Here is a 144179-nt window from a genome sequence, read left to right on the forward strand (position 1 = left end):
TTGAAATGCATTACATTTATGAATAATAAACTCTTGAAAAAAAAAAAATCTATAGTAGGAGTTCCCTGAACTTTATATATAATAACTGAATAACACATAATGCTTTTATTAAAGTTATTTATTAACACTGAGTCAACATGATCGAAAAAATTTAGATTAAATTTTACACTTTTCATTGAACTTATGTCATAAAATTTGTCATCGTTTTAGGCAAATGATGCTATGATTGTAGATTCTGTTGTAAGTAGTATCCTTAAAGTCACACTCATACTGTTAAATGTTACTTTGGTAAAAATAAAGTCACCAATACGAATACTACTTGAGTAAAAGTCTCAAAGTAACTGATATTAAATGTATTTAAGTATCAAAAGTAATTCTCTGGCAAAAAATGTACTTAAGTATCAAAAGTACAAGTAAAAGTGAGTCATACCTATATTTACATGTACGTATACACTGTATGCTATTGATTGACTGATTATTGGATACAGTATTCTCTATTTTTCTGATTTTCAAAATCAGTGTTTTTGTTTTTTTTATCCGATTGCCAATAAAATAATTTTAAAATGTGCTACTGTGGCTCTGATGTAACATGCACTCTGCAAAGTAACTAGTAACTAAAGTAATCAAATAAATGTAGAAGAGTAAAAAGTCCAACATTTGCCTCAGAAATGTAGTGGAGTGGAAGTATAAATGAGTAAAAGTAAATTATGAATATATTTACATGTTTACATTTATATTTGCCTGATGATCATAATCTGTGATTTTTAATGCAATTGCTAATTAATAGTCATATAGTCATATACATACAGTGTGTAATCTGCAAAGTAACTAGTAACTAAGTAAGTTATCAAATTAGTATAGTGGCGTAAAGACTACAATATTTGCCTCCGATATGTAGTGAAGTAGAAGTATGAATTAGCAGAAAATGGAAATACTCCAGTAAAATTACTATCTCAAAATTGCACTTAAGTACAGTATTTGAGTAGATGTACTTAGTTACATTCCATCACTGCCATTTACTAACATTACAGACAGAGATGGAACAAAAATGACAACTGCTGTTTGTTCAGACGTGAAGCTGAAGTGTCATGACCTGATGTTTCTTTAAACATGTGCTGGAGCTGGCGTCTCCTCTGGACTGTGGTTCCTCCGACTCACGGTGTCACTGTGGAGCTGCTGGTCGTCGTCCCCTGCTGTCTAACAAGAGGACGGACTCCAGAGAAACAGAGAGACGTGACCTTTGGTTGCTGATCTCACAGCCAACCTGTTAAATATTTATCTTGGATGGTGGAGCTGAGAGCCGCTTCTGGACACAGACTGCAGGAATCCAGCGGGCGTCTGCAGACTAATGTGTCATGATGAGGAAGCATGGGAGTGGGAACTGACAGATAAACCTCTTGGGAAGCTTAACAGAAGCTGAACAGAGTCTGTAGTTACAGGAGTACAGCTGATCCGATGTGGAACTCTGTTGGCTTTGCTGCAAGGGTTTCCTCATACTGGGTGAGTAAAGCGAGGCCTGGTACTGGAACACAACATGGAAATACTGACACTTGCCTGAGACACTCAACTGTTACTGTGTGCATGCTTTAGAAATTCATTTAAAGGAACTCTTCTGAATGAAAGACCGAGTGAGGATGAACTAACAGGTGAGCAAAATAGCACAGAAATCATAGGAAGGGCTCCAGACTGTGTCACACAGTGAACAGACCATGCTATTATAATATGTGTGTCACTCCTATTTATTGGGATGGAGATGAAAATCGCCTCCTCCTCCCTTCCACGTAAAACACTGGAGGGCGGTGCCACTGAGCCTCTGCCTGTATGAGAATCTCTATTATTTCCAGCTGTGGATGGAAACTATTACTGAGTGCCTTCTCCCTGGTGAGCTGTAGAGCGCGTGCTCACACACACACACATGCATTCACACGCCTACGGACGCTCGGTCAAACATCCAGACCCTCGCTGAATCATTCACCAAAGATAAAAGACACCCTGTTGGCCTGAGAAAGAGAAAGAGAAAGAGGGAGGGAGAGGGAGAGAAGAGCAGCCGTGGTTCCCTCCTTCTTTTTCATTCACTTCCTCTCTGTCCGTCTGCACTGAGGAGACCTCACTGCTCAGCCTGAACTCACACTGCCTGTAAGTACTGTACACTGCTGCCACTTTACACCATAACTAGAGAAGGTATAGAAGTAGATACTGACAGTTCAGTTTCAGAGTTTTCTGTCGCTTTAATGAGCTTGACTTAGTGATTCCTGCTTTTATTTGAAAGGAAACACAAGTTTGAGCATCACATTGTTTTCCTTCATCAACCGGTTTATCACTGGAAACCACACAGACAAACCAGATCTGTCACTGTTGTCATTTTTCCTCATTTTTCTCTCAGAGTCACTGAGCAACAGTTATATGGAAAAGGACGGATATGAGGAGGACTTTACTACAGTAGATGCCAATCTTTTACTGTTTGTGCTTCAGAAGATGGTTATCATCAGACCTTTGTCCCAAAAGCTGCCTCCTGTTGTGTCTCTAGTTGTTGTTTTGGTGTAAAACATTTAATCGTGTGAATGTTTTGCTGTCAGAAAAGCACTCAATCATTTGTTTGTTTGTTTTTTTTTAAATAAGCATCCTCAGAGCGGAATGTCCCACGAGGATTTATTTCTCATCCTCTCATCCTGGGACACTCACAGCTGAGAAAAATGTTGTTTACCGCTAAAATAAACCCAGATGCTTTTGTGTTTGTTCCCAGAGAAATTCCACATGTGCTCCGTCAGAGTACAACCTGTGGTCTGAATGACACACACTGCACTGAGCTCCTTGTTATGCTTTACCTGCCTGTATCTCTTCAGTTATATCCTCTTTACTTTGTGATTTTTGCAGACTTGCTGTCTCTTGTTTCCTTCTAGAGAAAATCACCAGCTTAGTTATAAAAAAAAAACGTCATCATGTAATGTAGTTGCTGATTATATAACAGATTTATGTCATAGTTTATGCGCTCGCTGGAATCTTTGGCTGTCAGGCTTTTTTAATGAGCCTCTGTAGTGACGAACTGGCACATACCACTCAGTGTGAAAGGACAGTTAACAGCGTGGTAAAGGTCTGAGGGACTGAGGTAAAACATCATGTGTCTCTCCTCCTCCTCTGACAATGTTTCACTGTAATAAAAAAAAAAGGGAGCTGGAGTTGGTGAAGCCTAGTGTTTGTTTAGCGGGGACAAAGTGAACAAGGATCCAGTGTGAGGGAGAGGTGTCAGGTCCCGGGCCAAAGCTGCAATCGCCTCTTGCGTGATTACCTCATTTTGTTGCAGAGTGACGGGGTGTCAGATGTGGTCACAGCGGGGTGAAAGTCTGCTCCAGCGGGACACAGATTATTATGAGAGGAGCCTCCGCCTGAAGCCTGAAGCCTGAAGCTGCACTGCCCAGCATGCCCCTCAGGTTCAGCGGCTCAACTGTTTGGCAAAAACAAGCCTGTAAGGAGTACAGGCTCAGTAAATGGATATCTACCCCGAGTTACGCTCTACCAAGCCAGACCACTAAATTATTAAAAAAAGAGCTGAGTCCTTCAATTTCATGTTGGAAGTGGCCAACACACACACGCTAACGCACACACGTTTAAACCATTGACTAGCCTCTGTTACATGTTATTCTAGTCCTGTCTTCTGTTTACTGCTATAACCAACAGTACACATGCATGACTACATTTGTGAGCAGGTGACTGGATCTCCCACCTTGTAACTGGCCTACCTACTGCACACTTCAGTGCCAAAACAAGCATGTCAGCACGTTAGATTTCAGGTTGTGCGTTGTTTGTCATCGCTGGCAAGAACCGCAGGCAAACAGGAAATCCTGGTTTTATTTGGGCGCGTTTTGTATGCAAGAGCAGCGGTGGGATTTAAGAATTGTGCCTCATTCCTCTTTGAATGTTTTCAGCTCTGTGGTTTGAAGAGTCATCCGACCAGAATTTGAATGTTGACCGACTTATCTGTGCTCATACCACATCTCCTAGTTTGAATAATTTGACCATCATCCAGTCACAGCCTTGTCATCCAGCAGTAATGGTGTGTGTGTGTGTGTGTGTGTGTGTCTTGTTTTTCTATATTAGTGGGGACTGGCAACTCACATTGTGGGGTCTGACAACTGTGTGGGGACCAAAATGCTGACCCTGTAAATTTTAGGGTAAGGACTTGGGTTAAGGTTGAATTTCAGATTTGGTAATTGGCCAGGTCTCTAACTGACCCATAGTGTACATTTAAATATTGTATTTGTGTGTTTTACTCTGACTTTGATACTTAAGTACATTTAATAGTAGATACTCTAACTTAAGTATTCTTCATATGGGTTACTTTGACTTTAACAAAGTAATATTTTAACATGATATTGTTACTTTTACTTAAGAATGATGTTTAAGTACTCCTTTACAATCCTGTGTGTGTGATCATGTGAGAAACATCAGCAGGGCTTGTCCTGTAGGGTGTCGAGTAATGACTCTGAAACACTTCCAGAGCTACTGGAACAGAAAGGTCCTTTGCAGGCCTTTGCACTCGAACATAAACACACACACACACACACACACACACAAAAGCAGAGGGAGGCATGGGAGATATAAAGTTAGGAGGGGGTGTCATGGAGTCATGGGCACTGTCTGAGGAGGTGGAGGTGATGAACTATTTGCATTCCCCTTTGGTTAACCCTGCGCTGTGAAATATCACCTTATCACAACAATAGGGCTGCTCCACTGAAGGAGGTGCCCTGAACTGACAAGCCAAGAGCAGGGGGCCGAAGTGGGGTTGCTATGGCGATGCCTGTCAACCGGGAAGTTGTCCGTGGAGGCAGGCAGAGCGAGGACTGGGAAAGAGAGAGAGAGAGGGAGGGAGGGAGACAGAGAGATTGTGTGTCCTGGTTAGTTTGAGAGAAAGAGCAGGGTCGAGTGCAGCGTGGTTACGTGCAGGCAGACGGGAGGAGGTGTGAGTTCCCTTGTTGCTGCCTCTGTTAAGGTGAGTACACTCTTTCCCATGGGATTAAAAGCACAGGGAGTGATCTTAACATTGTAACTGTAGAAACTTGTGCCTGCTCGACTTCTCTTTAAGGTGGAGCAACCTGTCCGCCTGCTCCACAGGATTAGTGCTGCAGACTTGCATTGTGTTAAAGGTGGGATGTTTTTAAACAGGTTCACCCATTTGATAGGTGCAGTTTGGATGTTGTAACAGACCTGTTGCGCTTTTGGGCAAGTGTAGGCAGGAGCAGCTGTGAGCTACAGCTGGAGAGAGAGAGAGAGAGAGAGAGACAGAGAAGGGGTACAGTAGGCAGTGTTTCCTAACATGTCATCCTTCATTGCTCTGCCCAGCTGCCATGTGTGCACTAACAGTGCTGCAGAGAGTCAGAGGAAATCAGGTGTTCTGTCAGAGAACTTTCCCATCCTTTGCTGCAGATTCCAGGCGGTAATGACCTGAAATCAGGATGGTGCAGTCATCACCGGTGGCTCCCCTTTACTGTCAGGGTGATTTCTACAGCCGGCTCTGATTCCCTTTGTGATATTACTGAGGGTCTGAGCTGCCAGTCCTCATATCCACAAGCTACACTCAGCTTTGGAGATGCAAAATGACAGGCGTGAGGATTTGTGTGACGTGTCTGTAGTTCCTGTGATCTCAGTGTGCATTTTCTCATGCTTTGCCTGACACATCGTATTACAGTTCAACGTCTACAAATCTTAAATGATGTAAAGTGTGTTTGTTATAAGAACAAATCTGATAACTGCACAGCAATCCAGCTCTTCTTGAAAAGAGAGGCTCTGATTTATGACCCTGCTGCTCCTCCTGGGAACACATCTCCATTGACAAGAAACACGCATGCCGACTCCTCCTGTTGCTTAGACTGGAGGAGCACCATACAAGGAGGTGAAATACTTCCCTCCTGATAAATGTGTGTATCCCCCAATAACTGCATATCATAAACTTCCCACTGCAGGACCTTGTATGGGCTGCATGTGCACATCTGCTAAGTTGCAGAAGGGCAGCGTGGTTGTGTGATCAACCTCACAGGACCTCTAACGTCTCTCACATAGCTGCAGAGTGACTCATTCAATGTGTTTAGAAATAAATGCCCCTTTTATTTATTCACCAAATGTGCTTGTAATTACCCTCTCACTACTTTGTTAAGGCAGGATTCCTCCGGTTTTACGACCACGTTATGTAACTTGTTGAGTGGCAGTAACATCATGTACGTGCAAACTGGTGATAAGACTTTACCCTTCTGTCTGTCGTGTCAGCTAATATCCAGGAAATGCGCACTTCATCAGACGGTCTGAATCTGTTTGTTTCCATGTGTTGAATCTCTTATCTACATGTGATGAAGAGCCAATCACATATGAAGTCACACGTGAAAATGTAAAGTTATTATGTTGACATTTTCATTCACATGTGAAAAAAGCTAATCACTCCTGAAAATGTCCAGGTCATAATTTTATGTCAAAATTCTAGTTGACGTGTCAAAATACACATTTTAGTCAACATGTGAAAATATTCAGTTTACATATGAACAGTTCCTATAACAGTTGTACAATGTAACTAAGAGTATTTAAGGTCAAATGTAATGCAGGTCAGTGTTTACCCAAACAAAATGACCACCTTAAGCAAATACTGAGCTCATATTCTGTCCAGTTTCCTTCATGTATGTTGCAAGGACTTAGATCCCTTCACTGGACTGTGAGCAGTAGTTTCCACCTTATGGAGTCAATGATTAACTCACCACCCTGCACACAGAAGCAGAGAACAACACTTGTGCTAATGAATGGCGATCTGTTCACGAGTGACAGTTTTATTTGTTTTATTTAAGTCTCAGGACCTTCAGTCGCTGCTCATTACCGACACATTCTCCGCCGTCACTCTCTTGTATAGATGATTTATTGATGAAGATTCTCCCTCCGACCACAAATCTTTACTTTCCTGACGGTGCGCTAACAGATCGCAGAAGTTCATGGGTCAACACTTTGACGGTTATTCATTAGGGTTATGTGTGGTCACCTTGACAGCCTTGTTCTCAGCGAGAACAATGCAAGAAGCTCTGCATGCTGTGAAGAAGGAGGTCAGCGTGGGTCAGGGTCTGTTCAGAGAAACCTGGTTGCATCCTTCTATGGAAGAGGGAAATGTGATGACTAATGAGTGTTGAGGAATATCGACTCATAGCCAGTTTTGTCATCAGTTGACGTTCTGTGTATGAATGAGAACTGGAGGATGAATGGTTTTATCTCTTCAGACATTTTTAAGGTTTGACAATAATGGGTTACTTTTTGCATGACTATGTTGCTATTCCTGGTTGTTGAAACCTCCCATTGTGATTCACAGGAATCACAGGGGTGTGGTGAAGTTCACTGACCTTGTAGCTGCTGAGTAGGTCTGCTTGGGCTCAGCAACTTCAGATAAAAGTCTGGTTCCTCATCCGCTCCTAATGGGTAAAAAAGGAGAAGAGAAATCCCTTATTTTTTACCAATGTAACAAATATTTAAAGGGACAGTTCATCCCCGGATACTTTTAAAATATACACTTTTTTCCTCTTACCTGTCTTGCTATTTATCCATCTAGATTGTCAAGTACTCTGCACTTTGTCCTCTGAGGAAGCTAAGCCAACTGTCTCTCTCTTTACTGCAAACTAACTCTTATAAAACAATAATAAAACAGACGAAATGGTTTAAATTAACATTAACTTGGCGTGACGGCTGATAAGTTTACACATTAAAGTATAAACTATGTAGCTTTACTGTTTCTAAAGTTTAAGAGAACATTAGCAATGATCCTAACAGCATCATTAGAGTAGTAGCTAAAGATAGCGTTTAGCTATGTTAGCTGCCAAAAAGGAGAGTTTAAAGGTTCTATAGATACACTCTTCCTTCTGCGCAGTGATGCGGTTAGCGGGTGTAGTTCGGTAGAAAGAAAATAGTTCCCATGAAACAAGTTCTGTGGATTATTATGGTTATTCGTCATGATTTGGGGAAAGAGGCATTGCTGTGATATTTTCTTAAATGTATTTTTGGCGCTTTGAGCAGCACACGCCATCTAGATCCATTATAATTGGAAAAAAAGGCAGACCTCTTATGGTCAATATCTCCAAAACTTGGCAACTCACACCAAGACAATCTTGATGGATAAATACCACTGCAAGTAAGAGAAAAAGCAAATATTTTTAATTTTGGGGTGACCTGTCCCTTTAATTTGATAGTGATGATGGAGTTGTTAGACTTCTGTTCCATGGATCAGTTTCCAGAGTTTAACATCTGGCTCAGTGGTCGAGAGGCCGGATGAGTTTCCTGGGGACAGAGGCAGAGATTTCCATACTAAAATCCCCTGATTCTCATTTTCGATGTCCTCAGTTACCCTGCGATGGACTAAGTGTAAAACATGGGTAGAATGCAACATAGGACACACTTCCAGCTTTGAGTAAGGAATTAAAAGATGCTGCGTGTTTTGAAGGTCTAAAGCGGATCATCTCATCCTCAGCTATGATAAGAATGGGCCTTTTACGGCAATGTTTTTCCTTCCATCCTGAAACTGATCTAGTGGTGATAATGAAACCCTCACCTAGCAGGGGTTTAAATTGTAAATACGTAGGCTATAAAGTTTATTTACTGTATTTCAAAAAGATAGCATCAAGGCCTTCACACACCACCAGCTCTAAAATCCCCGTCTCCATGTTAAACTTAACGCTTCCTCCGCTGTTGAGTCTCAGTAATTATATAAGAATGCTCTGGGCGTTCAGAGCAAACCCAGAGAGAGCCAGACTTCTGGACAGGGATTTTCTTGCTAGATATCGACCCTGATTTTTCCTTATTAGGTAGGATTGTGTTTGGTGCTCTCAAAGGGGGAATGCTTGCGATGCTGGAGGATTTCTCCGTTGGATTATCCTCCCCAAAGAAATGAGACACAGAGACAGTGTTATGACATGAGCTTACTCATCAGGATGCTGCATTGATGAAGCAGAGCTTTTCAGTTTATGAGCCTCTCTGAGTGGAAGCAGTTTTAATGTCAACTCAATATTAATGTAGTGAAAACAATAATAATATAAATCATATTAGATTTGTATTAGTTTATGTTTACATGAGAACAACATTTCTGTCCCACAAGGAATAATAAGGGTCAGGTTCTTGTTAGGGTTAGGGTTACACTGCATGTGTCCCTATTTAATGAGCAGCATTAAATCACTGTCTAACAGCTAAAGGGTGTTAAGGAAAACCTTTGCACATGTTTTTCTGTTAGAGGTGGAAACACAAAATGTGTTGTGGCTACACATCACAAAATCTAAGATTATTATCTTTTATATACTTATCATGTCTTACTTGATAAACAAATGTAATTGTGCTTAAAAATGCTATGATAAACTTGCACTGTTGCGTCATGCTAATTGCGTTGTTGATGTTAGGTACTGTGTTGCAGAGATATTTACTGAAGTTAGCATGCTAACCAGCCATCCCTGGCCCGTCCTCTCTTGTAATAACACTTTGTACCTTAAGAGGAGATAGTCTGATTGTACAGCCAGATAGTTTCTCTCTTTTACCGAGAGTGAAAATTATGTTGAGCTAAGATGAGCTTAAATGTCCTCTTAACTCGACGTAAAACACACTTTATTCAAACTCGACATAAAGGAAATAAAACTCACCAAAACCATCTTGGATTGTCTTTCCACGGTCACCTCTGGTTTGGTCAAAATAAATCCTCAATTCACCCTGAAGATGTGAACAGAGCCGCTGTAAATCGCCTCCATACTGTGTCCTCTGTCATCAAACTGACCTTTTTTGGTCAGGCTGTATTCATCCTCAGTCTGCTGTCCAGCCGTGTTCACTGGGCTGAGCTCGGCTTAGCTGAGCCCTGTTGGCCCCGGAGAATTCCCGTGTGATCCTAGGTCTTGGTCCAGGCAAACTCGAGGGATACTAGCTCCATGGCTAAGGGCAAACAGAGCTTATTATCTGACAGTAGCTAACCACAGCCTTGTCTCGCATAGCCAGACCTTAATCCACAGTACTGTGTCAGCACCAATTCTCATTCTGGTATACAGTAGGACGGAAAAACCCTCTGGCTGCTGGCTTTTAGTGTTAGAGTAAGTAGCCAGTTGGAGGTGGTTGATGCTGTTTCATGTAGCGATGGAGGTTTTTGAAAACAGTACATGCAGATAGCAGAAGGAAGGGGTGAATAAGGCACCCAGTGACATACTTTATACCAACAGCCTACATTTGGCAAGTCAGAGTAGCTACAGCCAAGTTGTTGGTTACTCTATATTTCTGGAGCTGCCTTTGAATACTGGCCATTAAATAATATTACACTTTTAAAGGGCCCCCCCGCTGATTAAATATCTATTAAATATGCTACAAACTGTAGGAGTTTGAAAGAAGTGAATATTTAGGAGGGAGGTAAAAGAATTGCCATCATATTGCACTATGGGAAATGTAGGATCCCAGTGTTTTCTTGTTTCATACTCGAGACTAAAAGTGAGGATATCACCTGCTGCTTTGATTCTAACCTTTCTGGGAGTTTTTTAACCTGTGCCTTGTGAGTCCGTCAACATTATGGAAGTGTGCTTAATCAGTGGAGTGCCCTTTAAATTTGTTCATATATCTTACGTAACCACACCCATGATTAGATGCATGGGTATGGAAACACAAAGCAGCGATGTTGAACTGCAGCAGCGGCTGTTGATGCTTGAATGGCAGCAGTGTGGATGTGAAAAAGAAGCTCCATTGTTTCCTCTTCAGAATTTCTGTATCATACAAGCTTTTGTGGAAATGGTTCTTGTTGAAAATGCCAATAAATTACTCATCTAGTTATTTGTTCATCACTGTGATGTGCCCTTTAAACTGAATGGCAGTCTGCTGAGGAAAGGTCTGGTGAAAATGAGTACCAGCATGTCGAACACATTGTAAATTGGATTACGTTAAGCCATTATTTGTACATGTGGCTTGTTTGCAGTGTTTCCTGTTGTTAGACGGATAATCAGCTGGCTGTGATTGCTTTGGGCGATGATAGGTCATCTGTTATGCCTGAGCAGTAATGGTATTGTTGCAGACACAATCCTCCGGTTCCCATATTTTTCCCGTTATGTAACGCGGTTTATTGGGAGATGATGACTCAGATAGAGTGACATCGTCTGGAGACTGGAGCATTGATTCTATCTCTGCTGCAGCCTCCTAACCTTGTGCACAGAGACACAGAGTGCGTTTAGTTTTCTTGGTCTTGACCACAATGATTATAGACTCTAATGCTCAGCTGCAAATGCCACATGGAAAACTCATCAGTGCAAATTGAATTGGGCAGCTCTCAGCCTGTAGTAGCCTGGCCCACACTTGGTCACTTTCTTGCCAAGCTACAAAGCCATAGTTTGCACCACAACAGATGAAATAGCCCAATCCTTATATTAACCCTATTGTTTACTTCTACAACTGCTATCGGATGGTTTTCTCCCCACGATGACTTGCACATGGACTGGTGTGGTGGCTCTGTTTTCTATACCAACACTGTTATTATGGGCCATTTAGCCCCTGTAGATGAGAGGTGCCTGCCTCATGCAGGATCGGAAACGGCCTCCCCCTCATTTCCCCCCCGTCTTTGATGTCCAAACAGCAGCGGGCCTAATCTGTTTTTCTGAGGTGCAATTGATTAGGAGCCGGTCTCTGCTTTCAGTAGCCGACCATTCCATCATCCAGCCCCCCAAGCCCAGCTTGTTACGGCATTATATGACTGGGAAAAATGAGGCGGGCATGTGAGTCACTTTCATTGTTTTGGGTGGGATTTTCCTTAGTAACATGGAAAAGCAGTGACGGCAACTTTCCCTCTTTGGGATACTAGTGGGATGGTATAATGGAACAGATGTCAAAGCTGCCTGGGTGTAAAATGTGATTTATGACAGAGAGGTTTTGACAACAAATGACTCAAAGGGTTAAAAAGGGCACACTGCAAGATTGATAGTAAAAGAGATACAAACTGCAGATAATGTTCACAAACATTGATTAGATATGTCAAATTTAAAACAATTGAAATATTTTATTAACTTTTACGCCCTGAATGAATGTTCTTACACAGTTTGAACTTTGAGCAACAAAGTCCTGATAAACTCACAATTTTCTCTTTAAGTTAGAACAATTTAGCTTATTTGACATGAAATATTTCAGTAGTCTGTGCTCTGCTTACAGTTTGAAACTCTGTTAGAAAAAGGTGTTGTCATATTTTGGCGCAACAATCAGGGTTTAGCAGCATTTGAGTCAAAATGTGATGACTGGGGAATATGTGTTTAAAACTTAAAACATTAAAAATGTGTTTATCATGAATATTCAATTTTAGATAGAAAAAACTTAATCAAATCGTCCACAGGCTTGTATGGGCAACCAAAAGAGACGGGGATGGTCTCACTTTTTTACGTCATGTTAAAATCAGCTTGCATATGTTCAATAAAAAAGTGATTAATACACGTTAATAGCTTTAAATATTTACATAAAGCCCCTTTAAGATATACAACAAACTTTCATGCCTTTGATTTCACCCTGCTGCTGTTTGGCAAGAGATACAGAAGCATCTACGGCCAGAGCAGCAGACTACAGAGCAGTTTATTCCCTCGTGCTGTGAGACTCGTCAGGAAAATAGGTTTATTTTAATGATTTATTTATTCACTCATTTATATAACTTTACATTTTTGTGAGTATAGCAAAGAAGGACTACAACTATAATTTTGTCATATAATCGTGTGTTGTATAATCTAATATCCTCGAGGTAGAGCAATATGACATGTATATCTGACTCTACTGTACATTTGATTAAATAAACAATAGAAATGAGGCGAGACACAAATATTTGCCTGAAACACAAATAAAACATCAACATCTAGGTCTGTCTTGCCCTATCATGAAGGTGCTGCACAGCTTAATTTATATTCATGATCCTGCGACTCTGGATAATATCATAATGGAAGTGAAAAAGGTGTGATTTCATCTAAAAATGCATGTTTGTGTCTTTGCAGATATTTTTTGATGCTGGGCGCAATTTGATATCTGTCACACAAGGACCAAAACAGATCACATGCAGTCTCAGGTAAAGTCATTTTCTAATTATGCTGAATAAGAACATTTAATCCAGAAAAAAAGTCCAGGAGACACTCATGAGTGTCTCACAAGTCAGTCCAGTCCAGTGTCACAACAACATGCCTTTGGTGCAGATAAAAGTTCTATCGCTACCACGAGGCACAGGGGCTTTCCCATGACCCCCAGCAGCCACACAGAGAGGACCAAAGCACCTGACTCACATACATAGTGCTCCAATAGAAGAGCTAAACTGGTCGTCATGGGAGGGGGGGGGGAGTAAAGAGATCACTATGGAGACCACAAGACCGGTGCTGGCCCTGCTGGACTTTGAGGTTGACATCGACGGCCCCTTCCCAACCTCTCTGGCCCCGGCTCCTCCCCCCTGGCTGGAGAATAGAAAGGCTGGGTGAATAGGGAGTTAATGGGCTCATAATGGTCCTCTCCTGTTTCAGTGCCCCCACTCTGCACCTTGAATGAGGCCTTTCTGCAGTCGTGGCAAGAGAGATGATGAGGTGGGTGGAACACCACTTCCCACTGGTCCTGCTTTAAATAAATTAGGGGCCTTTTCATCACAGGCTCCCCCACAGAGGCCAGTTATTCTCTGGAGAATAGCTCTGCCACTAACAAGTTCACATGACCTCCCATAGAGAGTGGTGTTTACCCAGAGCCAACAGGAGGACATGACAGGAGCAAAGTTCACACATTGTTATATTCATCCATATTTTTCATTTCCTCTGTGTAAAGCAACGTGCGGACGTGGTCGGGGATCAGAATGGCTCCCGGATCGTCTTCTCCGGGGAGCCTGATGGTTCCTCAGGTCAGCAGATCCTAACATCTCCAGAGCTGACCCATGAGGTTGTCATCTCCCCTGGCCTTCCCACACCTCCTCTGAGCCCGTTTCGCTCCACAAGGCAGCCATATGGAGAGTTCAAGGTATGCACAGTGATGTCCTGGAGGCTGTGTTAATAACAATGAGGAATTCAGTAAACAAGTGCTCCTCCCTGTGGAAAAATGATGCATCACAGGCTTTACATTCAGCCAGGGTCATGTTTTGAAACCATCACTGTTGCAGATGTCAGTTACTGACCATAGTTTTGCCTCTCTCAAGGTGTCAGAAGTGAATGGAAGTGGCCCAACATCCCTCAGCTTTGGATCTTATTATGGCCCGTCACAAACACATGGTAAGGTCATTATTTTTTAGTCTGTGTGTCACAGGTGTGCCTGACTGTACAAGTCAAAATAAGTTTTCAAGAAGTGAATATTGATTTAGGGGAAGTTGAAATAAGTGAAGACATTTAGGAGCAGAGCTGTGTAAAGTTCTTTTTTATGTGAATTTGAAAAAACTAATAATTGCTGTAATATTTGAAAGTTTTAGGTGAAGTGGCAGTCAAAATATAAATCAATAGAACAAAAGTGCTGAAAAAGTCTAAGTTTAAGTGCAAGCTGAATGAAACTGAAGTGTTATTTTAAGTTTAAGGGCTGAGAAACTGCAGCATCAGTCGCATTGAAAGTGCTGAGAGGAGTAAAAATATCCCTCGAGCTCTAAGTGATGAATTGAGTTGGAAGTATCAGTTGAAGTGGATGTCCAGAAAAGAAATCAAGAAGGAATGCACAATAGTGGATTTTTGCAGATATCCAATATTTGGCTACTTATTTTGGCCAATTGCAGATGATGATACTGATACCAAAATATTCTGTCCTGTTGTGAAATCAAGATATTTTTATGTCTGTATTCTTATGATAGCCCATTGTCAGAAGCAGACATGCAGTGCTTTTCGAAATGTACAAATTAACTGGGCAAAAGTAGTAAACCGTCATCTTATTTGCTGTTCATATCGGCATAAATGTTCATAAATATTTCATTTTATAGCCCTTACTGGACAATACTGCTCACTGGTAATATCGTACACCTGAAGAAGATGGTGTCAGTTGATGTGTTGGCACTGAAACCAGTTTCAGTAAGTTGTGTATGAACAATAAGAAGAGCTAAACAAGTTTCCTGAAAGGATTGGAAGTGTGAGTTGAAGTGTTAGCATTGACAGGAGTTTAAAAGAGATGAATGGGGCCAAAATATCAGATTACATGTAACCAATCAAACAAGTTTCAACTGTGGTTTGTAGAATAAGAGATGAGTTGTTGAAGCAGTTGAAGCGTAACTGGTAAATGCAGTTGAAAAGTCAGTTGAAGCGTCAGTGCACACAGTAGTTTGGACTTCTCTGCAGTAAGTTTCATGTGATGAGTTCAAAGGCTGTGTGCTTCACCTGAAATCAACAATTGATCGAAACAAAATAATCGCTGAAATATTATTGTGGCGGCTGTAACTCAGGCGGACTGTCCAATGGCGTCCAGAGCTGCTCCACCTTACCACGCAGCTGGACTCCCACCAGGGAGGAGAGGCTCATCAAGTTCTCAGGAATCGGTCCAGTGGATGAAACGGGCATGCCCATCGCCTCCAGATCAGTAAGACAGAAACACTGAATGTATTTTTCAAAATTGGACTGATTTATCTTTTTTTTTTGCGCACACCTGACAAAAATATCACAAGGAAATGTATGTTTTCACATGTGGATTTATTTCATGTGTAGATAAGAATTTCCACACCTGCAAACTCAACTGTAGCTGACATTTTTATGTACTTTCTATGTGCCGTACTTCTCATAGTCTAATCCCCTAGAGTTGTTTATCTTTTGCACCCTCCCTTCTTCTCTTATACCAGAGTGTGAACAAGCCCAGAGACTGGTACAAGAGCATGTTCAGACAGATCCACAAGAAGCCAGAGGGTAAGTACTGTACACTCCTCCTCCTCTTCTTCTCACACACACACACACCAGAGAGAATTCCTCTCTGTCAGTGTCAGGTACTCCACAGCCGATCCAGCAAACAGATTACTGCTGAGGCAAAATAAGACATGATGAAAGAGCCCTAAAGTCTTATGTCATTTCTGCTTGTTAGCTCTGACAACAATCCAGCTTCTTATCTCAGCCCCTCCTAAACCTAGCTGTTCATTTGTCTCTATTACATGTTGCGTAATAGAATCACATTCCCTGTTATTTGTGTGGGTAATGGCACCGTCGCAGTACTGTGGTGGTTTCACTGGATTGCTTCGGATCAGTTTCGTTTTAGAGGACTATTTTCAACTCTCTGCAGGGGATTGTTCTTTAGGAGCACTGTCAGAATGCAGCTCTCTGAGGTGCTACTGATGATCTCTGTTGGTGCAAACACGGGAAATCTACATTTCTGAGACACATTTTTGTCATGACATTCATTTGACAGCTGAAGTCACTTTGCTGATTAAGTTTAAATGTACACATGATTGGCCTATAAAGTATGACGACTTTATGTATTTTAAACGTTCCAACTCTATCTAAAGTAGTTAAAATTGGCTCCACCTTGTCCAACTGCAACACTACTCATACATTACTAGTGCCTGACAAATACTGGATTTTAGGGGCCAATGTTGATACCGATATTAGGGAGTAAATAAAAAAAAATCTGATATCGATATGCCGGCTGATATTCGTGTAAACATAAAATATATACAGAAACATACACTTTTTGCAATGATCCTGCAAATATGGTTATCATACAGTTCAACAATAAACTTAATTGTCCAATATTCCACTGAAACAATAAACTGCGCTGGAAATGTAATGATTGTAAATTACCCCAAGCATCATTTTCTGCTTTGTAATATCTAAAAAAAGTGTTCATATCTGCACATATCCAACACATATCAGCAACATAATATCAGCTAATATCAGCCGACAATATTGGCCAACCGACGTATCGGTCAGGCTCTAATTAACACATCAGTAAAAAGAATCAAATTATATAAGATAATACAACACTCAATCAATCAACCAACCTTTATTTATACTCAAGAGATAATTTATACTGTGACAAAAAACAATGTAAAGTAAAAACAACAACAACGAGAAATACTCACAAAGGGTAGCAGACGCCAAAAGACTGAACAGACTGATCCACAAGGCCAGTGACGCTGTGGGAGTGGAGCTGGACTCTCTGACGGGGGTGTCAGAGAGGAGGATGCTGTCCAAGTTACATGTCATCTTGGACAATGGCTCTCATCCACTCCATGATGTGGTGGTCAGCCACAGGAGTACATTCAGTACTAGACTGATCCCACCAAGATACACCACAGAGAGCCACAGGAAATCATTCCTGCCTGTGGCCATCAAACTGTTCAACTGCTCGCCCTGAGTGTCAGACACTCTGAGTCAATAGGAGGACTCTGGACACTTTGTTTCTCTCTAATGTGCAATAACCCACATTTCAACTGTAGCATTATTTATTACACTGTATATATGTATATATTGTAGTAGAATGTACATTTTATTTTTATTGCTTGCTTATATATAGTTTTTATTTTTCTGCATGTTTCTGGGACTTTGAATGGGAGCAGCTGTAACGCAAGCAATTTCCCCTCGGGGATCAATACAGTATTTCTGATTCTGATTCTGATTCTGAAAGTAAAGACAGTACAGGCTAATAAAAAGCCAAAGTCACGAAAAATTTGTCAAAAAGTTTGATGAAATAGTGTGAAATAACATTCAGTTACATAAAACCACTAAAACCTTTCAGCCATGCAGCCATGACAGTCTGTGCAATGAGTATTTTCTGTTATACTTTAGGTAAATCTTTCCCCAAAATAATACAGACCTAAAATACTCTTTCTGGGTAGTGGGGCGCCTGAGGTTGAGAAGGTAAAGCAGTCGTCCACTAATCAGAAGGTCTACATGTTGAAGTGTCCTCGTGCAAGATACTGAACCTCAAATTGCTCCTGATGGCTGTTTGTTATTGTCGGCACCTTGCATGGTAACCTCTGCCACCAGTGCAAGAGTGTGTGTGTGAAGAGGTAAAGTGCTTTTGAGTGGTGCAATAAAAATGTCCAATTAGGTCGCACTGTAAGAAAAATCCCCCCAAAATGTAAAAGTGTTACATTTTGCTTGATATATCTATATAAAGTACTCCAGTATTTGAAGTGTAAATAAATCCTTTCTTTCGCTCTTGTTTGTCAGAACCTGAGCTGGAGGATTCAGAGCGGTGGTCAGCCGAACGTAAGTGAATCCACCAAAGTCCACGTTGCTGTCCTGTGCAGTTACATAATCAGTTTTACCTTAGACTGATCTGCTCTGATCCACTGATCTGCAGGGCTCCAGTTATCTGCCAACACCGAAGAAAGTAATGAAGCAGACAAGAATCTCTTCAGACTAACACCTTATGGAGCTCTGCCAGACTGGTGAGTTTATACTGGTTCGATGTAACTGAGCATAGCACGCAACACACACTGGAAAAACAGACAATCTCAAGTAGGCAAACTTCCAGTCAATCACGTCACATATAAACAGACAGACTATCAATCACTCACTTTCGCACCACTGGGCAATTTAATAAAATCTTGAGTCAACCTCAGCTGCATCTTTTCCACTGAGGCAACATAATTAACCTCGGGGTCTTCACATGCACACAGCAAGGCCCAGAGGCAGGTATCACACTTGATCTTATGGAAAATATGCTTACTGACTTTCTTGCCAAAAGATAGCAGATTGATATCACTCCCGCCTCTGTAAAAATATGTAACTGTAGTCATCAGCCTGTTAGCTTAGCTTAACAAAAAGACTTGAAACAGTGGAATCAACTAGCCTGGCTTCTTCTCGACTAGGCAGGGAAATAAGTTAAAATAAGTTCTGTGGCAAACACAAGTTCATGATACTTGTGTGTTCTGTTAATCTTGATCACCACTTTAATGAAGAAGAGTTTGCATCCAAAGTCTGCCTGTAGAGTAGTGAGTAGATGATGTAACCATGTTTGGCATAACGACCTCTGTAGTCTCATTTAGCCACTTTGTTAACGACTGCCTTTTTTAAGGCGCATAAACACTTTAAAATTCACAAGTCGGGTAATTACTGATGGGTTTTTTATGTCGTAGAACAAAACCTGAAAATCTCTAAAGCTCGTGTTAACCACCGAACTTATTCAAGACAACCTGACTTGGAGACGTGGGAACAGGAAGTGCAAAAAAAAACGTATTTCCATTTTAGAGGTCATTTCTGCTGCACTTTATTTGGTTTAGGGAATAAAAGTTCCTTTTCCATGCATCACAATGTTTAAATGTGTTTGTCATAGGAGATTTAATAGTATACTGATGTTTAGATATGTACTGGGTTTCTCAACTACACCGATATGAATTTATCCCTGACATCAGATAAACACACAGCTGACGTCTTATGTGAATTCCAACCAAATCTCAGGCCAAGAGCAGTGGAGGGAAACGTGTGGGACAGACAAGTTTGGATTTGTTGCTACAGGCACTCACAATGAAGCCATGATTAAGTTGCTGTCCATGGTGTGTGTGTGTGTGTGTCTACGTCTGTGTGTTTTGCGGTGTTATGTTTCAGGAGTGAGGATGTAGATAAGCTGTCAGACCCGGGAAAGCAGCACCCTCAGCCGAAGAGCATATTCGACTTTGAGCCTGGAAAGAGCGCCGCCTCAGAGAGCCGCAGCCAGGTACGACCTCACATGCAGTCATAGAGCAGAAATAGGATGTGATATCACTCTGATTGCATCACAGAAATGTTTCTGTATAGATCTTTAACCTGTAGATTTTAACCAGCATTGTTGTTGGCTGTAATCACGGCAGTGCTTTGTGTAGACGAGCACTGTTTTCCCTGTGTGGGGCTCAGGAACAGGTTTGAGGAAGGGCGCCTTTTCTTTAAGGATTATAGCCTTAATCCTCGTATTTCATCTTCTCACGCGAGGTGACTTGTTAGTGTGGTCATTCCAGAGTGTACCTGCTGCTAACCGCCAGATGTGCTCACTTCTTCTTTTATTCAGAGGATCCAACAGGCCTCCAGCTTTCATTCATTTAGCTTTTCAGACAAGAAAGGACATGATCTTAGCATTTATTTTGATGTTTCTCTCAGCTATTGTGCTGAAAGTCACTGACACTTTGACTCATATTTATTAACCTCTGGGGGTGTCATTTATTGTGTAGTGTAATCTGCACTGTCCAGCAGCCTTTGTAATTGAACATGCAGGCGTTTGTATGTGTCTTTGAGCTTAAACCCCAGAGCTCTTGCAACAATGTCCCAGATCTGGTGCATATTGTGCCCTTGTGTCTGCACTAGTAAAGAAAAGGAATCTTTGTTTCCACTCCCCCACGAGAGCCGAGGTGTCTTGTGATCCGTATTAAATGGTGTTAACCTCTTGTGGTGTATAATGGCTCACAGCATGGAGACTTATTTAATTTCCTCTTTATGACAGCGGCCTATGTTCTATCCCCTGGACAGCGGTTAGAAAAACCAGCGCACAGACCATATCAGGTGTTGTGCTGCTTCACAGTGACATTACAGTCTGTGATTGTAGTGAGGATGACTCCCGACTGAGGGGAAGGCCTTGGCGTTCAGAGAGACACATTCAGCCAAGGTTTCAGGAAAAAAACCTGAAAATGGAGCAGAGGGTCTGTAGTTCTCGCCAGCAGAGCCTTTTAAAGTAATGCTTGATATAATCTGCTGCTCACTTTGTGTTAAGTCTTTGTAAAGAAAAGGTGAAAGTTGTACTGGGCTGCTCGTTAAATCAGTATGAACAACAGAAATATGTGGGTGTTTCATTATACGTCTGCTGGCATCTTGACATCCAGCTTGTATCCAAATGTGGTTTGACAACCTGTTATTAGTGTATTGGCTTCTCTCCATTTTGAATACTTTTCAGTTACTTTTTTTTTTTTTTTTTTACCTTGTAATAGTAGGATAATTAATGTTTTTAAGACCTGCAGCTTTTAATTGCTTCAATATCTGTACTTGAAAGTACCTGTCCATCCACTGCATTGGATCTGACCAGATTAACATCCAGTTCTTTTAAAATACATATTGTCTTATATTTCTGTATGTATTTATATTTGTTTCCACAAAAAGATACATGTCCAACAAACTAGTGCACATCTTTTTGCAGAAGACTGTTTGTCCACAATCCCTCTTAATTCCTAAACACACTGTCAAAAAACTGTTAAAGTATGTAATATTTCTGAAAGAAGTGTTGAAAACTTTCCAAAATTAAATAAAGTATCAACAGAATGTCAAGAAATAACAACATTGACATTATGTCAAAGACGTCTATGTAGTGGGTTGCAGAGATTTCTGCTGAAGTTAGCATGCTAACCAGCTCTATTAGCTTTTTTAGTCTGATAGGAAAACAAAATAAACTCACTTAATGTCAAAAAAGGAAATATTTTTACACCTAAGAGAAAAATACAAGCGTACACCTACCAAATTCAACTTTCTCTCTTTTACCAAACTAAGACAGACTTAAATGCTAATTGCTAACTTATTTCTGGACTCTGCTTTTCCTCACCGGTGCCGACGACCTCTCTCTCGCGTCTCTAACACTTCCTGACGCTCCTGTCCTGGTTGGAGCCGCCATAAGTCACCTTGGCACCTTATTCCCTCTCGTCGAACTAGCTTCCGTCCATCTTAGCTAAAGCTGTCGTTTTAGCCCCAATCCAGAGCTGGTCTGTGGAAATACGAGCCAACTTAGGGCCAATAGCTGCACAGCTAACTGAAGTAACTAGCTAACAGCAGCTGCTTCCTATTTGTTTGTGGAGACCTTTGACAGGTGGCCATTTCTTATATATTGCACCTTTAAATTGTTTTTATTTGTATTATTTGATTGGGACAAAGCATGTTAATGAACAGGACACAATTATACGTCCCTATAACCCTGACTGTATATGACACCAAAACCCAACCAAAATTCCTGAATAATGTTTTTTCTGGCCTCAGGATTTCTGTGTGTCAAGTACTTTGAGACAGTTCAATAACAACAACTCTAGTTAGGAAGATACACAACGTGAGCACAACTAAACCAAAAATAATTATGGTCATAAAACACATTTTTCCACAAGTTACATTCAACCACTTGTTATGGAGTGAACTTAGGTTTTTTTTTTGTAGCCCCTGGGTGTCTAGAGACTTCTGTTCAATGATGTTTCTTTCTCTACTTTTTCTTTAGGCTCATTTAGCTCCGAAGAAACAGCTGGAGAAACCAAAGTCTCCTTCTATTGAGGTGAGCTGCTTTGACAGGATTTAGATTTCTGCCTTTTCTGCAATCCACTCTGTCCAGGTTTCATCTTATTAATCACTGAAAAGGGTCACCGTTAGCCCCAAAAGTCACATTGTTTCAGCAGACTGTATTAGTGTTTTAATTTTGCCCTTCCAACTCCGTCATTGCTCGGCTCGATCAGGCCAGCCTGGTCTCTGAGCTGAGTCGTTTTGAGGCTGAGCTGGATTCGGAGATCCAGGGCCTGGAGAGGAGACTTTCCCAGAAGAAGCAGCATCGAGGCCGGGGTGAGGTACTGAGCCCCCCTCCTGACTCTCTCTGTTGAAGCATCCCTCCTCCCCCACAATCTAGCAGAATCCTCACCCTCACCCCCACCCTTACTCCCCCTCCCCTCAATGAAGGCAGCCAGACCCTCCCTGCTTGCTAGCTTTGACCACGTCTGTTGTTTTTCCTCTGTGACCTGGATTAGAGCTCCTGAATCGCCTGCCTGGCTTGCACTTGGATTGATCTGCTCTGTCAATCACCTGCCTGCAAGTCCTCATAATTTGGCTGCCGTAAAACGAAGAACTTTTGCAATCAAGTTTCCTTTAAATCACATTTTTTTTTACCTTCCCTCTGCAATCCCACAGTGCTTGTTTTAGAGAGAAACTTGGATGTAAGCCTGCCAAAAAATATCATTGATTGTCATGCTGTCCCTGATTCCTGTGTGATTTAATCTGCTTCTGATTTGGCTGAAATCACAGACAGCTCAGACACATCATGAGCAGTGTTGTTTTCTTAGACTGAGGAGGATAGGACCCAGGGGATTTCTTGCTCCTCTGGGAGTGGTCAGCACCTCTACTTTGTCTGAGTTGTTGTGAGATTTCCTCGGAGCTGTGAGGCTGCAGGGAGCAAACTGTGTTTAATGTTCACTCTGCTTTCAGGAGGCCAGAGGCCGGGATCCAGTGACTGCTCCACAGACCGGGACCACAAACTACAGGTCAGTGACAACATTACTGATATACACGAGCAGGTTATATTTACATCTTTACAGGCCTTTTAACCACATTTGAATCATTTATCGGCATTTCTCCACAATAGACTAACTTCAAGTGTTTTTTCAGCCTTATAGTGTGATTTAAACCTATGTTGCATTACATGACAAAGTAGATTCAAGGCTTCCAGTACTGACCAGTGTTGTACCCAAAAGTCATTCTTGAGTAAAAGTAACATTATTGTGTTAAATATGACTTTGGTAAAAGTGAAACTCACCCATATGAATGATACTCGAGTAAAGGTCTTTAAGTATCCGACCTTAAGCGTCAAAAGTACCTGTAAAAGTAAACTATACATATATTTACATGTTATTTACATTTGCAGATATATTGATTTAAAAATGTGCTACTTTGGCTCTTCTGCAGCATGCAAACTGCAAAGTAACTAGTCACTAAAGTTATGAAATAAATCTTGTGGATTGGCTCCAAATTTTAGTGGAGTGGAAGCTTAAAGTAGCAGAAATGGAAATACTCACTTTGAAGTACAGGTACCTCAAAATTACATTGGCAAAAGTTAAACAATATTACTTGAGGAAAAGTCTTAAAAATATCAAATATTAAATGTACTTAAGTATCAAAAGTAGTACTACTAAAAGTAAATAGTACATATATTGAGCATATCATGTTCAGCATGTTTCTGATTAGTGGAATCAGTGTTTTGTTAATCTGATTGCTGGTAAATAAATATATTTTTATATTTGGATCTGATGCATAGTCTGCAAAGTAACTTGTAGGGGAGTAAAGAGTACAATATTGACCTCCAAAATGCATTGGAGTGGAAGCTGAAGTAGCACAAAATGGAAATACTCAAGTACAATACTTGAGTAAATGTACTTAGTTACATTCCTTCACTGTTTTCCTGGCACTTCTTTAAATCGTTTTACAAAGCTGTAACACTGTGTGTCATGCCACTTTGAGAGTCGATAACTAAATGTAAATAAAGTTGTTGATAGTGATGTTATTTCTGTTGTGTGGACTGTATTCATGCAGGGCAGGCTTATGGAGATGTCTGGGTCAATCCACACGCAACAGACCTCCTTAATCCACTTTGATATTGCTTCATCAAGTGGGAGTAACTGCCTGCTGCTTCCTGCTGTTTTAAGCAACCCAGCACTGTGATTGGACGGCACAATCATTAATTCTTCATGGGGTACCTGCTCTGTTAGTCGATCAGGTGACTCTCTGTGCTGGATTCTGTTAGGAAGCTGTTGAACTTTAACAAGCTGCACAAGTACAGTATTTGTTACTTCAAACAGCAGGCAACATTCCACATTTCTCACCATGTGTGTCATGCTTTCTGGGAGGATTCTCGCTGTTGTTTGCTAAGTTGAGTTCATGGGGTTTGACCTTTTCTGGCTTAGTGGGATAAGGGGGCCTTTATTTTTAAAGAGCCTGCTGCCAAGGACGTGTGAAACCAAACCATACAGCATCAAGAAATTGCATGTTTTAAACTGTTTTCAAGTCGTTTCGCTGTGTTCATCCAGCTGCAAATACTGGAACACAAAACAACAGTGTCTGGAAATATGCAAATGAGTTCACAGGAAACCAGGCTGGAAGCGTTGGGTTTTTGGATCAATTCTGAGCCCAGAAACGACCAGACTCATGGATTTGATCGTGAGTTTCAGGGCTGTAAAGTTCATCCCAAAATCTAAAATACATAGTTTTCCTCTTATCTATAGTGCTATTTACCCATGGAAATAATCATAGACAAGGGTCTTGCTCATGAGATCAGCGGATGTAGTCATTAAAGGAGACATATTATGCTCATTTTCATCTTGTAATGTCAAGAAGTCATGGAATTAAAGGCGGGACTACTGACGAGGCGTTTCAGGAGCAGTGTTTTCTGTGGGAGAGAGGAGCTTCTGTTGGTGCAGACTTTGGGCTTTTTAACCTTAAAGACCTTTTTCATGCACAAGAACCTATATAACTACAAATGAAGAAGGATAATAGATGACATGACGTCCTTCTGAGGTGAGCTGTAACTTTAGCTAGTTTCGATCATGATGCACACTTCCTTTTGCGCTGTGGTGCGGTTGTCAGGTGCAGTTCAGCAGAATGAAAGTGCCCACAGCAAGGTGCCATCTCGTTCTATTATATTCAAGAGAAGGCAGGCATTTCTGTGTCTGATATCTCCAAAACTTGGCAACTCACACCAAAACAACCCAGATGGATAAATAGCGTGACAGGTAAGAGGAAAATTGTGTATTTTAAATTTGAGGGTGGACTGTCCCTTTAAGCTTCAAACTTCATGACTCACACAGTATCATCTACACGCCCTTCTAGCTAGTCTGATCATTTGTGTCATCTCCGTCCAGTGTATGAAAAACCAGCAGCTGCAACCAGATGTGTTGTACACTTATATGCAGGAAATCCTCCCACACACTGTTTCGTGGACTGTGTGTGTGTGTGTGTGTGCTTCACTGGCCTTCAGTGTCATCAGAAATCCTCCCCCCTGATCGGGAGACACAGTGACAGAATTATAAACACAATTTTTTTTATATTTTCTTCACTTTTTCAGCAATTCATCAGCAACAAAGCAGCCTGTCCATCGCCCGGTTGGAACATCATCGACCTCTGCTCCCACATATGGTAAACTTGGAGTTTTTTCTTCCCTTTCTGGCTCTGCAGCACATATGCACATTGGGATTTTCCCATGAACTTTTGATAAGAACCGCAGCAGTTTATATTTCTAGCAGCGCCGTCCACAAACTAATCGTTTTCTGCTCTTCTTCTTCTACTTGAAACCGACCAAAAGTCATGCCCTCTAAGCTAGAGGGTGGCTCATCCAATCAGGCTGCATGTATTTGATGAAAGCGTTTCGTAATCTAATATATTTCGAAGGTCTCATGACTCTCCTTCATTGCCATGGCTGATTCTGCTCTGGCGTTAGGCATTTCAGACGAGGCTGGTGTGAGCATGAAACGCTTTTGCAGTTTTTTCCTACAGAATCAGAAGGACCTGTAGATGGGTGGGGAGGAAGCCCACAAAAATAGGAAGTGGAATTCGGAAGTCCTGATTAAAGATTAGCTTTATTCAATTGTTCTTCCTGGATATGAGAGCAGAGTCCTTCTTGAGCTTATGGTTGTGGAAGCTGTGATTGCTTTTTCGTAGCAACACCTTCCAAAACAACATTTTAATGAAGGACAGAGTGCACGTTTCAGACTCCACTCACACTGTTGTGACTTGACTTTGTTCCACAGTAGAACGTCTTTCCCCTGCCAATGAGACCATGGAGCGCCCACCTAAGAAAGAGGAGAAAAAGGTACATTCCTGTTACTTTTTTGCCAACTAAAATGCAAGAAAATGTCTCATAAATCCATTTTGTTATGTGGATTTAAGTTGTGTTGTTTTGTGTTTGTTATCTGAGCTCATTCTGAATTGTTCACATAGTAACTGCATTCGTACAAATTGTCCCAGAACACTGAAGGATTTGTTTGTTTTTCCAGATGAAAGCAGCGCGTGCCAAGTTCAATTTCCAGGCTCAGTCACCCAAGTGAGTTACAGTGTGAGCTGATATGATAAAAATGCCATTTCCTCCTGTGCAGGGTCATTTATATTTCTAAAAGAAAACATGACATTATAGCATTATCAGATGTAAAGCTCTGGATCAAATCTAAAATTCTCTTAATTTCAAACACTCTTAGATGTCTGAACTTGTGTCTTGATTCTATAATTCAGTGGATTTTTCTTTAGTGTGTCTCATGATCTTTATGCCTTCCTTCCTTCAGGGAGCTCACGCTGCAGAAAGGTGACATCGTTTACATCCACAGGCAGGTAGACGCCAACTGGTTTGAAGGAGAACATCACGGGAGAGCTGGCATTTTCCCCACAACTTATGTGGAGGTGAATTTCTTCATGTCATTTCTCGGCACTGTTTCTTTGTGCTGGTTGTCTAATCTCCTCTGACACAAATCTGTTTTTGCTGTCCTTCATAGATTCTGCCTCCTTCGGAGAAGCCGACTCCTATAAAGCCTCCCACTCTGCAGGTGTTGGACTACGGGGAAGCTGTGGCTCTGTTCAGCTTCAACGCTGACCTACCTGTTGAACTTTCTTTCCGTAAGGTGAGTGTTGAGGTGGAGCTGCTCTCGCTCCACATTGAGCCACTGTAGCTGTTTGTACTGGAGCACACAAGTCAGTTTCTGGCTGAAAATATTATAAGCACCTTAATACAGTTTGTTATTCTTTCTGAGTGAGATGAAAAGTTTGATATCACTGGCATGTTGGTATACTAAATGGGAAGCTAAAAACAGCTGCTTAGATTATCTTAGCATCAAGACTGGCAACTGGGGAAACAGCTAGCCTGCCTCTGTAACAAAACCCTCTGAGCAGATAATGTAAAGAACGCTATTTGAAATGTCTTATATTGTTGCTTGATCTGCACAAAAACTGAAGTGGAAAAATGACGTGTTGAGCCTGAGTGTTTCTAGTCTGTATGCTAAGTTAAGCTAACCATCTGCTGGTAATAGTAATTGCTAACTTTTTTCAGGATTGCAAAGGCATGACCCGCCTTCTCTGCCTCTCATTGGCTGGTACACATTGCCTTCATTGGCTGGCTTGGTTAGGTTTAGGCATGAGGAGCGAGACTGGTCAGGGTTAGGGTAAGAATATCAGGGTAAATCAGTCAGAGACAGAGTAAGGTGGGTAATGCCTTTTCCATCCTGGGAAATAAAACGCTTCACTGTAAATACATTAGACTGGTTTTGATTTAACGCTCGTATATTGTGTGAAACCTGAGAAATGAAGTTCTTCAACCTGTTAGAAAGTAAAAGTTTTCTTCTGGCAGCCAAAGTGAAAAGATTCTTAGTGCAGATAAGACAAGATAATGATGCTGCTGTTAATTATTTAATTTAATTCATTATTTTGAAAAGGTACAGTGTAGACTAATCAACAAACAAATGTAGATGCACTCAAGCTAGCTGAAAGGCTAGTTTTCATTAGTAGTCCCTTTCCCTGATGTTAATGGGTATCCTAGAATAAAAAAAAATAAAAAAAATAAAAATAAAAAAAAAGATTTTAAAAAATGATAATAAAACTGTAAAAATAAAATGAATAAATAAAAAAACAACAACTAAATAATAAAATAAAATGATAGAAGAATAATACATTTAAAAAATATTATTTAATAACCTGCCGGTTCATTTTTTAATTCAGTAAGTCAATTCATTGTTTTGCCTTTAAAATTGTAAAAAAAGCTCTTCACAATTTCCCCGTGACTTCTTCATTGCTTCTTTTGTCATACTAATAGTCCAAAACCCAAAGACTCTACATTCACTGTTATAAATGGATTTTAAAAAAGCAGCAAATCATCACATTTGAGCAGCTGGAACCAGTAAATGTTTGACATCTTTGCTTGAAAAATGACTGAAATTATTAATCGCTTATCAAAATAGTTGTCAGTCTTTCAGTCAACTAATAATTGCAGCCCTACCTTGAAACAAATGTTAGTATTTAAATGTCATTGGATGTTACATTTATCTCTGTGTAACATCAAACTTTCCAATGTGTTTTTTTCCTCAGGGTGAGGTGATCGATATAACCCGGCGTGTTGACGATAAGTGGTTAGAGGGGAGGATCTCAGGGACCAGCCGGAGTGGCATCTTCCCGGCCAATTATGTCCAGGTCAACAAGATGCCCCGCACCAAATACTCCACGGATGACTACTCACCTGGCCCCATGTCTCCTGTCTCTCCTGGACCTCAGAGTCCAGGACGTCCACTTCACTCCCCCTGCCCGCGATCACCGCTATCCCCTTTCACCCCCACTTCCCTCAGCCCCAAACCTGAGCACTCCCCCCTGAAGCCGTCCTCACCTGTACCTTACGGCAGCCCAGCTTCACAGTCACGCTCCCCCACACAGACACCCAAAGAAACGACCAATCGGTGGCCCCAGAGCACCTCCAAAACCCTTTCACCCACCAACCAGAACAGCCACTGGGCTGGGACAAACTCAGCTAACCAGAGCTCCGTTGTTAGAGCTGTTTCACCGTCCACTCAGTCGTCAGCGTCTGCACACAGAGCAGGAGCCACCACAGCGAACACTCCCAGATACACTGACCCCTCACAGGTCTGCTCTCACTGCCTCCCTGAGATAGTCACTGCATGTCCTCCACCCCTGGTGTTGCTTTTAGTGTTGTTTATCAGTCCTCAGTTCATAATGTCTGACGCAAGATTTTTTATTTCTTCCAGGGTGCAATACCAAACCAGGCTGCTCCACCTAATCCACATGTTAACTCCCTGCCACACAGGCAAGTGCAAAACAACCCCGGTTCTACTGTGGCGCAACACCAACCGTAAGTATCCAGATTTGTTATTGACATTGTTGCAGCACAGACCAAGTGTTGCAGCTATGGTAAATATGTGGCTCAGACCATTTGTTTTTTCTATTTAAGATACAAAGCTGTTTACAACTACAAACCACAGAATTCAGATGAGTTGGAGCTCAGAGAAGGAGACATCGTACAAGTGATGGAGAAATGTGACGACGGCTGGTTTGTAGGTAAGAAAGGAAGAATAAAATCTTCAATGTATGGTATCACTGAAAAGAAAATGCTATTTCAAAAATTAGTTTAAAAAGATATTTGCTCATTAAGATATCTTGAGATAAGATGTGACGTCTAAAGCTCCGAGTACTGTACTTTTACTTAACTGCATCTGTTTGACAACTTTAGTTACTAGTTACTTTGCAGTTTTAGTTTAATAATACGAAATATAATAAAGAAATATATTATAAAATACGTAATATTACGGAAGCCCTAAAGGGCCATGCATTCATACATTTTATTTCCTCTGTTTTCCCGTGATAACGAGTTAATTTCATTTGTTTTCTCGAGATCTCGAGTTATTATCTCGAAATAACAACTGCCGTTTTCCCGAGATAACGGGATAATTATCTCGAGATCTCGAGATAACAAAACTTTGTTTTCCCAAGATAACGATCTTGAGAAAACAAAACGATAGTGTAGTATATTAAATCATTGCAGGAAACATCATTCAAATCTCGGCGCAAATCTCCTCACTCCACCACACAGGACCAAGCACCGAACCTGGGGCGACAGAGCTTTCTCAGTAGCTGCCCCCTCCCTCTGGAACTCCCTCCCCACACACATCAGAGACTGTACAGACTTCACTACTTTCAAAACACTCACCAAAACTCACCTTTTTAAAACTGTTTATCTCGGGAAAACGGCAGTTGTTATTTCGAGATAATAACTCGAGATCTCGAGAAAACAAATGAAATTATCCCGTTATCTCGGGAAACAAAGTTTTGTTATCTCGAGATCTCGAGAAAATTATCCCGTTATCTTGGGAAAACGGCAGTTGTTATTTCGAGATAATAACTCGAGATCTCGAGAAAACAAATGAAATTAACTCGTTATCACAGGAAACAAAGTTTCATTATCTCGAGATCTTGAGAAAAGTATCCCGTTATCTCGGGAAACAAAGTTTCGTTATCTCGAGATCTCGAGATAATTATCCCGTTATCTCGGGAAAACGGCAGTTGTTATTTCGAGATAATAACTCGAGATCTCGAGAAAACAAATGAAATGAGCTTGTTATCACGGGAAAACAGAGGAAATAAAATGTATGAATGCATGGCCCTTTAGGGCTTCCGTATAATATTACAGATTAGAATACATCTGTATTGAGCACCCAAGGGAAACATTTACAAGCTGCCCATATAAAGACTATATAAAGTAGGTAACCTTCAGCAGCGACAACATTAAAGTGATGAACACATTAATGTAAGTACATGTTCCAAGTGCTTCTTCCACCTCTGATCAGTGTATTTGCTGTGTAAGAAGCCTACTGAAGCATGACATTATGTAGAGATAGGTGACAAATTAAAGGAAAAAAAACCCCCCACAAGTGTTCAATGCCTCTACTGGAAGGACGGAACATCAATCTTCCATAAGATGTTCCCTCATTTGCTGTTTTATTGATAGCGGTGAATGGTACTGAGTAACACGTCGCTCTAAAACCTTAAATAAGTTTTTGTTTTTCAGATTAGGTGACTTCGAGGGCCACTATTCACATATTTTTCTTACTTATGGAACGATCTAGTGACTTCTTGTGTCCTGCATGTATCTGCAATTGTTTTGTTTGTGATTTCATTCAGGTTGTTCCTTTAATTTGTCACCCTCTTCTAGATTTCACACCAATGGGGTATCATTAGGGGCAGTAAAGAAGTTTCTTTTTATTAAACTTTTTACTGATAGGCTGATCTGGGAATCACCAAAGATAAAACTCTCTTCATGAAGTAAAGGAATGGGATTTTACAGTTGGTCCAAAACAGGTATTCTGAATTCTGAAGGCCAATCAATAAACAAACATTAAAAATATTTAAGAGAACATTTTTACATTTTGACATAAATTGACTGACTTATTAACTGATCAACAGATTTAATTGTCAGATATAGCCAGAACCTCTTCCATCATGCAATCACTCAGATGTTGGAATGATTCATAAACATGAACCATAAACATAAAGTTTTCTTTCCATGGACAGAATAAATAGCATATTTAAGCTCTGTTAGTGTGACATATACATTTATGGGGTCAGAATGATCAGCCAAGGGACATTATTGAACATTTACTAATCAATTTAAACAACAACAACAAAATTAACAAACAAACAAATAATGTCGTTGTGAATAAGAAAGTGGCCGGCACCATACTGCAGACCAGATTTGGCCAGTGGGCTGCTAATTGAGTATCACTGGTTTACAGTATTAATAAAAAACACAAACTATTAAACAAAGTGTCATTAAGATTGTAAAACACATCAGGGTGACCAATATCAGAACATTCTGCAGTGTCAGCACCCCCTCTAGTGGACATCATGAAACATTGCATATGTTTTTGCTCAATGAATTGTTTTAGTTTTAGACTCATCCATGTTTTAGTTTCTGTTGTGTGACCATGGCGTGTGCTCTGTTCTCTGTAGGTACGTCAGAACGGACTCGTGCTTTTGGGACTTTTCCTGGGAATTACGTGGCACCAGTTTGACCTCCCCACTTCCTGCTTGCCCACGTCCACCTGGACTCCACCAATCACTCCTTCCAACAGATCCCGCTCTGACACCCCAGAGTTTATTTTCCCATTTACCCTCCACACTCCTACATCTGGTCGAGTCAGACCTGCATGTTTCCCAGAACAGAGGTGAAGGCAGGGACACTGAGTGGTTTCTCACCTCACCTCCCTGCATGAGTGCATGTGTGTGTTCCACTGAGACGTGCGGAGTGTTTTCACACACGCCACTTGAGAGGAAAGAATGAATGCTGATGATACTGTTTCAGATGCGGAGAATGGGCTGTTTTGTTCCACAGCTATTTGCAGCTGCAGGAAATTTGCATTCCTTCCCTCTGAGCAGCTGAACAGTTCCTTCTGAGGCGCTGATACAGTATGATGCTGCATTCAGCTTTTCGTGACCACGGTGTCATCACAAACCACTGCAGAGAGTTTTTTAATGAGGGTGGCACATTTTTCTGGCATTAATGTTTCCTTCGCATGTCTTCCTCAGATTATCTTACAGATCTCTGAAAACACCCTGGGCAAGTTTGAGGAAACAACATGAACAGCTGTAGATATGTGCTTAAAGTAAACATGTCAGGTTTACAGCACTTTTACTACGCTATGCAGAAGAGCAATTATGATTATTGCATGTAAGTTGATCTTTAGAGAATATTTGGCTTTTTTTAAATAACATTTGTCCCTCTTAAGCCATGGAGTTGGATGCCAAAGTTGATGGTGAAGTGATCATGTTCTGTTCTGTGCTGTAAAAGTTTAATTTTTGGGAATTCCTTCACAGCAAATCGTGGAATGATCCTTTAATGTTTTTGAAGTAATGCTATATGTGCCAAATCTAACCTTTTTATAACATTTCTCTTTTAAATGTCTTCTCTGCTTATGGGGTTAACACTCACACTTTGACAGTATTCCCAGAACCACTTGCTGTATGTTTAATGCAACCTTTGACAAATGTGGCGTTTCTAAGCCGAATTAGAAATCCCCATCATGAAGTCATTTTGCAGTTTTATTTGATATATGATATATTCATGATTTTACTGTAAAAAAGAATCATATTAGAAGCCACAGATGATTGTACAGACTGTAACCTTTTATCAAATTGAAAGTATAATATATATTTGCTTATAAAAACAATGTATCTTGTGTATGGTACGCAATTTTTAAAAAAAGCTATTAAACATTACAGAGTGATACTGAGTAGCCTTGTGTTCATGTGTTTTTTTTGAAAAGTCTTTTGAGATACTGGTTTATAAATTTAACAAAGTATGGAGTTGACCAGCAGCGTAGTTTCAGCATGCAGGTATTTATACTGAATCCTTCAAATGCACATAAAAGTGGCAGCCAAAATAAAATGAAATACAGTCAATGTAACACATTCTGACAGCACTTCTCATGAAATGCTCTGCATGAACTATTTTCTGAACTGAGAAGAGAGAAAAAAAAAAAATATATATGTACAGTATACACCGATCAGCCACAGGTGGCGTGAATAACATTGATCATCTCATCACAATGCGGTGTTCTGCTGGGAAACCTTGGGTGCTGGCATTCATGTGAATGCCACTTGACATGCACCATCCATCCAAACACTGTTGTGGACCAAGTACACCCCCTCATCACAACAACACTACCCGATGGCAGTGGCCCCCCAGCAGGACAATGTGTCCTGACACACCGCAAACACAGCTCAGGAACAGCTCGAGGAACACAATAAAGGGCCCAAGGTGTTGACTGGGCCTCCAGATCCCAATCTGATTGAGCATCTGTAAGACGTGCTGGAGCAGGTCTGATCCATGGAGGCCCCATCCCCCAACATACAGGACCCAGAGGATCCACTATAAAACGCCCTGGTGCCAGACACCACAGGACACCTCAGAGGTCTTAAGTCCAGTCTTGACAGGTCAGAGCTTTTTTGGCTGCACAAGGGGAACAGTCACAATATTAGGCAGGTGGTCATAATGTTATGCCTGATCAGTGTATACTCAGTGGCCCTTTTATTAGGTACACTGGTACAATCTAATGCGACTCAATGCAACAGCTCTGCCTTAACATCCATCTGTACCAAGCTCATAATATTGTCTTTTTGTGACATCATCAGAAATGTGTAATTTCAATTAAATGTTTAGAAATGAGGTGGTTTTCACTGTATGACATTATATTGAGAGGTGTTTCTATTTTATATTTTTTTTACATCTATTGAAATCTTGTTTTTTCAGGTTGTTTAATTGCAGTATTTCTTTTTCTTGATAAAAAAAAGTGTAACAAGACAGAAACAACAAGAAAACAACGACAGCAACAAATTGAAATGGGCTGATATACAGACAACAAACAAGTACAATTATTTTGACAAACAATGATATTTGATGAGTTGTGTGTGGTTTGAGTGTGTGTGTGGATGTTTGCATATTTGTACGGGTGGCAGTGATCTGTATCTGTGTTCAGGGATCTAGGTCAGGTAGGTAGGTAGGTTGGTAGGTGTGTGAGTAAGGGGTGAAGTATGAGCGGCGGAAAGAGAGAAGAAATAAAAAGAAGAAAAGGTTTCTAATTCCATTCCTTTCCATTTAAATACATGAGTGTGGCAGAATATTAGAGAAACAGTTGAATCCAGTGCAACACCACCATTAACTCTTACGTCAAAGCTAAAATGAATTACTGAATGAAGACCTCTGTGACAGTATCAAAAATAAGGAACATTTTAGGTGTTAAAAAACCAGACTTTATGGCAGAACAGTTGCGTGCTGCTGTACTACGCGCAGCCAGCAGGTGGCGCGCAGCCGCTGTGTATGTGGATGAATGGATCAATTATCACTGCGGCACCCCCCCTCCTCTCCTCTCCTCTCCTCTCCTCCTCTCCTCTCCTCTCCTCTCCTCCTCTCCTCTCCTCTCCTCCTCTCCTCCCCTCTCCTCCTCTCCTCTCCTCTCCTCTCCTCCTCTCCTCTCCTCTCCTCCTCTCCTCCCCTCTCCTCTCCTCTCCTCTCCTCTCCTCCTCTCCTCTCCTCTCTCCTCTCCTCTCCTCTCCTCCTCTCCTCCTCTCCTCTCCTCTCTCCTCTCCTCTCCTCTCCTCCTCTCTCCTCCTCCCTCCTCCCTGATGGGACACGCCCCGGGTTTCTGCCTGAGTCAAAGCTTTTATTTTGGTAACAGCACATGGCACCGCGAGCCCGTCCCAGTGATCGCACTGCGCGCGCAGCCACAGGTGGTGTTGAGCCGTGCCTCCTCTGAAAGGACGCCAGTCGGACAGAGACGGGACTAAGCAGCGCTTCATCGCCGCTCCAGCGCTCCTACACTGACGGAGGGAGCTCACAGAGAAGCGCCCTGCCTTGCTTTGGAGGCAGCTGTTGTTGGAGGCTGAGGCGAAGCGGGACCTGCTGGGTGCGTGTTCAGGGTTGAGTCGGGGAGCGCGCAGAGATTCAGCAGGTGGAGACTGCACCTTAAATCACCCTGCACTCACCTCGGTAAGCAAACAGCCTTATTTAAAGTGTCTTAACTAAAGAAACTGGATTTAATTCCATTAATCCAAACTTTGGAGGGGTTAAGTGGTTATTTGTTAGTCGCACATTCCTTTAAACGCACTTTTGTTTGCAACTTGTGCGTCATGTTGTGATTTATCACAGGATTAATGCTAATTATTAAACCTGATAGACTGGTATCTGTTAACTAAAAAAGTGTGGGAACCTCGGGGAAGGCAGCGAGCCTTTGCTAAATTATGATTGATGCCGCAGTAAAAGTATTCAGAAGCCACGGAAGAGGAGCTGTTTTGGCCAGTTAGAAGAAGTGGAAATTGCAAGTCAGTCCAAATGAATAGAAAAAGTAGAGCCACACAGAGCACACTGGCTCCCACCCTGTCAGCGCATCCAGGAGAGCAGGGAGGCTGAGCACATGAAGCAGTCAGTGTGATTTGTGGAGGGGCTGGGCCAGGTGCAACCTCAGGACACCTGAAGTCAGTGTTTATGTCACATTAGTTGAATTGGTGAAGCTGTTATCTTCTCTCCTCCTCTTTAAGTGGCCTGTTGAGGTTTCCAGGTCTACTGTGGTTCAAGTTCAAGCCAGCTCTGCCCACACATGACTGTTCATCCAGCTCACCTAAAGAAATGTGCACAGCTAAACAGATCTGACTTGTGTGGGCAGCAGGTGGGAAAATACTTAAAGGAAAAGTTCTCCCCAGAAATGAAAATTCAGTCACGATCCACTCAGCCACATGTGGATGAAAAGTCAGTCAAAGTTTCTTCGTCCACACAACATTTCTGGAGCTTCACAGCAAAACAGCGCTGCAGCATTCTCCTGATCAACTGAAGTAGATGGAGACTTGTTTTAAAAAGTAAAAAATAAGGGGGAAAAATATATAAATTGTCTTCGTACAGCTTGTACGGTGTAATCCAAGTTGCGGAAGTCAAAATTTATTAAAAAAAGATGTTATTTACTTTCCCCTTAAAGCTAAAATCTTCACTGTAGCTGCTAAGCTAAAAATGTTAGCACGCGCCCCGTCAGAAACGGGCACAAGAGCTTGACTGTGCCTCGAGGGTGTAGATAGTGTCTCTTCAAATCAATTTGGGACTCTGGGCCTTCAGACTTAGGTCATGCTGCATTCACTTGCTCCTCGGATGGTCCCATTTCCTGAGTTGGGAAGTTTTTCTTCCAACTTTGGTGCGTCACGTCGGAATGTGATGGCAACATGGACGCCAGAAAGAAGTTGTTCAACATTTAGTCGCTCAGAGCGTTTAACGTTGACAGCTGTTTCCAGTATTTTAGTGGCAAGGAAGACTTAAGGAAATGGCACAATGACTTTACAATACATGAGTTTGGTAAAAGCTTTTACCATCAGCCCAAAGTTTACTTTTGTCCGCCATGTTTCAGCTTCATATGACGTCAACTCAGTAACTCCTGAGTTGTTGTTCCGACTTCAGTGGGCTTTTATGACAATTTTCCCAGTCAGGAAAAAACGTATGCCGATAATTCCAGCAGCAAATGAACGCACAGTTACGTTAGGACAAGCTGTATGGACCTATTTCATTTATGTTTTTTTTTTTTTTACATTTTAAAACAAGACCCCATCTACTTCAGTTGTTTAGGAGAATGCTTCAACACTGTTTCTCTGTGAAGCTCCAGAAATGTATAAAACTAACTATAAACTTGGCTGAGTAGATTAATGACTCAATTTTTAATTTTTGGTCGAGCTGTTCCTTTAAGGTGTTCGTTGGCGTTCCTGTATAATCCAGAACAGTCCCTGTGAAACCTCATATTCCTGAACCCTTCACCGCCTGCTGTTTGTGTACCTTCCCCATTGTGTCTGAGCCTTTCATGTGTGTACTCTACCTTTCCCTCCTCTCACTTTATATTGTGTTTGTTTCCTGATGGCTTTGTTATTTTTGTTTTTGAGTGAGTGCACGCGAGAGAGAAAGAGAGAGAGAGAGAGAGAGAGAGGGAGAGGGAGAGGGAGAGGGAGAACACTGTGCTGTTCCTCAGATAGGATGAGGCTAAAGCCATCAAGGAACCAAAAACAGACCACTGTAATTTAGGATAGAGCAAAGCAGCAGCTTTTTAAGAAAACAGGGAAAAGGCCAACTCGTTACCTTCTAATTCAGGGAAAGAATTTTTTTTGTTTGTGTTACAATTGCATTGAGGTTTTAACTGACGCAGAAGAACATTTTTGTCTTCTAGTTTTGTTACCGTGTTGTGTCTTCAGGGCCTATGAACGTGTGCACGGTCATGCAGGAAGTCTGACAGATGCAAGTGGGGTATTTTTTGGCCTGTGGTTTTCAGATTTAACTGATACAGAGGAGTTATGTCTGTTCTTTCTTTCACACTGCATCAGATTAAGTAGAAAAAGCAGTTTCTCACTAGGCATCAAACGATGGGCTGAGGTGCACCGTTGCAGGAGCGTGCACGTAATGAACAAAGCTGGCAGTTGCTTGGTGTTTCTTTCGAGAAGAGCGCCTAATGGTGCATGCAGAGGATGTGGTGAAGTGAACTGATTGCTGAGCAGCAGAGTGTGTAGTCTGTGAACTGCAGTAACATGATCTCCAGATGATGATGATGATGATGATGATGCAGAGGGAGATAAGCCGAGCCAATAGCACACTTAACTGTTCTTGTCTCGTTATCTCACGGTGGAAACAATCCAGTCCAGTGTTGCAGTGCTGCAGCAAACTGGTAAAGGGATGATGGGAAATCTTAGAAATAGTTTTTTTTTGTATTGCAGTAGATGATGAGATTATGTCACTTTTTTTATAGGATTATTCCACACGAAAATGAGAATTCTGTCATTATCTGCTCACCCACGTGCCAATGGAAGTCCATAAAAGTCCACAAAACATTTATGGATTTTCGCAACAAAACAGCATTGCAGCATTCTGCTAAATGACTTAAGTAGATGGGGATTTGCTCCAGAAATATTTTGTGGACTACAAAACTTCATCCGACTTTCCATCGACATATGGGTGAGAAGATAATGACTGAATTTTTATTTTTGGGTGAACTTGTCCTTTAAGATTACGTCCAAGGCGCGCGCACCCTTTTAATGGGAGTAACCCACGAACATTTAAGGTATGGCTTCGTCTGTAATTATTTTTATGACAAAAGCGTGATTAGCGATAATATATAACCGCAGAAACTCATCAACCAACACCCTCTTTTGGCGTCATGTGTTATTGTTTGATATTTTCTCATCTCCCTAGTGACTGCAGCTATATCTGACCCAATGGGTGTGATTTGGAGAATACCTAGAATGTTATTCCACTCTGCTCAGGCCGGGGAGAGGCTTGCTATTGCATTCTTCTCCTTTTTATTCAGTGGGTGTGTGTGTGTCTCCAGGTAGGTGCCGGCCTGCCAGGGTAACTGCATGACACACAGGGTAGAGTCAACATCTGACTGCATCACTGACGAGAGCTGTGGAAAGTTCACACTGGTGAAAGGCCACCAGCGAGAGCCTGTGGACGAGCATGATTCATCCCAGGAATATTCCCGGGCAGCCGCTGTGGTTCATCAGAGAGAGAGAGTGTGTGTGCCTTTGCATCAAAGCTCAGCAAAATCTCTCAGTTGAATGCATTGCGTCTGCTATGTTCATCAGCCATTCTTTCAGCATTAGCTTGTCGGGGGAGCCAGTGCTTGTTCATTTCAATTCAGTGGATTTGGCCCAGAGTTGAGGAAGAAGAAAAACAGTCTCTGTTAAGAACTGACTCAGGGAAGAGGTGAAGGGTAGATGTAGGTGGCCAGGTTCAGCTGCCAGACATTTTATTAGACAGAGGTTTAGTCAGATATCTGTTTAGTTAATCTAATCCAATTCTGTTTTCATTAATATTTGATTTCCACTACAGGACATATGATTACATCTTGTTTTTCCAAATGTTTCATTCCTCAGAATAAATGAGGTGTTAATTCTCAGGGTTAGCTTTGTTAAACACCATGATGGTTGTGGTTTCCTGCGAAGCAGATATTTATTGGTTTCCCATTTCACTCTGCATGTTTATCAGGCCACGCATTCTTTCCATTTGATGCATTATAACAGTTTTCAGTACTAATACTAAGTAGAGGTGTGAGAATTTCTCCATTTTTAAGATGCATTGCGATACGGACATGGAAGATTCTGCATCGATGCAGAGACGGAGCATAATGGAGAGTCTGCAGCTTATGTTGATTGTTGATTATCCTCAGCCGGACTATAAAATTGCGTTGCGATGTTGCTGGAAACTGAAATGCTGCAGATGGATAAATGTTTTCTTTTTGTAATGTTTATGTATTGAAAAGATACAGCTTTTATTTTGTAGACATCTGTAGTCTGATTATTGGAAGGACTTTCCGAATAAAAGGGGAATTTAAATGATGAAGATGTAGCCATGTGCAGTAATATAGATCACTGAGGATACCAAACACTGAGATGCATCGAGAATCGTTTTGCGTTCAAATCGTTGACAGCTGAATCGTAATCGAATCGTGAGGCCAGTGAAGATTCACACCTCTAATACTAAGGTATACTATACAGGATTTCCTAAAAAAAACAAAAAAAAAAACAATGTAGCCTCATACAAATACTAAACTGGCACTCAATACAGTAGATACCTCTTCACACTGTACTCACTCATAGATACCAGCCACCTAAATACATTGTTTATCATCAAGATCCATGCCTTGTACCCTGAGAAAGTGTCGAAAAACACCGTCTCACAATGGTAAAGAAAGTGAGAGAGAATTCCTGGATCTTCACCAGCTGATATATGTATCATGTATAACATTTGCCGAATTTACAAGAAAGCCCTAATAATTAAGAATTTGTCATCGGCAGCATTTCAAAAGTTTCAAAAAGTTTTTCTAAACTCAACAACTCACAAAATTTGGCGATTTTGTAGTGGAGTCTGGACTCACTTCCAGCAGCCATGGACATGGATGAAAACATAACCTCCTTGGCGCAGGTCATAATCCCGCTCAGTTATCACTTACGAGCCACTAGAAGAGACCCTACCTTTGCCCGTGTTGTGTTATTTAGTACTTTTGCTTTGAGTTAAGCGTTTGTGTTTGACAACCTGGGAATGACACTCGACTCTTAATCATCTTGTTTACAAAGATGAAATTTGACAAATCCTGCATAGTAAGCCTTTTTAAATACTAAAATAACTGTAAACATGGCTACTGGTTACCATAGCAGTATTGTGGTGACATGCTGATCAAAGTTAATGACTCATCAGGGTTGAGTCATCATAATTTCTGCCACACTCCAGTAAATTACACACACAGTTTCAGACTTGTTTTAGCACGTTTCACTCCTTCACCCCAAATTACCCATAACTTTGTCACGGTAAACACACCAAATTAAAGATTTATGCACATCAGTTAGGTGTTAGGTGACCACCAGGGAGTTTTACTGAGGCTTGTGGCACGTGTTTTTTCTCATTTCTAGGTAAACGTAAGATCATATACCGCAAACCCAAGGTGACATATTTATATTTATGTGTGAAAGAAAAATTCTGCTACACATTTAGTATCACATACTAAGAATTGTTTTGTTTAACCTTTATTCACCAGGTCAAAAAGAAGCGTTAAAAATCAGTACTAAAAATCAGTCGTACAGTTTTAGCTTCACCATAAATTTGAGAAAGTAAAAGAAAACAGTTCTCTGGTTTTGACACAATGATGTTCCGATTTGATCCTTTAGTTTTCTGCATGAGCACAAGTGATGTTATTGAAAACCTTTTGCAGATGAAACCCTTCAGGCTCTCTGCATGTTCGTGCAATGAGTCTTGAATCCAGCATTTGAAGACGGCCTCTTCTTTACCTTCATACCTCCAATATCTCTTTTGCCTGTAGGGACAATCTCTCATAGACGTGACAAGTGCCTTTAACATATAGAGAATGCAGATGACGGCTAAAACTTCCTCTAGTGAGTGAAAAATGGTAATATGGAAACTGAAATGCTGTCTCAGCTCCTGTGGTGTTTACCCTTTTCAACATCTGATCAATCCTGCCATTAAATATGTCATTTTATTTTTAGATATTGTGAAATGACAAAGGTGGTGGTGTTTTTTTGTTTTTTTTACTGGTTTTAAAGGCTACATTACAGTAAAATGAAGAACAATGTTAAACTTACCTGACTGTTCTACCCAATTAGTCATTATATCTACATTGCTGATGGTTCTTTATAAAAAAATCTCATTATTTTAATGTTTTGTGAAAGTACCAATAGTCATCCCTACAGTATTGAGGTATTTGGACAAGTATATTGTGATATTTGAATTTCTCTGTCAGTCCTAGCAGTAATGAAGTGCTTTTGAGGAGATGTCAAAATATTAAGATATATGATGTGTATGGAAATAAAGCCTTAAAATATTGTAATATAACTTGAAGGCCATATGGATATAACCTTACCAATAACCCTCACCTAAAAAAAGTGGTTGAGGAAATCTTCTGGCAAATCTTTTGCTTGAAATATCACTATAGCAACTAATTGATTATCAAATATCTGCTGATTTATTTTTCTGGCAATTTACTGATTATCAACTCAAGGCTACATTCATTTTAGCTTACCTAATACAATCACAACTGAGTGTATGAGCCAGTGGATGAATCTGTTGAGGAGATTTGAATTCTGACTCTTGTAGTCCGTCAAACGATACACCTTCTTTTTGTCGGTGCGTTGGAATGCAAGTAAGTCATTGTGTGCACAATTCAAACACATCGCGTCAGGCGGAAGTGAGAGTATTTCACTCCACCCATAGCTACAGCTCTCCTCACGCCGACCTCCTGCCGTGCAGCTGATGCTGAGCTGCGAGCCATAGAGATGACTTCATGACTAGAATTCTTCTCATTGTGTCTGTCGCGTTGAATTGTGATGCCAAACTGGCGCGGCAGCAAAAGCGGCGAGATGTCACCAGAACAGAATTCACCTTTTATGTGTATTGGCAGCTTCCCAGCAGCACTTTTGTGTGATAGTGGGGTTTCATCAAACAGCGTTCAGCACTTTGCTTTATGTGAGCAGCAGCGCAGTCTTAAAACTTCATCAGTGGCCAATTAAGCACCATGAGCGTGCCAATTATCCTCTCCACCACAATGTGTTGTTTGTCTTCTGCACTGTTTGTCCGCTCTGCTGCATTCCTTCACCGTCCCTTCACTTTGACATTATCCACCACTCGCGTTTTTTACGATGCAGGCAGTGAACGTTTACGCAGAGAATTAGCAGGGTGCTCAGTTGATAATGAGAGCTCTATAGGAGACGTTGCAGAAGCTCATGGTACTAATTGACACCCCCAAAGGCTGGGAAACTTTGGGGCGGCTGCTCCCTGTCATTATCACAACTGCACTTATTTCTTGAGGCCACAGCAATTAAGAGACTCTAATGATGGTGAGCCCAGTAACCCTGCTAATTGGCCCAGACTGTTAATAACTAACTGGGTCTGCACTGCGTGTCCCAAGCACTTGTGGAATGTGCGGCCGATGAAATGGGCCAGCGCTTGGAGGGATTTAGGGGAGTGCGTGGCTGATGTCCTAGATCCACTTCATTGTAATATCCAGAGCCTTTCCGTATTTACTCCTCATACTTTGATCTGTATTACGCATTGTCCGTAAGCGTTGACAGGCTTTTATCACTTTATTTATGGTTATTGAGTTAGATTATAATTTCCATTCCACTGTTGGCCACAGCGTGTATTTCTGTCTGCACTGTCTGATATGATGTGCTTTGGAGTATGAGTAAACTTTGTATTGAGATCATCAGATATTAACCCATGATTGACAATGACAGTGTGTATACAGAGGTGCAAAAATATGGTAAAGCTGCAACTACTGCTACTGTCTTATCTGCTAAATGGTTTCATGCTTCTGTATATGCATGAAACATTTTAATAATCCATGATTATGGGAAAGATAATAAATATACTGAGAAAAAAATCCAAATTAAAGTGCATTTTGATTTAAAGATCTGGAAATAAACTTCAACATGACACTGTCTCTTTAGAAAGGATCAGGCGCATTAGCTTTCTAAGGATGATGCAAGACCAGTCTCTGTTTGTGTTGTGAGTCAAACAACAGATGATGTACACTTGTTTCGGTGGAGACATTTAATTTTTCGAGAGGAGCAGTGTGTACTTTAAATGGCTTATGTCATTGTCTATGGGTGCAGCTATGTATTACCTGTTGCACTGGCGTCTTTCGGTAACAATGAATGCACATTTTCTCAGTGAGGAGTGCAGATGCAGCTGTGTGTGTGTGTGTGTGTGTGTGTGTGTGTGTGTGTGTGTGTGTGTGTGTGTGTGTGTGTGTGTGTGTGTGTGTGTGTGTGTGTGTGTGTGTGTGTGTGTGTGTGTGTGTGTGTGTGTGTGTGTGTGTGTGTGTGTGTGTGTGTGGGCCTTGATGTGTTTATGATCCTGTAAGTGCTCCTCCCATTATCACTTTACACCACAGAGCTTTGTGTCTCCACCTGCATTCTTTGCATTTATACAACAGACCAGCTTCATATTAACCATGAGCAGTTTTAGTAAAACTGTAGAGCTGCAACAATCACTCAAGCTAACTATTTTGATAATTGACTGATCAGTTTGAGTGTGTTACCCCTCAGAGTTGCCATAAGGCAGGGTTTGCGTATCAGCTCAGTAAGCGTGCCTTGCCGATGCCTCCCGCTGTTGCCCTGACTGTAGCCTAGTTGTGTTCAGCCTCTGAAGCTTGAAATCAAGTTGCCTGCCTAACTATACAGAGAGAGCTAAGCTAAGACAGCGCAAATAACTGGAAGACACATTAACAGCAGGGGGACTTTTAAATCACAATGTTACGATGGTCCCGTTGAGGACTGTCAGCCAATCGTCTATCGTCCCAACCCAAGTGGACAAAACAAGACATACGAGGACGTCATCTTGCGCTTTGGGAAACATAAATTTACATTTTTCACCATTTTCTGACATTGTAGACCCAACAACTAACCGATTAGTCGTGAAAATAATCAATAGATTAATCGACAGTGTAAATTGTTGGTTAGTTGCAGCCTTAGTAAACCAGCAGATGAATCTACTATTTCAATGCTGAAAAGTTTATTCTGCTGTGGTCTTGGCCTACTGATAGGGCTACAGTCAAAAAGTTATATTTTGCCATTATTTTGACAGATGTTGTGATATAATTCATGATTGTTATGGATGATTCGATTTTACATTGAAAAACCAGTAAAATCATGATGATGTGGCATTTCTCCCGGTCTCTGCCAAACAAACATGTTTTCTTACATCTGGAGAACAAGCTTTGTAGGCCAGAGCATCTCTGCAGCGCTACAAAATGTCATCAAAACATTGTTTTGTGACACATTTTACCTTTAAAAAATAATTGCACGGTGTAAAAAGGCTCTGACCAGAAAATGGCTTAAGAAAGACAAACCAACAATAAACGAGTGGATTGATGTAATTTACAATATATATGTTATGGAGAGAATTACATTTAAACTAAGAAACCAAACTGATATTTTTAAAGAGAACTGGTCAAAATGGCTCAGCTATGTGTTAACTGTAAGACCTGATTTCATATAGACCGCAAAGACAAGGTCAAACCCTCCATCAAGATTTTATTTTTAATCTTTCCCCTATTTTTGAGCAGCATCCTTATATTCTTATGTATGATGTGCTTATTTTGGCTTTGCTGCTTCACATAATGCACAATCCTCCCCTTGTCATGTTATGTTTGTTATGTTGTATGTTTTTTGTTTTTTGTGCCCAATTGGCACATATGTGTGTGTTACTAAGAAAAAAACAATAAAAAGTATATAAAAAATAAATAAATAAATAATTGCACTTCTTGCGATTTGGAAATTGCACTTAGTCATATTGGGATTTTGATTATTTTGCAATTGATTGTGCAGCCCTATCCACTGATATTTTAGAAGATGGTGTCAGGGAGTTTAGTTTATCTTGGTCTGGATGAATAGAGTTAGAGACACTCCTTCCAAAACAGTAAAGGTTTCTTGACTGTATTTGAAAGGCTCTCACTTATTGCCAACATCACTGTCATTTTTCGCAACCCATCTCATTACCCTGTTGTACCTTTCTGATAAAGACCTTATCATCCTTGTCATGCTGTTTGTGTCAACAGTTTCACACTGATAACATGAGGAGAACTTGAGACTGAGTGACTTCTTGGTAGGAAGCCCAAACACAACCCCAAAGCACATGGGTATTATCATAAAGCAGTCAAGGAACATGAAGCTGGATAGCCAATAATCACTGCCAAAATAACGGTGATAAGCGCACAGCTTTTACTCATGTGGATACTTATTTCTGTGCATCTACAGAGATGAGCTCATGCAGAAGGTTCCACAGACTGCTGGAAATGATGGACTTGCCACCGACAGCAGCACACTGTCATTATGATTCTGTATTTTGTGATGTTTTGAAAACTCAGGCGTCTCCAGTAATTAAAGAGCTACATCTGGGGAATCCATTCCTCGTCTGTCCTGTCATGTAGCTGTGTAGTTTTGTGATGGATAAAAATACTTAACAGAATCTTCAGCCTTAACATACAACATACTAGTTTGTGACCCAAACATATTGTTCCGATAAAGAGATCTGCCCAATTTGGAAAAGAAGCGAAGAATCAAAAAGGCCAGTGGATGATATTACAATATGATTTGTTCTTCTTAATACTGGATAAATGCCATTTCATCCGCCTCCAAGAGAATGGAACAATCAGAGCTCCTCACATGGTTTCACTAAACATTGGCGTCTCCAATGAATTGATTTTAAACACTGCATTGACAGTTTTACATTCTCAAATTCACAACAGACTGTGTGGAAAGCAAAATCTGTACATTTTCGTGCAAACCCAAACCAGATATAAATAAGTGTGTGTGTGTGTGTATGTATGTATATATATATATATATATATATATATATATATATATATATATATATATATATATATATATATATATATATATATATATATATATATATACACATATATATATATATATATATATATATACACATATATATATATATATATATATATATACACATATATATATATATATATATATATATATATACACATATATATATATATATATATATATATATATATATATATATATATATATATATATATATATATATATATATGTATATATATATATATATATATATATATATATGTATATATATATATATATATATATATATATGTATATATATATATATATATATATATATATGTATATATATGTATATATATATATGAGTTGTTTATTTATGCTGTCCATTTTTATAAACATGTCTCAAAGGGCGTCCATACTAGATGTCATGTATCATACTACACCACTGTGTACAGTAGACATAAACATTAAACACAGTGGTCACAGCTCCTTGTACACTGTGCTCCCGCGACGTTTTCTTTGCATTTACGTTCCTTTTCTCAAAAGGGCATTTGGCTTTAATGAAACGCTCTGGTTTTACAGGCACTTTAGCGATGTTGGTCATGTGTCTCTGGTTTCAGATTCTTCCCATTCCTGTTTGATGTGGTTACACAATCCGTGTCAGGGGGACTTAGGCCAGTGGAAGTGAGGTGTTGCCGGAGATGAAAGGCGGCTGATGCAAATGTTCACTGTCTTCATCTGTTGATCCAATATTAAGCCTGGCCAGCAGTAGGACTGCAGCAATGCTTATTTTCATTACTATCTGCCAGTTAAATTCATGTTAAAGAGATTCATTGTTATCAAATATTTAAAAATAGTGAAAAATTCTCCTCCCCATTTTTCCAGAGCCTAAAATTTCTTCTTTTGTCCGAACAACAGTCTGAACCCTTGCAGATACAGTCGTATATTTGATATTGAATGTCTTCTGTGAATATTTTATCCAATTTTTGATGATGAAAAAATGTTAGCACAGATGCTAGCTGCCACATTTGATTTCAATTAACGCCTTGGGAGAGTCTTTCGACCAATCAGAGGCTGGAGTGTATGCCAGCGTGTACTCAGAACCGCTAACTTGGACCCAAAGTGAAGAATTGGCATGTCCCACATTAACCACCACAGCCTGATGTCTGAGGTGATCACACCATCAATGTGTGCTTCAACTTTTGTACATGTTTTTTTTCCCCCCTGCTTGCCAAGACTTTTGAAGACAATTTTCAAAAGCCAAGAAAGTATTCATTAAACAAACTTAAGTGAGATTCAGTTTCCACTGTATTTTTTTGCCCTTTAACTGTTTGCACATTCATGTAGCATCACTGCAACATACATATTCTGATAGCCCAGGTTGACCTGGAAAAATGACGTACATAACTTGATTGTGCATTACAGGGTTGATTTTACGCAAGCACTATTACACAAAGGGACCAGGCAAACAGGACAGTAGGAAAAAACAATAGCGTAGGTCTCAGGGGTAAAGTATGTCTGTCTTAAATGATTAATCAGTAATCAAAATAGTTTCAACTATTTGACCAATCGTTGGAGCTCTATCCCACAGACATTCAGCAATGTGCATGTTTATGACCCACATGTTGCTCACACTCAATCTCATCTTCACTGTGTCTCTTTTCAGGGTTCTGACAAGAGTGTGTGCTGACCTGATCACTAAATGGCGCTGACAGTGAACCTTATCGGCCCGTCACCATGGGGCTTCAGAATATTTGGAGGAAGGGACTTCAAGAAGGCCATAACCGTATCAAAGGTACTCGTCAACAGTTTCCACGCTGAACCTAGTCGCACCTTATCAAACCATATCCTCTGTTTTCGTGAAAGCACAGCCTGTAATGGCATGTCATGCAAAGTCAACTTCCTCCTCACTACGACCCTTTTCTTGTCTTTGTTTGTGTTCGCGGGCCGCTCTGTACCTATTTCCTTGACTACTGAAGCCGCTGGAATAGAATGGAAGCAGATTACATTAGAAGGAAACCACTGATTACAGTTACAGTGGAAGTTGAGGTGGGAGGTGAGGAGTTCCTGATTCCAGAGTTCAGTGTGAGAGTGTGAGTTTATGCTGGCGTGCTGATGTGCATGCGTTACCACGTGCATCTGTAAATTTGTACTTCAGCACGTGCATGATGTTTTTAGTGACCATGTTTTCCACGTCACTGTTTAAAAAAAGGGGAAGGTGGAATAGAAGAAGCGGAAACGTTACCACTGTAAGCAGACAGCACGCAGTAAACACCACCAGGAAACTCCGACTCAGACTAACTCCTGCGTGCCAGAGACACCCAGTTCTGCCCACTGCACATCCTCAGCCTGGATTTTTCCAGAGAGACTTCCCCCAGTAGTCCCTCAGACCATAAAGGATAAATTATGGCTAAAGCATGGCAGAGTACCAGTGTTTCACTCAGACTTGGACTTCAAAGGCATTTATTGTTCGCCCCCTTCACAATTTAAGCTAGAAAAACATGTCTTCCCATGATAAATGGGCTTTAAGTCAGATATTTTGACTGCTATCCAATAAACAACACCATGTTTGCTTGTCTCAAATATCAAACGGGTTCTCTGACGTGACAGGGTTTCCTGCTGAGGGAGAAACTTCATCACTGAGCTTGTTTTGCAAAGCCCAGTTTGAGAAACAGCCTCTCACCCCCACCCACCAGTAGATATAGGGCCCAACCATCTGAAGAGGTTGGCACTTGGCACACAGACGACATAGATGTCCTCTTTTATTCCTGTTGGCCTGAAAGATAGCGTAGCCCCGATTCACTCGGGCACAGACCCCCAGCTGCTCTTGGTTTATGTGAAACCAGGCGTGTCCTGATCAGAAAAGGCACGCACTATTGTGGGTCACCACAGCAACGCTTAATTGCCTCTCGAGTGGGCCCACAGACATGGCACCTCTGCCCTCATGCTTGGCTAAACTGACAAACAGCCTGTTGACTGGCATTCTCTCTCTTTTTGCATCCATTTTTCCTCCAAAGATGTAAGAGTGAGACTTTCATCCTCTCTGATTGGCTCTTTATTCATTTTGGTCTGCATTCTTTGTTTTATTGCCTCCCTCTGTTTACAATTGTGTTGGGAGTAATGTTTGTGGCAAATGTCGTGCTTCTTTTTAAGCCTGTGTGTTTGGGTGTGTATGCCTGGGACACAGGACCAAGCTGATATGGAGGCTAAGACGTTATGTTTCAGCCCATTAGTTTGGAATTCCCTCTGATGTGGTGGTATAGCATTGACTTTGACATGCGGTGAGGCTGGTTGCAAAGGTCAGGCCCAGTCAAACCATCAAGTAGTGTCACACTAATGACTTTCCCCCGAGGGTGTCATGAATCTGTCCGCTGTTGACCGGCACTGCCTCATTCCATGTGTGTGAAACGCTGCGGCCTCTGTTGGTATTTATTTGTTATGATTTGTGGTGAGGGACCGTTGGATTAAGAGCGTAGCAAAAGTGTGAAGCAATTGTCAACACGTTTCCTTATTTACATTTGTTGATGCTGAGTAGCAGCAGCTGATGAATTGTCCACACGTTCATAAGATACAAATCTGTCTATTCTTGCCAGATGAATAGCATCCATAAAAGTATCGTTCAGAGCAGGACCTGGGGCCAGTGGGACCTAACTGGAGCTCTTTCTTCTGTTCAACAGGTCAACGGGGGCAGCAAGGCGCATCAGGCAGACATGCAACCTGGCGACATCATCTTGGAGATCAACGGGGAAAACACTGCTGACATGCTGAACGTGGAGGCCCAGAACAAGATCAAGAACTCCAAGACTCAGCTGCAGCTGGTGGTGGAGAGGTACGCTGCTGTGCAGATCTGCTATGGAAAGAAATGCTCCTGTTACCATGACTTAGAGTTTGTGTCGAGCATATGTATACTTCGGATTTATAAACATAAATGCATACTAGGGGTGTAATGGTTAGAGGGTTGCCAAGGTGACAACATTTCTCCACCAACTAATAAGCTCATGACAACGCGTAAAATCTGTAGAGCGCTGTTTTGATTTACAGTTAATGCAAACTGACCATTTCCTGCTGCTGCAGCTTCACATTAAAAGCAGAGCAAGTCATTTTCAGCGTTTTTTTTTTTTTTTTACAGCAAGTCAGTTTAAAATAAGTCAGGGAGAAATGGAACAGGGAGCAGCTGTTAGATGAAGAGCTTCCCAGTGAGGTAACCAACTTCTTTTCCCTCATCAACGTTATCAGGTTCCCTATTAGCACGGGGTTTAAATCCTTTTGCTTTTCACTTTGACAACTTGGGGAAGGGAATCACAGAGAAACTCATGATACGATATGATTCACCTGATGTTGCCCACGATAATGATGCAAGGATTCTGCGATAATCGATACATTGCATACATACACGATATCTGTCGAACTGAAGAATACAAAATACACCTAAAAAGGCAAAGTGCATTATGGATTTACTCACTGCATTGTGGTGTCAGTTTCACAGATTTTGACACTGAGTCTTAACTCGCTTCTGTTGGTGTGTGCCATCATTCCAATGTGTTGCATGTTTTGATAAAGATATCGATAATGGCATCTGGAGCTCAACGCCACCACCAACCAAACCACCGCCACTGCTGGATCACAACTTCATCTCCTTTACTTTCACTTTTAAAAACTCCAACTAACTGATGTTTACCATATGTCCCGACCCTGAAAGCAAAAAAAAAAAAAAAAATGCTTTTCAAGTAGAGAAAGAGTTCATGGAGAAGGGAGGGAGAAGTCTAAAGAGCTCAAAATCTCCAGCAACACTTGTAGTATATAGAACAACTTTATTATTAGACCGATGTGTTTCAGCTTGTGACCGTCAAATTCATCAAAATATACTTTTCCCCCTTAAATTGGACTCCTTTCTCTTCTCAAAATTTGTTTTGTTGGACTGTTGGACTGTTGGACCCGGTTCTCACTCTGTGATGGCCTGCTGTAAACAGCAGCCCGGTTCTGTTGAATGACTGACTCTAAATGGTGCATTCAGGGCTGCTCATTTAGGGCTTCCATTTCGACCAACACTTTTTATTGCACAAGACCAGTCTTAAAAGAAGTGTTTATTTATTTTTGTTTGCTTAGTAACGAAGGTATGAACCAAACTGAGGCTCAAAAAATGAAGTCTGAACAATACAGTGCCGTGCAGCCTTCTTCTGCATAGTTCCCCATATGCATATCTTTAGTGTCCCTAATTCTCTGTGTTCGTGCCAAGACCACAATCACTCCAGTTCCCATCTCCCTTTACACTGTTTTCAACTATATCATGCAAGCACTGTACAAACAAAACAAGTGATTGTAATCAGGGGAAATGCCAGCATGTATGAGAGCCACACAGTTCCCTTCCCTGGTCCTTCTTAATAAACATTGTTTTGAGATTTGTCAGGACCATGTTGGATGACGGGGAGTTGGCTGCTTAAATGGTTTTCCTCTGAGCCAGGACTGCTCTTGGCTGGCATTTTGATTAAAAGGTCCTCCCTAAATCCTCATTTCTTGTCACTGTTGCCCCTCATCACTCTCTTTCTTAATCATTCTCTCTTATTGCACCCAGACGTGCGCACACACACACACTCTCACACTCGTGTATTTTCCCATACTTCCTCCCTGGATGTCTTGCGTCCATGTGAGTGAATTTTTTCCTGCTGACCTCATGTCTCCCACCAGGCCAGAAACAACAGCATAACCCCTTGCTTGCCCAGAACAATGCCACTGTGTACTTCTGCCATGCCTTTAATCCCATTCTGTTATTTGTCAGCGGTTTTCAGCCCCAACACTTTAATGTACCTCACAGGCTCCTGCCTCCTGTCTGGTCAAGCAACAAATTTGGGTTACTTTTAGATTTTCTCGCAAGAGGTTTGTAATTGAGTAGCACAAATCTGTAATTTTTAATTTGTTCTTTGCTTTGAGTTGAGAGCGTCCCCTTTTTTTTCCAGCTAAACATCTGGTTGGCAGTTTATTCACATGAAACCAGCAGTGATGTGGGTACTGGCTGTCATCACACAGATGGTGAAGAAGCTGGCAGCAGCCATTCTGCATAGAAGAGTTTTCTTTTAGGCGTGTCTGCTGTATACAGACACAGTGGTTTGTTGTTGCTGCATCCAGGGTGCTCATCCCAGACTTTGCTAACTGGGTTATTTTTACATGACAAAGCCACCACACCATCACTGTCTTGTCATTGACCCTTCAAGCTTTTTAGTCGGGCTTGTTTACGGCTTCTCGTTTGGACTTCATTGTTCATTGATGTTTCGCGGATGATGTCACGATGATTAAAGCATTTGTCCTTCTGTGATCCTTTAGCTCTCTGCTCATCTGATGGGTATAGCTTTACCACGCAGTCAAACTGAAACAGTAGATTAGAGTTTCCTCTTTGATACTGAGACACTGTGATATGCATGCAGCATCCAGCATACGTCATTATCTCATCTGATCATGACAAATTCAAAATGCACTGACAGTGCTGTTGCTACAGTGACAAACACAAACTTGACTGCATTTCTTTGACTTTGGCTTAAGCGGTAAAGCAGCCGTGCTAGCTATCAAACCGACATGGGAGAATAATAGAAGGTCAGTTTGTTTTATATATGACAAAAACACATTTCAAATAAAAAGAAAAATGAAAAGAGGACCAAAAAGCTGTGAGGTATCAAAACTTGGCCTTACATTTCCGGAACATTCATAGTTTTAACTTTTTCTTTGCTCAGAGAGTTGCTGATGAAGTGTTTTTGGAGTGCTTATGTAGATTTATGTTATTTTTAAAAAAAAAAAAAATTCCATTGTTCAACATCAAGTGGTTTAGAAACTGCTGCTCATCCTCTCAGACTACTACAAGACAGCCTTTATTGACACGGCTTCTGCTGATTGGAGCCTTCTGTTGTTTAAGTTCTGTATCTGTGATGAAGTTGCTTTCCTAAGTCTCAGGGAACTAAGCTTGATGTATTGATCTTCAGATGGTTTGGTCACTTTGGGTCTGCCTGATGGTGCTTTGGATGCAACTGATCCAGTTTCAATGTTCAGTGATCAATGCCCTGCCCCCTTAGAAACCTTTTAGTCTAGCTTCTCTTTGCTCAGAATAATATTTGACTTCTGACCATTTCATTTACTTTTGAATCCTCACACATTCTGATTATGTCCAGGTAAACGTGACAACATTGAGACTTTTGGACTCCAGTGTACCACTGTACTGTAAATTGTTGTGTTACAGAGACTGTCCGGATTACAAATCATGTTGCCCAACCAAAAGGGAACGTGCTTAATTTGCACAGCCCCCCGCAAAAATCACATCATCATTTTATTTGTATTTTTTTGACAAAAATGACCATTCACACTAAAATCGTGGCTCGTATGACAACCGCAATATCTGTGAAAATAATCTAATCACAGCTTGACACAAAGTATGTGCCTATTTTCCTGGTTATGGGTTTGAATCCTCTTGAACTCTGCTCAGTGTTACTTTTTTTTTAATATTGTAGCGCTGAGAATGGAGAGGTATTCTTACAATGCACACATTTGAGGAATCTGCCTCAGGCAGGTTAACTCCAGGTCCCCTCGATGACAGCTGTGAACAGCAAGTATCAGCAAACGGTTTTAGGTGCTGATTTATGCCAGTTTCACATCCCAGTGGTGTAAAGTCACAGTAAGCATTTTCACCAGAAGCACATTCTTCTGTTAAGGAGACTTTACCTGGAGGTTATAGACTAGACTAGACACTGATCTGATCATTGACCTAAAGACGTCTCATTGTCTAAAGACCTTGACTTCCTCTGGTGTTTTCGTGTACATGGTAGAAAGTTTACAGCACAAGGTGAGCATGTTCCTAATTCATAGCAGTGAGTTTTTCAAGCCTGCCACATTAATATCTCTCCTACGGGAAGAAACATCTTATGGCAGCTGTATCAGCTTTCATCTTCTCGCCATCTCTTTCTTGTAAACAATATTTGGAGCCCAGGCCACGAGAGGTGTGTTTCTGGGTGATTTACCACAGGCATCCAGGCCTTCCTGTGTGCCTCATTACCCCGGGCTCAACTGAAAGCCAGTCAGCCTCTAGTTCTGCAGCCAGGGGGGCACTGTGTGTTTGCATTGGCACTTATGCTGCCCATATTTTCCCCTCCAAATTCAATGATGGAATTGCTTACAGACTGTGTTTTCTATTTAAGAAAGTCAAACAAAAGTGACTAGTTGGAAAGACGAGATCCATCGAGAGAATATTTTGAATAGAGGGACAGAGTCTGCAGCACTGGTCTTCTGCAGCAATCATGAAGATTCATGGAAACATAGCAGTGGACGCTCGCCAGGACGTTAGCAGGAGGGCAGTCCAAAAATGAAGTTTACTCAGATTTATGACCCTTAGAAAATGGATTATCTTTTCCTCACTCAGCATTTTCCTTCAACTTCCTGAACACATTACATACAGCACTCTGAGTACATCAGCTTGTCCAGAATGTAATTTAGACCTTTTTGATTTCACATAAACTTCTATACTGCCAGGTTCTGGTTTTTTTTTTTTAGTTCAGCTATGATGATATGGGGTATAATCCTACATGCTACACAGATGGAGGCAAATTAAACTTTGGATTCTTTCTTTTCTGTCTTTCAAGACCTGAACCTCCCAGCCCAGGACAGACCAACGGCATCAGCACCCCTGAGCAGCTCACTGGACGTTTCCAGGTCAGTGCTGCAGCTCTTGATTACCGGACTTACCAGAACTTTATTCTCCATATCTTTATGATTGTTCACAAGTGCCTCTTTAATTTGGATAAAGCCTTGTTTTGGCTGCACAGGGTATTACGCTTCATTTTTACTAATGCATCCATCACACATCTGTTTATCACATAACTGCTTGTTTCACTGTCCTCAAGATGGAAGCAATACAAGACGTTGTAATGATTTAGTGCTTGTTCCTGAGTTTAATGGAGATCATGAGTCCCAAAGCACCACCCACACTACATGGTGATACTGAAGACAAAATACATACTCCTGTTTTAGGATGCAGCATTTCCTCCTCTTTGCTGACATTCTCACAGGTGTCCTTTTTATGCTTCTCAATTAAGCCTGGCAAAAATGCAGTCGTAAAGATCAAGTTACGTTCAACACATGCTAATACAATAACATGTTTCGCAGGAGGCAGTAATAGTGAGTCGAGATGAGAATCAGAACTACAGCGAGTACACCATCTCCAGCCCTGCGTCGCTGTCGCCTGGACCTTATTCACCACATCCTCCCGCCAGCCCCAACGGGAAGAGGGAGATACTGACACCGACCATCAACAAGAGGTAGCTCACCTGAACATTACAATGTTCAGACACGCAGATCACGTCAGGTTTCTTGCATACCTGACAGAAATCATTCAAATTAATTGGCTGCAATGCATATTTGATGGCATGTGGGGCTTTTGGCTGCGCCCAGTCAAACCAAGCCGCATTAATTTGCTTTATCATCGCCTGTTTGACCTCACCGAGTTGAGCCTTGCCGTGCTCTCCATGAACCCTCTCCGAAGTACAAACCCCCTTCTCCCCCTCAAAAGTGTATGTTACAAAACGATACTCAACTCATGTCTGTGCAGGAAACCTGAGAGAAAAATTGTTTTAAAAGGCTTCCGACTGAATCTTTTTTCGTTTCTCGTCTGTGTCCATGTTTGTACTTTCAGACATCTGCTGTCTTTAACTGTCTCATGCCAAAGGTGGTTCTTGAGGCAGATGCAACCCTCCTCCTTTTAATCTCAGTAAAATTGTGCTGTGTGAAGAAACTACTGTGGACTACAAAGTTTGGAATTTACCTAAAAAGTTGCAATAACAAATTTAAACCATGAAACTTTAATATGAGCTTACTTGCAACATTTGGAATTTCTGGTCCATGGATGTATAACGAGGATGCAGTGGTGCCGCTCAGCCTTGCTTCTTATTCTGCCCAGTGGCCACTCGTGGTACTGAAGTGAAAAATTCCCCACAGAACACGGTTAAAAAAGACTAAAACTATTGACAGGACACCTGGAACTCCAAACAAGGACCAGTTATTCTGAATTTTTGATTTTTGTTTCTAGATTTTCAAAACTTTCCTTAAGCCGAGAAAAGCTATTTAAAATCTGTGACGTCATCACAGGACTGAACAGGTGCCATCATTGGGTCTGGTAACCTGTTTAAAATCCTGTTTTTAAATTATACATCCATGTTTTGACCACTGAATACTGAACACCTCGGCTAGCTTGTCCACTCTTGCATTGTTAATGTGCTTAGCATTGTTGTAACAAAAGCAAAGAGAGTTCAAACCGTTTGAAGTCACACACATAAGATTTGGTTACTTGTAATTTATAGTTTGGACCTGAAAGATTAGATTAAAAAGAAATTCTTTCAGCTTGAACAGGGTCTAAGATAAAGTCTAAGAGCTGGACATTTCAGACGGACAGTTGAGTCTTTTCAGAAACACGTCTATTCACCATTTAAATAAGCTTACATCTGGACAAAAGGTTGCAACAAGTGCTCTCTTGACTCCACAACAGGCCCAGAGTCAATAGGTATGGGAATAACAGACAGAAAGTGGAGCCATGGGATTGTACTGTAGTAACAAAGGATATGCACAGGATATCACATTCCACCGTTTGCATTCACTTAGACAAAAGGCAGAATGTGGAACGTTCACCACCATCTCTCTGAGCAGAGCTGTTTGTTGACTCTCCTGGACAACTGTTAATGGGTCAAAGTTTAAACTCTAGTTTTCACCTTCATCTGGACTGATGAAGCTGCCCGTCTCGCACAGACATGATTTGTCATTATTAAATACAAAATTCTGTTATAATTATTTTGTTTTTCTATCATATTCACTGTAAATCAGTGTTTCAGTGGATAATATTGTCAGTAAAATTGTGTGGTACATAATGTCTCTTTTCAGGTGATTTTAGGAATTATGGTTCAACAACAGTGGCTCGCCAAAATAAACAAGTTAATTGGTTCATCAAATTTGAATTTGTGCAGATCCCTGTGGGAAACATGCAGAACTGGAATATGTTTAAGCAAGTGCATGATTATGGGAATACAATCCTGTGTACATATGTATATGTAATTGTTATATCTTAATATCAACATATATTGTGAATATACTGCATTTGAAAAATCAAATAATAGATAGAAAAATGTTCACTATGACCAAAATAACTGAACTGAATTGAGCTGAACATGAAATAACAAGAACGTTTGTTTTTGACTCATCCAGCAAATACCTGACCAATCAAAATACTTAATCACAGTGATGCAAAAGTCATGAAAAAATATAATATTGCATTTAGTCTGTGCAGTTGATTGATTTACAAAATGGCCCAATATAGCCACAAAAGCCTAACGATGCATCCAGAGTTATTAAAGTACTCAACAACTTAACGGTTTGAAAAATGTCATTTTTGTCTGTCTCTTGGTTTCTATCATTATATGCCCATCCCAAAATCATACATACTGTATGTATCATTGACACTCTGTTGTCTTGATGTTACAGTGTCCAGCTGCGCTCATGGTCTCCAGAGGAGAAGAGTCACAGGCTGTCCAGACCACTGTCACAGGTTGGTGGTTGTTGTTTCTTTAAACCTTTAAACCGGCCAAATCCTTTATTCCTTCCTAAACCTTCTGAGATTTGCAGCGAAGCGTTGCCCAAGATTGACTGTTTACCCTGCTAAAGAAAAGCAGCTGAATTCCAACTATAAAGTGTCTTTAATTAGATATGGAAAATTGGTTCCTGGTGAGCATGAAATTACGGTTTCCTCCAAGAGGAGACATGGGAGAGGAGTTTGTTGTGTTCCTGTCCTTGCACTAGAGCTACGATTAGTCGAGCTGATCAAAAGAAAATAAATCGCCAAATATTTTGATAATTGATTAATAATTTTTAGTCATTTTTCATGCAAAAAAGTCTCCAACTTCTTAAATGTAAGGATTTACTGCTTTTCTTAGCCATTGTCACAAGAGAATGTGTCTTTGGGTTTTGGACAACAAAAGAAATCTGAAAATGTCACTTTGGCCTCTGGGAAATTGGATTTATGGATTTATGGATTTATGGCACGCAAGAAGGTTTAGGATCTAGGAGTTTAATATACTGGACAAATACATGCAGCTGTTTAGAAAAATGTTTTTGTCCTCACAAAGTCAATCTGTCATTCATCTGTAGCTGTAGTTCACTTTGTCGGTACAGCTGGAGGTTTTTGTCCTCATGTGTGTATATTTATTTGGCTGCACTGTCCCAGACTGTAAGAATAACACTCCAAATCTCGGCCTTTCCTCTTGTATTGTTGCCCTCTGATGCCATAGAAGATGCCCTACAAAAGGTTTGTGGACAGCGTACTGTATGTGGAGTCCACAGTAAAGGCAGGATACACAGAGGAGGTTTGACATTTCTACAGCAGGGAGTGTATAAACTTCAAAGGTCAGTCTTTGAAAATATCTGACATTAAGCTGAGCAACAATCCGAAGCTGTTTCATTCAGAGCCTGCTGTATAGGGAAAAAAATGATTACTTTCTGTCAAACAATGGCCTTAACCTTTGGTTGTCTGAATGGAGGCTCATTAGTCTCAGTAAGAGGTAAAATATGGGAGGCAAATAAAATACAGACAGGGGTTATCATGAGACTGCAGCTTAACTATGCTATCCTTATTCACCAGTCCTGCAACAAAACCAAGAAGGGGGACTCCGGCATCTGGAGAGACCTCAGTGAGTTAAAGAGAGAAATTGTTGTGGGAAAGTTCATCATGAGCTATTTCAGCTATGCCTACATGCTTCGTCTCAAGCGTGGGTCCCACTGAAGATAGAACATGTGAGCTGACAGAACAGGAAAAAACATACAAGACCTTTTGTAACGACACGAGGAATTCCAGCCATTTTTATCATTCTGGACATAATGTCAGATAAATATGCAGAGGTTTGAACTTCAAAACATTCAAGTGTCCCTTCTAAGAAGCCGCTGGATGAGAAGGTCCTTTTTTTAAGATTTCTCTTCGAGTTTGGGATTCTTTGTGTTGTTTACATGTTAAATGGGATTCAGATGTACTGTCACTCACAGCGGTGTCCACTCTCTGAAGATGGTGGCTTACGTCAGAGCAGTTTTCATCTGTTTCCCAGTGGGAGACAGATGAACCAGTCTAGCCATGATGTAACTGGGCTCCAAGTGGCTCTTTTGAGGATGCCGTCATTACTTTTTCTGCAGATTATGACCAGTCTTTCTTGAAATAAAATGCTCATGTTAGTCATGACTGCTATGAAAGCTGATCCCAGCAAAATATAGTCTTTAGGAATCCAAAGACAAAAGTCTCCCTTAATAACTAATTTGATGTGACTGCAAAGCCACATGGCATGTTGTCTCCATCCAAGTTGTTTTAGGGCAGGGAGTGTGTGCAGAGTGTCTGTGTGTGCAGACATGAATCAGCTCTCTGACTTGGCTCACTGTTGAGGCAGATCCAACTGACATGAGTGTGATATGTGATGTTCATTTAGAGGACGGACGCCTCAGGCCGGACCGAAGATGATAAAGTTGTCTAGTGTCAAGTCCTTCACACTTGGAAGTGAATTAGCTTGTCTGTGCTTTGGATCCCTTCGGCTAGAAAGTAATTGTAAATTAACCATTTCAGATTCCAATGGTGAGTGTTGTGAAGGGCATTTTACACATGAACATCACTTTACTTGTCACGAAGAAGACGACTCGGCCTCAGTTTGATCGACATGAGTGTTTACCAGACAGAATGGAAAGAGGAAGAGATGAGTTGCATCACGGGAAATTTAGGATGATGTGTTTTTGGAGTTTGACCCAGACTAGAGACATATGCTGCATTCCATTGTACTCTGACCTCCAACATGGAAGTACAATCGAACAACCTTATAAGTCCGAAACAGGACAAGATGTTCGTATCGTAAGAGTTCTGGTTTTAGTTTGTTGTCCGAGTATCGACCAATCATGTTCAAACCAGGTTTTTTTGCATGCAGGTAAGCAGTGCGTGAGTCCAAGATGCAATCTCAACACCCATTGACAATTGTTTGACGATTCATTAGCTTTTTTTATCCTCATTCATATGCAGATAAATTAAGCCTCAACATCATTCTCACTTCTCAAGTTGCTTATCAGACAATAAACAATGACTGGCACGGGGAAGAGGAAGTCTTGTTCTGATTTCCATTATCCACCGGCTACAACGGAAGCACTACAGTATAGGCTTTTGTCTTCAGAGGCTAAATAGTCATCAGATGATTGTCGATTGGTTCCGATATCGCATCTGGTCACACATGCTCAATTAATCTTACTGATACGACATGTTATTGTATTATTCCTCACTGCAGGCATTGTAAGCCGTTGTTAAGTACAGATGCTGATGTTTTCAGCATCAATCCCAAACCACATTCAACAACCCACTGTGGAGTTATAGTGAGGCTGTGGCCAGCAAACCATGGCGGAGCACACTTCCGTATTGGCCTACCAAAAAACACATTAGGAGCTGTGTTGTGGCCGAGAGCTCCATCAGTGAGCTCTGAGGAATGAACGCGCTCATGTCACAGCTGTCCGTCAGGGACGCCCTCACATGTTTGTGGTATTTATGGAGTCGCTTGTTCTCCCGTTCTCCTGACCATTTTTAAATTCACCCTGTTCTCTCATTTTTCCAATGTTGGAATCTGTATCGTTGTGTATCCTTTGGGAGTCGTTACATTCCTTCTATCTCCTGCTGCTCCAATATCAACGTTTGCCTTTTTTGGCTTTTTTAACTGTTGGTTCAGTATGTTTGAATTAATATCAAACTGTATGTTTTCAGAAGACTGCAATTTGAGACGTGTAATCACTGCCTCGTCCACCCTTTTTTACTTTTTAAACCTGTTTTGGACTGTTTGCTCTGCCTTCTGTGCCTGACAGCCTGAGTGTTTACCATCATCCAGCCTATTGGATGAGAGTTTGGGGTTTTGGCTGACCCCTTCCTCCGAGGGATGTCTACCCTGGTTTTAAAGTGGTGACGAGCCTCCTGCCGCAGCGCTGTGATTAGTGAGTGGAGTTCTTTCAGAGCGCTCGGTGGGGAAATGGCTGGGAAGAGGCCTGCCATGGGCACTCTGTGCATTATGCAGCTCGGGCTGGCAGGAACACAGCAGCCCAGTGAGCGCTGAGATGTGGAGCCTCCATGACAAGGGCCTCTGTCCTGCCTGAGAAGTGCAGAGTGCTGCTGTATCAGGTGATCAGCCTCTCTGAAAAGCTCCTAAAAGGCTTTTCCACCCCTGTTTTTGCTCCCTGAGTGTGGAGAGTGGGATGCGCAACAGGATCCCCCATTTTCCAGGGTGTTGGATGTCCTGAGAAAAAGCCTGTGTACAATAGTGGCTGTGATGGCAGAGGCTGTGGAAGGCTGGTGCTGCTTTTTCCCCTCGCGTCACAAGGCCTGTCGTTGTGCGATGGGAGCTGGAAGAGACGGGGGTCGGAGTGGAGCAGCGTGGACACCAGGGAGCCTGCTGACATTCCCAAACTGTACTTAAGCCATCACACCACTGTGCTCAGCCCAGAGGCTGCTCCAACACAGCAATGTCCTTTGTGCCTCATCATGAGTCCAAATTGCCTGCACATGAATTATAACATGCAAAGATTAGAAGCATTAGACAATGCACTTCCTGGCTTTGACTTACAAAAGACATCTTCATCGACCAATGTTGGCCTTTTCTGCACATTTCTTTCATTGCTTTGCACTCTTGGTGCTTATGGGACTCTAAACTTGACTGTAAAACTATTTTCCCTTGGGTCAAGAATGTCTGCATTGACCTTTACATTTCCCATACCGCAAACATTTGGCCATGTGAATGAATGTTGTTCAGGAAGTCGATCCAGAACATCTCGATCAAGCTCTAAAGGGTCGTGTGTTGAATAAGGAAAGTGACCTTTTTAATCAGTAGTCCTGTTGCAGGAAGCATCCCTAATGGTATCAACCCACCAGCTTACCCTGACCGCCGACCTTCATTAGAGGAAAGACGAATGCAAAGAAAGCTGCAGACATTTAAAATGCATTGCTGTAGACATTAAAAACTCCTGCAGGAGTACGTGAGTAAAGTTGTTTCTTTATTAGGTGTAACTTTGTATCCTGCAGTTTTATTTTGTTTTGTCTTGCCATGATGCGACTGGCTGTGTTCACTGACTTCAATATCTTTTAATAACGGCTCACCACCATGACAAAAGGAGCGAAGGCATCCTGGATTCCTTGAAGTCAGGCATGAGATTATATCTGAACTGGCCGGCCACCGTCATGATTCGGAGCATCTGTTTATATCATCAAGAAATGACCACAACAGGATCTCTGTTGCGATGCACAGGGCCAAAACCAAACTGCTTTGACCCATCACTGGGCCATTAGGACCAGGCTCCGTGTCTGGGTTTGCAGTTGCTGCACTTTGAGGTTCCTGAGGGTTGCCTTAGTGGGCTGCAGGATCCTGTGCTGGGATAGGGTGGTTGCTTTATAAATATATCCCTCCTAGCGTAGGATGGCCAGCTCCTGCAGGGTGACACTCAGTGCAGACCAAACCTTTCCTCTTTATGCTATATTGGGTGGAGTGGCCTTGGCTGCATGACATGTGTCAGTAAGCTCTTTATCCAGAGAGGGCAGGGTAAGTCTATCCATACATCCTCTATTCCATACATCTCCACCGTTCTCAGAGCAGCCCGGCCTGCGCGCCAGTGGCTGGCTTTGTCCTGCACTATTCTGGAGGTTGTGGTGGACTGGAGTGCAAAGCTGCGGTCAGCGCTTTGAGCCAGAACTGGTGACATGGCATGCAGGAATAGAACTAAGTTTTTGTTTTTTAAATGGAACCAGAATGTAAAACTTTATATTGCAGGCACTGCTGGTTGAAGATTGTGGTTATTACTAAGACTTTACTTTCAGAGAGTTGTCAAGGTAAATGCACCTCACCTGTAGCTGCTTCTCCTCCAGCACTAAATGTAGACATGCATAACTTTTCCTTGGCGATGATGGCTTGGAATGATGTGCTATTTCAGGGCTGACATGAGCGGGGCTGTTGTTTGGATTGGCAGGTCGGCGCTTCGCTAAGCCAAGCTAGTGTCAGGGGAGCGAGCTGGCTGTGGCCACGGTGGAGGGATGTTTTCTTCTCTGCACAGTGAGCTCTGTGACTGGACAGTGTGAGGTCTTTTCACGTGGACTCGTCGCTGTTAAGCTCAGGGTCCATTGTGGCCCCAGCGCGGGCAGCATGCCTCTCCTCATCCCCACTGATTGATCAGCACACGTGTTTTTCTTTCCCCCGCAGTGGAAAAGCAAACTGGGGCACTTTTGATTCCCCGTGCTTTCCAAGCCCCCGGGCGCACTCATGGGGACACTCGGCCATGCGAGTTTTATGGGGAAATGTTGGCCGGGAGAGATGGGCCTTTTTACTAGTTGCTGCTGTTTACGAAGGTGGTTGAGCGGTATGTCAACATTCCAAAAGTTGTTGTCAAGGGAACGACGTGTATAACTGCCCCTCAGTGTATCCGCGCCAACAAAAACAGACATGTCAGCATATATTCCCCTAGTTTTACACGGGACAACACCTACGTTTGAGGGTAATGGTTACTATGGCTGCATTTGTTGGTCATAAATCATAATTGTTAAGCTTGTAAAATGGCATCAGCAGTTAACGCCGAAGAATAATTCTGCAACACTGAGACACCATAAAGGCATGTCTTGCTGACACTTTGGATTTATGTTTTAGCCATTCATGGAAATTCCTGTAGAAATATGAGCATTGGGCTACACTCCATCATGTTGTATTGCATTATAAGTCATAGTATTATGTTATACAGTAGAGTTACTGTATATCTGTGTGAAACCAGAGAGAGAGAGACGTAGCAGACTGTTTCTAATTACTGCTGTCATCATTAACCATTAGAGCTCTGACTGTCACCTTGTTATAGAGGGGTTTTACTGATGAGCTGTGAAAAGTGGCACCACATCGAGACCTCCCAACTCAGTGACATTTTTGAGTCGAAAGTCAGCTTCTTTCGATTGTTACTGCGCTTTATTTGATGCATATGAAAGGAGGCATCCAGGCGACCGTAAATTAAAAGTATCATGAAGTCCAGCGAGTTTAGTCCAACCATAATGAACTCCAGATGTCTAATGGGCTTGATATGCTGCTGCAGTCGGAGCCTTGCGGGGAATTTAATAGGGATGAAAAATGTGTTGCTTGTAGCACCCTTCGAGGATAAATAAACGCTCAGACTCGGTACTCATTGTGTCTCTGACTTTTTGGTGGCAGTGTGGGGGAGCGAGTGCCTCCCTCGGACCACCTACACTTTGATCACATGAAACGGCTTTGGCTTGTCTCAGTGGTCTCAAAGCCTTTACTGTGCCATTACAGTTCACACACAATCGGGTTCATCCACATTCATCATGAACATTACAGGACAGAAATTGTTTTGCTAAAAAATTCCTCTTGCATCTACTAGTAAACAGTTCAGTGTATCATTAATGTGTCTTTTTGAACTGATATTGAGTTGAGATTAAAAAAAATAAATTCTCACAGGCAGAAAACAAAAAAAAGTACATTCAGCTCTGTTTTATCTGACAGTGGCGACAGCATACAGAGGAATTACTGTCTACTGACTGTCGTCCTGTTGTCTTCATCCCTCTGCTGTTCGTTCGGCCTCTAATCTTATCCATATGGTTTATATCAGAGGCAGTTTGATGGTGTGTGGCCGCGGTGAGCGACTGGAGAGAGGGGGAGGTACAGTATTAGCACTGGCATCACGGAGATCTGTCTCTTTTATTCCATGTTATTGAACGCCGCACAAGGATTTTTGTGTAGAAAGAATTATAGAGGATTGAGAAGATTGAGCTCGACTTTAAAAGCTCACTTCATGTAGTGACTGGGTACTGTATGTGAAGAGTTTTACATTCCTTTTGTGATAAAGGTTGAATGACACATGCCCTGAGGTCTATTGTTTGTATATATTAAAGGAGCGATTTGTAAGATTTGGCAGATATAAAGAATTTTAGTTTAAAACATTAAAAAAATGAAGTGGAATAAGTGAGAAGAAGCAAAGAGTCAAAGACCTTTATGTACTGTGTTGCATAATGGTCCACTGAAGCTATATCTTATGTACATGTAGCGTTAATTTCTGAGGACATGCACAGTTGATGCTTCAGACGGACTCAGGATACACGAGCCAGCCCTCGTGCGTACCTGAACACGTGTAAAAAACAAGTATATTTTCAGAAATAGTCCTATAGCCACTGCAGTATAGGCGAGAGATGTAAAAACAGCAATGTCGCTACTTGATCTAATAAATGAAAAAAAAATAAAACTCACCAAATGTCAAGAAAATAAATATTACTACACCCATTTTCCTTACTAAAAGGAAAAATTCAACTGTAAATCTCCTGAATTCAAGTTTCTTACTTTCACTAAAGTAAGACAAGTTTAACTGCCTTGATAATTTTTCATTCAAACCCGACATGAACAAAATAAAACTCACCAACACAGTCCTGGTTTGTCTTTCCACCATCACCTCTGGTTAGGTTGAAAAATAATCTTTTATTCAGAGTAAGATGTGAAAATATTCCATCCCTCTCTCTTATCTGCCGCTTCACAGCTCGGTGTCTTCTCGCCCTCTGCGTAATATTGCTGATCAGGGCCACTGTAAATCACCTCCATCCCTTGTCTTCAGACTGGCATCTGTTGGTCTCGAGGGCTGTGTTCAGTCGCAGGGTGGTGTCCAGCCATGTTAACAGACCCCAGTCAGCTGATGAGGCCGCTTACCTCCACAGCTAACTGAGTTAGACTTTCTCATGGCAGCTAGTCGCTACAGCCAAAGATAGCTACAGCAAAGTGTATAGTGAGCACTCCAATTCTGGCCATTTCTTACAAGTAACACTGTTAAATGTTGGACTTGAAAATTCATATGGAGCTGTAGTCAGTTTTCACCCATCAGCGACCTGGGCGAGTCATATTATTCCGATCAGACCTTCCATAAAGAAGCTGCAGCAGGATATGAGGCAATAATAAAGGTCAAGAATGTTAATGAGATGAATTTTGATATAAACCGATGTCCCGTGTTCAGGCGCACATTGTGTTTTATTTGTTACAGAGTGTGCACGCAGCAATGCACCATTGCTCAGACATAATTACAAGGCAGGGTCCATCAGTGACAGTGGATAACGAGTAGGTTACCATCAGCCTCAGGTCTTTTGCTCAGGACCTCCACCAATGCACACTGCTGGATAGGAAACAGTGTACACAGCTCTGATTATTACCCAGCCCAGGATGTCTGCTCGTGTCCCCCCCGCCTCATTGTAGTACAGCAGTCATGTCTGTGGTGGAGACAGTGAATGAGCAGTTATAGCACTTTCTTACAGCAGCACCAAGATTCCCAAAATAAGAACTCCCCTCGGCATCGCTGCTGTGTGCTGCTGGTCCATGCCCTGTAATTGAAGCTGCAGGGTGGTAATGATGATGATGCAGAGTGGCTTGCTTGGAGCCAGACTGAAGGCTCCTCCACTGGCACTGTCCCCAACGTCTCCCATGGGTCTTGATCTGAAACAGCTGCCCTCACTTCAGCTCACCATTTCCTGTTTGTTTGTGTCTTGAAGTGGCCAATCATAGGCCAGAGGCTTGTTTTCATTTTAAAATGGCTCTTTTGCATTTTTGACAGGTTTTTTTTCCCCTCCCGTAACGTGCCTTTTCTTGAACATAAGCCAGTCACACTCAATAACTTTAATCAAAGCATGACATTTAAGTTCAGTCATCCAAAAACGCTCTTTAGAGCAACAAAGGACATTTAAAAAAAACAACAGATTATTCCAGATTTTAAAAGCTGGTATCCCTAATGGTTTTAAATCAATAAATCACTGTTAAAAACTGTTGTGTAGACAGATAGAAATTAAACAGTAAACATAGAAATTAGCACAATTGATTGATTTTGACTTTGAGAAATTAGGCTGGCTATGGTTTGTCAGGTCAGCTCACACATTTCGTGCTGAGATAGTCTCCCGCCCCCTCCCCTCTGCCAGGGATAAAAGCGGGTAGAGAAAATGGATGGGTGGATGGATGATTCAAATAAACAGCAGACAACTAGTCTGCCATCTTTGCTGCAGATGTCTTGCCGCCGCAGAGGGGACACATCCTGCAGAAAGTTATAGATTTCGACATCAGAACTTGTAAAACTTGGTTTCAAGTTTAATATGAAATACATGTCACTAAATTAGTTCAGAAAATCATATCCATTCATATCCATCTGCACCAAGAAATGTTAACTGAAAAATGAGATTAAATACATTATGATGCGCCAGTATGCAGTTTTTCATAACATCTACTGACTTATAACTGACATATAATGCCCTCATTACATTGCCCCAAATCTCGTATGTTAAAGAAAAAAATATCTCCCATGTTTCCCCACCACTTTTCAACGCAACGTGATGCCCTTCATTTTTGCACAGATATTACCTTTTTCCAACTGACCCCTGCCCACTTCAAACTGTAAAAAAAACACAGCCAAAAAAATGTGAAATATTCAAAAATGTTCAAACTTTGGCAGAAAATAGTGTGTTTGTGTAGGACAAAAAAAGGTTATCTGGCCCTTTAAAAAATGAGGGTTGTGTTTCAGTGTATTGAATGTACTCATGAACTCACACAGGTTAGAGATGTTATTGTATATGCAGGTCAAGACCAGCACAGCAGACTTGACTTGGCCTAATGATTCTGGGTATGTTGACTGTGAGCTCTGATTAAAGTTTAATGCAGCTTTAATCAGAGCTTCCTCCTCTCTCCAGCCACAGGAACCAGGAAGACTTGGCTGATTTTCGTCAGTGGTCTCTCTGAACTGAGCTCCAATCCGAGACAAAATAACAGGCTTCCCTCAGCTCGCCTGTGCCCCTCCCTAAAGTTTGTTGGTGCATGAGACATTGGGGCATTGTTGGCACTTCCATGGTGAGGTTTACCAAACGCATTGTAGGCCTGAGATCAGCCGTGTGTAATGGTGTGATGGCTCACAATGCAGCAGTGAGGATTTTGGGGGAGCCCAGCTTACGGCCACTGCCAGCCGTGCCATGGTTACTGCTATAAAAGGCTGGCATCGGAGACTGTAGAATAGATGATTGTTGTGGGAGAACCGCTCTGGTGGTGCAGACAAAGTTTTTTTGAACTTTCTAAGGTCAAACTCAATCACAGCTGCATACTCGCTGTCACAGAGGAGCGCTTGGTTTTTTTCTCTCTCTCTCTCTCCCTCTTCCTTTTGTTTTTCTTTCCTTCATTGCATTCCTCTTGAGTCTCATAGATCAGAGTTGTGATTTTACCCGTAATTCTTCTGCTGCTGGAGAGTATGAAGATCCACATTCAGTAGCCAGACGCTTATATAACATAGGCTTGGTTTGCATTAGTATGGATTCATATACACATACTGTGTGGCTTCACTAGGTTTTCCCGAAAGAATCCCTAAAGCATGTATGTCTATCAGGTATATGCCCTTGAGATTGGTTCACAGCAGGAGAGAACATGGATGTCTCTATCCTTGTGGTCTGATGATATGGAATATGTGATGTTATGCCTGCAGTTATTATGCTGGGTTTATCCTGGGAGGAATTGCAGGGAGATGTCCCGTTGATCGTTTCTGGTAAAGGCTTCCTGGCACGCACCGCTAATCTGCCCACTCGCTGAGGAAAAAGAAGAGGAAAATTGGACTCAATTGAGAACAGAGACATTGTTCAAAGAGTTGCTGAATTGGAAGCGGGTGCTGCTGGCACTGGACACACAAATCTTTGACTCCATCGGTGCCACTGTGTCAGCTTCGAACTCCAGCATCAGCTCCAGCTTGAGTCACAGACATGTACCGGTTCAAAGGGCCGGGTAGAGACATTTCTCCGTTGGATGGAGGCTGCGTGACACTGATGCCAGCTGGAGACAGTTGAGGGAGAAAAACCCGTGAGCTTTATTGTGAAAGCTCTACTCTTGAGACTTTTGAGTTGTCTGAGGGCTATTTGATTCATAACTGTTCCTGGACTGTGCACAGACCCAAAATAAAGTAATAGCTTTGTTTCCCTGGTAAATTGGAAGTTGTGAAACTGTTTGGAGACACATTTTTTAAAACAATGTCATTTTTGTTAGTTTGCTTTTTGCAGCAGAGTTTAAGTAGGCTTTCTGTTATCATCAGTAAGTGGCAGGGCTGTAAAGTTTAGGACTGCACGATATGGAACTTTTTCAGGCAATACGATAACTGATAATAGGCTGCTTTTAATGGCCAATATCAATGAGTCAACTGATGTTCATTTTTATTAAAAAAATGTAAAATTTAATATTTAATTTCTTCTTCTTCTTCTTCTGCTTCTGCTTCTTCTTCTTCAACTCTCCCTGTGTTTTTTGACGGATTGCACCAACTTTAGAGGAGCTTGCTGCTATATATTATCAGCTCCACTTGTTGGCTTTAATTAATATCCATATATAACCAATACAAATTCTCCATTATTGGGCTGATAATTTACCAGGCCGATATTTATCGTCCACCACTAGTAAAATGAATGAAAATATTATGGAAATCGCATGTATAGCAATATTGCAATTTCCAAAACACAGATGCTGCAGTTTTTGATAAGTGTTGTTGTTTGTGTGACAAAACAGCATCATAATGAAGTTCTGTAGTGCTGCACAGATGTCCTGGCCTACAAATGTTGCTCTGCAGATGGAAGGAAACGTGTGTTTGTTACAGACCCTAACAAATGTCATACCATCACAATATAGTAATACTGACAGTAGTTTTGTCAGTGAAATTTTAAATTGCAATGCAAAAATGACCATTCACACTTATCATATCACAATTGCAAAATCTGTCAAAATAATCTCAATATATATTTTTTGTCATATTGTGCAGCTCTAGTAAGTGGTCAGTATCCCAGGTGGTGAGAAGCCTGACAGGGTTGTGGTTAAAAACAATTACTTTGTTGGGATTCCTGACAGTAAAAATGTCTGCTTTGAGTTATGTGCTGTGCAGACCTGGTCCAGGTGTGCAGAGTGTTTAGTGTGAACATGTGCCCGAGGTCACTTTCATTAGTGGCTCACTCCTGGTCCCTCATGACCTAATTAAACTTGAATAAATCAACCTTTGCCCATAATGTTGTGACTGTGTGCTGCTGCCTTTGGTTTCTGCAATAAAAAGTGGCATTAGCACATCAGCTGAGACCTTTAGTTTATGAGCTTCTTGTGTACAGAAGGTGTGCAGCGCCCTCTTCTGTCGAAAGCCAAATACTCTCTTAAGACTTTGCTCACAGTTTCCTTCCATAATAACAGTGTTACTTGTACAGTAAGTGTTCAGTTTGAGGTTCTCCGCCTGGAATGTTTTCTCTCATTTCATGACGAGGGACACTGTTTATACCTACCATGAATAACTTTGCCCTGCATCTGGAAGCTATTGAAGTACATTCTGCCTCTGTGTTTCCTATCAGACCAACAGTTGAGTCAGTGCCAAACATCTGTTGCCAGACAGTCCGTCATCTATCAGCTGAGGGGCTGAAGTGCAGCACGTATATAAATAGTAATCAAGATAAGAAATGTTGATGTGGGTTGCTGCGATTGTTGAGACTGATCGGGCCGCAGGAGAGGAATGTTGGGCGTGACTCATGCAGTAGAAACTTAATGTGAGAGCACAGGGCAGCAAATTCAATCAAAGGGTGACTAAGTTTATTGTATATTTAGTTCTCTAAACTGAAACTCGCGTTCTGTATGTGGTGTTTCCCCATGTGGATCTCATTCAAGCTTCTGATAAATCTCTCCTGTGTTGATCTTGACTGGATATATTTTACATGAAGGTGTGTCAGACTGTGTTTTATTCCAGGTTGTCATACAGTACAGTCTCCTCAGATTTAGAGCTTCCTGAAACAAGGACGCTACATTTGTTCAGTGCCAATACACTGCTTATCCAAGATTATTTTCCTGCCTCTGCATAGCTCTCTCTGTGACTCTTTTTCAGGAACATTACATCATGATCTAAGCACTTGCGCCCTGTCTCAATAGATTTATTAACTCTAAAGCTGCAAAGTTGGTTTGAGCTGCGGCAGGAAGTGAGACTTTCATGATTACTCACTTTTTTTCTTTTGTTGTCGCCTCCTCTTCCTCTACAGGAGTTCTCCCCTTCAGACTACAGAAGTAACTCTGCGTCCAGCAGAACCCCGACACCACCGGGACGCTACTCACCTCATAGCCCCATTGATCGGGACGTACCCATGTCCCCACGCCGCAGGTAAAGGCCACTCGCGATCAATGCAAACATTTTGTATATTAATACCTATGCATACACACATATAATCTTTTATTTGCCCAATTTATTGCGATGAAACATGAAGTATAAATACGATACGATCCTAGAAAATCTAATAAGACATACAGTAGCTCTGAATCATTGCTTTTACTGCATCTATTGGAGAAGTGGAAAAAAAGACGTGCTGTACTTATTTATACTTTTGAATATGAACAATCCAAGGTTTTTACAGTGCACAAGACACTATACTCAGTACTGAATACATATTTCATGCCATTTTAATTTTATGACTTCATGAGTGTAAAATGGTAAGTTTTGGAAAGTTTTTACATAAAAGTGTCATTTTATATTCCAGTCTAAACAGCCAATAAAAGCGGTTCCTCCTCAGAGTTTGAAGTGTAAAGTACAGCCTGAAGCTTCCACATGTGAACAGCAGCAGGATGGTTTCATGTACAGGCAGTCATACAGCGCCATCTATAGGCCAGTAGGGGTGACACCCACAGATTCAGGCCTTAAAAGTCAACATTACCTGGTTGTGAAATGCTCATAGTCTTTTCATACTTGCTAGAAAAACTACAATAGAATTTTTCAGTATAACACTGACAGTAATAACTACCTTATAGTAAAAACATTTTTAAAAAACCCAACACTTTTTTTTGTGTCTGTGACAGATAATTTGAGCTGATTTAACGGCAGTATAATGTCTAAGATTTTGTTTAATTGTACTGTATTATTATTTATATATATATATATTTATGGATATTTAATGAAAGTGTAATCTTGACAAAATGGTATCTACTTACCACGTCAGCATTTTTAAATCAGCTCTGACACTCTAATCAAAACTTTTTACTGCAGGTTTTTTGGATATTGTGTAGGATTAAATGAGGATAATTTGTGTGGGCAGCCAGTTTCTGCTTGGAAAATGTCTTTTTATATCTGTAATTATTATTTCCTCTTGACGTCGACTGATTTTGGATTTTTAAAGGCTGCTATAAAAACAAAAGCTTGGGCAAGAAAAAGCCAGTAGCTTATTAATCACCCTTTACTCACAATAATAAAAATCTGTGAGAAATAAGCAATCTTTGATTTTATTAGAAACTGATGCTGTGGAACTGAACACCCAAGTCAATAAATATCTAAATAAATAAATAAATCTGGGCCTCTGAACTCAAAGTAACCATACAAAATCTAGATGGAAGTTTTTATTGTACTTTTTGAGGTATTATTTTCCCTCAAAGCCAGTCGAGAAGCTGGATATAATAATGGAGAAAACTATCGGTCACTGTCAGAGCAGAGTTTCCCTTATACCCCAAAAGTTTGTAAAATGTCCTATCGATGCTAAATCGGTCAACCTGTAGTTTCCTCCTTTCTAAAGTCTGTGAAAGTTCCTCTCAAATCTGAGAAGTCTGTCGAACCAGTACTTTCATTTATTGTCAGTCAGTTTGTGAATTCACTGCTGTGCTGCAGCTGACTCTGTTCTCAGAGCAGTTTGCAGCTGCACGACAGCTACAGATGAATTTTCAGCCTTTGGGAAACACTATATTGTGTCCGCCACCTGCGCTGCAGTTTGCTTTCCCTGTTTCGCCCCCTCTGATGAGGTGATGTAGCTGTAATTCGACTCACAAAAGACCGTCCAATGTTTTCTGTCCCTGCAGAAATGAAAATCTTCTTTTGAGTCGCTCACATAATCCTTTGTGTCCACTCTCTCGGCTGGTGCGCCTGGTGCGAGTGTTTTCACAGTGCAGGACGGTTGACTTTGGCCCAGTTCCCCCCTGCGTAACCATGGCCAGTGATATGACGTGTCGGCAGCTCCACTCCTATACAAACACCCCATATTCCCAAAAAAGTCTGATTGTACTTCTCCCCCTGATTGGCCCCCAGTCTGGAGCCCCCAGCCTGCACACCAAGCCTCTCCCTGCTCCTCCCCAACCAATCACAGACTCTGTGACACCCATTTACCCTCCCCTTCATGTCGCATGGCCAATGAGTTTGAGGCCAGAGGCACACCTTTCAGTCAGACTCTTGTTTTTCTGTCTCGTCTGGTTTAGATAGAGGTGTGTGTTCGGCATCTGCAAGCGTGTGCTAATATTGTTTTTTCTCTCACGCATGTTCTGAGCCTCTACAGCAGTGTTAGCAGTACAGGGACAGTTACTGGAAACAATAGCTGAGCTTCTTTTTCTTTGTCCCATCTTTCTTTCTTTCTGAGGTGAGTCATGTCATTTGGACTTTTGTCATTTGGATTTATTTTTGTCAGTGTTCAGTTCTGCAAGTGAGCCGGTTTGAGTAATATGGATGGAATTCAGCCTTGTGATCTTGGGTATGTTTTGGCTCCATGCATGTGCTATGACTAGATCATTATCAGTGTTCCTCTGTTCCAAGTCTGGGTACAACACACTCTTGTTAGATGCAGACATTGTAAAGATGTGAGAGCATCTACTCTGAAGTTGTCTGATTCTTTGTAAAGTATGCTTCCACTGCAAATCCTTACACTCGACTGCTTATTCAGATGCATGCCGTTCCCTCTCTCCCTCTCTGTTATTTGTTTTACCCCCATTTGACCCAGACTTTCCATTTGTTTTGAGATTGCAATTTCAGAAGGGACAGTGAGCGAAGCGAAAAGGGGAAATGGACTGAGGGTGGAGCTGAGCATGTGGAGAACTTGGAGGGTGTTCTGTAGAGGTCTGTTTTCAATTTGAACCATGTTCGGTGATGCAGAGGAAAGGGTCTGAGCATTTGGTCGCATATTTGTTGTCTTGTCAGTTTGCCATCTCCTGTTTCAGCCATGTTCATTTAGCAGGAAGCCTCAACCAAAAGCTGAAGTCCAGGGAGGAACAATGCATGTATTAAAACACACACAGCCATGTTTAAACCTTAATGAACATATGAGATGTAGTTTTATATGCAACACAATGAGGAAGCGTCCATAATAATTTGGAAAGTGACAGTTTTTAAGGTTTTGTCTTTGATGTTTCACATTTTGGGTCTTTAAGACACAGAGGAAACCCTTTTCTCTCACCGTCCCCGAATTTTAGAACAGCGCGTGAGAACAGTGATCCTGAACCGAAAAACAAAGCAACCAGGGAATGTTTTTTGTTGGGCCAAACTGCTCAATGTTCTTGACTGGCCAAGTCCATCACCTGACCTCAATCCAACTGAGCATGTGTTTCACAGACTGAAGACAAAAGTCCAAAACCAGCGAGAAGTGAAAACTGCTGCCTCACCAGGGAGGATACACAGTATTTGCTGATGTCTGCGGTTCATTAATCCCATAGACTACAAAAGGTTTGACACTCAATATGTTACACAGCGTTATCCGAGTTTGTCAATTTGTCAAATTCCATATCAGCAAATGGGCGATAAAAACAAAACAAAACACTGTTTGCTCCAAACTAAAGCTTAAAATTGGCATTTAACCTCGTAATCATGTTTTATTTCTAATTCCAGCATGAAGGAGGATAGAACAAACACAAATCTTCCACCGTCCAACTTCTTTTGGACTGTGATGTTGTCATTGTACAACAATACAAGTTTGTCCAAAGTATCAATACTTTGATACTTTTCCCCCATAGCACACATACGTCTTGCAGATGTCGGTACGAGTTATGTTGGAAAGACGTAGTATGGGGATTGTTGCTTATTGGGAAGACATTGGTGAGATGTCGACCAATGACATTGTCTCATCAATGTCTTCCAAATTAGCAAACACCCCCCATACTATGTCACTCCAACATAACGTATGTGTGCTACTTGGATTTCGATACCACATGTTTAAAATTATACGATAACCGCATTTGTTAGTAGGTACTGAAACTATAAAAAAGCAGATCTGCAATCAGATTTTCAACCCAAGGCTGCACAGATTGTTACCTCCGCCGTGGAGGTTATGTTTTCACTCATGTCCGTTTGTTGGTTGGTTGGTTTGTCAGCAGGAATACACAAAAACTACTCAACTAAACTCCACGTAACTTGTAGTGACATTTGCGTCTGCATATTTATGTGTTTCCTGTAAAAATAGTCAGGTAGAGATGGTCTCGTTGAGGATATTGATTGGCCGACAGCTGCCACTTTGACAACACTGAATACAGGACCAAGGTGGTTTACTTACCGGGTTTTGCTCCTTGGAAAAGAAAGAAATTATGGTATTTTGTGTGTTTTTGGGCCCTGGTATCATCAGAGGTATTGGGTGTCATTTTTTATGCTAGTATTGTATTTAAGTTAAAGGTTCATCACAACTTTACAACATCTGAATGCCTCATTAAAGCCTCATAGTGCAGTGATGGTCAAAGGTTCACATGTGTGTTACAACACAGTAAGAAACCCTGTAGATGGTTTAAGTTTCGGTCACTGTCTCCGAGCAGATTCCTCACAGCACAGGTGTCAGCTGACCAGTAAATATTTTGGCAGATTTGCTGCATGTGACAACAGGTGAGACAGTCAGTCAGGTGAAGTTGACTAACAATGGCTGACAGGTGAAAGGCATCAAACCACACCTGGCCCAGCTAGAGTGTACCTGGCCAACAGGTTCCTGCTGACAGCAAACACTCAGCTCCTCCACTCAGACAAACAGACTCACACGAGAGCAGAGTTTGTGTCTCTGTGTTTCCTTTATACTCACTGATACTTCATGTGTTTCTTCAGCAGGGGCAGGGAGGGATTGGTATTTCAACCACACATTATAGAAGCAGTAAAAAGTAACCACTTTTCCACCACAGCAGGGGTAAAGAATTTGCTTGTAAAGTGAGCCACTGTTCTTTCTTCTAATTTCTTAATGACTCGACGGTGTGTACTACCGAAAGGTGAAAGCTTCCTCTCCCCTGCTGCCCCCTCCTGTGAACCGACTGTCTGGAAACACCCACAAGATGCAAAGTTACAAGTAGTTTTTTCCTGTTGTTTCTCGCCGGTTTAGTAGACTGTTAGTAGGAGGTACAGAACTCCCTTCTGTTATTTTCCCTCATGCCTTTTGTCAGGCATAGGACCTTCTAATTTATTTACACATAAATAATATTAAACCACTGTTGTGTTACAGTATAAGAGATTTTCCTCATCATATGCTTCCATTGTCAGCCTTGTGTCCTCTTTGTTTTTGCCTTGAGGCTGGAAACTGTGCTGCTGGTAAGGGAATACGATGGGGTCCTGTTGAGCGTGTGTGATTGGACACTCTTTGGCCTCTTGCCTGTGGTGTGCAATCTAAACTTCATGCTAGAAGGTCAAAGTCTTAAAGCCAGCTGCTGCCCCCTCCCTCATTTCCTCTGGATTAAGTTAAACCAGACTCAGGACTCCTTCATAAATGTACATTTTCTGCTGAACACATCAGCTCAACGTATAATTTTAGTGTGATAACGTGGGTTCCTTTTTTTTTCTTCCTCCTACAGCAGTTCGAGCTCTGACTTCGCCATGCAGAAGTACGACAAGGAATCTGAGGTGTACAAGATGATCCAGGAGAACAAGGAGTCCCGCACGGCACCTCGTCAGTCCAACACCTTTAAAATGCTGCAAGAGGTCCTGGAGGCTGACGAGAAAGGTTAGAAACACTTTGCATTCAAAGTTAATATGGACTATTGAAAGGAGATTGATTGGATGGGTGATTAGGTTAAATGCTGATGTTTTAAGTGTGTCAATACTTAGTGCAGAGTAAGTACAGAAACATTTAGTCAGATCTGGACTGTACAACACTTTTGACATATCACAATATAAGATGACACAAGATGTCCAAAATCTAAGACGAAATATAGTCTTATATCACGATGATGATATAATATTGATACATTGCCCAGCCCCAGTTTATCTCAATCCCAATAACTTGTAAGCAGGGGCTGTTCTCAGTATTTGGCTATTATGTCAAATGCAGCACCATTTATATCGTCTTCTACAGTTGCTGGCACCAAATCATACCCGTTGAGTGCATCGTGCAGAATAGAGCTGCTACGATTAGTTGATTCATTCATTCTTCAAGCAAAAATGTCAAATGTTTGCTGGTTTCAGCTTCTTAGACGTCAGGATTTGCTGCTTTTCTTTGTCATTTATGATAAAAAAATAAAAAGTATTTTGAAGATGGACTGTCAGATCAATAGTGAACATAATTGCTAAAGAAAAGAATAATTAGTTGCAGCTCTAGTGCAGAACAAGCCAGTGTGAGTTACTGGATCCTAACTTGGACTTCCATATGGCCGTCACCTGTGCAGGATGTAGAGAAGAGCTCTCCTGTGTGCAGTTTATGTTGTGAACAGCATATCATGAAATACATGTGTCCTCCTTTCCCCCCTCCGCTTTGATAAACGGCCGAGCAAATAAATCCAGATAGTAATAACATTCTTTCATGAAGTGATAATGACCAATGTGTGGAAACCAATTTCATGAAGCGTGTCCCACGGGTGCTGAGCTAGTGATGACGAGTGGGAAACACAAACAAGCTCCACTGACAGAGAGCAGTGAAGACAAACAGCGTGTTGATGTGATGAACAGAGAGACTGTCAGAGCATCCCAGTGAGCAGCTGTGTTAATGTGTGTGTGTGTGTGTGTGTGTGTGTGTGTGTGTGTGTGTGTGTGTGTGTGTGTGTGTGTGTGTGTGTGTGTGTGTGTGTGTGTGTGTGTGTGTGTGTGTGTGTGTGTGTGTGTGTGTGTGTGTGTGTGTGTGTGTGTTTGACTCCAGAGGCAGCCCTGCGGTTCCCAGGGAAGCTCTCGCCCAGCGCACCCAAACCAGCCACATCAGTAGGAGGAGTCAAGAAAACCCACACCTGTCAGAAGTGTGGTACCAGCATTGTGTAAGTGTACAGTCACCTGCAGTGACACGTTCACTGGAATAACAAAGGTGTGGTAATAATTACAATCTTAATTTACCCTGCAGTGAAAGATGTTCCGCATTTACAGTCACAACCGGTTATTAAATTGACAGATGCATCTATTTACTGCATTTATTTTAACTGAATCGAGAAAACACAAGAATCAAGTCTTTACTTCTTTCTAAAGCAGATAAAATGTTGATATTTTCTTGATTTAAAGGATATTTATTGACTCAGCCCCATGCCGATGGAAAGTCAAGTGACGTAGATGGGGACTTATATAAATATATAAATGAATAAAATGGTGGAACAATACAGCTTGTCCTGCATAATCCAAGTCTGTGGAATACACCCACTTCAGAAGGGGTAACGCTAACATTTTTAGCTGAGCAGCTACAGGGAGGATTTTTGGGGTGAATAACATCTATTTTGAATCAATTTGGGATCTCTGGGCTACCAGAGACCTCGGTGTGTGCTGGATGTACTGTATGGAGCCATTCTATGTTGGTTTGTAGGTTGTTTATTTTAGGTAGATTGTTTTAAAACCAGCTAATTCAGTAATCTACTAGAACGCTGCAACACTTTGCTGTGAAGCTCCAGAAATGTTTTGTTGAGTACGAAACTTCACCTGACTTTCCATCAACATGAGAGTGAGAAGATAGTGACCAAAATTTTTGGGAGAACTGTTTCCTTTAAGTGTAGTTTATCGTCACCTGTTAAAATATCACAAAACAGGTGAAGCTGTTTTGGAGAAAAATGATGTCACTACATTGGCAAAGCATTTGTATATTAAGACACAGGATTAAAAGATCATGCACATTTTTTTGCTGTGGTGTCAACTAAAGTTGTCTGAGGTAACAATACTTCAACACTTGTTTGATACCAGGTGTTGAAAATGATACCATCTCTGCATTTGATAGTATCAGAAGTACCAAAAATCTACCATCAGAGTTTACTTCTCTTCCGTCACAGGAAAAGCAATGCGTTCAGTGAGTTTAGCACTTGCTGCTGTCGTTCATCAAAAATGCTTCTACAGAGCAAAACAACGGTCATTTTTGACAGCAGGTCAGTTTAAAATATGTCAGGGAGAAGTTTTATACAGTCTGTCTGTAGTATTAAACAAGAAGGAGCTGTTAGATGAAGAGCTGCAGGTGACAGGATGCACACCTGCAACTTCTCAGTGAGGTAACCAACTCTTTTCCTTTTGTTAACATTATCAGGTTTCACATTAACGTTGGGTTTAAATCTGAAATACTGCCAAATAGGGGCTTTTGCTTTTTGCTTTGGCAACAAATCCTCCGCCATCGTCTTGGCGGTCACCTTTCCTTACTCTCGTTACCTGACAGGTTAAAAGTGACTCCTGCTACTCAGTGCTGTAGGAGCTGCAGAGAGTTTGTAATTGCAACGTCCGTCATCTGATTAAGTATTGTTGGCCAGTGGGCGAGTAAAGTAGTCGGTATATGCCTGACCTCCATGCAACACAACTAACATCACCTAGCGTAGCAAGCCCAGTTTATCTGTGTTGATCTGTGAAACACTCATGTTGATTAGCATTGGAAATGAAGGTAGTTTGTCTGATTTCTGACTGCATCCATCTCTCCACAGCACGGTGGCTGTGCGCATCATGGACGACCACTACCGCCACTCCGAGTGCTACACATGCACAGATTGCGGTCTTAACCTCAAGATGAGAGGTCACTTTTGGTTCGGAGATGCGATGTACTGTGAGAAGCACGCCAAAGAGAGGCACCAAGCTCTAGGAACTTCCCCTCGAGCCACCGTGTCCCCTCGTCAGTGAGTTGGCCGCTCCTCACCCACCCCGCTCTGGACATAGAGTGCTGCTCGTCTGCCTGAAGCTCCACCTCATCTGACTCAGTTAAAGACATTGGGATGGGGCGTGGAGGTGGACACTGGTCAACGATATGGCACAGGATGTTCTTTTCTGATCACATTTAACCATACTTTGCAATATTATGATTCACTTTCTTGCCTTTCTTATAATTGTATGAGAATTGGGGCTTTGTTTTCCATATGGCCCAGCCTCCACAGTCTCTTTAGATTATTCTTAGCTCTAATGATGCACAGCTGCCGTGGACTCAAGCCACATCACATTGTACTAAGGCCAGATTTACATAACACCAACGCTTTAGACAAACTCAACAGGACTGGCTCTCTGACTCTCTGAGGATCTGGATAATCATTTGAATCTCCTGCTGACACAAAGGGACCAAAATCTCACCTACACTGCATGCCATTTATAAAAGACGTGCTGTACACAGACAGTGCTGTGTGTGGGTGTGTATGAGTGCATGCTTTCACGTGCAGAAGTGTGGTGGCTTCTGCAGGCCTTCCCTGCATCTGTGTGTGTGCGTGTGATTGTGATTGTGTGTGATTGAGAAAGAGAGGAAGGGGGTCCAAGTTGTTACAGATGGAAAGGAGTATGTGAATTTTTCGCTAGAGTCAGGCCAAAAGCCCTTGAGTTTTTTTTTTTTTTCTTTTGTAAGCAGAATTTATGAGTAGAAATAATGAAAATATACATATATGCTGATGACTTGTTTTGCTGTTTTGTTGCTTATGAGGGACTATAGATTCATACAATATACAGATATTTTTGATGTTTTTGTGATTGAACTGTATTCTTTAATATAGACGATTTAAAATGCATATTGTATGCACAGGACATTTAGTGTGAAAAGAATTGATGATACTACACTTGTCCAGTTACAGCAGTACTCAGAGATACACTATAATGTTCGCATTTCATGTGGCACTTAATAAAACCGCACAACCTGAAGCTTCTGCAGCTTTACATTTCATTACTTTTTCATGTCTGCCCTGTCTTTAAGTACTTTTACTGACTTCTCATCCCACATGTACACCTCACGTTATTAACTAAACATAAATAACACACAATATAAAGATAAACAAAGTCATTAAATTACAAGTTTATGCCTGAGTTTCACAGCTGACATTTTGTCGCGTCTTGGCAATAAAACACAGGTGTAACCAATTACAATAATGCTGACTTCATTCCTTAGAAGCGTCTCAGTGAGAAGTATGTGCAACAAAAAGGCCCTGGAGCTTGGGTTGCACCATTATTAATGTTATTAATGACATCTGTGCTTTTCTTTCTGACAAGTTAAATGTCTGCTGTGAGAATGATCTCTCTACAATACATGACAACTGACAACCCTATTAATCCTTAACCAGTAATGTGTTATATTAAGGTCTTACTAACATTAACAAGACTGTATAAGTGCTAATGACAGCATCAAAAACAATTTGTTAGATGATAAGACATTTTTAAGCACTTACATGAAACTTGTTTACAGTTTATAGACACTTAGGAACGTTAATAAAAGCCTTGAGTTTCTTACAATTGTTTATAACAGCATTACAAACACATTGGGTATAATTTACCTACCACTTATGTCATTGATAAACCTAAACTAACCTTTTGGTTGCTTTATTAAGATTAATACACACTTTATTATACTTTTATTAGCTGTTTACCTGCATTTTACAGCTTCCAGATCCAAAGCAAAAACAATGCCTTTTAAAGGTTGAAGGATAAGTTCACCTAAAAATAAAATTTCAGTCATTATCTGCTCACACTCATGCCGATGGAAAGTCAGGTGAAGTTGTGTGGTACAGAAAATATTTCTGGAGCTTCACAGCAAACGAGCATTGCAGCATTCTCCTAATCAACTTAAGTCAGGCATAATCCAAGTCTCGGGTGGCCAAATTGATTTGAGGAGAATTTACAGCTGTGCAGCAATCCCATCCACCCAGCTGCAGTGAAGATTTTGGCTTAAAAGAGTGGAAATAGTGTCTTTTCAAATAAATTTAGGATCTCTGGGCTTCCAGAGAATTGGATTATATTGGACGAGTTGTAGAGAACAATTTTATTTTATTTTTTATTTTTTTTTACATTTTAAGTCCCCATCGACTTCAGTTACTAGGGAGAATGTTGCTACACTGTTTTGCTGTGAAGCTCCACAAATGTTTTTTAGACTGTGAAACTTTCCCAATTTTCCATCAGCACAATCTTATGCTTTATTATGCACTTATTTCGTGTTATGTCTAATAATCAAACAATAAAAATGTTTATTGTGCTATTATAAACTCATATATTCTTAGTAATGGTAATTAGCACCTCATAAGAACTTTAATGCTTGTTACAAGGACCTTTATTATAAAGAGTTACCCATAAAACATAACCTTATATCACAATTCTCCATTGGGGTTAAAAGATTTGCATGCAAACGAATCCTTGTTGGTTATGGTAGGAAACTTATTAGATAACAAATATAATATGAAAAGCTGTTGCGTCTGTCATACCGGTGTCTGTTTTGGCAACACTTGTGCAGAGGAACACTGATGGCCTCAGTGTAACCACATATTTACATATAACTAAAAGGATTTTGAGACTTCTTTCAGATACTCTTAATACCATATGAATAGCAGCTGGGTGGAGTTTTTAAATAATAGGGAGCGGTGGACAGGTTTATCGGGTAGAGCGTCACCCACATCTGACAGGTTGCTGTTAAGCAGCACGTAAAAAAAGGCCAAATCTCACCTGCTTTTCACTGCCTTCAACTTGAATCGTGCCGTGAAAAGATCGTTTTAAAACAATATTACTATAGTTCACTCTGCTGTCCAGCAGTGGGCAGCATTACTACAGTTTCAAAAGTGCAACTGCAGAATTGCAGGGATTGCACATCAGACATATCCAAACACTGAATGTGTATGTATTTTCACACGAACAGTTCTTGTTTTTTATTAGAGGCAAATGTATTTAACTCTGGATAAATGCGTTATCAGGAATTAGGATTTCTTTATATGAACATGCACCTAACAACTATGCATACATTTATTTAAGTACATGTAACTACTGGGGATATGACAATATATCGACCAAACATCGGTATCGGCCGATATTGGACTTGTTGACTGATGTAAAAAATACAGCTTGTCCGGTGTAATCCAAGTCTCCGGAAGCCTCGTGATCCCAAATTGATTTGAAAAGCTGTTATTTACACCCTCAACGCACAGTCGAGCTCATGCACCCACTTCAGATGGGTTCTTGCTAACGCTCTTAGCTCAACAGCTCCAGTGAAGATTTCCACTTTAAAAAGGGTGTAAAGAACGTCTGAGCTGTATGGAGCCATTTTATGTTTTTCTTTTCGGCTAACTGTTTTTTTACATTTTAAAACAAGTCCCCATCTACAACAGTTGTTTAGGAGGATGCAGCAACACTTCTTTGCTGTGAAGCTCCTGAAATGTTTTATGGACGACAAAACCTCACCTGACTTCTCATCTGCATGAAGGTGAGTAGATAACGACAACATTTTTATCTTTTTGGAGGACTTTTCCTTTAAGGGTTGTTTCATAAATTTGCATGATCAAATTTGTGCTCTTTCAAAGACGGTGTAATGAAGGGCTGAATTACTTTAAAACGTGTTTTTTATAATGCAGATGAAATAAATAACGACAAAAACAAAAAAAATATTGGCATCAGAATTGGCTCTTGGACAGAATTAGAAAAATTGGTGCATCCATATAAATACAATTCAATATGTACACAGGATTAAATACTACTGCATTAGGCTTACCACTCCTGTTGCTATGTCTACTGCTTATATCAATTCTTAATGATCAACAAAGGTATTTACTGCTGCAAAATATGGCACCACATTATGATTTGACAACCCCATAAACTGTAGAGGCAGTAGGTTTAATGTCCCCATAAATACTTTATTAAAACCATTCATCCAGGAAACACTGATGAGTGCTCAGAGAGGGAGGTCCCTCTGTGTGCTGCTGATCACACCACTAGATGTCAGGAAAGACTCAGCGACAGACGAGGGCCTCGCACTGGGCCTGATGTTTGCTTCCCGGCTGGAAGTTTTCTTTTGTTTATCCTTTGGCAGAAACTCTCGCCTGAGCTATGCCTCGAGCTCAGCAGTCACTCGGTCTGGTTCACATCTCTCATTGCGCCGAAAACCTCATTGTTTTTAGATATTTCTTGTATAACGTGCAACTTTGGAGGACAACAGGAACATGCCCAGGAGGAATCATCAAAGAAAAATCTCACGTATGGTCTGTCCGACATCCCAAAAGCTTGCGTAACTTCCACCAAAATCTCCCCTAAGACATTATCTCAGTCTTTATTCTGTGCTCTCTGCGTTCCACCTTTCCTTCCCCGATGTTCTCCCCTTTCTCAACACCCCACCTGGAATGGAGTCCAGATGTTGAACAGGGAGAAGGAGAGATTGCTTGCTTGGCTATAAGGAGTGAGAAGGGGCTGAGGGGTGCATTGAGAGAGAATGTTGGAACAACATTAAAGTTTGTCTGGATGCCATTAAGTACAATTTGATGTAATGTGCAGTTTGGGACGTGACATTTTAAATGGAAACTGTGCTTTCCAGATGAGAGAGATTTGGGCCTGGTGGAGTTGGAGGGGGGTGTTGTACTTGAAGCCTTATTTAACAGCTTGGATAAACAGCCCGCTGTTTCGGTGCTGAGCAGGCGCCCATCTACTCTTTGGGCTCTCTTTCAATAATCACGCTGACTTTCTGAGGCCGCTCCAGAGTACAGTATCATATACAGGAATAACAAACCAGGGGTCCACTGTGTGGGTCAGAGCACAGTGGACCATTATTCTGCCGGGCACGCTCGCACGTCTGAGGTGCCTGCAGTTTGGATATGTCAGCGAATGCATGTCAAGCCCAATTGCATAAAGTCCCCTTTCAAAAGCTTTCCTGGTTCACCTTCTCATATTTTGAAATGCTCTCCAGATTTGAATCGATATGGTCTCCAACCTCCCGGGCCTCTCGTATATCAAAAAGTATTTTTAAAACAGAAATCTGTGGAGTCCAGGGCTGTATTTTGGGAACTTTCCATACACACATGCGAAAAATGTGAAACGGAGACTTTGAGGAAGTTTATGACCCTCTGTGTTTTTTGGATCGTGTGTGCTTCTTTCAGGGGGGAAAAAGTCATATTTAAAAAAATACATATTATTCTTTCAACACGAGTCTTTGGAATATTTTTCTATTTCTAAATCTCCGCATTTGAACTGGATCTGTGAGCCCACATACAGTATTATATCTGCTCTGACAACTAAAACTACATACGGTATGCAAAGAACAACCCTCTCTCTTGCCCAGTTGACTTCACTTCTTGTTAATGTTCAGCAGGTTATTTGTTACAACTGCAGAAACTCATTTACATTCAGAACAAGGTCGCTTCTATCACACTATCCTCCCTAACTGTGGCCATCACCTTGTGTTGTAAGAAGTACCCTGCCGTCATACTAAGTCAAAGTATAGATATGTTGAAATATTACTTTGATATAAAGGGAAACTCACTCATATGAATAGTACTTGGGTAAAAGTGTGAAAGTATCTGATATTAAATGTACTTTCTGACTGTCAGAATCAGTGTTTTTTTATCACGTCGATTGTCGACAAAAAAATGATTCAAAAAATGTGTAAATGTACTTGATTACATTCCGTCAGTGGACTCAGTTAACAGAAAACTCAAAAAACAAGTTCTTTGTGTAACTGAGATGATTACAAAACACTTCCCCTGTATTTTTACTCAAGGTGCTTTACTCGAGTATTTCCATTTTATGCAACTCTATACCTCTACACCACTTCATATCAGAGGTAAATTTTGTACTCTTTACTCCTCTACATTTGTGTGACAGCTTTAGTTACTAGCTACTTTACAGATTACCGTCCTGTCCAGTGAAAACCACATATCTCCAGATGTGCTGATGTTAAATATTTATGATAAACTCACAGTGTTGTGAAAAGTACCCAAAAGTCATACTCGAGTAAAAGTCTTAAAGTATCTGATGTTAACTGTACTTTGGCACTGATGCAGCATGTAATCTGCAAAGTAACTTATAACTAAAGATATCAAATAAATGTAGTGGAGTGGTAGTGTAAAATAGCACAAAGTGGAGACACTAAAAAAAACTGAGTACTTCAAAGTTGTACTTAAATACAATACTTGGGTAAATGTACTTAGTTGCATTCCATCACTGCAGTCACCACATAAAACTTCTACTCTCTGCTGCATGTATTTCATACTGTAGGTGCCTCTGGAACAGAAAAACAAGGCACTAACTTATGTCATAGAGTTGCCATCTACAAAATGACAGCTCAGTCTAATTTTATTTTCAGGATCAAATTGTTCCAGACGGCCGTAACTCTTTCTGCAGCAACAATTCACCGGAGTGTATCTATAACAGTCTTTGCTTCCTCTCCTTCCTGCTGATTGAATGAGAAGCATTTTGATTTGCCGGAAACACACAATACACAAGAGGCCTTCAGCATTCATTCATAACTGTTGTTTATTCTCCCAGAGCAGGCGTGCATAGAAATCAAGACCTTCCTGTCGTCTACAGCCCGACTGGAAGCAGCTAATTCAAATCAAAAAGCAGCAGAAACATCAACAATATAGCATCGAACTCATTTATATTAAATACACTTCTTTTTTATAACCCTCAATATTATTGTCTTCTTATTTAGTGCTAATGTGACACTGTGACTTATTACCTCCACTAAGGAGGTAACGTTTTCACCTGTGTCTGTTTGTTGGTTGGTTTGTCGGCAGGATTTCACAAAAACTCCTGAACAGATTTCCACAAAACTTGGATGGAGGATGGTACTCAGTCCAGAATAGACCCCGATAACTTTTGGTGCGGGTCCGGATCTTTCTTTAACATTGTGAGATAGGGCATTTTTTTGACATTTTCATAAATTTTTTTAGCAAAGAGTGCACGGACCTTGATGAAAAAATCTGGTATACTCAGGTGGCTGGTATCTATGAGTGAGAGCAAAAGGGGAATGTGGGCCTTGGCGGAGGTAAGCGCTCTACTGAATGCCACTCTAGTTGATTAAGAAGGTAATAAGCTCATGTTACCTGCGAAGTGATAAATAAAGAAATTATAAATTACAAATACAATGTATTTTACTTGAGTATTTACTTTTTTTTTTAAACCTTTATCTTCTAATCCACTGCATCTCAGAGGCAGTTATTTTACTCTTTACTCCTCTAAACTTGTCCGGCAGCTTTGGTTGTTATTTTTCAGATCACCATGTTTCATACCTTACTTTCCAGTGAAAACCATGCATCTCCAAATGTTAACGATAAACTGAAGGATGAAGTGTTCCTTTATGTGTTCAGAAAATTCTCCTACTTTAACAGCTAAATAAACAATTTAAAACCTCTGTTGGACTAACTGGAAAATGCATCTTCACAAAGATGAAAACTGTTCACTGACACCTTGAAAAGTTGAGTCTCACTCCCAACTCGTCAAAAACTGACACACAAACTGGCCGACCCGTCCTACAATCTCAAAGCGTTTTTGACGAGTTGGGAGTGAGACTCAAAACACGTACAACTTCTTCCTTTAAACTATCCAACAGTATAAAGTAGTTAAAATTGGCTCAACACTGTGTCTACACTGGTAAAATACAACATCCATGTTAATGCAGAAGTAATATTAATCCAGAAACATCGCATATAATAATAAAACACTGACCGGGAACATTTTACTGCACAATGAGTACTTTTACTTGATACTTTAGGGCATTATGTGAGATTTTTTGCTGAAAACATTCAAAAATCAAAATTATGATCAGAACGTGAATAAATGGCAGTTTATGTATCATGTTTCAGCGATACCTACTGAAGTTAGCATGCTAACCAGCTAGCCCCAGTCCATCCAGATCCAAAGCGCCTATGCTAGCGGTGTAAACTCTAACACTCCCAGTCCAAACTGCTATCTGCACGGCCAACTGAGCTAACTAGCTAATTGCTGCTACAGTTAGCAGCAGTTAGCGGCTACCCTGGTGACACGCTGCCCCCTGCTTGTTTGGAGTATAAATATGACAGGTGGTTAATTCTTACATATTGCACCTTTAAGTACATGTTGACTCTACTTACATACGTTTAATTTAGTAAGGTTTTGGAGGCAGTATTTTTACTTCAGTGGAGTATGTTCACGGTGTGGTATTAATACTTTTCCTTAAAAATACTTCTTCAGCTGATTGTCGTGTAATTTTGTCATATATTTCTCTTATAAATGATAAGTCATTATTCCTAATCAGTTTAATTACATTACAAAGAATATATGCAAATTATTTAGAAAAGATTTTTTAAAATATATAATTATATTATTTAGGGCCAACACCAGTACATGAAATATCCCTGTGGACTGTGTGATGAAGGTGTGTGAGGTGAGCTCAGGTGTGTTCACCCTGCCTGCCTGCCTGGTCACATGTGGACCTCCTCTCTGGCTGGCTGCGCTAGGACCGCGGGGACCAGAGCGCAGACGCAGACGGAATGGGCGCACTTGGGGTTGTAACTAAGTGAGTTTGAGTGTGACAGAGGCAAGCAGGCAAAACCGCTAGATTTTGGGAATTACACAGGAGCCGATCGAGACCAGCTCACGTCTTGTCCGAGATATATTTTTTTTCTTCTCCTGATTAAATTCAGCCAAAGTTGAGAGAGTGCGCGCACAGGACCGGGGCGAAACACGGAGGGAAACTTTTTGCTGAGCAGCGGAACAGATGGGAAAAGTTTGAGAATATACTTTGTCTTTACTTCTTCATATAGATGAGTGTGTGGCTCCGGCTGTGACTGCTCAGTCGTGAATCTCATCAACCTGGATTAACTTTTAGAGCTGGAGATAACGGGAATGAGGACACTCCCAAGTATCCTAAAAGTGATGTAAGTCCCTCCAGGTAATTAACACGACCTCCAACTTTTCGAGACACAACCCTGCGCCTGTTTGAAAGGTGTTGGAGACGTTTGGATGGACTCACACATCCATTTATTAACCATCTGGACCGAAGGGAGCTGTGCGCCCGGGCTGCCATGACATAACGGGACACTCTTGGAAAGCCAGCGCTGAATATTTCTGAAATGAGCGGATAATTCATTGTTGAGCATTCATTCAAGACCTGCGAGATCATTTTGTTCCTTCTCGCCCTCTTTTACACCCCCCCTGAGAGCTTCATGGTGGAGATATGGGATGACTGGAGGCGGGGGTGCAGCTGAGGTGAGATCCAGCCGAAGGACAATGTTTGCGCCCGGCGTTGGCATCCTTCTGCTGCCGGGGCGTCTGGTACTGATGCTGCTCCTGCTGTCCGCCTCCGAGCCGAGGTTCTCCCAGGCTTGCTCCGGCTTGCTCGCCTCCACCAGCGGCTGCAGCTGCACGGACGAACGGTCCAAAACGCACGGCGTCCCGGCTGTGGGGAGAAGGGTCAGCTGCAGCAAGGAGGAGCTGAGTGAACCTCCGGATGGCAGCCTGCTGTCCAACAGGACCGTTACTCTGTAAGTTGCAACAGTCTGGCAAGTTTAGTGTTACCTCTGAGCTAATGATGTATAATATTATGATCACCCTGCTGTGGTGGTGAGATCATGCTGACCTTATAACCTTAAAGATTGTGTGAGGAAACTCTTGCTCCACTTGAGGATCCACAGTGTTTCCATGGGTGAATGTTTAGTTTGAAACATGAAAAGACAAATTGAGGGTACAGTCTTCCAGCTAAGCCCACACACCCATGACCTCAGGTTTAACTGTATTGAGGACTTGCAGCAGTAATAAAGCTTATTAGGTCAGAAGTTTACATCTTGATCTGGTTTGACTCTGTAGTGGAGGCCTCTGTAAAGCATTAGGAGGATCAGTGAGAGGGCAGCCATCATCTGGCCCTGCCTCTTTGACACAACTCTGTCACTTTAAATTTTAATCTGACCCAGCCAGACAGCTCTGACTTCAGCTTTCCCTTTCACTCTCCGCCTCCCTCCTGCACATGGTCCAGCTGACTTGCAAAACTAGAATCAAAAGAGACATATTTTCAGTTTTCACCAAAACCATTTGGTGAGAACTGGACAGCAATAATTCTGGACTGAGTTTGATATTTTTTTTAATTACGGAGCAGTTATTCATTTGGCCTGCTTGGACAAAACTTGAAAGGGCCACATCACGGGCCAAAACACACTATCTCCCATGATGGATGGACTACCGCTCTGTCAGTGACACATTTTTTGGGTGGTGTTGTAAAGCAGCATGCTCTTTGCAGCTGCTCAGGCTTTCTGAAGACGTTGCTCGTTCCCACAGTATGTTACTGTCTGTGTACTCTGACCCAGTGGGAGAAAAGCTAGCTGCACATGGGCACAGTAAAAGAACATGTTCAACTGAGGTAAAGTGAGTGGATTTATGCCCCAGGAGAGCTAAAGGCAGCCAGCAGTCAATTTATAGGTCCTTATGTTTCTTGCTTAATAAAGGCAGAATAAACATCTGGGGAACACATTGCTGGAAACCAGAGGAGGAACAAAAAAAGTGGCTTGTGTGGCAATGGTCGAGGTGATTGAATATAATCTTCCATCCCAGCGTCGACTCATTTTGGTTGTTTCTGTTCACATGTCCGGCATTCTGTGAGCAAACACTTCCATCATTAGTCCACCATTTTACCTTTACCTTTCTCGTGTCTGGAAAGCTCATTTTCCTGAAGATTTCCTCAAGCGCCCACGCTCCCATCGTCGCTCATGACATTAGCTCCAGATGTGGAATGTGAGAAGTTGTGTTGATATTCGTGTTATTCCTGACATTCCTCAGCCCGCTCGGAGACTGCAGACAGTATCCCAGGTGCAGCAGGGGAGCTCTCCCCGTGCCCTACGCCACCTCGGTCCCTCCCCGCATCGGACGGGCCTGACAGCCAGCCCTCTCTCCTGGGGCAAGCCTGGAGGAATGCTCTCCTCCATGCTGAGCAGGCGAGGGCTGGAGGACACCGGGCCCTCGGCTTCCGGGGCCGGCTGCTACGTGTAATGGACAACAGCTGGCCCCTGTGAACATTCCAGCTGAGGCCCCTCAGCCTCATGGGAAATCCCAACAGGGATTTGTTTATTAAAACTATTAGTTGGCTGTTTGTTGTTCCTGCCAGCCATAAAGAAGCAACCAGTCGCCCGGTATTATCACCTCCTCCTCTGGCTCTTGATTACGTTACTGTGTCAGATTACATTCTGCACAGTTCCTGTAAACTCACGCTTATCACCAGTTTAATGATGCATCACACTATCCTCAACCATCCACCATTATGTCCCACTTTCCCTCTTATTCTTTATCTCCAGCTCCCCATTTCTCTCTCCTTCCCACCCCCTCTATCATGAGTTCATCCACACGCAGTAACTCTCAACCTAAATATTTAGTCGTCTTGGTAGGAAACTGCCATGTCCAAACTCCTTCCAGATGTGAGCCTGCGCAGGCTTGTGTTTAGGCCTAATTATGCACGGCTGCAGAGGAGCTGGATCACTGGGAGAGGAAGAGGAGAAGGGGAAAAACAGATAAGAGTGTGAAAGCGGAAAGTGGCGTTGTTGAGGGCAAAGTAGGAGTAAATGACGGAAGTCGAAAAGTGGCTGAAGTGAAGGAGAGAGTTGAGCATGAGGACTTGAAGAAGTGGGAACAAAGAAAGAGAGCAGAGCAAGAGAGAGGATGGAGGAGGGAGAGGAGAAGCTTGGCAGGCGGTTCAGAGGGATGTGCCCCTGGAGACTGAAAACTCCCCTGCCCCTGACTAACAGATCTTCGACACTGGGGTGAGAGGGAGGAGGAGGAGGCAGGGCTCAGCGGCCCTCAACAGCATAGCTCCACTTCACAAAGCTCCATGTCTCCATTATTATTATCAGTCTCTTCTGTGTGAAAGAGAAAGCTTTTGTTTTTTTTCCGTGACAAAAAAAAATCTGCATATGGACACATATGATATACATTCAGCCTAAACACACAGAGCGGTAACTCATTCCTCCGCTCTATGTGGTGGCAGCTGTGTTTGTTTGAATGTTTTAATGGATAACAGACAAATGAAGAGAACGTACAGTGGCAGTTCTATGTGCGAATGTGCTGCCGTCTCATAGCTTGTGGTTTTTACCCAAGTCAAACGTGCTCCTCCCTTGGCGTATTTTGTTGTCATCGTCGCCGGTGACTGATGGCTTCGGCTCAGCGGGTGCCAGCTTGAATGAGTGGGCACAGATGCTCAGGGTGGGGGGGTCAGCGTGCCCGCCCTTGGCCCTGATGCACCCTCACCAAGACAGCTGCAGTGCAAGACAGTTGCTCCCTGCATGGCTGCACTTGAGCCCAGTGTGTCAGTGTTGCTGGCTGGTATTCAGGGTTTAAGATAAAAATATTCCAACTAGGGCCGTAATATTTTTATCTGTGAGGGTCACTGTTGTAAAAGAACAGTTGTCCTGGATCCAGTTTGGACTGGAGAAGTTATTATTGAGCAATGGCCAGAGCTTAGTTTTAGCTTGCTGTCTTGCTGAGTCTTATTCCCAGGTCATCAAAAATGCATTGGGTTGGTTGTCGGCCCAACCCACCAACCCAGATCTTTGGCATTTGACGATCTGGGAATAAGACTCAAATCTTTCTCTACAGAATCACATATGAATCTACAGCTAGCAGCTGGTTAGCTCAGCATAGCATAAAGACTGGATACAGGAGAAATAGTTAGCCTGCTCTGTCCAACGCTAGCAAAATCTGCGTCCAAGCACGTCTTAACCCCACTAATAAACACATTTTTTCTTTTTCACTGCTGGCTCAAAGACAACTGGATCGATTTCCGTTAACGTAGAGTAGTAGCTACCAACAAAACAGGACAAATCGTGAGTTTATTCATTCATTTAGTCTATAAAGGAGACGTAAAAGCAGATAGAAAAGTTGCCAGGTGGCTAGCATGGCTGGACAGCCAGTCAGCCCAGATTTTCCTGCCCAACAGCCGACAATATAGCGTAGTGAAAGAAAAGTTTATAGGGGAACCCATGTAAACGCTGACGGTGCCACTAGTCATTACATTGTGCAATCAAAATTTACTTCATAATGACGAGTTAAAGGTAAAAAACTTGTGTATTGCCAGTTTCATTAAAACAGTTGGGAAATACGCTTATTTGTTACTGCTGCTTCAGCCTGATACTGCTCTTGATGTTTTACTCGTCTGTTTTCGTACAGATTAAAGGTCCCATTTGTAAGAAATTAAGCCAGGTTTGCTGTTTCCAGTCTTAAGCTAAACTAAGCTAAGCTAACTCCTGGCTGAAGCTTTGTATGAACCAGACACACAGAAGAGTGACATCAGTTTTTCCATCCAACCTTAAACAACAAAATGATTCCTGAGAATGCTTTTTAAGCATATCTGGCTCCAGTGTAGCGACACCTAATCTTGTCTTGATAGTGGCTGAACCAGTCATTTGCTGGAAAGGTTTGGAGGTTGAGTGTGCTGTTTTAAGATGTTCTAACTTGAGCTTTGAATGACTCGTTTTTATACTTAACCCACATCTGTCTGGTTTCTCTCTGTTCAATTGTGGTCCCATTTAGCCGACCATCACACAGCCGGTCGTTTTACTTGACTCACCTCAACAGTATCATCGATTGGCCGCAGTATGATTCCCTTTAATCACCATTTTATCTTGCTGAGTCACATCGTCGGCCTCTAACTTGTGGCCCATGTGTGGACGGAAACCAAACGGGCAGCAGATGTGTTGGTGGTTGATGTTGGGTCTGTGAGTCAGTATGTGTTGAGACGGGAGTATGTCGATGAAGAGACCTAAACAGTCCTCTTATCAGGGGGGAGAATTCCAATAGCAGGGAGAGCGCCGGACCCGAGGCATTCCTGCAGCGATAGGGTTTATTTATGTGGGGAAAGGTGTTGAGAGGAGGGGGAGCGGGCTCTCCTCCACACATGTTAGGTGGGGCAGTGGTCAGCAATAAATCAAAAAAGCAAACAAAGGCCTGACACCGGATACTCTGAGATTTATACTCAGCTGCGGCACCTGCCCATGCCACACAAGCCTGCATTTTATTGTGCCCTCAGAGGTCGAGATAACGTGACTTCTCCTGACACACACTCTGCTGCACTGTAGCTGTGTGGATGATGAATGTGTCTTTCACTTATCACCTTGTTGTGTTTGTTGATTAAAAGGCTGCGATATTTCCAAACCTGGCAAAAACAGAGCGATGTGTTGTCACAGTAATCTCATACCCCCCAGTGGCTTTTTGTTATTTTAGTTTTTCCTTTCCCGCCACTCTCTTCTTATCTTACTCCAAAAATGCCTGACTTTGACTTTTCTTTGCCAGCGCTAACTTCCCTCTCCCTGCGCCTGACCGCAGCGGCCCCCAAAGTTCCTGCTCTGGGTCGACAACACATGGATACAGGCGGAGATAATGGGCGTCTATAGTGGGAATGACTGTGGCTTTAGTGTGTGTTAGTGTGTGTTTCCGATGTGCTTTCTCTTGAGGACTAATCCGTGACAAGAGCGCAGTCATCCGTTGGATTTAAATGTAATCTGACAATGCTTTTATAACTTTTTCATTACTCTTGAATTAGAAAGATTTAATCCAAGTTATCATCTGTAATAACATGTCTTTGTAACTTTTTCTAAATAACTTCAAGCTTCAAGATCCAAGCTCAGTAGACATACTGTTCACAGCTTTTGAAATCTGAAGACAAATGCTCAGTCCCTTTTGACATCAGTCTGGATCTTGGTGCAACTATTTAGGGCTTAAGTCATGATGTCCACATTAGCTTGTGTCCCACTAGCTTCTGATATGATGTCCACTAGAATACTTACCTTTTACATTCAAAAACTTTGAGATTTAAATGACCAATTACCTAAAATGAATTTGTCTACAACTACAAAACTAACTTTCCAGTGATGCTATTGGGTGCTTGACATGTCTGAGCAGCGACCCCTCAACTCACTCATGAACTCAGCTCTTTTGCCGAGCAATGATGTTCAACCCAAGATGATTCTTCTGTAAAATTGTGTTTGTTAGAGGCAACTACAAAAACAAAATATTGAGCAAACAATGATATTAGACTGTTTTTTAAAAACATACTGTCCATCTCGGGTGGCCAAACATTTTCCCTCTGGACGGTCAAAACTGAAACTTAATGGCTGGTCATGTACCAATATTAGACACCAGTTGTATTGTATTGTATTGTGTTGTATTAGGTTCACAAGTCCCCTCAATTGACTGACTCTGTGCAGTGTTGCTCTGCTGGCTGTTTTCAGATGATAAAACAAACAAGATATTTGCAGAGCATTTTTCTACCACAAAAGAAATAAAATAGAATAAAACAACAATTTATATATATGTTTAATATTTGTTTTTTTCCACTAGAAACATCGAGCGTCATTGCGGGACAACTTTGGCCCACAGGCCTGACTCTGGGCAACCCTGATCTAAACATACAGAGAAACCACACAAAAGGTTCTTTTGCAAGGCTGGATTGTTATTTATTTGTATTATTACAAAAGGAAACAAGAATTTGAATGAGTTTTGTCTTTTTTGTGTGTGTGGAACAGAACCCAAAGGTTTTGGTTTCCCTCTGGGTCTCTTTGGGATATACTTAGTTTAATGTTTTGGGAAATATGCTTCATTTATGTATTTATGTGTTTGCGAAGAGTTACATGAGAAGATAAATCCCACTCTTAAAGTTCCAGTTTGTGAGACAGTCGATTGTTGAGCCTCACTCTTGCCAAATACTGAAGCCCTGGGTTTCCCAGGTCATCATCGGGCTGTCCGCTGACCCGAAGCATCAGTGTTTGACATGTTGGGAATGAAACTCAACAATCAACTGTCTTATTGGACCTTTGACCTAAATAAGAGCAGTTAGCTTAGCATTAATACTAGAAATATTGGGAAACCAATGCTGAGCTTAACGTCTCCTGGTTCTAGCTTCATATTTACTACAGATAGAGATTAGAGTGATATCAATTCTTCTCATCTAACTCTTCACAAGACAGGAAATGCCCAAAATGGGGAATTATGAAAGTGTATAGTGAATTGCAGTAGTCAAGTCTGGAAGGGACATTTGTTTTAGTTCATTTAAAGGAATTTCTCATTAGATTCCAGGTTGACAAGTTTAAAAAGACACAAAAAAAATATTTTTTCTGTAACCAAACGTACTCACGTGTCCAATTTCAGTTTTAAGTCTATAAATATAACCTGTAGCTATTTTTTCCCCATTATCTGCTGACATGTAAAACAAACAATCCATTACAATTTCATAGCTCCAAACCATTTTAATGTTGAGTATGCTTTTACTGTTACACAGAACCACAAGATATTAAAAATCTGTCACTTCAATTCTTTCATCCATTGCTCCTTCAGTAAATATAGTTGTGTTTATAGCCCCACGCAAAGGGACAGAGGCAGTTGTGAAATAAAGCAATAAGCTTTTATTAAAATCTTTGCTGATGGAGTAAACCACTGGTGAGAGCTACAGTATGAATATTTATCCCTTCAGCTGAAATCAAATCATTCTTTGGAAAGTATGCTGGTCCACCATGCCGCGTGATTAATCTAATAAATTCTGGGCAGTCACACAAACAAACAAAAAAACCAAAACCTTTTCTCACAGATGCCTCTAAAGACGCAGTGAGAGTATCTGGGGCAGAACGATTTTTCGCCGACCCTTTTGTAAAAAGCAGCCTGATTTCCCAGCAGTCTTTGCTCAGGAGCAGAAAACAGAGGCTGGTTATGAGACAGAACAATGAGACCATGTTCACCAGGCATACACCACATTCCACTCACTGTCTGAAAAGGCTAAATTCACTAAATTGCCTCATTAAAAGTGTAAAAACACTTTAGACAGTGATTAAACTGACTGTTGTGTTCCTGCTCTGCAGCCATAAACTTTCCAATTTGGTTTGTCTTGACTTGTCTTTGACTCTAAATAATGCAATATTTATTGCAGCTTTTACAGTAAAGGCGCCGGTGTTTTGACTTTGTGCTCTCTGGCTGTTAATATTCATAGCAGCTACTTGTTTACGTCTTTAAAGTCCACTGGTTGTCCGGCTTTCGTAAACTGTTATAGGCGGCACAAGAAACACACTTCACGGATGGTTCCTGTTAGCAAACCTCGATGAATTGTCTAATAAGACGAGCTCCAAGTGGGGGACCTTCCTCCCCAAAGTGGGTATTGTGTGTGTCTTCGCCTGTGTGACCGTGCACACACATGTGGGAAGGGCGTGCATGGCCACAGCTCTCAAAATAGGCTTCAGTCCTCCCCTCTCTAATTAGAGACATTTCAAAAACCCAGATTTTAATTTTAGACTAGTAGCTTTCGGACCACTTTTGCACACACACATACATACATAGAGTTAAGCATGCACACTTTCCATATAAATAAATCTGATAGGTCACACACTTGTGCAGCTAAATATGCACACACACACACACACACACACACACGGAGCCACAAACCACAAAGCCTTACTCCCTGGCCCAGCCTGGTAACCCAAGCACAATGCAGTATACTCTATAATAAGTGGTTGCACATATCAAATGCAGGAGCTCACTCCCCACCATATCGAGCCTCGAGGCAGGAAAGTATGATAATAGCTCGAAGAAATGTAAGATTCTCTACATACTATAAATCATCCAGCTCATTTATTTGCCACTTTAACATCTGCGACAAGAATCTGTTCCACCCCTTCATGTGGCTTCTCTCGCCCTCCTCTCCCCGTTTGATGACTGATTTGCTCAATCAGGTTTCGCAAAAATGATTTCACAAAAAAATATTTTGCATGCAATTACATGGATGCTCCTTTCCATGACAGGCGGTGAATGGGGCTCGTAGCTTGGCAGTGTTCCCTAGTGGCTGCTACAGGCCCTCCGGTGGGTCAGGCACAATGGGCACATTCACATCTTGACATGCATTTGCTGCTAAAGTGCCCGTTGTGCTCGAGGGCATTTAGTCTCTCTGTTGCATTCAGTGGCGTGACTCTCTGAGGACAGGATCAGGGTGCAAGGGGCTCCTGGGATCGCTGGCTTAGGTGGCTCTCCGTCTTTTTACGACGAAAGGGTTAAGCTATTTGGACGGACCCAGGCGCTGAATAGTCAGCACAGTCTGGAGGCCTCTTATAAAGTACTTATTGTAACAAAGATGACACAGCCGGCTCCCAGTCTGAGAGATCTCTCTGCTCATGCTCTCTTTCGTTCCTCCTCCCTCAACCGTCCTCTTCTTGTCTCCTGCAAAAGTGTCCATTAGCAGGAGAGGGACTGAGAGACGAGGCTTTTGAAGCCGACATGTCAACAGTGAGGCATGTGCAAACAGTCACCATAAACGTCAATGAACTGGATCATTTCATACCATAAAAAGAATAATGACAATCGTAATGTTTCATGTCATGCAGAGCCAGCACAGTAGCAAATCTATAATACACAATCCAAACATAATCAAACCATCTGCACCACATTTGTTATATATGGGGTTGGGTGACACAGACCGGCCAATATGAAAATTTTATAGTTTTTTTTTTTTTTTTTCCACAGCCCGCTTACTCACATTTACTGAAATGACGATTTACTTCCCCAAAACTATAAACACACGCAAAAAAAAGCCACACTTAGTCTGGCCAAACCTCAGACATCGGAGACTAAATTAAACACTTTATTCAAAACATGTTATCTTCCATCTAAATTAAACTGCGGATTACTTCTTGCCATGGGATGACAGAAGGAAGCTGCCAAACACACAAACGCCACAGAAATAAGTGAAAAACTACGATCATGGATCAGGACACAGGCAAGCTCACACAACAAGAGCTAGTTTACATCTATCTATTTGCATTTAACAATTTCAAACAACCTGCTGTTATTACACTATGATTATGTAAGAACTGCTATTATTTGGTGCTTTTGACTTAGTGACGACATTAGAAACAGCATATGAGACTTTGTCACGGACAGAGCTGGACTTGTTTTTATCATCGTTCCTGGTGTTTACACAGTCCAAGACAGAGACACGCATTCCACAGTAGTAGACTTGAAAAGTTGGCAAAACAGAAAATACACACCATAATAGCCTGTTCCTTGTCCTTACTTGGAAATCTTTTGTGCATTTGCCTTAAAACGTTAACAGCGATAAAGCAGAAGGGACAGAATGATAGAGTACTAGACCCATTATAACATTACCCCTGGTGTTTACACAGTCCGAGACAGAGGCAGTTTTTCTATAGTTGTAGACTAGAAAAGCTGGAGAAACAGAAAAAAGACTGAAATGACTATTTTGTCAAAAATCTGAGTAAACACACCATAATAACCTTTGTCTTCAATTTTCCTCATCAGTCTGTCCTTGCTTGAAAAATCTCTTGTAAACATCAACAGTGACCTTTCAAAACACAGTCACGCAAAGTGCTCCACACAACCACATAAAACAGAAAGTAAATAAAACAAGCGAAAAGCCACAAAAACTAAACACAAAACACAAGGATCGTGAAGCAAATAAAATCACCGAAAATCGATTTTAATAAAGTGCTACATTTAACGAGGGAACCCCAAATTGCAGAGCACAGACTCAGTGGCTTGATGACCAATATAGGAATTTATTGCCAAAAGAGAGTATGGACTCCCGAAGGTGGAGGGAGAATGGAGGATGGCTGAGCCGAGGTGGGCAGGGAGCAAAGGCAGAGTTGCAGGCAGGCAATGGCTTGATGTGCTATCAGTGAGCGTGACTGGCAGGAGTGAAGGTTATGATCCAAACAGGCTGAAGCAACAAAGTGGCGATGAATGGCTGAATGACCAGGGCTAGAATGATGAGCTCATGGATGGCAGGTGTAGCAGCCAGGCCAGATGCAGGTGATCAGGTGCTCAGGCAGCCCAGAGGGAGAGAGACACACCTCCTGCATTCACCAGCAAACAGAGACGGAGCAGGGAGGACAGACAACAGCAGGGAAAGGGGAGAAACACTAGAAAAGCAGGGAATGACTGAAGTTAAGGCACCAACAGTAACATCAAGTGGGTTTTCAAAAGTGATTTGAAAGATGAGAGTGAGTTTGCAGCCCTGTCTGTCACCTTTTTGTATTGTTCTAGAGACCCTGGAACAACAAGGAATGATGCATCTGGGGGCCTCTCAGTGGCTTCATAAGTAATTAATACAATCTGAAAATCAATTCTAAAAGCGACAGGTAACATTGTAATAATTATAATAATACATTTAACTTATGTAGTGCTTTTCAAGGTACTCAAAGACGCTTCACAAAGGAAACAAAAAACAAACAAACCCAGGATCAGTGTTCTGAGTCAAAGTCCTGGCAGCAGACTGTTGGACAAGCTGGAGCCCGTGGGTTATTTTACTAATGCCTGAGAGGAAGGAATTACGACAGTCTTATCGACTAGTTATGAAAGCATGAATAACAGTTTCCAGATGTTCGTTAGAAAAAAAATGAATAATATATTTATAATAGTAGCACACAACAGACAACAGCATTAGCAGTGAAGGTTTGCCTTTGTGTTTAGGTGTGTTTTGAAATTCTAAATTCTTCTTTTGAAAAGCACAGGTGTAAATAATAAAATCAGTGATGGCTAAATTACTTTTAGCCGCTTCAGTTTTGGGGTTGTGGTAGACAAAATTCTGGCCTGTGTACAAAGGTGTCCACTAATGGGCCCCTTCTCACGTCCAAGGCTATTGATTCTAGTATTCCCTTTCCCTCCCCAGTCCTGCTCCTGGTATTTTTCATACTGGTGCACTGTCACACTCTCATGGTTTACTGGGACACCGAAATGAAATAGATGTTAATAGCATCATATGTAGATAATGTACCTTGATTAAAGTCTTTTTTAAAGAGATTGCGAAAAACGTTTAATGAAAGGTATGCACCATATAACTGCAAATGTATTGTTATGTACCAGTTAGACACACACACACACACACACACACACACACACACACACACACACACACACACACACACACACACACACACACACACACACATCCTGTGACATGTCATGACCCAGAATTCTCGGCCACTAATGAAGCCCCGCACCAATTACTGCTGCAGGTTTGTCACCACGGGAGCCCCAACTCAGCAAGGGGTGTGCGTGTGTGTGTGTGTGTGTGTGTGTGTGTGTGTGTGTGTGTGTGTGTGTATTTTCGTGTGTGTGTGTGTGTGTTAATGTACACCAAGTGACAATAGACTGCTGACTTCAAAGAAATTGAATGCAGTTGATTTCTTACCTCAGCCTGAATTCACTTTATGTAGCTGGACACACTAATTTGTTCATTTTGAAGCGGGTTCAGCTGTAGAGCTGGTCAGATATGACACAATCAACTTTTAGCAACAATTCTTTGTTTATTGTTGTTTGAATAAAATTTTCCTGAGACCAAGAACTTACCTGTCATTACCTGAATTCCCCTAATGCAGATACAATTCTTTTATCTGTCCAAAAGGCTACAGCTAACAGTGGTTGGATGTAACTGAGTACATTTACTCAAATACTGAAAGTAGAAATTCAAGAGTTTGAGTATTTCCATTTTCTGCAACTTTATACTTCAATTACATCTCGGAGGCAAATATTACACTTGTACTCCACTACATTCGGCTTACAGCTTTAGTTACTTGTTACTTTTCTGTTACTTTTCACTGAGCTCATGAAAACTTAGAGATAAGTGGTACATGCAGGACAGGGACACACAACATATGATGAACTTCACAGTACATATAGTACATGAAGTACATTTGGGTAAGGTTTTGAATACAGGAGTTGAACTAGTAATGGGGTATTTTCACATTGTAGTATTAGTACTTTTACTTTATTAAAGGATCAGAGTACTTTTCGCACTGCTGACAGCCAGAAGCCGGTTAAGGACTGCAAACAGTGGGAACAGCTAGCCTGGCTCCGTCCAAATGTAACAAAATCCACCCACCAGCACCTCTGACGCTCACTAATTGACAAGTTGTGTCGTTTGTTTAATCTGTGAAAAAGTGTAAAAACAATACTGTGTGGTTTTATGGGAGGTTATATGTCTTGGACTTTTTACACTAAACTAACAGGCTTAAATTTAATGGGCAGATAATACTGGAGCGTGTTCTTCTCATCTGACTCTTGGCAGAAAGTGAATAGGCGTATTTTACAGAAAGTCTATTCCTTTAACTCGTTTATAAACAGTGTGTAATGTTTCATGCAACACAGGTATTATCATATTATGCCTTCTCTGATGTCATAACTGGCTCTATGATTGAGACCGGGCGGCTCCTTGTCCATGAGGTTAAACTGCAGTGTAACATAGTTCTTCTGTAATGGCTTCTGATCTATTGGACCTGGCATTTGGGCGCAAAAAACGGCCTCGGAAAACCTTGTAACAGCCAATTTAAGTAATACATGTTTTTTAATCCATCTTTCGGTTTAACCACAATATTTTGTTGATCCACTACGTCTGTCCTCATTACTGTGTGTGTGATGTGTATGTGAGGAGAAATGCTGCCACGTCCACTTAGTGCGCCTCTGTGTACTGCCAATATGCTTGAAATGCAGCTCTGGCAAGCGGAGGCGTCTCAAATGGAAAGCAAAGAGGGAAAAAGCAGTAAAAAGAAAATGTTGAAGGTTTTGTATAGAATGTTCACAGCTGTAACGTACACAGTTAAAGTGCTCACACAAAGCTGTGCTGTGAGTGTAAAAGTGGATAATTGCAGACTATTGCTCTCAGCAGAATTTAATTACCTCCAAGGAAAATTCCCTCAAGGCTGAATTATTATTTCTAATTTATATGAACTTCAGTACTGCTGTGATACAGACCGACGTGTGCATTATCAAGTCAGCATGCTAATTAAACTGGGCTTAATTCAATAATGAAGCTCTGAGACTCTCATTGAAAATCACTCTCATTATCTGGCTCCCATTGGTCTGTGAATTAGGACTGGATTTATGGCAAGTTACCAATCCCTTTCAAGGGTTCTTGTCTTTCACCTCGCGTGTGGTCCTCGAGGGTAAGAGACCTATCCAGAGTTAAATGATGTTTACACAGTGGCCCCCGTTGGGTTGTTTTGACTCTCTTTATTACGCTGAACCTGCGTCTCTCTGTCTCTGTTGGCCACGGAGAGCTAGATCAACGCCCGGGGTGGGACAGGAGGTGGAGCGTCTAATCAGAACTCTTGTCTTCACACAGTGACCAGTCGCAGCTCCAGCTGTTTCGCCGGTCACGCTGCAGAAATGCTCTGTATTAAAACTGAAAGAAAATATCAGTATTATTCAGAGATCGTAAAGGGTAATACATAGGTAATGAGAGCAGGCAGCTTAGCCTGCAGATGAATTCTTATTAAATATAAATCCCTCCTTAAGACTCTCATTGTGTTTGTGGTTTGCTGTGGAGGCCTGCAGCTACACAGAGATCACTGTCCAGGATGCTTGAATATTTAGAAGGCAACAGGGGCCAGTTGGAGTCAGCACTTTTTACTCAATGCATCTCATTCACGTCCGGGACTAAATGCCAAGCCAGGATGGAGCATTTCCTGTTTATGATTCCCATGAAGTTTAAAGTGTGTCTGTTGGGGAGACTGTGTGAAGGGTGCAAAGATATTGACACCAAACCTTCAGTGGTAACCGACTGTAAAGCAGGACTTCCTGTTGGGTTTGGGTTTCTAGCTGTGGTCAGGACAGAATGGGTTTTCCGTCGCCGTCCCTCCGCACCAGGTTGTGATCTGGAGAGCTGAAAGGACTCTGTTCAGCTGCTGCACACCACACACAGGCCCTCACAGCTCCACCACACAGACGACTCCTCAAGAAATGATCGGTTGACAATGACCCCAAAACCAAAAGCTGCTGTAGAAAACACGCTGCTTTTAACAGACAGTTTACAGCGCTAACAGGTAAACACAGACATATGTGCACACACACACACACACATTAGGCCTTCAGGCAGTATGTTACAGTGAAACAGCCTTCGAGTCAGGAGTCAGGGGGGACAGCGGAAGTAAATCAGTGAGCAAATACGATTTGCGACATGCTGTCATGCCCCTGTGTGGCCCTCAAAGGCTTTGTGGGTTTAGGAAGCAAATTGAGCAAACCAACAAAGTGAGTGGCACGGTGCAGGGAGGAGCCGCTGCGGTTTACTAGACAAGACTCTTTGTACGGTTTTTACTTTTTCACACTCAGTCACGCACCAGAGAAACCCTGAGCGGAAACATGAAGCACACCAGTGGTAGTTTTCATTTGGGTGATAATGAATCGAAATGACCACAAGAACACGGATACAATATGTATTCTGTGTAAGTAATGCTTGACAACAAGGTTGCTTTGACAACAATATGTTTGTTAGGAAAGATCACTGCCAACATCTGGCTCAAGGTGATGCAGGGGATTTTCCATGCTTTTATAAGAGCACTTCAGATATGAGATGTCAGACAATATTCCATAGTATGAACTTTGGCAATTTCACCCCCAAGATTTTTTCTACCCTGAGCCGCTTCACTGTACCAGATTACCTTCATTGCCTCTACCTGACAGAGTATTTTTAAGGTTCTTATCTATTTCATGTGTTTTCTAATCGTAAACTTTCTACAGAGACCAGAATTATTTAAGAAACATGCTGGAGAACTCAGTGCGATCAACTGAAGTAAGCCTATTATGGAAAGTGAGGCCGTTATTTAGTGCAAAAAAAAAGAAAATGTATTTTGAATATTTGCTTGTTTGAGCGTTTTTGGGGCAAGTTTGGGAGCAGGTATTAGATTCATTGTTGATAAGTTTTCTCCTTGCAACACATCCTGCATAACTTTACTCGAGCAGAGGATAACTTTCAACCCATACTTGCCGACACACACACACCTACCTTGGTTTCTCCCTTATTTCAAGGCCACCTACCAGCACTCCCACACACACTAATCCTTAAGATTTAGTTGAGAATTTGCCAGGTCTTCTATAAAACAGAATCTTGCCTATGTGCACAGTCAAGTCATTTTTTATTTATACAGGGCCAATTCACAACAAAAGTTATCTCATGACACTTTTTAATTGGAGCAGGTCAAGGCCATACTCCTTAATTACTTCATTTACACAGACCCAACAATTCCCCCCATAGGCAAGCACTTTAGTCCACACATTACAATCAATTCTACCCATCTATCAACCTGGCAACCCACAGCCTGATTCAGGTGGCGTGTACGCGGCTGCTCTCTGCGCAGGCAGACCACCATCGAGCTCCTGTCAAAATGCTAAATGTGAGGGCGGGACAGCGTCGCACATAAAAAATCTGAATACAAACAATCACAGTGTTTGTTTACTTTGTGGTTCAGGGGTTCCTGAATCACACTCTGGCTTACCTACAATTTCACTGCATTGTTTAATGATGTTATTTCAAAGTGTTGGGCCACAGACTGAAGAAAATGACTGCTTGAGTTGAAACAAAATCATTGGTCCAAGATATCAAAGATGCTAGCAAAGCAACTCAGTACATAAAATGGCAGAAACATCAGTTGTGTTTTACTACGTCTTGAAATGTACATACACAATGTTTGTGTATTCATATTCAGTTCAGACTTCAACAGAAAACATAGCAGAAGTGAAGAACGTGTGGCAAGTGACGCGCTGGTTCATATACAGTATGTGCTTTCCATGTGCGCTGTGGTTTCACTGACCCTGTTTAACCCCTCTGCTCCGAGCACACAAGAGAAGGTCTGGTGTCTGTGCTTCTGTTTGACCCGCCTCTTTTCATGTGACCTCCCGCTTTTTGATCTTCATGTAAATGAATTAGATGAAACGGGTGGATGGGATCCCGGAGCCTGACATGTGGCCCTGGTTTCTTCGATGGATTCAATTAGCCCATCTGATGTCTCAGAGGCCTTTGTGGTCTGAAAGGGTTAAGCGAATGAGAGATACCATCCATAGTCTGGACTGAGTTATCACAGTGTCGTGCCATGTACCATACAGAGTATTGCTCTTGAAGGCAGATTAGCTGAATCTGATCTGTCACTTAGGGAAGAGAAGCCACTCGTGTACAGTTTAGGCTCCGGTAGCTGAGCAGACGTTAGTCCTCAGAGCGGCGCGTGATTAAGAAGCTACTCATCTTATTTGCTTGTAAAGCTCTGTTAACCTTTGTATACCCCAGTGATGAAGAGATGCACTCTCATGTGCCTCCACTGTCACCTGCCTCCAGACGCTCCTCCATCTGTCTGCTGCCTGGCCAGGAAGTGCTCTCTCTACAACCCCTGACCTCTCAAACCGGGTTCTGAATAAACAGCTAATTGGCTGGGTTTCCTGTTTAGCCTGATGGGAACGCAGACTATTTCTGTCTGTTTACAGAGTTCTGCCTCTCTGTCGTTCTCAGAGTTGTACTCTCTGCATTGTTTATGAAAGAACAATGTCCTTCAATCACTACAACTGTGCTCCAAACATCAGGCTTCGGGGAGTACACAGTAGTGACCAGCCTCTGCAATTCCCTTGCGTTCCTGGAAGTCTTTTGTTGTCTGTGGGAGGGTTTCAGTTAGCTCATTTTGTGGCATTTGTTTATTTGTGAAAGTGAGCTTTCATGTCCCGGTGTACAGAACAGCAAGATAATTAAAATATTGTGTGTTGAAATGTCTTAACTTGAGGCAAACAAGGGTTATTGTGATAGGATGCCACATGTGAACTTCATCTTTTCCCAAACATGCGTGCAAACAACACACAAATAAACACATCTGTGTGTCTGTATTTGTCAATTATGTGTTTTGTTTGCATAGAAAGTACATTGGTATCAGCACGCTAAACATTCATGCACACATGCGAAGCCGAATATGTGAACCGTCCTCTTCTTTTCTGCATAATAAGCTTAGTCGAAGAGGAACTATCTGTATCTAAACTGCCTGCGTTGAATTAAATGGTTTGCGTTTTTGCCAGATGTGACTTTCTCCTCTCCTATCTGTATTGAATTATTCAGGCAGTTCCGGATCTTCTGTAGCTTTCATCTGAGGCCTGCATCCAGTTATTGGAGAGATACTGTGCCCAGAGTCAAGTGAGAGACCTAAAGGTTCAGGAGTCATAGGTTCAAATTCAGGCTACGCCACATGAGGACTGACTCTGCTCATGAGTGTTAATTTGTGAACATGACATGCTTATTTTTTAATTTTTTTCCAAAGCTAGAAATAAAACTGTTATGATGTCAATTTCTAGACTCCGACTTTTAAACTGAATGTGGATTTTGTGTAATTTGACTGATATAGCACATTTTCAAAACCTTAAAATAAAGATAATTTTGGTTCAAATGCTTAGTAAAACAGTCATTAACAGTGGAGCAGCTCTCGTCTCTAAATACATCTCTCTGGTTTTCTTTTGGTAGATAATTGTAGGAAGATATTGACCGAGGTGTAACTGAAGCAGAAGATGATTCTCTTTCCATCCTTCCTTTTTTTTATTTTGCTCCTTGAATGGATGAACCTCTCTCTTCACATCACCCTTGTATTGTGGCTGTTGGTGAAGTAACCGAAGTGAATAAGTGAGTCAGGCTGGTTTGTCCCTGTGTACCAAGACTGGATGATTAAATCTGGTCATTAACTGTGCTGGAAGGTGCAGAGCTGAAGGCAGTGTTTTTATTGATGTGGCAGGAAACAGGGGGGGCTGACTGCTGCTGCTGCTGCTGAATGTGTAAATCTCACAGACTGTTCACATGCCGCTCCTACTTTTAAAAGCGCTCACACAGCTCCACTCTCTCGATTGAGAACACACTTAATGTCGCAAACAGCCCATTAAGCACCATGTGGTAGGGGCGAGGATGATGTGAAACTGAAGGGTGTGTTAATGATGGCGGGCTGTCGCCAGAGCAGAGCCCCCACAGCACTCTGAGCTCCTGCTGAGGGGACCAGGCCAGTAGCAACAGCAAAGGGGATCCCGCTCTTGGTTCAGTACTGAAAAAGTCAACACCGACTTGAAGCTCGAGACATGATGCACCCGCTTTTTTAATATTCAAGCAAAACCACAATCTTTCCCTTGCTGTTCCCAAGTGCTTTAGCAGCCTAAATTTGGGATACACAATCCAAACCCCAGACTGTATGGTGTCAAAGATTTGTGCTTTGTGGGCTCAACGACCTCCTCCATTAAACTTCTGTGCACTCACACTTCCTGAAAAAAAAAAATAGATTGACATTGACAATCTAGGCTGATAATTGGCAAAGCACATCACTATGCAGCTTGAAGCTATTTTGTAGGAGGGCTTGCATGATATACGAGGATCTGCATTGTGCAGTAACATTGTTAATGACTGCGATGGCTATATGACTTCTAATGAATATACTGTTCTAATATTGAAGTGCCTATATTAGCTCTTTTCCCCTATTAATCTGAGGTTATCTGACGGCTTCATCTAACTGTCAACCCAGTCACCAGAATAAATGTTGGCAATGTACATTTCTGCAAACCATGGATATGTTGAAACTTTACGTTTCTTTAGATTTTCAATTTTATCTTGTGACAGCATTGTGGTTATGCTGTGGTTAGGTTAAGGCACAAAAACACTTGTTTAGGGTTAGGAAAACGTCATGTTTGGCTTAAAATACATGTTTTTGTCACCACAAACAAGGCTGGAAATGCCCCAAGGTCTTGTCACCACAGCTAGCAATTGTCCGGAGGTCTTGTTAAAAATATCCAGCAGTTTCGGGACATAGAAATCTTTTGAAACACAGTCTTGAACTGTGGTCACTGGCTTGGCAGCCTTCTTACCTGTAACCTGCCCCCTCGACCGCTCGATATGAAAGTCAAGACACGGTCACCAAAAACAAGGCTGGAGATGTCCCGACATTCCATCAAAAACATTAATTTTTTTGTTGCCACAAACACAGCTAGACATTGTCCTGAGGTCTCCTTAAAAATAAACAGTGGTTTCACACATAAAAATGTTGAAACGCCGTCTTGAACTGAGGTCACTGGCTTGGTAGCCTCTTCGCCTGTAACTCCACCACCATTGGCTCCAGTGCCTGATATGAAAGTCAAGTCATAAAGATGTAATGTGAAAATAACCACAGATTACAACTTTACATTTCTTTAGGTTCAATTTTTAAATTTGATCTTGTGACAATGCTTTTGCTCTGGTTGGGTTAAGATACAGTCACCACTTGATTAGGGTAAGAAAAACATCATTTTGATGCCGCAAACGTGGCTGGAGATGCTCTGACATCCATCGAACAAATCCATTTTTGTCACTACAACCACAGCTAGAAACTGTCCCGAGGTCTCCTTAAAATACCCAGTAGTTTTACACTTACAAATGTTGAAACCCAGTCTTGAACTGCGGTCACTGGCTTGGCAGTAAATGCAAACTGCCTGCTGGCTGTAGCTTAGCATACAGACATGACACACAAAAAAGTCAAGCTATTCCGATATGCAAAGGTCTATCTTGAATCAGAGCAAAGTGGTTACTCTAAATATCCATGTCCCATGATCCCCTGTCAGTTAAAGCATCTCAGCCTCACTTCCAGTGTGTCCTGTGGCCCCCTGCCCTCTGGTCTGATAAGAGCCCTATGAGCCAAGTGATTTGCAGGCAGGGAAGAGGCTAATTAACATGGTCTGTGCCGTCAGTCGTTTGATGTGGGAAGACATCCTTTTGATGTAGAAATGTATGCAAAATGATTATCAAGATCACAGCTTCCTTGCTAATCTTGATGTCCTTGTCCGTCTTTAACATTAATTGGAAACATCTTAAGATAATGTTTCTAGTCAAGCTAATCTCGCAGCACCAAGTGGACATTTCACTTGGCTCGCATCCTTCTCTTGTGACCCCTTCAGTAAAACCTGAACTCTCAAAGAAGCTGCCATCCAAGATAGTGATTTAGCATGTTCTGGTTTATTTTCATTGGCATATCTCTAACAGTACTGTGTTGTTTCTTTCTTACAGGATACTGAGCCACAACAAAATCCGAGTTCTGAGAAACGGATCTTTCTTTGGACTTAATGCTTTGGAAAAACTGTAAGTAGCCTCCTGTTTATCTACTAGTATTTCACTTCTGTAGATGCTACAATGTCATGTTTATTGTTAACATGAGATATAGTGTATGCATCCATGTAGGAGTTGTTATTTTGGCTTGCCTCAGGGCCTTTGTGGGGAAATACAGACACGGTATCAGTGGGATCTGAGCTGATCTGTGTGCGCTGTTATCCAATGATGGGCTTCATTCCAACAGGGAGGATGATACACTCAGACTGGCTATCACGGAGTTTAGTTATGCTGAAAAGTTCACATTATTACACTTTAGTCCTTCATTATCAGGTAAGCTCCACTCTAAAAGATAAGGGAGATCCCTGGGAGGAGGGCGTGTTGGCAGCTTGGCCTGTGGTTCACAGACAGTCTAGCCCTCCTTAGTAGCATCGTAATTTCTCTGAATGGGGTGTGAGACAGATGATAGACAGGATAACTCCTGGGGAAATAGAACTGAATGGCAGTACTGGTGACCATAGTGGAAACTGGCGCCTATGAATAGCTCTTTGCCCTACCTTGGTCAGTCTGTTGGTTGGTCTGTTCACTGCTGAAATATCTCGACATGTCTTAGATTGATTGCCATGAAATTAGCTTCAGGCATTCACGGTCTTCAGATGATGAATCCTGCTGACTTCTGTGATCCCCTGACTAATCCTCTAGTGCTTACATGAAGTTGACATTACAATCAGGATTAATAGAGTGCTGCAAGAATGATTCCCAAATCCGGTTCCCTCAGCTCGCATAGTATAGTATAGTTTTTGTTTTTTTTTACCTCCGCCGAAGAAGTTATATTTTCACCCGTGTTGTGGTTGGTTTGTCAGCAGTCTTGCACAAAAACCACTTGATGGATTTCCACAAAACTTGGATGGAGGATGGGTCTCAGCCTAGAATAGAGCTCTATCACTTTTGGTGCCGATCTGGATATGGTGTGTCTTAAAAAAGGTAGTTGCTAATATGTGGCTAGTTGAGACTACAGAGGTTGTTGCGGACCTTGAAAGTCAACGTACCAAACATGAAACTCATCTACTCGTGCTAATAGTGCTACTACTAGTAGTACTAATGCTAATAAGCAAATGTTAGCATGCCACAATTACGGCCACGAACCTGAGCTCCTACACAAATTAAATGGTGTAGAAATACTATAGCATGCTGGCATGTACAACATCCATATTCATACGCACAAGCACAGCTGTGCCTGCCCCATACTGTATTACACGGCTGTCTGACAACAGTGTTAAGCACCAAAGATTTTCAAAATATGGCATACACTTTAACTGATATATATATTTTTTAGGTGTGCTTTCTTTTAGGTGGCTAAAATACATCTTGCTGTCAGTGCCGTTTAGCAGTACAATGCTCTGCTTCCCTGTAGGTGCTACTCGCTGCTTCTCCACACAGCTGATGGTCATCTACTGCAGGTGATACACCAACGAGGGATAAATACCTCATACAAACCCACATCAAAAGACCCAAACTGTCGCTTTAAGAGCAAGGCTAAAACACAGAAATGTCTGACAACAATGTCGCTTAGCTCTCCCATGGAGTACGATGTCAAAAGGGAAGAGGTTGCTGCGGGATACATCATCTGTAGGGGTGACCAACGAAAGTGAACGTAGGGGTGCAGAAACTGAGTCTCAAATGTTCCACATAATGTCTCTGGAGGTCTCACGTGTCACGATTATAACTATTTACACAGCTTTTGTGTAATTATTAAACTACACATTACAAATACATATATATTTAACTTTGCTACTGCTATATAACCAACCTTTTTACACTGAGATAGTGATAATGTTATCATCTTAGCAGGTCCAAACAAGGAAAACTGCAGAGACTACAGTAGCTTATTGATCTCTTAGAATCAAAAACTGAAGATGGGGTAGCTGGCAATACACGTCGGATACACTAGGCCAGTGTATGATATGAAGTTACTTTTGGTCAACTTTCATTACAGTCAGGAGTGGCGTTTAATGGCTACAGCTGCTACCACTCCTGGCTTTTTTGGATACTGTGATGTGAGAATTACATCTAGTCTGTGTTTCCCACCAGAAGGTGTGCTGTTTTACAGAGCATCCCAGTAAATGTTTATAGCGCCCTGGTAGCTAACAACACACATGGAGCAGCTTCAGTCGGATACTGTAGTCTGGCAGACGTACTTGTTGAAGGGGGATGGGTACGTCGAAGGGATATTGGTTCCACATGCCACTCGGCACTGCCACCCATGAAGCTAACAAGCTTCTCAAAAATGTCGAAAGAAAGAAAAATATGGTAATTTGCTGCAGTTTTTAGCTTGTTAGGACCTACCTGCTGGAGCTCACACCAGACGTGCCAGTCGAGATCAAAAGCCAAATTTGCTGAATTGCTGTTTTTCTGTCTGGCATGTGAACGCCATGGGTGAACAACAAGTTCTCAGTTCTCACCTCGACTGTCTTGCACCAGCGACGCTGATAAAGCTGTTGACAGGAAGACAGTAAACCAAGAACCTGTGACTAATACTATTTGGGAGAATAATTGATAGCAAAGTAAAGCTAAAGCAGATCTGTAGCTTGATGTGTTTGGTGTAAAATGAGCTGATGTTGCTTGTTTTTGTAAGTGCAGACAAGGTTCCCTGTAGCGCCGTAGGGTCGGTGGGTTGGGTAACCCGAGCTTACCCACTAACTGGCCCTTGTAGCTGGAGCAGTGATAAAACTAGCAGGGGGCAACAGGGTGGAGCTTTCCTGGAGGCTCATAACTCGAAGACCTGTGAGAAAGACACAGAACAGGCAGACAAACTAACACACACACATATTTATGCTCTGCAGAGAAAGATGTGGGCGTCTGGTGTAAGGAGAGGACATAACGTAAATCATGCAGGCCTCATTTCACTCCTCTGCCTCAACCTCTGCTGGCTCGCTGACACACAGCGGCGGAGGTCTGCTCACTCACTCTGACGTCTTCAACCTTTAATTGAGCCCTGCACAGCTTATAATTACATCTGAGCTCATGGTAAAATTGCTGTCTGATGTGAAAAAAATGCCACATTGAAATTCACCGTTGCAGCGATGGAAAGGTTTGAAGACAGGAGTGAGTTCACAGTGAAGGTTTGGATGTAAACTGTGAGATTTCAGTTTTATTTCGTCTCCTCGGCCCGCCATCGCTCTTCAGGTCCTCTCATTGTTTCCAGTATGTCGGCTACATGTGCTTGTCATTTGGCGCAGTAGTGAACAGTTACTCATATTATGTGGTCAGTGCTGTAATCAAAGGCCAGCCCACTAGGGCTGAGTAAACACACATCAGGGAATTACACTGCATCTCTTCCCCTACGTGACGAGGATAAACACAGTCTGCTCCCCGACTGCACACACACACACTCTCACTCTCGGTCCATCTTTGTTGTGACTCTGTTTCCTAGTATGGGCACCATCCTTGCTTCATTTCAAACGGGCCTGCTAACTCTCTCAGTAGACACACACTCACACCCGACTTCTATTGAGAGTTGAATGCAGTCTGATCTGCTGTTGTTCGTTGGAGAATACAGCTCCAGGGCAGGCCACCCTCCTCCAGGCCTGGGCCAGACAGTGCAGCAATCTACACAGTTAGCCCTTTCATTGGGACAAACCTCCTCAAAGCCACTATTGCCTTCATAACCTGCCAAACCACCCAAGTGCAGAGGAGCAATTTAGCCTTGTTTGTTTTTGCCCTCTTACTGGACTACTGTGTTTTTGTAGCTCTTTTAAATAGGCCTGCCATCCAACAGCTACATTTGGATCTTGGAATTCCTCAATATTTCCAGCTATTGGGATGAAACAGCCGTTGAATCATACCTGACTTCAGTTGCTGTGCTTGCTAATTCCAAAATAAGCCACTTTTAATGGACACCATCATGCCTTCAAGACCAGAGGTGGGAAGTAACAAAATACAAGCACTTATGTGACTTTTTACTTTAACTCCCGACATTTGAACACAAATATCTGTACTTTCTCCTCCTTCCTCCTCCTCTGCTTTAGTTTTAAAGCATTTGTGTCATTGCACCCCGCCTTCTCTCACAGGACTGATTTCACCCTATCAGTGCATATTACGCATGGCATACGTAGCGAGATGAAACAACGTAAAAGACGTTACACGACAGACTGGAATGGGGGGGAAGGCGTGTTAGTGTCCCGTGTCTGCAGAGCCTCTGCCTGGATTTTCTTACTTTGTCAGTTGGTTGCTGTTCGGGACGCTTTACCAACCCAAAATGTCGGTATTTGACATCCTGGGAATGAGACTCAACAATCAACTATCCTTCTGTTGCGTTTAAGAACAGCTCGGACAAATCCTGCTGATTCTACCTTTAAGTTTAATAGTCTTTGAATTATATTAATATGACTTGAGATTCTGTTAACTTTGCACAGAAACGGCCGATACTTTTTTACTTTGAGTACATTTCAAGAAGTTCAATCAGTACTTCTGCTTTCACCAGAGTCTTATGTTACACAAGTATCTGTACTTCTACTGGAGTAAAGAATGTGTGTACCTTTGCCACCTCTGTTCGATACTGTACTTGTGCACCTATTTGAGTACCTCCACCTCCACCACCTCTGTGCACGCCCTTTCTGATGAGAGCTGACGCTGGCAGCCCCACTAACGAGCCGGGACCTTTATGAGTTGCGGACAGATCCCAGCAGCCTGTCCCGCGCTGATTTGAGGCGAGGTAATGAGAATAATGAGCAAAGAGGGCCGAGGCAGTCTGGCTCTTGTCCAACTGGGCCCCACTGCACCATGGGACACAGGACAGACAGGGCACAAGGGGCCCTCATTACCAGGTCTGTTCACCCTACAGGGAGAGAGGGAGCAGGGAGCAGAGAGGGAGAGCAGAGGGCAGCGATGATGATGGATGAGGGAGCAGCAGGGCGCTCGCAGTGGACACGACTGAAAGGCAGGAGTGAGGCTTGTGGTTAGAGGCTCAAGGTGTTGGCAGCATGATAGACTTTGTCAACAAGAGTCTGAATGTGTCCATACAGTACCTGACGGAATTGTAATTTTTACACATGCACAGGAAATTTCTTCTGAGATTTTCAAAAACTTCCTGTTGACTTAAAATCATTCAAGAGCAGGAAATAAGGACTTAGGATTTATGTGTTTAGAGCAACAAGAATTAAGGGAAGCTTGCACTGAAACCTGCGACCAATAAGTCACACAGTGCATGAGAATGTGCAGATGCTGGATATGTTTAGGAAAATGTCTGCATGATGGAAAGCATATACACTATTATCACATTACGGTGAAGAATTCTCAGGCCGATTCATTACTTTTTGACTTGATAGTATCTGTTTTACAAAAAGGGGGAGACAGGCCACTCTGTCTTCGCCTGAGCCTCGCTGAAACCGACCTTGAAATCGCCTCTGCCATTCTGAGCAGCCAGGGGTTAGGAAGTGGTCCAACTTAAACAACTTTACCATCTGACAGAGGGGAAGTGGAGCCGAGATGGCTAAAGATGGTATGGTGGCTGGAGAGAGAAAGCGAGAGGGGAAAGAGAGGAAGACGGAGGGAGGGAACGAAGGAAAGCGCACTCCTGCAGTTTGTCTTATATAAAGCTGAGGTTGTTTTTCTTAGCGGGAGATTAACATTATTTCCACACAGGCTAAGCAAATTACCTTAATGAGTGGGAACAAAGCAGAGGTGGGCAGCAGTATAGCATGTTAAAACAGTGGAGAATGTGTGGACATGGCAACGAGCCCTCCTGTCTAGACCGGTCTGGGTAAGACAAGGTTCAGATTGTAGCAGAGAGCTAAGGCCAGCATGGGAGCCTCACTTCTCCCTCACAGAAAAAATTAACATTTGTGTTGGTGTGTTTGCCCGCACACGCCATCGAGTGGCCCCTGGTTAGACAACGGTCACCTAATGAGAGTGCATGACATTAAGGGGTGGAGCGGGTGAGGAAGGGGTTAAGCGTGCTGGAGAGTGGAAACAGAAAGGGGGGTGCTGCTGGAGTTGATAGACTCCAGATGTGTCTTTCAGATAAACTGAAGGAACGGGGTGTGTTTGTATTGCAAGCCGAGCTCAGTCATGGCTCTGGGGGTTTATTGAAACAGCGAGCGAGCCCCCTCATAAGCCCATTACCAAATTGTACGCTTTATACGCCAGTAACTCTCTCTCGCACACTCGTTCGGCAAACTTGATATGGTTTCAATGGCGTTTTTCCTCCAGAGGAACTTGAGCTTTCTCAAGCTTACTTCCCCCCACTTCCGTTTGTGTTCCTTCTCTACTTTATTTTTGCATCTCCCCTCTCCCAGCTCTCTCGCTGGTCCTCCCCCTTCCCACTCTCTGCATGCTGTAGTCCACCTACTGGCAGAAAATACGCTCACGATCATGAGTCTCCCTTTTCATTGATAATTTGAATGAAAGGCGTTTGTTCCTGTTTCCCTTCCAGCTATTAAGAGTGCATTGTTTCAGCCCAGTGTCGATGAACTTATTGGGAAAGAGACTTTTGGGTCTTTCAATACAAATGACTCAGTTTGACAGAATAAAACAGCATTTCTCCGCCTTTTGTCTCATCAGAAAACTGTCACCACCGGCCCCGAGAAGCTTTGACTTTACATGATCATTAATCTGACGGACGGATATTATGATCGACTGTATGTCCCACTGAAGCCATAAACCGACTTTCATTGTTTCTCACTGCTGTGCATGCTGGTAGATCTCATGAAAGTTAACAGAGCTGCCCAAATAGGCATCGCCCCCTTCGCTCCGAAGCCAGAACTGAAGTCAATAACAGTCCGTGGTTCCAGAGTTTTCCTTGGCAGAATAATCTCCAGCTCTTCTTGCTGCAGACTATAGAAACATATAATCAGCTTAGGACATTTTACACATCAAATGAAAGTGTATATTGCTATTTCTGTACATCTACAGTTGGATCAAATGTTTATTTTTACAGTTTCTCAAGAGCAGAGTTGAGGGCCTAAAAGTAAAGGCATTGGATGATCAGGTGGTGATTGTCCAGATCTAAGAGGAAATATCTGAAGTGTGTCTCCAAATGACAGCGATTTAATACATTTAATAGAAAAGGTGTATCATTGCTCCTTCAGCTTCATGGCTGCACCAAGGCAAGTGGTTTCCAGATGAACACAGACCAAAAAAAAAGAGTTGATTAGGTATTTCTAATCTGAGAGGAACCAGAAAAAAATAAAGAAAATAATCTGGGGAAGGGGCAGCAAAGCAGGAAATTAGTAGAAAAACAAGAGCTCTGCAGATCCCGGTTTCCTGTTTTGGGGGGAAGGCAGGAGTACGTTTGGGGCCTGTGTTACAGAGCCCCCATTGTGAGCAAGTGTGTTGAGGAGTAGGGAGGTGGGGTCTGCGGGGCCATACACAGGGCCAATTCTGCTCAGTACTGAATCCCCTAACCCACCTGCCCCTCCCTACAGGGGAAAGCTAGCTAGTAAAAAAAAAAGTCGAAAAAGGAAACTGTAAAAATAAACGAGCAAGGGCCTCTTCTAGACACGCCAACCAGACAGGAAATGACACTCGGCACAAAAATGGTCTCCACTGACCTCTGTCAGGAACCAAGGTGCCTTTGCTTTCTTATTCCAACATACCTTTCATCCATCCATAGACATATATATTTGTTTTTGTCTCCGGGCAGTTGCTTTTTATTGCTTTGCATCAAGAGATAAATATGAGTATAGAAATTGGCCCTGTAATGTCTTTCCATTAAAAAATTCCAGGAACAGGAAATTCTTGATTCCAGTCTAGCGATAATGAGTTGCCATTCCCTGGCTTCAGTCATTTTCCCAGCTCCCTCCGGGGCCAGGGCCTAAACAATGTCAGTGGAGCACTCCAGTCCCCGCTGCTGTGCTCCTGATAATGGAGCACTCCACGTCTGGAGCGCTCTACAGGCCACGTCTTCATTATTACCCTCTTGCTGCCCTACAAGCACGTCGCTCCTCTCCAGCCTGCATGGGGCCCAGGTGCTCATCCCTTATGCCCACAGAGAAATGACTCTTCAGAATGGCAGAGGACCAGCCCCATTGATCAGGAGGAGTTTTGTGGGGAAAAAAGACATTCTTAACGGCAGCCGCTGGTGTTAGGCCCAGCGGCAGCAGACAATGGCCCCTTCTGGGCTGGGAGCGAGCTGGAGTCTGTCACAGCCCAATCACACAGGCCACATGTGGCGAAGGGGATAAAGCAGTGTACTCCTGAGGTTACAGAGCATAACTCAAAGAGGAAGACCTTGGTCATAACAATAATGTGTCACCACCAGTCATGTAGCTTTTTGAAGAACATGCTGCTACTGAAGAGAATAAAGAAGTAATAGCTACAAGCTGCAACTTTTAACCTTTTAATTGTTATCATGCTCAGCAAGTGAGAGGCTTTAAACTATTTCTCATCTCCGCTATGATCCTCTCGCTTGGTGACAGCTGTTGTCATCAGTGTCAAGGCCACTGAGCTGTGAAGCTGTTGTCAGGGAGGGCACTGTCTACTGCAGAGGGCACACAGACAAGTCATCGCCTGAGTGTGAGGCCTGCTTTGAAAAGAAAAAGAAGTCGGATATACATCTGTGAGTTGGGGGCGTGTGGCGAGCGGCTGCAGCAGAGATTTAGCCTCAATTGTGATAGTGAACAAGAGCTGACGTTTGGGGCTTCAACTCCTGTTGACTCGGGTGAGCTCCTCCACATTCCCCAGCTTGGTGATAAGAGAGTATATCAGAAGTAGTGGACTGATGATAGCCACACACAACACCCTACTCTCTGAAGTGGGGAATAGAAGAGCAGACTGTAGGAAACACATATTTTGTTGCGTATTAACGTTGATTTCTAGTTGGTTGATAGTTGGTCTGAACATCTTTTCACCATCTTTTCAACCAGCTGAGTGCAGTTACAACACCAGTATGTCACAAAACACAAAGATGTATAATCATTTTAATAATTTGTTGATTTGTAGTTTGAAAGAGAGACAATATTGATTTGTATGATATTGATTGGTTTTACCACAACAAGCAAATAGCTCATCTCAGCTCATCAGAGCTTGAGGCTTTTACCAGTGTCACCTGCCAATGTGTGGCTCTCAGCGCCTGTTTGACCGGCATAAACTCTCTCTCTTGTCCTATGTACTACCCGTACAATATATTATGTGCTTCACCAATGTATTGCAAGACCATTATCATACCACCAGTTTTGATAAGACCTTTATTTTGTAAAGCAGTTTAATTGAAATGTAGATCTATTTTGCATGGAGAAACAAGTATAAAGAGAAGGCATACTAAAACAAACAGCTTTGCACAAAATCTCCACCTAGTTCCATTGATTGAGGCACTGTGTTGATCTAGAGTCCTAATGTGCAGAGACAGAGGGAAAAGACTCCTACACTGGTTTAATATTGCACTCCTATAACATTGTTGGACTCATGGTAGACAGTAAAAAACAAGGATGCAGCAGAATCAAATGTAGCCCATGTAATATAGCCTCGAGCTGCTCGCCTCAAGCAGCAGCCCAATCATCAGAATAAATGCTGGCAATGCACATTTCTACAATCACAGATATGTTGACAGCTGCTCTGGTTAGGTTTATGCACAAAAACTACATGGTTAGGGTCAGGAAAATATCATGTCTTGGCTTAAAATACCTACCTCGCCAAGAACACAGCTGGAGATGTACAGACCTACCATCAAACATATCTGCTTGACATTGTCCAGAGGTCTCTTTAAAAATATCCAGTGGTTTCACTCTTACAAATGTTGGAACTCAGTCTAGAACTGTGGTCACTGGCTTGGCAGCCTTCTTGCCTGTAACTCCACCACCATTTGATATAACAGTCAGGTCATTAGCATGTGAACGTGAAGGGGATATGACACATGTTGTAGAAATATCAATGTGGTACATAGCCCATGACACGTAGAAATGACAGAAACGTAAACTACCAACATCACTTGGCTGTCATTGTCAGCCCGCAACTAAAGGCTGTTGAAAGACAAGCGGCTTGAAAGTAAGATTGCTATCTAGAAATCAGGACATGGGTTCTTCCTCACTTGTCAGTTGTCTTTGTAATGCAAATGCATGTTTGAGTGCGTATACATGGAGGTCAGTGTTACACAGCAAATCCCTGAGTGTGAAAAGGACAGACAGGGAGGGAGAGACAGTCATCAGAGAGAGGAAATAGTGGGCAGTGCCTCGTCTTTTATCGCTGCACTAATGAGCCCCGGGACACACACTGGAAACTGCAGTATTGTTCTCCCCCCGCCCTGGTCAACAAATCCTATACAGCTACTGACACACAGAAACACATGTACATTCAGAGCAGGACATACAGGCACACACAGATTACCACATGCATTGTAAGGCCACACACAGACAATGGAGAGTATTCTTGGTCTCTGTCAAACACACCAGCACCAAGATGATTTTTGTAACTTCTTGGTCAGAATCATGGAGGTGGAAACGTCTCCACCTTTTTAGAAAGTTGTTAAGTTGTTGCAAAGTTTTCTGCCTGACAAGCTGGCACGCTCTCAAAGAGCTGGGCTGAGCCGTCCAAGGCTGTCTGCTCTGAGACAAACACAACAGACCTCAGCTTTTTGGTCCCAGGCCAGACAGCTTTTGCTCCATCATTATAACCTGTCTCCCGTCTATAATCCAGATATGAGCGATGGCCTAGCCAGAGCTTGGACCAACAGCAGAACCCCTGATCTCTGACTCTATCCCTGCCACACCGCACAATCTAATTCTCTACGGCAAGCCATTTTCTGAAACAATTTTCCTGCTCTAGTTTGATCAAAATAGCTCATCTCCTGGAAAGCAGACAAGACAATGGTTAGGAGATGCCTGAGGTTGAACATGGTGTGAGGCAGCGCGGTCAAGAACAGCCCTGACAGATAATCTTTGTGGAAAGAAAGGAGCAGAAAATCCCCTGAGGTCTTGCCTACCACAGCGGCATCTTGGGCAAAAGTGAAACAGACAAAAATGCAGCCACAGCAGTGATGCTTTTGAGCTCCTGTTAGGAAATCCTCCTCTGTGACTGGTCCGATGGGAGCAGACATTATTCATGCTGGAGGAACATGGATCACATTACAATGCACATCGGCCTTGTCCTGCCGATAACCATCCGTCTTCTGACCTGCTTTAACCTCGCTATTCCCACCTGGCCAATAAAAAACTTCTTGTATTCAAAATCTAAGGCAGGTTAGCTGATGGAGAGGGGCATCTGGCTGAAGAGTTAAACACATGGGCGTGGGTACGGAATGGGAAGAGGGTGGAGAAAAGTGCAGCGGAGAGAATGAAATGACATCCTCAAAGGCAGTTAAGGGGATTAATATTTATGGTTTGTAAGTTTATCACGGGGGGAGTCATTTTGAAACTAGCAGAAAAAGCTTGCTAGCAATTTTAGATTCCGCTAATGTTTTATTTGGTCAAGTGTCTGCATCTTGCTAAACTCAAGCCCAGTTGGCTGATGGGATAAGATTTCCTATCTGTGTGCAGAAATACCCTGCTGTGTCCCAGTGGAGGAGCCAGTTTTAGGAAATGTGTCTCCACTCCTCTTCATTTTGAAATTAAAGGAGCAGTTCCACATTTTGGGAAATGTGCTTATTCTCTTTACTTCTGCGAGAATAAGATTGATTCAACTTTCAATGTTTCTTTATGTTGCAAATTTACGTTTGTTTAGGTTGAATTTTCTATTTCTCTCTTGTCACAATGCAGTGCCTATGCTCTGGTTTTGTTTAGGCACAAAAAACACTTGGTTAAGGTTAGAAAAATACCACGGTTTGGCTTAAAGTACCTGTTTTGGTGGCCACGATCACAGATGGAGATGGTCCGACTTCGCGTGAGAAATAGCCGGTGTTGGTCACCACAAAAACGCATGGAAATATCTGCATATCTGACTCAAACTGCAGTTGGGTCTTTGTCAGCCTTGATAGCTGTAATAACTTAACCACCATCTCCGCATCCCAATGCGAAAGTTAGCTAATAAGCATATAATGGGAACGTGATATGCCACGTTTGCTACAAATGTCAATCTTGGACATATCTGTGGTTTGAAGAAACATTAACTGCTAACATATCCTGGTGTCTTGGCTGAACAACCCACTGTAAAAGTAACGAATGAGATGTATCATGTTATTCACAAAGCTTTAGAGGTGCTGGTAGCAGGAGCCACCACACTGACCTTCACAATGGCTCTTTAGAAACCTATAAGTTTCATGGAGATTACGTCCATGTTTTATGCAGTCAGTGCTTAAGACAGAGCCAGGCTAGCAGTTTTTCCTTGTTTCCTGTCTTTTTGCGAAGCTAAGCTCCTGGCCCCAGCTACAACCTACTATACAGACAGAAAACTAACTCTCGGCAAGAAGAAACAAACAAACGCGTTTCTCAAACTTTAGATCTATTGGTCTTAGACAACAAAACAACATCATCCCTGCATGCATTCTCTCATTGACCTAATGTTTTCTCTCTCCCCAGGGACCTCAAGCACAACTTGATCAGCACCATCATGCCTGGAGCCTTCCAAGGCCTGTCTGAGCTTCGGAAACTGTAAGTAGACATTAACATGATCCACATTCCATTTGGTTCAGAGCAGCAAACATATTAAAGGAAATCATAAATGCAGGCATGGAAATTCTGTATTCACTTGTTTGGTATGAGACAAATAAAGGACTCGATATAAGCAGCATCGCTTGCCAACTTCACAGTAGTTGTGGAAAGACACAGGCCCACATGTCCCCTCGAGTCTATCTTAAGCCGATTCTGTTTTGGCTGCTCATGCGTTATATTGAGGCAGTAACACTTGGTTAAGGCGTCCTTAACCAAGTGTTACCGCTGATCCTTGTGGGGGCCATGCAATGTCATGCCTGGTGCCCCAATCCACCACTGTGGAAACCTCAGGGCCTCCTCACACGGCATTGGATGTGACAAGGCGGCTGTTTGCAGCCACTCGCTGCTCAGTCACTGTGCTTTTGGACACCGAGGTCTGGTTGCGGCGTGGGTCGGAGCTGATCGTCTGTGCTGCGCCGCGTGACTCCCCTTCCCTCCTCCCCCTACTTGTGTTTTCCCTGCAAGGTCTGGGGCTTCTCAAAACAAACAGGGGGAGATAAACACATGCTCTGGACAGCTCTCTGTTGGGTAGTGTCAGAGGTGCAACAGAGCAGATCCCTCTCTGGCTGTGGCTATACATCACACTCAGAGGTGGACGGGAGAACAGGGGCCCTGCTTTTACCCCATTGGTGATAAACCTTCATTGGGTCCCACGGAGAAGAGATAAGGGAAAGTGGCAGGGACTGTGGGCATGTTTATTTAGATGGTAAACTTTCTAAGCCCTCTAGTTAAACAATACCAGAGGCAAGAAGACAAACCTTTTATCACTATTTATTTAATCATAAATGGGACCTGGAAGGGTTCTGCTTGGTTTTACTTGTATGCTGAGTATGTAGTGTTTGACCTGATATCACAAAAACAACATGAGTATACCAAGAGTCGAGATATTACAATCTATGGCTGAGTGACTGAGACGAGTAACATTCCTTTGTCTTTTTACACTTTCAGCGACCTTTCCAACAACCGCATTGGCTGCCTGACTGCCGACATGTTCCAGGGATTGACCAATCTCACTAAACTGTAAGCGACAGATGAACTAATGAACTAAACATTAATAATATTGTACTTTATGAGTTGTAGGAGAAGTTGTTGAGTTAACTTATAACTTCTGTTAGGAACCTCTCTGGCAACATCATATCAACCTTGGATCCAGGGGTGTTTCAGGAGCTGCCGTCCCTCAAGCTAGTGTGAGTATGAGACACTGTCGGCACTCCAACACATTCACTCTCACAGCAAATCACTCCATATCTGAATAAAACAGTAAATATCACAGATAAAGATAACATTTATTCTTTCAGTTTATATTTATTTTGCTCACTGTGTTGTAGAATGACTGCAGAAAATCTCAAATAAACAATGGAGATTTATTTGGCATGTATTTATTTTGATTTGTATATTTTTTTATCTCGGTCTTATTTGCAGATGAAAAACATATTTGAGCTAATGCTGCCATAAATCAGAAGATAATCTTCTCTGCAAACATTTCAAATGTGAACAAACGCTTGCTTCTTCATGCAGCACTGCCAGTTCTTGCATTAGTATTGACAACAGGCAATTAATTGCAGAGTGAATACAATCCATCTTTAACATGTGACAGATAGAGTGTAGGGGCGGCTGTAATTCAACATTGGGATTAATATTTTGGTTTTTCCAATACTTGAGGTTAGCTTGAGTATGACAGCAAATCACCAGCCTTTACATACATGTGATACACTTGACATTGGTCATTTTAACCATGTTATCTGATAAATTTCCTCCGGTGATGTCACTCAGTGGCAAAGTAGCATTATGGATTATGTAGGTGCCAGGTTTAGAAAAGGAAGAAGAATACGTGGAATAAAAAAGTGGTTCTGCTGTATCGATCTTGTCATTTCTTTTTAGATTTTCAATAAAAAGTCCAACAGTGTTAAGATAAGATAAGATTGCGCTTACATTACCCACAATTCAGCTTCACCACTGAGTGACATCACTGGAGAATATATATCAGACATATGCAGTAGTACTCTGCAAGAGCTTTGATTAAGGGCGATTACCCTTTAACAAATACACATCAAGCCTTTAAATATTTTTTGTCATGTATATCTATGATATGTTGATCCTATAATGAGCAACTAGAGATATCGCTGTATCTGAGCCATGCAGAGTGAAAAGTGAAAACCTTCTCACACTTCTCTCTCCAGAAACTTCAACTCAGACTACCTGACATGTGACTGTGGGTTGCGTTGGGTCCCGGGCTTCTTCCGCGGCAGCTCGGCCCGGTTGGGGGACGAAACCCTGTGTGCCTACCCCAGGAGCCTGAAGGGAAAGCCCCTGCGTGGACTGAGGGAAAGCCAGCTGAGCTGTGGTGAGAGCCTGGCTAGAATGAGACATATGAATGAGGCGGTTCACCGCTTTGTTGCAGAGAACACTGACTTGGGGATGACAATGACAGTGCATCATAACAGTGCTCAAGCTCATCCCAGAATTTCTAAGAATTAGCAGACCAAAAGGGTGGAAAGAGATGCATCCGAGCAGCTCAGCAGGGACATATTTCTAAAAGTATCAGTGAGATGTGTTGACAACTAATCCTGTGGGTTTTATTTACGAATTGCCGCTGCCTGCATCCAATCTGCTCTAGAACAGCAGACTCATAATAGCTTCTGTGGAAACATTTAGCTGAGGTTTGGTAATGAGAGAGCAGCAGAAATAATTCAAAGTGATGTCTTGACGGTCACATCTGCATCCTTTCCCACCGTGTTGCTCAGACGGCCCTCTGGAGCTGCACACCCTGTCGCTGCTGCCGTCCCAGCGTCAGGTGGTCTTCAAAGGTGACCGGCTGCCCTTCCACTGCACCGCCGCCTTGGTGGACAAGATCACCACCTTACACTGGCGTCACAATGGTCAGCTGGTGACCTCCGACCCAGAGATGGGTGTCCAGCTGGAGAACAGTGTGCTGCATGACTGCACCTTCATCACCAGGTACAGAAACTTAAGTCACAATCTGACTGCCCTCTGAAGATGCCGTCTATGAATATATACTTTATTCTTGCCTTCAGTTGATGAACTTTAAAAAGAATATTTAACAAGTTGTGACATTCATTGCAATTTGCGGTGGCAGTGTGTCATAATGAGAAGTCTCTACCCTCTTTATCCAGTGAGCTGATACTATTCAACGTACATGTGGAGGCCAGGGGAGAGTGGGAGTGTGTGGTTTCTACTGGGCGGGGTAATACGTCTCGCAGTGTTGAAATACTGGTGCTGGAGAACAGTGCCTCCTTCTGTCCAGAGGATAAAGTTGTCAACAACCGTGGGGAGTTCAGGTTAGTTATAGCTGCAATGATTTTTATAGTATAACTTACGATTCGGCTTTCTCATTCTTCTCCGGTTTTAATCCCCAGGTGGCCCAGAACTCTGGCAGGCATCACCTCACATCAGTACTGCCTGCAGCTGCGTTACACCTCCCTGTCTGTGGAAGGAGGTATTGAGCAGAAAAAAGCTTCCCGACAGTGTGACAGTTATGGAAAGTGGAAGGAAGGTGATTATTCAGACTGTCACTACACCAATGGCATCACCCGTGTCCTGCATACCTTCATCCTGGTCAGTACTGCTGTCAGAGAAAGGTTTACTACAACATACGGTTCCTGTTCAGTAGATTTACTTTCATGTTTTCGCTCCTGCTTTACAGAGGCCCATCAATGCGTCCAATGCTGTCACCCTGGCACATCAGGTGCGCACGTACACCCTGGAGGCTGCAGGCTTCACCGACTCTGTGGATGTGTTGTATGTGGCACAGCTGATGGAGAAGTTCATGGAATATGTCAGACAGCTGCGGGAGGTGAGAAAGATTGATGTGCATTTTTAAGAGCTTATAATGCTGTCTCCTGGTGTAACTATCCTTTCACTGTAAAATGTCTGGGGGTTTTCTTTCAGTTGTCAGAGGTGTTGGTGGAGATGGGGAGTAACCTGATGCAGGTGGACGACCAGATACTCACTCTTGCCCAGAGAGAAAAGAGAGCCTGCAGCTTAATAGTCTACTCTCTAGAGACGTTGGCCTGGCCTCAGCTACACAGTCATGCTCAGGACTTCTCCATGGTATGCTTTCATTTTGTTGTTTTGTTTTTTTTCATATCTCATCATCATGTCTTTTCTTTAGAGGGTGAGTAGAGCTTTTAGAGAATCCCACTTATATACTTATAGTTGATTTTGATGAACAGGAATTACATGTATATGAAATTAGGGAGTAATATCATATCATAATATTACAAAACATGGAATGTATGTTCAGAAAACAACACTTAGCACACCTTATTAATTTATTTATTTATTTAATCTTTATTTATACTCAAGGATCAAGACAAATACAAAACAGAGAAAAGAAAAAACAAAAAGAGATACAGTACAGTGTCATGATAAGGTGGACCCAAAATGCAGGAGACTACAGCCAAGCACGTCAATTCCAGGATGAATCACAGGAACAGGCATCAGTTACACAACAGATGACTTGAGAAAAACTGAACTAAAGACTGGACTTAAAAACAAACTTAACTAATGAGGGGATGAGGTGCAGGTGGAATGAGGCGGAGAAACACAGGGAAGGGGAATGACCGGAGGAGCCAAGAGAGCAGGGAAGGAGCTGATAGGCTAGAGAGCACACTGGAGACATTGCAAGGCTAATTAGACCGATGCAAGACGGGTGTGGTGGGAAAATCAGGCTGGTGAGGAGCGAAAGAAAAGAGGAGGGAGACAGAGCAAACGACACCATGAAATCCCAGAAAACACATAAAACTAAAATAAAATTAAACTGAAGTGACAGGACCATAATGACATATACTGATAAAGACAATGCAGTCCCATAATAGGCCAGTAGAAAGCCATTAAAAACTTTTAGATTATAGTTTGATAGATCAATGAAGATACTTGAAATGTAAAATACATTCTGTGTAAATCCAACAACATTGTAACTATGGTAGATATTAGACAGATAAATTAAAGTAATTCAAATGTAAAATTAAAATACAGCTATATTAAATATAATAATATTAATATTTATGTCTTGAGTTGTTTTGATTGAGCAGCATAAATTGCACACTGTGTGTTTAAATGTAAACACTGGGCGACTGATGAACAAATGACATCATATTGCAACAATCTTTATCGTTTCTATTTCTGGATACGTACAGGTGTCCAGGAACATTGTGATGGAGGCCCACTTAATCCGACCTGCCCATTTCACGGGCATAACCTGCACCGCATATCAGCGTCGTGAGGTCTCGCCGGTCAGCCAGGGGATGGAAATGGCAGAGTCCACTAATGAGCAGCAGCTTCGTTTTCGCTGCAGCACCGGCTCCCACAACACCTCCCTCAACAATTTTCCCTTAAAGGTGAGGCATGAGCAGCCCTCAATGGGTCTATTACAGACTGTGCAATCAGTAACCTATTGTCCCTCTATTCACAGTAATCAACATGTACTTTACTTTGTATTTGTTTGTTTTTTCTCTAGAATTCAGTAGCCATGGCCTCCGTGACTCTCCCAGCTACTCTCTTTCCTCCTGATGCTCCTGCAGACTGCAAGCTGCAGTTTGTAGCTTTCAGAACCGGCAGCTTTTTCCCTCTGGCTGGGAACTCAAGCAACACTGGGGAACACTCTCGCCGACGTAGCGTCAACACACCTGTCATCTTTGTTGGCCTAGGTGAGCATCCTGGGACTTTTTTCATTCTTTTCCCTGTGAGGATCAAACAATGACAATTTTTGTAATCATTTAAGTCTTTCCACCCACAAAGAGGGCACAGTGAGTCCCAGTCGTGAGGGTTATTGAGTCACCCAGAGAATTGTAAAAACTCAGTATGAAAGAACATGAGTCAGGCTCAGAAAAAGAAGAATAGACATCACAAAATGACTTATTCAACAATTCAGGCATAATCATGTTTTTCACTTCAATATACAATAAACGTTCCAGTCATCACTACAGTTTTGTATCGGTAATATACCTCCTTTCTTTGGCAGACGGCTGCAGCATGTGGAACCACTCGGAACCTATCTGGGTTTCCCTGCGCCACTTGTCCCCTGGTTCTGATGCTGTGGCAGCCCAGTGGAGCCTGAAGGCACTGGAGAGACAGGGAAGCTGGAGTCAGGAAGGCTGTCAGCTGGTCCACAGTGACAGCAGCACGTCCACGATGCGCTGCTCTCTGCTTAGCAACTATGCTGTGCTGCAGGTAAGACAGCCTTCAGCTTTTGTCATTCATCCAGGTCCACCGGGCTGAATGAGACTTTCATTTGTGTGTGTGATTTCTCTCTAGGAGGTGCCTGACTTCCCCAACTCAGCACCCATCTCTGTGAGGGTGCTCCACCCTGTGGTCTATGCCTGCACTGCAGTGCTCCTCCTCTGCCTTTTCACCATCATCATCACACACATACTCCACCACAGGTACTGCAGTGTGTGTGTGCATAAACAGACTTCTCACTGCTGTTTGTTATTTGTTTTATCTCCTCATGAATGTATTCTCTGCCCCTACAGTTCTATTTACATATCAAGAAAAAGCTGGCACACATTACTTAATACCTGCTTCCACATCGCCATGACATCAGCCATCTATGCAGGAGGGATAAGCTTGACCAGCTACCCGGTGGTTTGTCAAGCAGTAAGTCCTGATTTAACACAGTCTCCTCATTTTGATTGGTCACGTGCAAGCTCGGCATCTTATCTGACTGTATCATGTGGCAGGTGGGCATCGTCCTGCACTACTCCTCGCTGTCCACCCTGCTGTGGATCGGAGTCAGCGCCAGGGTCATCTACAAAGAGGCCGTGTGGAGAATGCCACGGCAGCCGGACGGAGAGTCTCCTGCTCCACCTACTCAGCGACCTATGCTCAGGTCAGCGAGCGAGCCTCACCTCAACCTTCTTCCTGTACTATGAGATCGTTGTTTGCTATCAGTGCGATTTATGTTTTTAGACAGATGCAGGAGTTCTGGTGCACGGCCACCCAGACTGTGGCCCATCAAAGTGGGTCATTGTGTTCACGAACCAAAGTCCCTCTGTTTGTAAGGAAACCTTGGATGGACATAACAGAGTGCCGCTGTAAGGCACAAAAAAGCTATAAGTCAATATGAACTCAGAGTGGGGGAGGGGAGGAATCTATGAAACCAACATAACAGAAGCAGAGGGGGTCGAAATAAATCAGAGCAGGGTGATTCGGGGGGGTGCACTGTCTTTCCAAATATTCCCTTCTATTTCTCCTCCCCCTGCCCCCGTGATCCTGAAGCTGCCATCATACACTGACCTCACTGGCCCCTTTGTAGCCCACTCGGCCACATGGGATCATACAGCAATAAATCACAGACTTCTGGAGCCTTTACTGACCCTTGTGTCAGTCTGCCCACTAAGGGAGTGAAGGATCACACAGCTCCGTTCAGATTATAGAGGGTCAGAGAAACATAAAAATACAAAAAGAAAATGACACGGACATGCACACTTTAAAAACATCATCGCAGCCAAAGGTCGTACAAGAACTGCTCTTTATCTCTCAAACTGCTGCCAGGACCTCGTGTTTGATGTGTTTTGTCACTTTTGTTCAAGGTTCTATTTGATAGCTGGAGGAGTCCCTCTTATCATTTGTGGGATCACCGCAGCTGTCAATGTCAACAATTACGGAGACAACAGCCCTTAGTGAGTACTTCCCTTTTCATCTTTGACTTTTTTCACTCTTGACTTTGTGTTATTTTGTTTGGTGCTGAAGTGCATAATTCTGTGGGAGATGCTGAATGCACAGACATGTCCTTGTTGTGCACTGACCTTTCTGACTTATTTTCTGCCTCTTGCAGCTGCTGGCTGGTTTGGCGCCCCAGTCTGGGGTCTTTCTTTGTCCCGGCTGGCCTCGTGGTGCTGGTGACCTGGATCTATTTCCTGTGTACTGTGTTTCGCCTGAGGCATCGTCAGGCCAAAGAATGCACCGGAACCACCCTGTCATCTCCTGTGACTGAGAGCCAGCCTGCACTGGCAGGAAGCACCAGCCTCCTCTCCACAGACTCAGTGGTGGGGCCTATAAACCCTGTTGTGGTGCCAGAGGACCAGTATTCACTGAAGACACAGTTCTTGGTGCTGGTGGCAACCCACTTCCTGTTTGTGGTGTTGTGGTGTTGTGGAGCCATGGCGATGTGGCTGACAGGGCACACTAGCTTGTTGTTTAGCTGTCTCTATGGGATGGCCGCTATTGTTTTGGGTGTGTTTCTGGTGGTGCACCACTGCTTCCGCCGTCTGGATGTGCAGGCTTCATGGCTGTCTTGTTGCCCAGGCTACCGCCGCTCCCATCCCATGTCCACATACACACACACCTGCACTACAGGGAGCGGGGTGCAGACCTCTGAGCAGGGATCACAACTTTTCATCAACTGCCATCCACCTGGTGACTCGTATAACTCCTCATCAGCTCGCTCTTCATCCACGCCAAGTGGAATCAGCAGCGTGGGCCCCGGGCCATGCAAGCTCACCAACCTGCTGCAGGTGGCACAAGAAAATTCGAACAACACTTCACGTGCCCCTGCAAGCAACAACACCAGCACCAGTACTGACAACATCACCAAGCCAACAAACAATATTCTGCCCACCAATAACTCTGCAGCCCCAGTGCATCCCCAGAGAAGAAAGGTGAGTAGCAGAACTAAACAAGGAAGCAGTCAGTATCACCATCGAGGTGAGGGCAGAGGCCACTATCGTCTCAAAGCTCTAAGGACTGCTGGAGGTGGGGGCAGCCTGGGAGCTTTAGGACCCCCTGGTTCTGAAAACCTCAGTGCTTCACATGCCGTTTACAAACAGGCCACGAGTGAGAACGGCAGCATCCACCACAGCCTTTCAGAGAACCAAGCCAGCCCGCTTACCAATGGGAAGCGCATTGGAGAGTCGGTGGCAACCAGCCCCTCAGAGGGAAGTGACGGGGGCAGCAGCGGGAGCCGCAAGCCCTTCCCCCTGCTGCCCACCATGGCCAGCAGAGCGGCCATGCACGGCGCTCAGAGACGATGTGCCAGCAAAGACAATTTGAAACTGGCAGCAGCTGCGGAGCGAGACACTAAGCGCTGCTCGTACCCTTTGAACAGCGTCACCACCACTGTGCCAGGGGCCGCTGCGCCAAACGGCACCCTGAAAAAGTCAGTGCTCGAGCTGGAGCAGGACATGAGTGGCACGGACCAATCACAGAGCTCCGTTGGAATGAAGAGTGGTTTGTGGAAAAGTGAAACCACAGTGTAACCTGTACTTACATGTGAACTTCTATGCATGACCTTAATGGACTCTTAAATGATCGGGTTATGTTTTAATGGTCTCTTGATTATAATAATTATATAATTTAAGACGTAAAATCAGGAAGGCATCCAGGACCCTAAACTGGTACTTCTGCCTCCGTAGCATTGTGAGAGTTTGCTGTGAAATGGTAAAAAAAATAATAAGGCAGGTTTTTTTATTGTCATTTTCAAACGTAAGATACTCACTTATTTTATTCATTTCACAAAAAATGTACAAGATATCTCTGAAATTGGCATGTGATGTTGATTTTGGATGTCAAATGAAAGCTTTACTGTTTTAGTTGTGATTTTTCTATGCATATCAACTATAGCATGAAATGGAATGCAAGACGGTCCATTCCCAAAGTACAGCTATATGCATTTAATCTGTGGAAAACATTTCACCCTTATGTTCGCTTCACGTAATTGTTTGCGTGTGCTCATGTATGCTTTCGAATGTTCTGTGTGCGTGTGTGCAAGTGTGTGTGTGTTTGCGTGAATGTGGCTGTACAGAATCTCAGAGTGAATTAAAAAAGCTATGCGAGACTTTTGAATATACGATGAAGATGTTTCATTTTTGTTTCCGTGTACTCTCATCAGAACTCAGAAAGGAAGGGTTAAAAAATAATTTCCTTTCTCTCACCTGGACTTCAATTTTCAGTCGAATGCAGAAATGATCGTCCTCTCCTGGATGGCGGGGGAACCTTCTCTGTCGTTGTCAGGGATTAGAAATGTGTTAATCTTGCAAGTCAGGCAGATCTCACCAGGTTCGTGATGAAATACTCATCCGACCCATGCTGACTGAAGAGTAAACCTTCTTCTCATTGTAATTTTTAAAAGGGTTAGTTTTAAACATTCCTCATACTCATCACGTATGAGGGGCCTGACAAAAAACATCAAAGCGGGCAGATTGTAAGCTTTTTGAATGAATTCAGTCAGAAGGTTGCCTTCACTCTGAGTGGAATTACAAAGGCCTAAGATGGACTTCTGTTTCTTTCTTTTTTTTTTTACACTTGACACACATGCAATTCAGGAAATTACATTAACAGGAAACTATGCAGCTCATTGTCACTGCTTTTACCCATTGTTCTTTGGGAGGAAGTCGTCATTAAATACAGACAATCACATACTGTATATGGCTACTTTCCTGTGTTTTGATATGGCCAGTCTCTCATTAATACTATTTAATAATCTGTGTGCTTTTGGATCAGCCCCCAGCAGGATGTATTCAGGACGTAAAATATGAAAAATGATCATCTACTCATTATTCAATATTCAGTATGAATTTCAATGTCGTCATGTTCAGGTACGTCATACATCTGGTGCAGATACTGTTATCTGTGTTAACCTTGGCAGCGGCTTGATCTAATCTTGACTTTTGCCTCTGTATCAGTAACTATGATTTTGCTGGTAATTTCCAAGACGTAGAATGCATTCATGATTAACCAAATGTTCATTTAAACATTTTAATTCACTTTTTGAAAAGACATAATTCATTTCTAATAGATTCCTAAAGTGTGACAAAATGGTGGTGAAGGATAGAGCAACTTTCAATAGATTTTTCAATAATTCACATTTCTCATTGTTTATCAGTGAATGTTAAATTCTGCCAAATGTCCCAGCCTTCTTCAACAGTCTGTAGTGATGTGTACTCTATTTTGAATATTACAAACCCTCTAAAAACCCATGAAAATGTGGTGATATGAAAGGTTTTGTTCTTGACTTTATGCCCCAGAAATGATCAACTATTTAAGGAATATTGCCTGAAATCAATTATGTCTTACACGTCATGATGAAAGGCCCGTGACTATATCAAGTTCCAGATACCAAGATGTCACTGAAAGATAAAAGACGGAGTGACTTCATCTTGCTTTGCTCTGGATGACTCACATTGTATTACTTCACCTGAACGTACTGTTCCTTGAACTTCCTCAAATAGAAAATACTATCATCTTATCAGTTTTGTTGTGCCGAAACAACTCTGTTGATTAGAGGAAAAATAATTTTCATATAGCCTACCTTATTTGCCTATTATGATTAAATTCCCTGCAGTCTTTACTTCATTAATACATTTCTCAAGAAACCTAAACCTAAAATTAAAAAATACTGAGAAAAATACTTTGCCTGGATATTTTATTCTTTAAGTGTCAGAATAGCATCACTGAGCTCAGTTCAGTATCAGTCCTTGTCCCATTTAACTCTTCTATGACTTCAACGAGGGTAAACTGACTCCTGATCAGTGTCTGATGACGATACTTAACGGTCCACCGTAGCCAAACGCCCCCCTACACCACCGTCCAATCACTGACGGGCTCCAACAAACTGACAGAAATATCAGCCAATCAGGCGGCAGTTTGTAGAGTATGGGTGGGAACTGCTAACATCAGGGAAGTGGGCTGTTTTACTCCGAGAATTGTTTTCATGAAAGCTTCTTAAAGGAATTACTCGCACCGCAGCGATGTCCCGGGTGGGTAACTCAGACTAGTACCAGCTCAAAGTTGGTTAACCGAGTGTTAGCTCAACTTAAGTGTTATTAGAGGTTTAAATATTACGTGACGGAGAGAAGAGAGAAGTATTACGACACGAAACTGAGCTTCCTGAACTGAGGTGAAGCTAGGTAACCCAAACCTCCGGCCGCAGAGGACGCCGAAGGGGAAAAAGGGGAGTTCAGGAAGAGGTTAACCAACCTCCAGACGCAGTGAGCTATTTATAACACGATTCGGATTAACTTTTGGTAAAGCTGAACGGATTTCGCGATGTCTCTGGCCGACCAGAGCCAGCAGTGGTTCCCGACGAGTGTCCAGGTAACGGTGCATCAGGCTCGGAGCCTGCGGGTGAAGGGCAAGAATGGCACCAACGACGCCTACGCCATCATCCAGGTGGCCAAAGACAAGTTTTCTACCTCGGTGGCCGAGAAAAGTATCGCCCCAGTGTGGAAAGAAGAGGCTTCGTTTGACCTGCCCCTCTTCCACCCGGGCAACGCTGAACGCTGCACGCTGTATGTCATAGTAATGCACCGAGCTCAGGTGGGGCTCGACAAGTTCTTGGGTCAGGCTGTGGTAAACCTCCTGGATCAGCACGACAACAAGTCTCGCAAAAAGTCAGAGTAAGTGACTGCTGTGATATGGACCTAACCTGTTTCAAATTCACTCTTAACATTACATCTGTATTGGGTGTTAGGTTATTTGTAGTAGTTCAGAACTACACAAAGTTATCCACCATCTTCAGGTAAACAAAGCAGAATTATTTTCCTTCTTCTTCTGTAAGCTGTAGCTCAGACTTTATCTTAATTCCACTTTGTTTACAGTGCAGCTTCACCCCATAAAGTCTCCAGAAACTCTACAGAATGAAAGCAATCCATTCACATAAACAGTCCAATACCAATAACTATAATGTTTGACTTTAGGCAACATCATGACACTTAAAAGCATGGTTGAACTGCAATCTGCAAATAAATAGGTCAGTAAACAACCATTAAGGAGCCCCTGGGCCCCCCAACCCCATCCCCATCCCCCAGAGTTTGATTGACTGTAATGATCAATATATGATTATTATTACACCCTGTCTTTAAAACTAATTTGCCCTGAGTGATTATTGCAAAGCAGACCTAAAAGGACTCAAAACAATTACAGGCAAACTTTACAATATTAATAAGGTAAGGTATTTATTTGATGTATTTCTATAAACAAGCCATCGTCAGAGGGGAATAAGGTCCCCAGAACTGTGTTTGAAGCTAAAAGGGTGGTTTCTTATATTGGTCCTGCAAATATAAGCAAAGTAAAAGAAAGAATATGAAGATTAAAAATCAGGCAATGCATAATTTTCTCTTCTGATTAAAATGTCTGACCTTAAACTACATAGTGCACCTTAAAGAAGCGTTAAGGAAACTGTTGTGGCTTACTTCTACCCTCCTGATTATGTATTTTATTGATCTGGTAGTCCAATGATGATTTGGACTTTACCCAATATATGAGACATTTTACAACCTTTACACAAGCAGAGGTTATTTTTAGTATACAACCTGAGACATCCGTCTTTGAATTTGCATCAATAAAAATCCATTTATACTTGGCACATTGTAGCTGTTCTCAAGCTGCTCTTTGTATAAGCTTCCTTTACATATTTATTATTAAACCATGTCTCTGATCATTTAAGAGCATTCCTTGATTTGCTTGTATGCATAAACTGTGAAACCTACCAATACATTATGCATCAATCCTTGATCTCTAGTTTCAGAGACAAATAGAAACACAAATGAATTATGCAGTTTTTTCATGACACCCTTTGCTCATATATCCTGCAAATACAAGGTCTTTTAACAGGTAGCAAATATGAAAAAGCTAGTTATTGCCCTTAAAATGTCAAAACATAGTGATGGACTCTCTCTCCCCTCCCCCCTCTTATCAGTGGCTGTCTGAGAGGAAAAGCAGAAACTACTGTATGGTGATGGTGGAAAAACAGTCCTAGGTTATTCTTATCTCAGTACTTCCCCCTGTCTTCTCCCTCTCTGTTGGACCAACACTAATGTTTGGCTTTTACTTCATACCTTGGTGTGAACTCTGTCTCTTCCATGGAGGCCTAATTGGAAAAATCATTTTCTCACATTGCTGCTATTATTGTAACATTCTTCAGGGCTATTTACTAACAAAGAATACGTCTGCTCACACCCAGAGACGTTAATGAGTCAGGATGACATGTTTGGTTTGACGCAGCATGGGTGTAACATGGGTGTAACAGGAACCAAAATAAAACATTGCATTAGTGTTGAATTAGGATGTATGTACACTCCCTGTTATGTAAGAGAGGTTTTAAAATAAAGATGATTCAAAATAGACACTGTCAACTTTTAACCACAGTAGTAAAACTTTCCAAGTGTGGGTTTTAATATCAAAATGACCTTTGGTAAAGAAAGAGTGACGTGCTGGTTATGAGTTCTTAGTAATCACTCAACCAAGGACAGCCTGGAAACACGCTATTATGACCTCATTCACTTGATTATTGTACAGTCATATCTGAAACGTTATCTTGTGTTTGCTCAGTAGGTTTTTACACTATCGTGGTAAAGTTAATTCCTTGCACTTTCCTTTCCAAGTCTGAACTCCTGCAGTCTTCCTCAGCTTGGCTTGCTCCCTCTGTCTCCCTTAAGACCCAGTATGCAGGCTGGGTATTGGATGTTGCTGTTTTCGCCTTGAAGCGTGCGGTGTTCGATTACTATCCCACGTCTCTATAGTGCTGATACAGGGCGTGACACCGAAGACTTTGTTATTCTGCTGAGAGGGAACTCTGCTGTTGCCTCTCAGACAAAACAGTGTAGCCTATTCAAGATGAAATGAGGTTATTGGGTCTTTATATTTGAGTTTGTGCGAGAATATGAGTCACTGTCACATGTCATCAGACATTCTCATGAAAAACTAGGTGACTATTTCAATTGAAGGATTAGTTTTATGTTACAGTCATGTTGTTATTAGGGCTGCACAATATTTTGAAATAGAATTGAAATTTCAATACGACTAAGTGCTATATCCAAAGAAGCTGTAATTCTTTGGTAAAGGTATATTATGCGACTAAGTGGTACAGAGATGCCCTTGCCTACAAATCTTGTTCTCCATATGTAAGAAAACATGCTTATTTGGTACAGAGCCCAGCAATTTACACAGGATCATGATTTTAATAGTTTTTTCTGTGCAAATGAAAATTGTGATGCAAAAATTGATCACAATCATATCATGCAGCCCTAGTGTGAGTGGATTTAAAGGGTTTATTCAAGTGCATTTTTTACATTTACAAATGACTTAAGAATCCTTGATTAAAGTCTACCAGTAATGTCTTGTAACCAGTAATGTTTGTGGCTGCAACTAACAATTATTTTATTGTTAATCACTCTTCAAGCTTATTTCTAAGATTACAAGACTACAAGTATTTGTTTGGTCTATAAAATGTCAGAAAGCTGTGCAAAATTGCCATTCTTAGGAGTCAGAATTTCCTTCAAGGTTTCCGAAAATGTAATGTATCGTCTCATACAAAAATATTCCCTCTCTGTCCTCACACGCAGGAAGTGTTTTTATCTGCACAGACCCTGCCCTCTCCCTATATCTTTCTTAGTGCTCTGCTGTGTTCTGTGGTCTGGGAATGAGACTCAAAATTCAACTATCTTTCTCCAGAATCACTTCCTGTAACTTTAAATGTTGTGTTGAAAAACAGCAAGAGACAAACCACACATAGTATGCATTGAAGCACAACGAGACATGTTTTTGCCCAACCAGTGGTTAAAACCCCAAAGATATTCAGTTTACAGTCACATTTGGTAACTCAAGCAGCAAATTCTCACAATTGTATACCAACAAATGTTTGCCGTTTTTTTTTTTTGTTTTTTTGTTCTGAAAAATGACTTCAACAATCAATCCATTATGAGAATTGTTCAGTTACAATATTGGATTAGATCCAGTTCTTGCAGAGCCGGTTCTCCAGAGTCAGGTTCATGTGTTGAGACACGTTAGCTACAATATTTATGTTGTAAACAAAGAAACCAAATATTTCCCACACGGATGTATCATGTTTATTCATCCAACATGAGAATCATGGTAAGAAATTTCAAACAAAATACGATCTTATAAACTTTCCTGCAGTGGCGTTTAAAAAAAAAAAAATTATGTTACTCCCTGACGATCCTGATCCTGATGTGTAAAAATTGTATTTTGTTGGAATCTGTATTTTACAGTATTAGTACTTATTCATTTTACTGGCTGTATCCACTGTGGTGACTCAGAGGGTAAATAAAGCCTCTCCTGTTAATCATTATGCATGAGACAGGAGAACTGCCCTTGACAGTTAACAGAGGGAACCAGTCCAGCAGGACCAGTGAGAGCGTGCGTCTTTAGTTCTGTGCTAACAGAACATGTTCACCCTGCCCGTCTGTTCATAATCACAACAATGCATTGTGTGTGTACAGTCATCTATGGTGTGTTCTCTGCTGTGATCCACATAGACAGGACAACAAACAACAGTCTTCTTGATTGGCTTGAGAAAGTGTGATCTCTCTGTCCTTGTGCTTTGACTTAGTTAGGGATTGTTTGTCTTGGCATGCTTGGTTTAGGGTGGGGACTGAGGGATGTTTGAATTCGACTCAGTGTAACTTTCATTACATCACGTTCCTCCCTGCATGTTGGAGAGTGTTTGAGGAATGTTGGTTCACTCCCAACCTTGTTTCCTGACTGTTATCCTCAGAGGAGCCGGTCTGGATGTCGGCTACAGTGCATGACACTAATGTGAATGCTGCAGCAGTAAACTCAATATGAACTGTAGATATTTGTCTGGTTAATGCCTCACCATGCTTTATATTTAAATTTAGTGATAGATATTGTCACTATTCCTCCGTTTATCTCTAACAAGGTTAGATTAAACCTTATTAGAGCTCACATATAACTCTACAAAATGATCAAAGAGGAAATCACACAGTGATGTCAGTTTTTTTACAGTTGGTGAAATGCGTTTCTCAATTCTGAGTTCACTTTTTGAAACTCTTCACACAGTCTACGCTGCACAACAGTAGTCAATATGGACTAAACTGATGATACCTTTTCAGTGCTTAGACAAAAAACACCATGAAATGTTTTCTTACTCAAACTCAACCACTACCAAATCTCTGTGGATTTACAGTCCATTTTGCACATTTGCTATCGCAAAAATGGTCCCAAACCACAAAATGACTTCCAGTTAGAAAGCAAATTGCTGCATCTGCATCACTATTAAAGCCAACTCAGGATAGGTGGCAAATGAGGCAGAATCCAGAAAGTTTTTGTAACTGTATGTGACTGTGCAGCATTTCACTGTTTGCCTCCAGTCACAGAGTGGTTACAGCCCATCCCAGGATGGTGTCAGTTTTCCTTCCAATTTACTCTACATACCTCAAACCCACAGAGGAATTAGTTTCCTCATGGAGGTGGAAAGTTTATGATTGCCACACAGCCAGATGATCTGATGTCCCTCTTGGATGCAGTCAATGCTGGATGTGTGGACATAATCTGCAGAATGTTGTCAGTGATGGATTAGGTGTGCAAAAATATTTTTTCACAGGTGTGATAGCACTGTTGTGCTGGAATTTCTTCTTCTGTAGCTATCCTATGCAAGTATGTATAATGAATACATATAGTTAACTCCGCTAAGGTTTGTCAGCAGGATTAAACCAAACAAATGAACAGATTTTCACAAAACATGGATGAAGGATGGGTCCCATCCCAGAATAGTTCCATTAACTTTTGGTGTGGATCCGGATAAAGGGATGTATTTTTTTCAGGGAATAATGTATAGATCTTGATGGGGAAAAAGGTGTATTGAGGTATTTTGCATTATTATCAGTATGCAAAAAACAGCATACAAATAAATCCTATTGAAGTATTTTGCAGCAGTTGATTCTTTTCTTGTCAAATAGAAACCAGGCAATAAAGAAGTGATGCATGCTTTAATTCTACCTGTTGTTAATGTTACTTTAGGTTGTTGTGTAATGAGCGATAAAGTTTTACTTTGAGAGACAAATGTTAAAGCAAAAGTCGTCAGCGTTTTGGTATAAGAGTTGATCCTGAGGTGTATGAAGTGTTTGGGTTGTATAAAGGCATTTTGGATGTTATATTAACTGCTTTGCAGAGCTGCATGTCTGTAATGAGAAATGACTGATGAGTGTTGAAAACGTGAACTCGGTGTAAAGAAATGTGTGTAACAAAAACAGTAAGTTAACAGTCGGAGGGCTCTGCTGTGGAACAAAAGAGTTCAAAAAGGGAAAGGCTCACCACCATGGGCACTCCTGCTACAGTATTAGTATTAGTCAGCTAATAATAGCAAGGCTGTTATTATACAAGCAGAAAGCATCTGTTAATGGCACTAATTGCCTGTTATGGTATGGTTGTAGAAAGGACTCTCCAGAACACTCCGACCTTTCCCTTGCCGACAATAAGTGCTGATCCTGTGCAACAAAGAGGACATGGGGGGGGGGGGCCTGAACAAAGCTGTAATTGTCAGGCTTTATCTATGGTTGGCATGGCTCTCGCAACAGGAACTGGAACAAGCTGTATGTTAGTTAATGATACCTATCAGTCTCAGGTCAACAAGACACAGCAGTCTGAATTGAAGCATTTAAAGTCAGAGCTGTTAGAGACCAAGGCATTTCTGTTGGATTTATTTACACTTGATTTATTCAGCGTTAACCTCATTTAATCTGAGTTTAAGTGGGCCCATACATTACTTTTTTCTTTACATGGCAGTTTTGTAGTGCCAATCCAGCTTTCTGGGTTGTAGTATCACTAATTACACACAATTAAACTCGAAGATTTATATGTACTTTAATCTGCTGTGTAGGGCTGCCTCTAATGAGTATTTCCATTATGGATTAATTTGTCCTTTTATTGATTAATGGATGAATCGTTTAGTTTATAAAATAAATAAAAAAATGAAAAATGTTGATATCAAGTAGCCAAAGTCCACAATGCAAGAGTCTTCAAATTGGTGTGAATTCGAGCACATGTGAATAAATAAGCCTGCAGCTAAAGATCATTTTCATTCATTTAATTTTTTCAGTGAAACACCTAATTAATTAACCTGCTTTGAAAGCATGGCAAATCAGAACAAGCGATTGTTTTACTTGCCTGATTGATTAAGCTATTAATCAGAAGTTTAGACTTTGAGATTATCATCTCTCAAACAACTAAGCAGTTGATCTAAAAATGTTATTTTGCCCAACAGAAGGCAGTATCAGAACCCATTAATAACCTCTGATGAGCCTTTGTATCTGATACAATGGCAGTGATCTGTCTTATTCTTCATCTTAATTCATTTCAATCTTCATTGTCTGCAATAAGGCTTAACACGCTGTGTTCAGTTTTTTCATTACATTCTTTAAGGGTGAATACGAGGCTAAATTACCCGATTAAATGTGAGTTTATTGTGGTTTAATGATATACAAGCCTATCTTTTATTTTCAGGAAATTCCTATGATGCAAAAATTCCACGTTAAACATCTGTTTCATTTTGTCCCTTTTGTTTTTCAGTTGGTACAAGCTGGTGGACAAGACTGGAAAAGAGGACAAGGCGCGAGGGGAGGTGCTGCTTGATATCCAATTTATGAGAAACAACATGTCAGCTAGCATGTTTGACCTTTCTATGCAGGACAAGCCACGCTCCCGCATCTCCAAGCTCAAGGACAAAGTCCGTGGGAAGAAAAAGGATGGCTTCTCTGACTCTGCCTCAGCTATAGTTCCCTCCGTCAGCCAGGTCCTCACCGACAGCGACGCTGAGGCAGATTCACAGTCACTCAATCAGTCTCCAGGAATGAAAAAGAAATCTAAATTCAAAACACTCTTTGCTCCAAAATCAAACTTGCAGCGTAACATCTCGCAGTCCATGTCTACGCTGGGGTCGCTGCCTGAGAAGAATTCATCTCTCAGTGGCAGCCGCTCGTCTGGCCTTAATGTTGACTCTCCCGAAGGTAACTTTATCTCTCTCTGCTCAGTGTGTACTCTGTTTACTCAGCGCAACGTAAATAAAGGTGCTTTGCATGTCCACAATGACATCATGATTCACTGTCTCTCCTCCCACAGGTAAGAAGAAATTCAAATTCCTGGGACACAAGCGAACAGGCAGCTCTGACAGCAAGGTGTCTCAAGGTCCTTTCTCCCTACTCGGCCGCTCCAAGCAGAGTAACAGTGACCTGAACAACCTGTGCATCAATGGCAACCATGTGTACACAGAGGAAGAGTCCAAGAGTGGATCTACTCTCAGTTTGAACAGCTCAGGCCAAGGATCTGTGGAAGATATCCACAAACACACCTCTGATCCAGATTCCTTCAGAAGTGTACCTGTCCCCTCCATACACATAGAGTCAGATAGGGCAATACTGGAGCAACAGCGCCATCAAGAGGAGGAGGAGAGAAGACAGGCTGAAGAAAGGCGCATAGCAGAGGCCAAGAAGCTGGAGGAAGAGGAGAAATACAAGATAGAGATGAAGAGACTGAAGGAGGAGGAGGAGCGCAGAGTACAAGATGAACAGGAGAGGAAGAGACGCTTCCTTGAGGATGAGGCAAGGAGGAAGAAACAGAAGGAGGAGGAAGAGAGGAGAAAGCAAGAGGAAGAACGCAGGATGCTGGAAGCAGCAGCGGAGGAGCAGAAACGACAGGAGGAGGCCTCCATGAGCGACAGGCTGACGTCTCTGTTTGGAATGATCAGAAAGAAGGAGGAGAAAAAGGAGGAGGTCCAGCAACACACTAAAGAGGAACTACCCACACCAGGCCCTCGCAGTGACTCCAAAGACCCCGAACAACCGATCTCCCACCACTCCACCAACCCGTTTGAGGACATCTCCCTCAGCTCAGATCCTTCAGCTGATCAGCCGAAATCTAGCCGCAACCAGCAAACCCCCTCTGCCATGGTCTTCCTCAACCGCACTGCTAAAGTGTCTGCAGTCAAACCCAGGTAGGCCTTTTTTTATTTGGTTCTCTTAACCAGTAAGGCCTCATTCAGACCAAATCAGGTGTTGCTAGTGTGTTTTGGAGAAACACAACCCAATGTCACACTGCACAGGCAATTCACATACAGTAAGCTGGCAATCAGACTGACTGGTCAACAGTTTTGGTGTTCTAGCAAACACTAAATTTAAAAATGCATTCTATAAATATAGTCTACAACTATAATACTTATAATGGACACTTTTATATTATAAGTGCTGTTTGCAGTGAGATGTTCTGTGTCAGGCTGAAACAGATACTGTCACATAGGCCAAAAAAGACACATGCCAGACATTCAGAGGTCTGCCAAATTGCTCCAATTTGCTATCATGTTGTTTGGAGCCTCAAACGACATTGCTGCCAGGACACTACACCAGCAGGGGAGGGATAATACTCTGCAAACTGGTTGCAGATAGAGAAAGTATCTCTGAAAGTATGGCTGCACGATTAATCATAATATTATCGAAATCTCAATATGGCAATATCCAGATTACAAGAGGCAGGACATTTTTTGATAAACGTAAAATGTGTGACAAAACAGCATTATGATGAGGCTCTGTAGTGCTGCAGAGATGTCCTGGACAAATCTTGTTCTCCAAATGTAAGAAAATGTGTTTGTTTGGTACAGACCCCAACTAACCCTTTTCAGTA

At 42.0% G+C, this 144179-nt stretch overlaps 4 protein-coding genes across 11 annotated transcripts in view; all 4 read left to right on the top strand.

The window, feature by feature from the left end:
- The first annotated feature begins 1383 nt into the window (after positions 1-1383).
- Positions 1384-33379, top strand: sorbs3 (sorbin and SH3 domain containing 3). 7 transcript variants are annotated; one of them, XM_073466025.1, is made up of 21 exons: positions 1384-1500; positions 12984-13054; positions 13789-13977; positions 14153-14225; positions 15371-15504; positions 15761-15824; positions 18084-18122; positions 18217-18304; positions 19464-19572; positions 22072-22125; positions 22304-22411; positions 23043-23098; positions 25672-25742; positions 26354-26415; positions 26600-26646; positions 26882-26996; positions 27089-27214; positions 28671-29216; positions 29339-29442; positions 29542-29648; positions 32097-33379. In XM_073466025.1, exons 2-21 carry the CDS (start codon positions 13043-13045, stop codon positions 32156-32158), a joined length of 2166 nt encoding a protein of 721 aa, XP_073322126.1. In that variant the 5' UTR covers positions 1384-1500; positions 12984-13042; the 3' UTR covers positions 32159-33379. The 7 variants fall into 7 exon arrangements, with proteins under 7 accessions (XP_073322126.1, XP_073322125.1, XP_073322124.1 ...); XM_073466024.1 differs by lacking the exon at positions 1384-1500 and adding an exon at positions 1897-2136; XM_073466023.1 differs by lacking the exon at positions 1384-1500 and adding an exon at positions 4916-4987.
- Positions 33380-35363: 1984 nt separating this feature from the next.
- pdlim2 (PDZ and LIM domain 2 (mystique)) lies at positions 35364-81317 on the top strand. The gene is made up of 10 exons (XM_073467163.1): positions 35364-35631; positions 48175-48303; positions 50186-50337; positions 55124-55193; positions 55647-55798; positions 58008-58071; positions 71605-71723; positions 77117-77265; positions 78394-78505; positions 80129-81317. Exons 2-10 carry the CDS (start codon positions 48211-48213, stop codon positions 80319-80321), a joined length of 1104 nt encoding a protein of 367 aa, XP_073323264.1. The 5' UTR covers positions 35364-35631; positions 48175-48210; the 3' UTR covers positions 80322-81317.
- Positions 81318-88999: 7682 nt separating this feature from the next.
- On the top strand, positions 89000-132598 carry adgra2 (adhesion G protein-coupled receptor A2). The gene is made up of 19 exons (XM_073467293.1): positions 89000-89878; positions 110173-110244; positions 122658-122729; positions 123738-123809; positions 123905-123976; positions 124970-125133; positions 125534-125747; positions 125924-126088; positions 126167-126365; positions 126454-126603; positions 126699-126860; positions 127949-128149; positions 128269-128458; positions 128773-128981; positions 129066-129193; positions 129284-129407; positions 129491-129639; positions 130343-130432; positions 130588-132598. Exons 1-19 carry the CDS (start codon positions 89577-89579, stop codon positions 132005-132007), a joined length of 4155 nt encoding a protein of 1384 aa, XP_073323394.1. The 5' UTR covers positions 89000-89576; the 3' UTR covers positions 132008-132598.
- A 1844-nt stretch (positions 132599-134442) lies between these two features.
- Positions 134443-144179, top strand: part of rab11fip1a (RAB11 family interacting protein 1 (class I) a) — a 15843-nt gene continuing 6106 nt past the window's right edge. The window contains exons 1-3 of one of the 2 annotated variants that reach the window (XM_073466021.1): positions 134443-135145; positions 142077-142513; positions 142626-143496. In XM_073466021.1, coding sequence (XP_073322122.1) covers positions 134796-135145; positions 142077-142513; positions 142626-143496 — 1658 coding nt within the window. In that variant the 5' untranslated portion in view covers positions 134443-134795. The remainder of the gene's footprint in view (positions 135146-142076; positions 142514-142625; positions 143497-144179) is intronic. The other variant, XM_073466020.1, reaches the window with a different exon arrangement.

The sequence above is a fragment of the Pagrus major genome, chromosome 5 (genome assembly GCF_040436345.1).
Source record: "Pagrus major chromosome 5, Pma_NU_1.0".
NCBI classification, from domain to species: Eukaryota; Metazoa; Chordata; class Actinopteri; order Spariformes; family Sparidae; genus Pagrus; species Pagrus major.

Bases quoted from the DNA above. Each gene is read 5' to 3' on its own strand.
- sorbs3 (XM_073466025.1), top strand. The intron at 26,647-26,881 runs GTGAGTTACAGT...TCCTTCCTTCAG, and splicing joins TTCCAGGCTCAGTCACCCAA to GGAGCTCACGCTGCAGAAAG. The intron at 27,215-28,670 runs GTGAGTGTTGAG...TTTTTTCCTCAG, and splicing joins TTGAACTTTCTTTCCGTAAG to GGTGAGGTGATCGATATAAC.
- pdlim2 (XM_073467163.1), top strand. From the start codon at position 48,211: ATGGCGCTGACAGTGAACCTTATCGGCCCGTCACCATGGGGCTTCAGA. The intron at 55,194-55,646 runs GTCAGTGCTGCA...CATGTTTCGCAG, and splicing joins AGCTCACTGGACGTTTCCAG to GAGGCAGTAATAGTGAGTCG. The intron at 71,724-77,116 runs GTAAAGGCCACT...TTCCTCCTACAG, and splicing joins CCCATGTCCCCACGCCGCAG to CAGTTCGAGCTCTGACTTCG.
- adgra2 (XM_073467293.1), top strand. From the start codon at position 89,577: ATGACTGGAGGCGGGGGTGCAGCTGAGGTGAGATCCAGCCGAAGGACA. The intron at 110,245-122,657 runs GTAAGTAGCCTC...CTCTCTCCCCAG, and splicing joins CTTAATGCTTTGGAAAAACT to GGACCTCAAGCACAACTTGA. The intron at 123,977-124,969 runs GTGAGTATGAGA...TTCTCTCTCCAG, and splicing joins CTGCCGTCCCTCAAGCTAGT to AAACTTCAACTCAGACTACC.